Genomic DNA, 109,220 nt, shown 5'->3' with positions numbered 1-109,220 from the left:
ATATTGTTGTTTTTTAGGTTGAGCTCTTAAATCCATCCAGAATTTGTGTTTGGTAGGATGTGTACAGAGTCAGTTGTCCCAACACCATTTATTGAATAGATCATTCTTTATCCACTGTTTAGAAAAGCACCTTTATGATGATCTAAGTTCCCGTGTATATATGGATCTGTTATCTGGAGTCTCAGTTGTTTTGAGGGTCTGTTTGCCTATTCCAGCACCAATACCACAAAGTTTTACTTAACAGCTTCATGGTTTGTTTTTGATATACAGCAGAACAAGTATTCTTATGATTTTTTCCAAAATTTTCTTAGCCAATCTCCCAGTTTTTCTTTTGTATAAACCTTAGATTCAGGTTGATATGTTTCTTTTTTTTTTTTTAATCCACTGGGGAGCACTGAATTTCTAAGATTAACTTAAGGGTAGTACTGATGTCCTCAATATTGTGTTTTTGCAACCAAGGAATATATCTTTATACTTATTTTGTTTTTCTGTTACGCATTTGAGTTTTTAGTTTTATTCACATGGATCTTTGATGTAGTCCTAGATCTATTATGGGTTTTGTTATTATTCTGAATAGGATTCTTTTTTGTTTTCTAATAAGTTATTGTTAATGTATCGAAAAGCTATTTCTTTCTAGATACTGTCTTGTGTCTGTCTTCCTACTAAACTTGCTTATTAGTTTTAATGGGTCCTCAACTGATTCTCTTGAATTTTCATACTTGATCTTAGCCAACAGGCCGAGAAGCAATCTCTTGAATTTTCAAATTAAACATTTGGATCACCTGAAAATAGTGATATTTTGGACTCTTTATTTTTAATATTTAAAATATTCATCTATCCTTCCTTTTTTTTCTTACCTCCCTCCCTCTTTTCCCCCCTTCCCTCTTCATCTTTCTTTCTTCCTTCCTTTCCTACTGTTTTTTAAAATTTTTTTTATTGGGGAATATTGGGGAACAGTGTGTTTTTCCAGGACCAATCAGCTCCAAGTCAATTCAAGTCAGTCGTTTTCAATCTCGTTGTGGAGGGTGCAGCTCACTGGCCTATGTGGGAATCGAGTCAGCGATGTTGGTGTTATGAGCACTGCACTCTAACCAAATGAACCAACCGGCCACCCCTTCCTTTCCTACTTTCTTCTTTCCCTCCCTCCCTTCCTATTGGTCTTATTGCACTGGCTACCTATGTCCAGTAAAACGTTAAACAGTAATCAGGATCGAAAGCATCTTTACTTTTGTTCCTATCTTAATAGGAAAGTTTCTAAAATTTCACCATTAAATATTTTTGCTAAGAAAAATATGATAGTTACTAGTTTGCTTTAAAAAAAGATAGTTATTCTTTATCCATTACAAGGGAGTTTACTTCAAATCTTAAGTTTTCAAGTTTTATGGGGTTTTTTGTTGTTGTTGTCAATAAACAATGATGTTGAAATCTATCATTGCAGGTTGGAATGAACCTTGCAGGAAGCAAATGTTGAGATGGTGTTTGGAGAGCAAGATATTTATTAGGACCAACATATGTAAAGGGCAGGAGCAGGAAGCAGAATTGGGCAGAGGCAGAAGTTAAACTGTGATGCAGGCCCGATGAAGCCTCCATCCATCCAGCAGAGAGCTCTGCTGTGTCTGTCAGAGTATCTCACATTGAGCCAGGCAGAGTGTCCTACACCAGGTCAGACCCACCAGGCATTTATATCTCTACTCACTGGGTGTGGGTCGCCTTGAGGAAGGTGTGGGCTCAGTCACTTGGTATGGGCTTTCTTGAGGAGGGTGTGACTTCACAGGAAGCTGCACTCGGAAGCTGAGGCATATCCTGAAGGACTGAGAGCTGGAGACTCTGCTACCATAGGCCCCATAGCTGGGCAGCCAGGCCTTCCTTGAAGGAGGTTCTAGGTGGTACAATTCCATGTCTACCACAAATATCATATTGTTTTTAGTATTCGTTAAGATGATCATAGGATTTTTATCCTTTACCATGTTAGTTTTGTGATCACATTAGGGCAATTTGCTGATGTTAAACCCTGCTTGGTTACACCTTACCCATTTGAAACTTTGCTGGAATTGACTTGCTAATATTTTACTTTTAATACTTTTGTATTCCTGTATGGAGTGGTAGTAGTCTCTGATTTCCTTTTTCCGTGTGAATGCTGTCCTTGTCTGATTGTGGCATCAGGGTTATGCTAGCCTCTAAAATTTAGAAATGGGTAAGAATGAAAGCAACCACATTCAGAAATCTTTTGGATATGCCCCAGGTGCTACCTCTCATGTGAATCTTCTAGAAGTTATTTGTACCAGATTCTTATTTTTAACATCAATGGTCATTAAGATAACTATAAGTCTCACAAGTTTCTTTGCTTACCATGTTTTCTTTGTTGGATTTATTTTTTTGGCTGTAGTATATCCTTGGATAATTCTTTCAGAGAAGGTCTGTAGGTAGAAAACTTTCTAAATTTTTCTCTTCATGGTTGAAAGTGTGCTTGTTGCTTCCTCCCACTTGAATGCTAGTTTGGCTGGATATAGGATTCTAGGTTCAAAACTATTTTACCTTACAAGTTAGAAGTTAATTTTTGTTATCTTGCAGTCAGCATAATGAATAAGAAATTTGCTGTTTTGATTCTCATTCCTTACTTGACAGCCTACTTTTTCCTCTTTAAAGGCTTTGAAGATTCTTTTCTCATCCCTTTTGTTCTGAAATTTTGCCACAGTCCAAATAGATGTCTTTTTTATTCATCCTGTTTGGTACTCATTGGCCCTTTTCAGTTGAAAAATTTGAATTTCCTATATGAGATATTTTCTTTTTTATTTCTTTGGTTATATCCTTTCTTTACTCTCTGTCCTTTCCTATTGGAACTCCTATTAGAGAGGTGTTGGAACTTCTGAATCGATCTTCTGTGCCGTAAGTTTTCTCTTATTTTTCAGCTTTTATTTTTCCACACTGTGTTTTTAAGAGAATAGATCGGGTTGACCATTCAGCTTTCTAGGAGTGTTCATAGTTTAATTCAGCTTACCTGTGTAGTATTTTTAGAATTCAAGATTTCTTGAGGGTTCCTTTTTCACAGGGTCCCTGGATATCACTTACTTTCAGGTGTACTGAGTTCAAGATCTCTTTGGGCAACTAGAGAGGCAGGATTGGAGCCCATGAGAAGCACAGAAATCGGAGAGATTTCAGCCCAGACTTGGAATTTGAGCTAAGAAAAAAGGAAAGAGAAGAAAGGAAGGATAGACATTGGGAAAATTAGCCCCTTTTTCATGTTTGATTCCCAGGGTCGAGGAACAAGATTTCTCATCTGGAGTGCAAGGACGGCTTCAAGTTCCCATGAAATTGAAAGCAAACCTGGAGGTACATATGCATATGTACATTTTTCGGGGAGAGGGTGCCATGGATTCTCCTCCCCCCGAATGGCTAAGAACCATTGGTTGGATAATGTCTAGCATATGGTAGCAACTCAGATACACCTCTTGTATCAACATGTTACAGAGTGGAGAGAGAAAAGACACCTGTGCTAAAGAGGAAAATATGTGAAAAGGGGCAGTTAAGTAGCAGATTTGTATGGTAAATCAGGAGAAGCTCAGTTTGCTCAGAGATGAAGATACAGTCTAGGGGAAAACAAAGTTGAAGAAGTAAACTAGCATGAAACTATGAAAAGCTCTCATTGCCCCTGAGCTATTTGTAGTTTATTCTGATGCAATGAAGAACTGAGGAGCTTTTTTGGCCAGGGAATGACGTAGATTAAATTACATATAAGTTTTCTAGCGGTGTGTAAGGCTAACCACATCAGGAAGCAGGAAGACCATTTGTATAGTGGATTATTGGTTACGTTTACTGGTGGTCTTAAGTTGAGTCCACATTGAGGTCTGTCATGGAGGTGCCTAGGTTTACTGGATGGTTTACCAGGAGGGCTGTTCTATATCAAATAACATCTCTTCCTGAAATTGCTCTGAGTGCAAACTGACTCTAAATTAGTTCCTCTTCTGCAGCCAGAGTGTTACAAAATATAAATAAAAGAACAAGGTCCCATTACCAAATTGTGACTCTTGGGCCTTCTGTCCAATAAAACTCCTGAGGTCAATCTAGCGATGAGCAGTTTTACAAATCAGAAGTGCTCCGTAAATATGTGCCCTGGACACTAACACAGTACTGCCCTCTCATGGTGAAAATTCCCCATAATCTGTGGGAAACAAAGACAACAGTATTCACTGGGGTAGGAAGTCAGGAGGAAATGTCAGGCTTCAACCAGAACTGACAACCTGCTTTGCACCTGAGCTCTCTCCTAACAGCTCCTTCTTGTTCCAATGTCTGAGATTCTTCTCCCCAGCCAGACTGAAGCCCTTTGAGGACAGCGACCCAGTTTATACCTCACTCAACAACAATCATCTTATGCCTGTGTTTCAGGTATTATGCAACCTTACAACTTGTGGGCTATCTCCTTGCCAAACTTGAACACTTCTATCCTGGAAATTCTTAATAATGCGTGCTTCTCAAACTCAGTCACAGAGTTTTAAAGACTCTTGTACCAGGACTCAATTCCAGATATTCAGAATGAGAGCCCTGGAGATCCCAGGGCATTTAGAAGCAGCTTACCAGGGAAGGCCACACAAAGCAGATACCACCCCACCACCTCAGAGACCCTGCCTCATCAGCTGTGCTTTCTGTCCTTGACGTTTCCCTCAGCCTCAGTCCCATCTTAAACAAACACTGAAATCTAAATCCTTTAACTCTTTGTTCCTTTCCCCTCCCTACCAAACTCCTTGAACCAGTAACTGACTCTCAGTGCCTCTGCCTTCTTGCTGCCTGTTCATTATTAGACCCACCACATGCCAACACTCCTGGCAAGTGTCTTCTAAATGTCATCAGTAATGACTAGTTAAACTTCCTGAGCACTTAAAATTCCTTAGCTTGACCCAGCATTTGACTCTTTCATCCCTTGGACTCAAAGGCACCATTTTCTCTTAGTTTTTCTCCAAAATTCTAATAGCAACCTCTGCTTTGGGGGCTCCTGCTTTCATGCGGTCCCTCTCCCATGACACAGTCTTCCAGGGGTTACATATATGTCTTTATGATTAAATCTTCCTAGCTTCTGTCTCTGGCCTTTACCTCTCTCCTGGTTCCCAAACTGTGTACCCGACACTAACCAGCTATGTCCCCAAATGTGCCATGGGCACTGCAGTATGTCTCAAATCTGCTATAGGTTTTCTGGTAATGCCTCTGGGGTTCTATTTCCTTTTCCATCCTTCTATGATCCCTGCCTCAGTTCACGCCTTCACTGCCTCTTGCCTGGACTGCTGTAATTCTCTCTTTACTGGTCTCCCTGCTTCCAGTCTCTCCGAAAACAAATTCATCCATCTAAAATAGATTTTCTAAAGCAAATCTAATCAGGTCACTGCTTTGCTTAAAAAATTCTTCCATGGTTCCCTATCACCTCCTAGAAAAAGCATATAGTACAGAGTAGACAGGGTTTTGGGCCTTGCACCAATCGCCTTGCCTTCCATTCCCCTACAGGTCTCTGGACCAATCAGGCCCAGTCACTTCCTGATCCCAATCCTGATCCTGGAAATAATGAAAGAGTAATAAATGAATACCTGTATACCGTGCACCTAGAGTCAATAAGGCAAAAACATTAGCATCATCCTTAACGCCTCTCTTACAAACCTTATATTCTATTCATTAACAATTCATTTAGGTTCTTCAGACATATCCAGAATCCAGTACTCCTCACCACCCCCTCTGCAATGCTCTGATCCAAGCCAGCATCTCTGACAGTGATCTTTAACTTCCTCAAGGCTCCCTGTGTCCTCCTTGCTCTCTACAGTCTATTCTCGCCCAGCATAGGGCTCCTGTTAACTCATAAGTCAGACTATGTCATTCCCCTGCTCAAAACTCCTGAATGGCTCCCATCTGCTTCAGAGAAGCTGATGTCCTCCTCACAGTGACACACGAAGTTTGCTTTGTATGCTACCATCATCTCCACGTTCCAGTCTTTATTACCTGCTGTTCTTGCTCTCCCTCACTCTGCTCTAGCCATAAAAAACTCCCTGTAGTTTCTCAAACCAGCCAGGCACAGACCATCTCAGGACTTTTGCATTTTCTTTTGTTCCCCCCCTTTTTCTGCCTCCCTGCCCCCACTCGGTTCAAGCCGTTGTTTCTCAGTCTAGTGTAGGACACAGCTCCCTGGCCAATCCTGGTATCATGAGACTTGCGCTCCCCTGGGCTGAAGCATTCAATCGCTGGTCATCCATTGGCCGCTCACGGCAGCTCATGGCAGCTCTCACCAGCTACCAGCAACTCATGATGGCTGCCGGCCACTCACGCCGGCCACTGGCCGCTCATGGCAGCACATTGTAGCCCACGGCAGCACACAGCAGCCCATGCCAACCTCTGGCTGCTCATGGCAGCCCAGCTCCAGGGAGAGCCTTGTTCACAATCTTAGCTGTAGAGGACACAGCTCACTGGCCCATGTGGGAATCAAACTGGAGACCTCAGTGAGCCACCCAGCCGGCCCACATTTTCTTTTCCTCTTCCTGGAAGGCCCCTCAAACTCTGCCTGGTATCTATGGACAGAACTCACTCCCTCCTCACCTTCTTAGGTAGAATCCAGTCAACTTCTCAATGAAACTTTCACTCTCCTAAATAAAATTGCAAATTACTCTGCTTCCTGCCCCAACTCTCTAACCCTCTTTTCGGGTTTATTTTTCTCCGTAGCAGTAATCACCACTTGATACACTATGCGTTTCCCACTTACTTATTTTTGTTACAATCTGGAAGCTCCACAAGGACAGGGACCCGTGTGCTGTGCTACCAACTGTGCTTCCAGCACTCGGATGGGTGCCCGACACATAGCAGAGCGCAATCGACTTCTGTTGAGTGCGTGGAGGAATGGGAGCACAGAGAAGGAAACATTGAAGTCCGGAAATACTTCTTGGAGGAGTAAATCCAACGGTAGGCACATCCAAACTCCGCCCAGACCGGTCACGGCCTGTCAAGCTCCCTCAAGCCACGCCCATCGGGGCGGGGCCGCCGCAGGAAGCAGCCCCCCAGGCGGAAGCCAGGCCGGACAGTCTAGGCCCGCCTCCCGACATGTCCCCGGGTCCGGCCCCGCCCACGAGAAAGTGGGTGAAAGGTCAGCGGCGCGGGCTCTGCGGCGCGGGCAGTGGAGCTGCGCGGCGGCGGACACACAGATACACTCACCGACACAGCGACCATGGCAGACCAGGCGAAGCCCATCAGCCCGCTGAAGAACCTGCTGGCCGGCGGCTTTGGCGGCGTGTGCCTCGTGTTCGTAGGGCATCCGCTGGACACCGTCAAGGTGCGAGGAGGCTGGGGGTGGATGAGGCCCGTGCGGGGCTCCGGACAGAAAGGGGGCCGTGGGAGCTTCCGTGAGAACTTTAGAGGATCGCCCTTTCTCTCGTTTTTGGGGTTTGTGGGCGCTGTTCCTCGCCCGCAGAGAGCTGAATGGTGCAGAGTGAGCAGCTTCACACAGTGCAGCAAGGGCTCTGATTTAAAGCTCTGTCCCGGAGCCTCTCCTGACCTTGCGCCACTTTGGAGATGGGAAAGAAAAAGCGCCTCCCCAAAACTCTGACTTCAACAAACCCTAACATTACTAGCAAGGTTGAAACAGGTCATCTGTAAAGCCCGCTTCAGAAAGAGAGCTAAAGACAGAGGCACGGTTATTCTACACATGTCTTTTGACACATGCCTCTGGGGCCAGAGTGCCTCTTTACCATCTTCTTTGCACCTTTCCCCGCCGGAGAGGGGCTTGGCTATCTTCAGCCTGTCATCCTATGTTAGCCTGAGTGGTCTCCTGTGGGAAGCGATGGTGTCCTCAGTGACTGACCACCTGCCAAGGAAAGCCAGTGGCCGACTTTGCCCAATACCAGGCTGACCCTCACCACTCCCGGGTGAGGACCCCGTGGTCAAACTGAGGCTCTGGAAAGAAGGAAACTCCTCATGGCTTGTACCCTCACATCACAGCCTGCCTGAACTCTTCTCTCTGCAGCACTTTCAGCCAGGCCTTGCCTTAGGTTAAAGTCCACACCCTGTGACTAAGCTAGCATTTAAGGCTTCATCCTAGTTTTCTCACCCTATTTCTGGATACACTATTGAGAAAATTGACAGATCAAGGCCATTGTGGTCCTGTGGGGAGCAGACATGAATCTCATAGTGAGGGAAGCCTGTGTAGGGATCTGTCTTATTAGAATGTCAGATCAGGTTTCCTCCACAGGAAAATAGCTTTGGGGTACTTTCTCTTTGCTTGTTTGGGCAACAAGGTCTTTGCTGCCTTACATATAGGAGAGGAGCTGGGCTCATTCCTAGCAAGACCAGGATTAAAGGAACCAGTCTGGTTAGGGATATTGTGAAACATGAAATTAGATATTTATTCAGCTGATGATATATGCTGAGTTAGTGTATTAGTGCTTCCCAGACAGTGGTTATTCTAAGCAGCACTGTCAAGTAAGGGGAAAGAGTTGTCTGGTCTCTTTTCCTACTTAAAAAAAAAAAAGTTTCAGGTATACAACATCATAATTCGACATCTGTATACACTACAAAGTGCTCACCCCCAAAAATCTAGTTTCTATCCATCACCATGCAATTTACCCCCTTCACTTCTCCCCCTCGCCCCAACTCCCTTTCCCTCTGGTAAACACCAATCTGTTCTCTGTATCTATGAGTTTGTTTTGGTTATTTGTTTTGTTTTGGTTTTAGATTCCACATCTGAGTGAAATCATAGGGTGAAATCATCATTCCTGACTTACTTCACTTAGCATTATGCCCTAAAGGTCCATCCATGTTATTGCAAATGGCAAGATTTTATTCTTTTTTTATGGCTGAGTAGTCTATTATATACAGAGGATGCCAAAAAAACTATATCAAAATTGTAATACTCAATATATACCGATAACAAAAGATGAATACAAGTCACATTTGACTTCTGCAACTACAAAAGGTGCTCAAAGTGGTTCCCATCAGCGTCCAGACACTTCTGATTACAGCGAACTACTGCTTGAGCAACGTTGAACAAAATGCCCACTTGTACATATATATATATATATATATATATATATATATATATATATCACACCTTTATCCATTCATCCATTGATGAACACTTAGGTTGTTTCCATATCTTGGCTATTGTAAATAATGCTGCAAGAATGTAGGGGTGCGTATATCTTTTTGAATTCATGTTTTCATATTCTTTGGATGTATACCCAGAAGTGAAATTGCTGAATCTTATGGCAATTCTATTCTTAAATGTTTGAGGCATCTCCCTCCTGTTTTCCATGGTGGCTGCACCAGTGTGCAATCCCACAATAGTGCGCAAGGGTTCCCTTGTCTGCACATCCTCGCCAATACTTGTTATTTCTTATCTTTTGATAATAGCCATTCTAACAGATATGCGGTAATTTTTCTTGGGGATTTTGGTTTTCATTTCCCTAATAATTAGTGATGATGAACATCTTTTCATGTGTCTGTTGCCATCTGTAGGTCTTTGGAAAGATGTCTGTTTAGCTCCTTTGTCCACCTTTTAATCGGGTTGTTTTTTTGTTGTTGAGTTGTATGAGTTCTTTATATATTTTGGATTTTAACCCCTTACAGGATCTATGATTTATAAATATCTTCTCCCTTTCAGTGGGTTGCCTTTTTGTTTTGATGCTGGTTTCCTTTGTTGTGCAGAAGCTTTTTACTTTGATTTAGTCCCATTTGTTTTTTTTAGCTTTAGTTTCCTTGCCTTTGGAATCAGATCCACCCAAACATCCCTCCCTATGACCTGTGTCAAGGAGCTTGCTGCCTATGTTCTAGAAATTTTATAGTTTCAGGTATTATGTTCCAGTCTTTAACCAATTTTGAGTTAATTTTTGCATATGATGTAAGGTTGTGGTCTAGTTTTATTCTTTTGCATGTGGCTGTACAGTTTTCCCAACACAATTTATTGAAGTGACTGTTCTTTCTTAATTGTATGTTCTTGGCTCCTACATTGTAAGTTAATTGTTTATATATGTGTGGGCTTATTCCTGGGCTCTCTATTCTCTTCTATTTGTCTGAGTGTCTGCTTGTATTGCAATACGGTTCCAGCTCTCCTGGGACTCCAGCTTGCTGACTGCAGATCTTGGGCTTTGCCTGCCTCTGTAATTGTGTGGAACCAGTTCCTTATAACAAATATAAATAAATAAGTAAATCGATCTCCATATCCTGTTGGTTCCTTGTCTTTGGAGAATCCTGACCAATGCAATACATAAGAGAATTGAAAACAGATGTCCACATAAAAACCTGTGCACAAATGTTTATAGCCTTATTATTCCTAATAATCAAAAAGTGGAAAAAATGCAAATGTCCAGTATCAGATGAAAAGATAAACAAACGTAGTACAATGGAATATTATACACCAATAAAAATGAATGAAAGACGCATACAGTCTACAACATAGATGAACTTTCAAAACATTGTGCTAAGTAAAAGAAGCCAGGTGTGAAAGACCACACATTACATGATTTCATTTATATTAAATACGCAGAATAGGCAAATCCATAAAGATAGAAAGTAATTTAGTGATTGCTGGGGACTGAGAGGAGATTGGGAGTGACTACAAATGGATGTGGTGTTTCTTTTTGGGGTGATGAAAATGTTCTAAAATTAATTGTAATGAAGGTTGCACAACTGTGAATATACTAAAAACCGTTGAACTGTATGTATACTTTAGTGAATTTTATGATATATGAACTCTATCTTAATAAAGCTGTTTGAAAAACAATAATGGACCAAAGATAAACATGTTGGCTGGGACTGCCCTCATCTGAAGGATTGGCTTCCGTGGGGTTCATTCATATGCTGGCAGGTTGGTGCTGGCTGTTATCAGGCCTTCTTTCTTCTGCACATGGCCTCTCCAGGCTGCTTGAGTGTCCTGATGACATGGTGGCTGCCTTTCCCCAAAGCAAATAACCTGAGATGGAAACAGGTGGAAGCTGACCTTTTATCACCTTGAAAAAAATCACATAGCATCAATACCACCACATTCTATTTGATAGAAGTGATTCCCGTTCCTTTTGAACGGGAAGAGTGTCAAAGAATTAGTGGACATAATTGAAAACCACCATACTGGGTAAGGATGTGTGAGGACTTGGCCTAGGAGAAGACTCAGACCCAGAGAGAAAGAAATGAAGATTCTGGAAGAATCTTCAAGGACTACTCCAATAGACTTGGTCCTCATGTGATAAAAGCAGAAAGAGCAGCAGGAAGTAGCCAGAGGTGATGCCAGGGTTTCAGATCCTGAGAAAGAGGGTAGTTAGACGACTCTGGCATACATGGGACATTCATAGGAGGGTGAGATTCTGGAAGTGATTTCAGTAGGGAGAGATTCTCCAGGCAGTCGGCAATGTAGCCCTAAAGGTGGGGAGAGGAAATCTGGAGATGGCCCAGTGTTAGTCATCACTGAACAACAGCCGAGGCCCTGGAATTTGGGTTTTCTGAAAGGAATGGTGGACCGGAGGAGTAGGGTGCCAAGCCTTGGAGAATGCCTGGAGTAGAAAAGGAGACGAAGGAAATACTAAGAAGGGAGGTTTAAAAGAGACAGTTTGAAGCATTGGATACACCAAAAGATTAAGAAGGACGAGGACCAAGAAAAGGAGGATTAAATCCACCTCACTCCAAAATATGTTTGTTGAGCAACATGCCAGTACAGATGAGAGTGGGGTGGTGGCTTGAGCTAAGCTTTGCATTGGCTAGTGACTGGCATGTCACTGGAACTCACTAGACCCAGTCTCCTCATCTGTAAATTGGGAATACCTATCCCATGGGGCATAGGGGATCCATTAGATAAGAAATAAATGGTGAAAGTAAGTGGATGAGGAAATCAGAGGAAGCGTTGCTCTCCCTAAAAGCATGCTACTAATGACTTGGGAGTGCAGGGTTTGAATAAATTGAAGGAAAGAGAAGTCTGAATCCAACAGGTTAAGTGAGTGCTGAAGACGTACACGGGTGTGGCTTTTCTCTGTTCCGTTTGGCAGACAGTTGGGCCATTGTTACCGACAAGCAGTTTTGATTTTGGGAGATGACTGTATTTTAACTTCTGATTTCAGGTCCGACTGCAGACGCAGCCTGCGAGTTTGCCTGGACAGCCTCCCATGTATTCTGGGACCTTTGACTGTTTCCGGAAGACTCTTGTTAGAGAGGTATGATACCCAGTGCTGGGCATTTCTCTTACTCAGAGGAATACATTCACAGGGTGCATTCGTTACTCCTTCGCAGGGACAGTTCTGCTGGAGGTCTGCCCCACAGCAGCGGCTCTCTCACCATGCCATCGTATGCCCTCCGATTGTCATCGTTCTGGAGTCTTTGCTTGTTCCAGCTTCTGTTTTGTAGATGACTGAAGCTGATAAAATGATTCTCTCCTTTGGAAGGAAGAGTGTAGACCACAGGGAATTACTGAGGAATATTTGGAGACTCAAAATGGAAGAAAATGCAAATCTGGATTAATCAATTTGTCAGAGATCCGTGGCAGAAGTTTCCATAAAGTCTGAGGAATAGTGAGAGAGGCCAGAAGAGTCTTCAAACCCCTAGATAAGGACACTAAATTGGTTTGGAGCTACCAGATTACATAATAATTTTTCAGATAGCTCCTGGAGTGAAAACATGGGATTTTAAAAAAGTTTTAATTACTAATGACATTTATTACTCACTTCATTAGCGCATGTGTGAAAAGACCTTGTCGAGAACTTTTTCTTTGCTTCCTAAAATAAGTCTCATATGAATAAATGCCTTATTAAAAAATAGTCCTTATTAAATATACGGAAACTGAGAAGCAGGTGTCTCTCTGATAAAGAAGATGCTGGTAGCTCATAGACTCAGCCTTGGGGGAGAAGTTGTTTCCCAGGGTTCCTGCAGGACCCAAGCGTCGGAGGAAGGTTTTGCATCCACGAGTGAAATGGTGCTGCCGTTTCCTCCATAAGGAGCTCCTTCTTTTGTCTGTTCCTTCCCGGACAAAGTCTCATCAGTGTCCGAGGAAGACTTTGGGCTTCAGGTCCGCTCTAAGTCCTCTGCCCTTCTGGAAGAGAGGAAGGTTTACATGTCTCTGCCTCAGCAAACATTATTGAGCACTGTTTAGTGTCTGGACAGTGTGCAGGGTGCTGGGGACATAGTAAGAATGGCTTGTGTAAACCCAACTCACTGCAGAGTTGCTCACTAGGCTTCCTTAGTACATATTTGTGCGTGTGTCCCTGGTTTCTACTGTGCCAGACTTAGCTCTGCTTTCCGGAACTGCCAGTTCCATGGTTGTGCTCCATGGAACTGGGTGGGCCAGCGCTGTGAAGAAAGGCTAGAAGTGTTGTTGAGAGGCGTGGCCTTGGCCCCTAGGGTCCCCAGCATCCTTCTGAGTCAGGTGGGGTGCTGTGAGAGGGGCTTTGGAAGGACTTTGTCCCTTGCTGCTTTTGTAGACCCCCCTCAGAACCTTCTTTGTCCTATTTAGCCTTACCTGTGTACTGCCTCTGCACTTTATCTTGGGGGAGCTGCTTATAGTCTGTAGTAGTGTGTGACTTTTGCAGCATCCAAGAGGAGTGCTGACAGGTACAGCTGTGTCCCTTTAGCTCTGGAAAGTAGATTGGTTGTAAATGCCTGGGGTCTGCAGTGCAGCCGGTTCTCCAGCCTGGGCCTGGATCTCCCAGTGTGCAGTCGCACTGTTCACTCCTGCTGCTCGCTCCATAAGGAGCAACTTTCACTTTTTTTGTATTTGTTTTTAAAATTATTCCTTCGTTTGTATTGAAGTGATACAAGCACTTAGTTTGTTACTGAAAGGCTTGTAACAAAGTAGCAAAGCGACCTCTTCCCCACCCCCCATGCTCCAGGGGCAACTACTTTGAGCTTTCAGTGTTGATGCTGTTTCTACAGAGCTACATAATACACATTTACTACTATATTTTATACATTTTTATATGTTTTAGCTTCCTATTTGTGGTAGATGATTTTAACTCTTACGTTACTTATCCCCTCTTTCAGCCCTGCCTACATAATTTTATCACACTTTGTGATTGAATCCAATTCACTGTTTTCATGATTACCACTTCATGTATGTTTCTGTCTGTTAACTAAGTCATGTACTGTGATGTGCATTTCATTTCTTGGGCAACTGTTTGTTTTTCTTGAGGTTGGGTTAATAATTATGTCAATTTCTGTTACTTGTGTTTCTTGGAATCCTCTCTGTCATCCTGTACTCATTCTGCTCTGCAGAATACCTTTCTGTTTGGTTTTCCACACTGCCTAAACAGTAATGAACTGTTCTTCCAATGTATGTTGTTTCGCTTAATTTTTCTTGGAAACATGCCTCCAGGAGACCCCCTCCTGATACTCCCCTATGAACTGGCTCGAGGCACCCAGTACCATCCTGGAAATCCCCTTCACCCCGCTTGGGCCGAATCTTTGCTCTCCCAGGTCCCAGACCGTCCTCTCCCTTGGTTTACTAAACTTGTTTGGTTGGGATATCTTTCTGTCTTACTGTTGTTTTATTGCCACTACATAGTTGCTTTCATTACTAACCTGTACTAGTGAAAATTGATGTGCAGTCTTACCATTGTTTTTAATGATACAAATCCCATGTCTTAATACTTGGAAAAATACAAAAATTTCTTAATCGCCTGTAATCTCACCCCAAGGAAGTCAGATCACACTGTACATCCTGTTTTGTAGCCTGCTTTTTGTTTTTAGTTTTTCACTTAATAGTCTCTTTTCATGTTACAATGTGACTTTATGGCTATGTGATAGTCCATCTATGGAATTCCCATAATTTGTCTCATTTATCTCCTATTTGGGAACTTTTAGATTCATTCCAAAATTTGGGCCTCTGATAAATGCCTGAGATGCCTTTTTTTTTTAAGATCTCTGAGTATTTCTTTTCTTTTTTTTTTTTTAAAGATTTTATTGGGGAAGGGGAACAGGACTTTATTGGGGAACAGTGTGTACTTCCAGCACTTTTTTCCAAGTCAAGTTGTTGTCCTTTCAATCTTAGTTGTGGAGGGCGCAGCTCAGCTCTAGATCCAGTTGCCGTTGCTAGTTGCAGGGGGCACAGTCCACCATCCCCTGCGGGAGTCGAACCAGCAACCCCATGATTGAGAGGACACACTCCAACCAACAACTGAGCCATCCGGGAGGCAGCTCAGCTCAAGGTGCTGTGTTCAATCTTAGTTGCAGGGGGCAGAGCCCACCATCCCTTGCAGGACTCGAGGAATTGAACTGACAACTTGTGGCTGAGAGCCCACTGGCCCATGTGGGAATCGAACCGGCAGCCTTCAGAGTTAGGAGCATGGAGCTCTAACCGCCTGAGCCACCGGGCCGGCCCTGAACATTTCCTTAGAATAAATTTATAGACTCAGAATTTCCTGATAGCAGGGTATACTACATATTGCCAGATGTTCTTCCAGAATGGAAGCTGTTTTCTATTTCTTCCAGCAGTACATAAGAGGACAACTATTTCTGATAAATGTGGTAGTTTTCTTCCTTTTAAAAGCTCTCCTTGCTTGGCGGGGAGGTGAAGGCAGGAAGCCTCCGGTGAGTAGACACAGGCTGCTTCTCTGTTTCAGGGGTGTAAAGGGTGGTGGTGTCTGTAAACAGCTTCTGCTTCTGTAATTCCTTACAGGGCATCTTCGGGCTATATCGGGGCATGGCTGCCCCCATCATTGGGGTCACCCCCATGTTTGCCGTGTGCTTCTTTGGGTTTGGTTTGGGGAAGAAACTGCAACAGAAACACGCAGAGGATGTGCTCAGGTGAGTACTTACAGGCTTGGGGCACTTGACGCTTCCCTGCATGGTGGTGTGGTATGAGTTGGAGGAAAGGCAGTGGCTGTCCTCCCGGGCTCCGAGGCTGGCTCCTGGGACTCCGCATGAGGGAGCTACTTGAATTTCCTTTACCCTGTGAACCGAAAAGGGAAAAAGCCCTTTGCCCCTTACCAGGTTGTCATCATTCCTCCTGTGAGGTAGTGTCGCTTACTGGGGATATTAGTATTCCCAGCCCTGAAGGTGTTGAGAGGTCTGAATGCTACACTGCGTGTCAGGTGCCCAGAGCAGTACCTGCTGCTGCAGTAGTGACAGCGGCAGCCATGTTTTCCATCACCTCGTTGGGAAAAGGGAGGTTCCCACTTTTCTTTCACTTCATTTTTCTAACATGATTGTAATTATTACAGATATTGGTTTCTCTGTTAAAGAGAAATAAATTAGTGTATTTCCTTTCAATAAACTTTAAGAAGTTGGATTGGCTATGAAGAGGCAGATGAGTGAGAATTACAGCTCCGGGTTGACATAGTACTAAATGAGAACAGACTGCTTGGGATGCAGGGGAATTCTGAGTGGAAACAGGGTGTTAAGCACTCTCAGTCTGAGCTGTGCAAGGTGACCCTTGGGAGGGACTGCAGGTAGCACAGGACACACACAGGCTGCTCAGGCTTGGGATCCAGGAACTCGGGGGAGGTAGCCCACGGTGCCAGGTGGTTGTTTTCTGTCACTACTTCAGGCCACAGCAGGCTGAGGAAGGGTCTAGGATGTACATAGAGATGCTTGTAATGGGACACTCTATTTCTGGTGTCCTTGTGACCCTCGGAAGGTACCCAGCTTCTGTGAACAGCCACAGGTGGCCCCAAATGTGAGTGTGTGTAGGGTCCTTTGAAGCTGTGTTTGACTATTGGCAATCCGAATGTTCCATGGATCACGCCTGTCTGGGTACCATCCCTGTTTGGCCCTTTCTCAGCATCTTCTAGCACATTCCTTACAACTGGCCTGGCTGCCCCTCAGCTTGTGGAGGTGGCCACAGCTGTGCCCCCGGCCTTGATGCTGTTCTGTCCTGCTTGAACCTTGGCTTAAAATGTTCCCTGGCCCTTGGTGATCCTGAGGTGTGATTGGAGGGGAGCTGGGGGTCGACAGAAATCCAGATCCTGGGTTAGTGGCTTTTTTCCATAACAATGCTGAATTTTACAGATGGGGAAGCAAAGCTCAGAGAGGCCTGGAAACGTGGCCATAGCCATTGTCCATGGCAGGCTCAGGGAAGGAAACCATGTCTCACTGTAAAGCTTCTCCCAGGGGTGAGGCCATCGGAGAGAGCAGATGGGCCTCTTTTGGCTCTTGGCACCAAGACCCCTGCCCTGGGAAGTTGGACATCAGAACATAGTACCCGGAACTTGGCTTTGTGTGAAATATGATTCATTTGTGCTGGGCTTAACCCAGACCAAGTGCTTATTTTTCTTACAAAGTCATCCTCTGCTGGGATTGCCTGTCCTGGGTGGGTAGTCACAGGTGCTTGCCTCCGGTTTTTGTTTTCAATACAGCTACCCCCAACTATTTGCAGCTGGGATGTTATCTGGCGTATTCACCACAGGAATCATGACCCCTGGAGAACGGATCAAGTGCTTGTTACAGGTTAGGGTGTGAGCTGGGGTGGGGGATGTGATGTGAGGGGGGACGGCTAGCTCTTGCCATTCAGTGTATAATTTTGTGTGAATGTTTATGTCCCTTCACCCTTTATAAAGGCTTCAGGTCGGGTGTGCCAAACCCTTTCAGGATTTTCAGGATTATGGAAGCAATCATAGTAGAATCAAGAACGGACCCATCAAAATGTCACACCTGTGCCGTGTCAATCCCTACGCAGCCACTCTTATTAGCACCTGCTTCAGGTGAAAGGGAAGCTGCTCTTGCCCAACATCTGCTCTCTGTACCGACTGCCCTCAGGCTTAGTGACCTTAGAGCTCCTGGCCTGTTGCTAGGCAAAGGGTGAGCGGGCTGCCTGGCTTACCACACAGTATTCCTTTTAAAAGAGGAATGTTACCACATTTTTCTTCAAATGGCTAAAGTAATGTAACACACAATTAATTCTTGTTAGAAAATATCGATTGTGCAGAGAAGCACAAAGGAAAAAAATTCTTTGTATTTATTACCCATGATACCGCTGAGGTAACCACTGTTATGTTGTGTGTGAATTCTTCTTCTTTTTGGTAAACATGTATGTTAAGAAATGTTATCTTTGAAATAAAATTGAGTTAGTTTTGTAACCAACTTTTTTCACTTGACATAATATTTTTCTATTATTTTTTTCATGCATCATTTTCTGCATCTTATTTCATTACATGGCTGTTATTTACCCAGTCTGCCCTTATCTGGGGGTATGACAAATTATATGCCATAGCGAACATCTTTGTAAATAAGATTTTGTACACGTGCCTGATTACTTTCTTAGGATGAATGTCTAGAGTTGGAATTAGTATGTATAAAGCGATATACTTTTTAAGGTTTTTAATGCACATTACTAAATGGCCCTTCTACAAAGGCCTATCACTTTCTATTCCTGTCATTAGTATACAAGGGTGCCCATTTCCAGCAGACTGCAGTATCTAATTTACAATCTCTGCCAGTCTGATAGGTGAAGAATTTGTATTTTAATTTTTTATGCTTTTAATTGGTGGTGAGGTTAATTATTTTGATGAATATTAGTTGTTTGCATTTTTCCTTTGTGACATGCCTGTTTGTGTTCTTTGCTCATTTTTTTCCTAAATTGATTTATAAAACCTTTGGACATATTAAGGTTATTAATTACTTATATGCAGCAAGTCTTTTCATGGTTTACATCTGTTATTCAATTTTGTGTATTTTTTTAAGTTAAACTTTTTATTTTGAGATAATCATAGATTCAGATGCAGTTGTAAGAAATAATACAGAGGGGAAAAAAGGAAAGAAATAATACAAAGAGATCCCATGTAATGTTTACCCACTTTTTCTACAGTGGTAACATCTTGTAAAACTATAGTACAATATCACACCAGGATGTTGACACTGATACTGTGAAAATATAGAATATTTCCATCAGGCCGAGGATCCCTTTTATAGCCACATCCACTGCCCTTCCCCCCTCCAGTCCTTAACCACCCCAGCAACCATTCATCTGTATTCCATTTCTATAATTTTGAAATTTCAAGAATGTTATGTCAATGGAACCATACAGTATGTAAACTTTTCATATTGGCTTTTTAAACTCAACATAATTTTCTGAAGATTCATTCATATTGTCGCACGTACGAATAGCTCATTCCTTTTAAGTAGTTCCTGGTGTGGATATACTGCGATATGGTTAACTTTTCATCCATTGAAGGACATGTGGGTTGTTTCCAATTTGGGGCTATTATAAATAAAGATGCTGTAAACATTCATGGATACAGATTTTCCTGAGAGAATAAGTCCTCGTTTCTCTGGGATAAATGCCCAGGAGTACGGTTGCTGAGTCATGTAGTAGTTGCAAGTTGCAAATGTTTAGTTTTTAAAGAAACTACCAAACAGTTTTTAGAGTGGCTGTACCACTTTACATTCTTCCAGCAGTGAGCAATGTATGAGTGATCCAGTTTCTCTGCATTGGTGTCATCACCATTTGGTGTCACTACTTTTAATTTTAGCTATTCGGCTAGGTGAATAGTGATATCTCCCTTTAATTTCTATTTCCCTAATAGCTGAAGATTTTAAACTTGTGTGCTTATTGGCTATCTGTATATCCTATTTGGTGAAATGTCTGTTCATGTTTTTTGCCCATTTTCTTTCTTTCTTTTTTTTTTTTGTTTTAAGATTTTATTGGGGATGGGGAACAGGACTTTATTGGGGAATAGTGTGTACTTCCAGGATTTTTTTCCAAGTCAAGTTGTTGTCCTTTCTTAGTTGTTGAGGGCGCAGCTCAGCTCCAGGTCCAGTTGCACTTGCTAGTTGCAGGGGGTGCAGCCCACCATTCCTTGCGGGAGTGGAACCGGCAACCTTGTGGTTGAGAGGACCCGCTCCAACCAATTGAGCCATCCGGGAGCTCAGCGGCAGCTCAGCTCAAGGTGCCGTGTTCAATCTTAGTTGCAGGGGGCGCAGCCCACCATCCCTTGCGGGACTCGAGGAATTGAACTAGCAATCTTGTGGTTGAGATCCCACTGGCCCATGTGGGAATCGAACCAGCAGCCTTTGGAGTTAGGAGCATGGAGCTCTAACCGCCTGAGCCACCAGGCCGGCCCCTTTTGCCCATTTTCTAATTGGATTATTTGGGGTTTTTTTGTTGTTGAGTTTGGGAGTCCATTATTCTAGATAACAGTGCTGTATTAGATATGTGGTTAGCAAATATTTTTCTCCCAGTGTATAGTTTGTCTTTTCATCCTCTTAATAGAGTCCCTGGAGGAAACATTTTTAATTTTGATGAATTTTAGTTTATTAATTTTTCTTTTGTGGATGAGGCTTTGGGTGTTTAGGGCATTTAGGGTCTAAGAGCTCTTTACCTAGCCTGAGATCTTAAAGATTTCCCCCTCTATTTTTTTCCTCAAAGCTTTGTTCATAGTTTCACGTTTTACATTTAAATATGTGACGCAATTATGAGTTAATTTTTGCATAATATATAAGAATTAGGTCAGAGTCCTGTTTTTCTTTGTTTTCCTTATGGATGTCCAATTATACCAGTACCATTTGTTGAAAAGACTTATCTTGCTTCCACTGAATTGTGTTTGCACCTTTGTTAAAAATCAGCTGAGCATATTTGTATGAGTTTATTTCTGTGGGTTCTCTATGTTCTTTCCTTGACGTATATGTCTATCCCTCCACTAATACTACACAGTCTTGATTAGGATAGCCATAAATTAGTCTTGAATTTGAGTAGCTTGATCCCTTCCACTTTATTATTTTAAAAAAATGTTCTAGCTATTCTAATTCCTTAGCATTTCCATATAAATTTTAGGATAATTTATAAAATTGAGAAAAATCTTGCTGAGATATTGATAGAAATATGTTAAACCTATAGGTCAATTTAGGCAGAATTGACACTTATTATTTTGAGTCTATCAATCCATGGACATGGTATGTCTCTCCATTCATTTAGAACTTTAATCCCCCCCCCAATTTATAAAGATGTTTAATAACAGCATTATTTTCTATTAAAGAAATACAAAGTTCAAATGCCCAATAACAATTATGTTTAACATTTGGTCTACATATGAGCACAGATAATGGCTGCTGAGTAGATACTGGATTTGAAATTTTCACATATAATTGTGAGCTTGTCTGTTTCTCCTTTCAATTCTACCAGATTTGCTTCACATAGTTTGCAGCTTTTTTGTTTCATGTATATACATTTAGTATTGCTATGTCTTCCTGGTGGATTGGGCCTTTTATCACTAATGTTCCTAATATTATCATTATGTAATATCCCATATTTTTGCTTAATTTGTTCTTTCTTCCTACCTGGTGTTCCAGTGTTTCTTCTTTTATCGTTTCCTTTCTATTTAGAGAACTTATTTTAGCCATTCTTTTGGGGTAGGTCTGCTGGTGACAAATTCTCTTAGGTTTCCTTTATCTGAGATGGCCTGATTTCCCCCCTTTATTCCTGAAGAATATTTTCGCAGGCCGTAGGATTCTGGGTTGACAGTTCTTTTCTTTTAGCCCCCGAAAGATGCTATACCATTTTCTTCTGCCCTGCCTGGTTTTTGCTGTCATTCTAATTGTTTTGTTCTATAGGTAAGATCCCTGTAGAAGTATACTCTTAAGATTTTTTCTTTATGTTTAGTTTTCAGAAGCTTATTTGTGATGTGTCTTGGCATGGGTTTATTCTGTTTAGTGTTCACTCAGCTTCTTTTTTTTTTAAGATTTTATTGGGGAAGGGGAACAGGACTTTATAGGGGAACAGTGTGTACTTCCAGGATTTTTTACAAGTCAAGTTGTAGTCCTTTCAATCTTAGTTGCAGGAGGCGCAGCCCACCATCCGTTGTGGGAGTTGAACCGGCTACTTTGTTGTTCAGAGGACGCACTTCAACCAACTGAGCCATCCGGGAGCTCAGCAGCAGCTCAGCTTAAGGTGCCGTGTTCAGTCTTAGTTGCAGGGGGCACAGCCCACCATCTCTTAGTTGCAGGGGGCGCAACCCACCATCCCTTCTGGTAGTCGAGGAATCAAACTGGCAACCTTGTTTGTGGTTGAGAGCCCACTGGCCCATATGGGAATCGAACCAGCAGCCATCGGCCTTAGAAGCACAGAGCTCCAAACACCTGAGCCACCGGGCCGGCCCCTCACTCAGCTTCGTGAATCTATGTTTTGCCAAATTTTTGAAATTTTCAAGTTATTTCTTTGAGTACTTTTTTAGTCCCTCCTTTTCTCCTCTCCTTCTGGGACTCCAAGGACACAAATATTAGATTTTTTTTGTTACAGTCCCACAGGTCCTTGAGGTTCTGTTCAATTCATTTCAGTCTATTTTCTTTCTGTGGTTCAGATTGGGTGTTTTCCATTGCTCTGTTCTAGTTCACTGATATTTTTTTTCTTCTCTCTTTATTCTGCTGTTGAGTGACCCATCCCCTGAGCTTTTAATTTTGGTTATATTTTTCAGTTCTAAAATTTTCACTTGTTTCATCCTTACATCTTCTCTTTTTGTGCTGAGACTTTATTTCTTTGCTTTGGCTTTGTATTGTTTTAAATCTGTGTCAGACATATTTATACTTGCATATTGCAGGATTTTTACCATGGCTGCTTAAATCTTCGTCAGACATGTCTTAACATCTCTGTCATGTTGGTGTTGGCATCTATTGCTTGTCTTTTTTCTTTCAATTTGGGATCTTCCTGATTTGGGGTATGATGAAGGATTTGCAACTGAAACCTGGATAATTGCATATTATGTTGAGACTCTGGCTTTTACTCTCTGTTTTAGCTGGCTTTTTCTGACACCACTCCAGCAGGGAAGGGCAAGATGCTGCCTCATTACTGCCACGTAGAGGAGAGGTAGAAGTCTTGGTTCCTCATTCAGCCTCTGTTGACACCTGAGGGTAGGGCACTTCTTTTTACTGGTGGGTGGGTATGGGAGTTCAGTGTCTCTACTGACACCACAGGATGGGAGGGCTCTGATCACTGGCTATCAGGGACGAAAGTCCTAGTTCCCTACTTGGCCTTCTCTCACTACACCCTGGCAGCATGGTAGGTGCCTTATTACAGCCTTGCAAGGGTAGAAGTTAGGCTCCACACTTGGTCCTTGCTGGTGTGGATGGGGGTAAGGCCACAGTTTTTCTTGTGGTGTTTGGCTGTAATCCAGTGTTTATTGTCTAAAGGTTTTCTGTCTTTCTAGGCTGTCCATTTTCTGGTCATCTGTCTAGAGAATACAGGCTGTTGAGGATTCTTTTTGGTCTGTGTCTGTTGGCATTTCCGGACTGCCAGTTTCTTCAGCTCCAAGTCTGAGATGTATCAAAAAGAAAATCCCAGGAACTCGCCACCATGTATGTCATTCCTCAAGTCCCAAGGTCCCTCACCAGTCTGCCTTCTGTTCTCCAAACTTTCAGAGTCTTCTTATGTTTGTTTAAAAAATAGCATCTAGTATTTTTGTTGTACTTAGCAGGAGGAGTAGAGAAAAGTACTTCCCTAAAAGAAAAGGAAGTCTGTTTATTGATTTTGACTGAGGGAATGTCTGTTATCAGTAGCCTTGTCCCTCAATCTTTCCCCTCGTGGATTCTTCTTTCTGCATTATGCCTGAAGTCCTTTACTGCTCCTAGATGAGACAGTCCCTATTCATATGCTTGTTTTACACTCCTCCGCTCGGCTAGGTGACTATTTTGTATCTCTCCTCTCTTCTCAAACCCCCATCCTCAGTGGATGACCTGGCTTCCTACTTCACTGAGAACACGAAACCGCCAGAAGAGGACTTCACCAGATGCCCTCCATCAGTGCTACCCACCACTGGAAGCTGCTGTTACATCCATGGCTACCCAGCTTGTTTCCAACAAGGATGGCCCATACTTCTGCCTGACCCCACCTCCTATTTGTGTACTGGACCCCATCCCATCCTGTCTTGCCCATCCACAGACTCGCTTCAACAATTCTTCTGTCTTTTTCTTTCAACATCAGTTTTTGTTCTGCGCTGGATTGTTCTCACCAGCAACAAAAGCATAAACATTCTTGTATTTTCACCTTAGAAACACAAACTTCTCTCTATTCTACTTCCCATATCAATTTCTGTGCTTCATGTCTTTGTACCCCCTTACATCAAAACTCTGTGAAAAAGTAATTTTTTTCCTTTTGTCATTGTCTCTAGTTTCTCTTCTCTAATTGCTAAACCCACTTCAGTCTGGCTTTTGCCTCACAACTCCAACAAAAGTACTTTTGTCAAGGTCACCAGTGACCTTTATACTAAGCCCGATATTCAGTTCTTGGTCCTTATCTTTCTTGATCCATCAATAGAATTTGACTCAGTTGATCCCCTCCTCTTCTTTGAAGAGCTATCTTCTCATGGCCTCTGTCTTGATTTTCCTCCTGCCTGCTTGGCTGCTTCTCTGACTGTTGATTCACCGTCATCTTCTTGATCTTTCAATGTTCATGTGTACAGGGCTCCGTCCTATTACACTCATTTTTTTTGATGATTTCTCTCCTCTTGTATCATGACTTAGACACCATCTATATGCTGATGATTTTCCAGTGTTTATCTCCAACTCTGACTTTTCCTGAACTCCAGACTAGTTTATCCAACATTTCCATATGGATGCTCATAGGCACCTCAAAGTCACCATGTGCAAAACTGAACTGGTGTTCCCCAATACTGGCTTGGCCTGCAACCTTCTGCAGCTCAGTTGGTGGCAATGCTATTCTTCTAGGTGTTCATCCCTAAAACCTACATTCCTCTCTTTCTCCTACTGTACATAGCCCATCTGTTGAACAATTAAGTTGACTTTCAACATATCCCAAATCCATTCCTTCTCATCACCTCCATTGCACCCACATCGCTCCAGGTCGCCTTCCTCACTGGCCAGGACCACTGTGAGGGCCTCCTCACTTGTTTCCCTGCATACAACCTATACCGTACATGACAGTGAGAAGACGACTGTCAGTTCTATACCCGAGCCTCTTTGGCTCCCCATATCACTGGGTCCTCTGGTCACATGGTCCTCCCTGCTGTTCCTCACACTACCAGGTTCTCACGTGCCTGGATCATTTGGGGAAGTTATACCAAAAAAAGCCATTAGTACTCAATTGACATTGTCTTAAATTTATTATTTTTAGAAAAATTGACATCTTTCTGATTGAAACTTTTCCTAATCAGCATTATGACTCTCTGCATATCTACCTCTTCTTTTATGTCCCTTGGAGATGTTTTAGAGTTTTACATATGCAAATCCTATTGCTTGATGCACATATATTTTATTGCTATTTTGAATGGGATTCTTTTCCATTGTTTTTTGACTGGTTAATGCTGGTACTTAAGAAAAATTATTGGACTTATATTTTTATTTTGTAAGTGTTTCTCCTTGGAGCTGTCAACACTGAACTCTTTTTCCCACTTTAATTACTCTTTGGTTGATGCCCTGTGTGTTGCGAGTCCTTTTGGCTCTGTACCTGTTGTGGATCCTTCACGAGGCTGTGTCTGAGGTAATATCTGTGATTACCTCTGCCTTCCCTCAGGTTCTTGGCTCTTAGGCCCTGGGTCCCCGAGGCGGGGACGGGGGCCTCTCCTTGGCCCTCTGCTGGCTCTGCCCAGGACCTCTACCCAGGCACTTACACCTCTGAATGCAATTTCCAGTTCACCTTTTCTTAACCAAGCATCCTGATCAGTTAGGGCTTGGAATGGATTTGGTGTTCAATGGATATTTGTTGAAACAGAGTAAGTGAATGACTGAAGTATTTGTCTCCTCCTTTCTAGACCTTCAACTAGCTTTAGTGGGAATGCTCTTGTATTTGGGAGCGTTCCTCAACTTACTCTCCAATTGCTCTGTTGAATTATTTTTTTTAGTCAGTGTATATTTTGTGATATTTTCACCTCGTCTCATTCCCCAGTGACTTCCACCAGTGTTATATGTTCCACATAACTATCGATTTGACAGTCAAATCTTTCATTGGTCTAATGCATAATGACCACTTCCATACTCACTTTGTCATCTTCTGTAACCCACCGAGTCTGTTGACTTTGATGCTCTTGCTGACTTGCTGACTCTTCCCTCCCTCCCAGATCCAGGCTTCTTCAGGGGAAACCAAATACAATGGTACCTTGGACTGTGCAAAGAAGCTGTATCAGGAGTCTGGCATCCGAGGCATCTACAAGGGGACGGTGCTCACCCTCATGCGAGGTAAACTTTGAGGCCCTCCACCTGAGGTCACTTTGGGAGGCTTACCTGAGATGGACTTGCTATGGATGGTCTTTCCTGGATCGCCAGATTAGCCTTGGCACCATACATGCCACAGCTCTGACAGGGCTGGCGCCGTGTATCCTGGTTTTAGGCAGGCTCACCTCTGTCCATCAAGGACACAAATGAAGATGGGGGGAACCTTCCATTTTTCTAGTCGACTGGCCCTCTAGGGTAGAAGTCATGACAGCGGCAGTTGGAGGGGAGTGGCAAGTCGGTAGAAATTGTGGCTGGAGGGATGAGTGGGAAGAAGGAGTGACTTAGGAACAGTGGGGCTCTCCCTGGTTTCTAGAGGCATGTCCTGCTGGGGTGGCAGTAGGAGAGGCAGAGATGGCCCCACCCTTGTCCTGAGATGGCAGCTTAGAGAAAAGCCAGATACTTGCTGTGGTTATAGCTGCTTGGAGTGGGCATGTCATTGGGACCACTGCGGAGGGACTTTGGAGATGAAATGATGGCATATGTGTTTACACTCACACCAGTGCTTGCCCCAGGGCAGCATCTGGTCACTGCAAAGTGATTACTGCAAGTGGGAAGTGCTGCTGAGGAACTTCTCAGGAAACCTGGATGGATCCAGTACCAAGCATGGCTCTGTTAAGTTCAAGAAATCTCTGAGTATTTTATATCATTTAATTGACCTCTTTCTTACGATTAATAGATGTTCCAGCCAGTGGGATGTACTTCATGACATACGAGTGGCTGAAAAATATCCTCACTCCAGAGGGAAAGAGGTGAGGAGAACAGAAGAACTGAGAAGTCGTGGGTAGGTTGCCCTTCCTGTGAGTGGGTCTGGAGGCAGAAGTGGGGACTGGCTGCCGGCTCCCATGTCCCCTTTCTTCTTGCTGCTGCTGAGGCCCAGCTGACATCTCTTACTCTGTGCCTCATCCAACGGAGCAAGCATTTGAAACAAGTGCAGGAACCCTCCTCCAAGGAGTGGCAGCTGCCGTGTCACAGGAGCCCTGGCCTTGGGCTTTCTCCTTCTCTATAACTGCCCTGTCTGCCACTGGAGGGATGGTCTGAAGGCCACCCTCACAACCTTTGTCTGCTTGTGGTTGGTATTCTGCAGTGTCAGTGACCTCAGCGTGCCTCGGATTCTGGTGGCTGGGGGCGTCGCAGGGATCTTCAACTGGGCTGTGGCAATCCCCCCAGACGTGCTGAAGTCCCGCTTCCAGACTGGTTAGTGGAGGGTAGTGGGGAGGGTGGGGGTGGAGTAGGTCCGGGAACTGGCTGCCCCTGGGGTACTCAATCTCCACAGCGCACCCACGGCGTCTATCTGCCCAGCGTATCCCTTGCAGTCATTTGTGTTCTAGGAACCTAGACTCCTTTTCATGTCGGCCTAAACACCAAATAAGTGAGACAAGAAGTAAATCAATTCTCCGTTTCCCACATGAGCAGAAGGACTGTTTTATTCTCTCAGCACCAGTAATCCAGCCATTTGTGTCTGTTTGTCCCAAGGTGAATTGTGTTGTCTGTGGACTGGTCCCAGATGACTTACAGTATGTCCTCTCCCTGGTGCTGTGACCCTGCAGGAAGACTTGACTACAAGATTGTGCTCATGTGTGTCACCATGGTCAGGTCAGGAAGCTTCCTGAAGCCTTAACAGTTGGGTTCTGCCCACAGCACCCCCTGGGAAATATCCTAATGGTTTCAAAGATGTGCTGAGAGAGCTGATCCGGGATGAAGGCGTCACATCCTTGTACAAGGGCTTCAACGCAGTAATGATCCGAGCCTTCCCAGCCAACGCAGTGAGTGGCTTGCAGGGGCTGTTCTTTCTCCCTTCGGGGTTCAAAGCAGGGTGCAGGTGGGCTGACTTTTGCTTGCTCCTGGGATTCGATAGGGGGCCTCAGTTTACCTAAAATCCACCCTCAGCCAGAGCCTCCTAATTTGCTCCCTGTCCTCCTGAAACTGTCAGGAAGATTTGCCTTTGCGATTCTCCAAGGTGAGGGGCCGTGATTTTCTGACCTGGCTATCAGAAGTGGGCAGTTGTGAGACATACATTTTCTTCTCCTTCTGGGAATGAGAAAGCACAGCTTGATTCCCTGACCTGGGGTGGGAGTGAGGTCTCAGAGGGTTCTGGTCCTGTTGGGCCAGCCAAGCATGGTGCTGGCGTCTCTGAATAGTCACAACTCCTGCTGCCTTTTCTCTTCTTCCAATCCCTTGTCAGGCCTGTTTCCTTGGCTTTGAAGTTGCCATGAAGTTCCTTAATTGGGCCGCCCCCAACTTGTGAGGCTGAAGGCTGCTCAAGGCTCTGGATGCTGGAAGCTGTTACCGAAGAGGAGCAGTGGGCAGGACTAGGTCATCCTGAAGGGAGGGGGATAGTGGGATCAGAGCTCTGTGCATGGACTTGTTGAGACCGTTTTTGCCTTAATGCCACCCTCTACCTGGTATAACTTGATGTGCTGTTTTGAAACTTGAATTCACTCTTGTCTATGTAAGGGATCTCAAGAGGGAGATGGACTAAATAGCTTCTAGACCAGATACCACGTGTGGCCAGAGTATGTCTACTGGTTGACTACTATCCCTACTGTACCCAAAATACTCACCTTGAAAGAGGAATTCTCAACCTATCACTGGATGCACTATGCAGGTTTTCAACTAGCTGACCAGGAGCTGGGGTCCTCTTTGATCCCTAGCCAGGAACACCACCAGACTTCCAGGGTACTATCCTATCCTGGCCTGCACGTGGGGATGTGGCCTTGAGACCCACGTCTGTCTGTCAGATGGACTGAACAACTGTAGCCACAGATAGCCTGATAACAGTAGGGTTGATTTTTCCTTTTTTAGTCATACAAGTAATTAAAGTGGAAACTAGAGTGGCCTAATTTCCCAGGAGACAGTGGAGAGCTTTCCCTCCTACACAGTGAGGAGAGAGTTTTGAATCAACAGTCCCAGTCTGCTGGGATAAATGAGAAAGCCCAGGCAGGGAATAGAAGGCTCTTCTTGCATGCTCTTTTCTCATGAGACCCCCCTCCCCATTTTAACAGGAAACAATAAATACATTTTTAATTTTTGCATTGTGTGAGACTTTTTTCCTTTTCATTGGGGGTCATTTTAGCAGGCAGGCTGTGGCCTTGGTAGAGGCCGCCAGGGATCCAGTGTCTTTTCCTGATTCCTTCAGGCAGGGGCTCCAGTAAGAGAAAGGGGGAAATTTTGGCCAGTCCAGCCTTCCCTGACTGCTCCAGCCTCAGCTGCTTGAGGGAGGGTGGGGTGGGGTGGGGCTGGGCGACTTGGTTGGTAACTGTTCCCACAGCCCTCAGTGCAAGCCTGGCATGCAGGCCCCACAGCCCTAGGCTGCAGCTCATCAGGTTATTCCTTAGCCCCTCTGCCCTCAACCACATACCGTATTTTTTTGAAAATAAGACCTAAGCGGAAAATAAGCCCTAGCATGATTTTTCAGGATGACATGCCTGAACATAAGCCCTAATGCATCTTTTGAAGCAAACCTTAATATAAGACTCAGTCTTATTTTCAGGGAAACATGGTAGGTGCTGAGCTAACAGGTCAATTGTTCTAAAAGGCCAAAACAGTCCTGAGTTGTCCTATGGGCTTTGGTGATCTGATGTCACCAGCCTGGCTTCACTCATCAGGCTGAGGATGATGCCCAGGTGCTGCCCGAGAAGGTGAGAGAGTGGAGAGTCACAGGCTAGTCCTTGTCTGGTGGAGGTTGACGTTCCCAGAGCTGGGCTTCTCTGGCAATGCCCCATCTAGCAATCACGGTCACTGTTGCTCTGACACTTCCTGCCTCGCTGCAGCTGCACAGAGACCCTTGGACTTTGGCTTTAGAGCCACCACTCTATGTAAATGGGTGAGTGGGGCAGGGACCCACACCCATCTGGGAGTGGTGTGGCCAACCTGGCAGGAAGCTGAAGATTTGGGAATTTAAGGAAGGAGGCTTTATTCCTGGGAAAATATTACTGGATGACCAGATAGGAGTGATGGTCAAGTCAAAAAATAACATTTTTTAGAGACGAAAAGTGTGTGCCCCCTGCCTGGGAAGATTAAGTCAGTGCCCCTCTCATGCTGCAGGATGTCTATTTAATCTTTTTGATTTAAGGACGACCACATACCGTATGTGTCTCCTGAAGCTCTTTTCAGCACCACCCAGTTTTTGAGTAGGTCCTGAAACCTCAGCCTTTGCTCTAAGCCCCTGGGAGTTCATTTGCATTCCAGTGAAATGCCAGCTATTCCCTTGGCTCCCGATCACTTTTACGTTCTGTGCTTCTGGATACTTTGCCCTTTGAAATAGTTTCTATTTTAAAATGCAATATTTTGGCTCCTTGATGTTAGTAGTGGTAGATTCTTTTACTCCTGTGGCTGTTCAATAGATGTTAACTCAAATAGGGAAGCCTCTGGAGGCATATTTGTGAGGGGAGCAGAGCAGATGGTGAGTAACTCCCTCCTGGCTGGCACTTCATTTTTATGATGCACTTTGAAATGCCACCTGTTCCAGATATATCTCTTCTCTCCCTGATGGGAGTAAGGGTAAGGGAGAGATTGGGGCCCTCCCCAGCGATTTGTCTGATTGTCACAGAAAGCCTTAAGTAGAAGCTAGACAGTTAAAACAATCAACTGGTGATAACAGCCTCACCCAGGCACAAAGTAGAATATAACTGGGTCAAAGGTGAAGGACAGAGAGCGCGTTGTTGGAACGGCAGCCTATTAGAAGCAATTGTAACATCATATCTGCTGTCCTTACATACCGTCTCTACTCACAGCTCTTTCCCCACAGTTCTTTTGAGGCTGGAACCCCCTACGCCCTTTCTAACGTCTTCAAGGGTTCATTCTCATCTCTTTATCACCATGTAACTCATTGTTTAATGGGTAGGGATTTTTACCCCCGCTTTCAGATGTGGAAGCTAAGGCTCAGACAGGGTAAATTGATCTGCCAAGATCATTGGCAAGTTGATAACAGAATGGAGATAATAGAGTGATGTCTGAAGAAAGGCTTGTGATGCAATCGGAGGCTGTCCCAGGGCCACTTGACATAAGCTCCAAGAGGCTTGTCTGTACTGCAGGCTCAAAGCCGAGCAACTGGCCTGTGAATCAGGCCAGGGGTGGCACACAGAGTCCCAACAGGCACTGGCAAGGCCTCAGGGCCAGATGCTCCCAGAGGGCTCCCTTTTTTGTTTTCTCTGCTCTGGTCAACATGCAGGCCTGTGGCTTGCCAGCCAGGCTCTCCCTTGCTTCCCGGGTTCTCTCTTTGCCCTGAGGTATTTCCGAGACAGACTCTAGGTCCACTGCAGAGACTGATGTTTTCTTAGGACACTGTCCTGCAGAGTGGTGGGCTCACAGGTACAGAAATAGGTAGCCCAGAAGACTGCTCTTTGGAGCAAGGACACTTGTTAAAATAGACCGGCCTTCCTGGACCAAAGGCAGTGGCCTTGTAGGGGAGGCATTATGAATGCTGAAGAAGGCAGAGGAAACATTGCCCACTTCCCCAATTCCCTCTTCCCACTAGAGGCTCATGAACACTTCTAAGACAAAACAGAAACTGATGGTGGTCGATACTAAATGACCTGTGAAGACTCATCAGCGGGCTGGCATGCAGAAGTGGTCAGGTGACTAACAGGTCCCAGGAGACAAGTACAGGACTGGAGTGATTTAGAGAAGCAGCCCCTTTGGGCAGAGAAGAGGGAGGTGTACCCCTTGGGGCTGAGTCCCTCTGGCCCCCTTCAGTAGGCAGAGGGCACTGGAGGGCAGAAGATGTGTAAACTAGGGGGTGTGGGCCAAGAGCAGGCCTCCAGAGGAATCTGGGGGAACTTTGGGCATGTAGTCTTGCTGAAAAGAGTAGAGGAAAAAACCTTTTAAATAATGACCCTATCGAGCACATGAAATCCACAATTTCATTGGAAATAGTAGTTGGTACCCTACCCATGTTTATTTTCACCAGACCCATTGCTGTCAGGTTAAATATGTGCCCCACCTGTGTCACTCTGCATCCATAGTTGTAAACATCTCTGAAAATTGGTCCCGTTGTGTCCATGTCTGCCTCTGGTTGGTGTTGTGGCAGTCTGTACAAGATGTTGACTTCCTGCTGGGTAGTGAATAGGAGCCGGTTGGAGTTGAGCTCCCGTCAGGGCTGTGGGGACTTGTCTACCACGGTCCATATATATCTCCTGCTTTTGGGGATCTCTACTCTTGATCTTTTCCATCTATCATCACTTACAGCTGTTTCCCAGTTCCTGGCTGCATGTGGGTTTGGTTGCCATGGTAACCCCCCGTGGTACAGCTGGACAGGCTTGAATGAAGGCAGTCCTAGGAGGGCAAGGGTAGAAATTGTGGGGTTCAGGGCCTTGGTATTCTCTTTTACTTCAGGGACCCCTTCTTTGGCCAGCTCAACCGGGCATTCATGAAGGCCTTTGGGACTCCCCTTCCTACTGAAGTGTTTCCCAGAAGGGGCAGAGATGGATCCTTGCTCTGGGGACCAGGTGCTAGGGGAGGGGAGCCAAGTTGGGCCTGGAGACTTACTCTGAGGCTAGTCTGTGTAGACAGGTAAGGAGCCTTATTCCCTCTAAGTGCAAAGATGCCTTTGCTGGCTGGCTGGCTGACCAAGCTGTGGGGCATCTGAGAACAAGCGAGGCAGACCAGCCTGCTTCTGGCAGAGGCTGACGGGGGTTTCCTGGAGCAAGTGGGAGAACGTACCCACACCCAGCTCTGCCGTCAGCACTGGAGTAGCCTCCCTCTACCCTATTTTGTAATTGAGGTCAGAGTCCTAACTTTACAGATGTCTGTCTCCCCCTTAAAACATATAAAACCTGACAAATGGGCAAACCAGGGAGTGCAGCTGTGAATTTGCCTCTCCAAAGGGTTGGTTGTAGGATTGTTTGAAGTAGGACACATCCCCAGGTGTGGCAGTGCAATGCAGGTCATACCCCAGCTTCCTGGGTGTGGCCTGACTCCTGGAAAACTTAGAAGGGTCTGTCTGTCCAAGAGCAGAGGAGCTCTGCCCCTCCAACCCCTCACTGCCTGGCCTTAGTGAAGGCTTTGTATACTGAGAGCAGAAGCACAGCTTTGCAGCAAAGGATCCTACCGTGTTTCCCCGAAAATAAGACCGGGTCTTATATTAATTTCTGGTCCAAAAGATGCATTAGGGCTTATGTTCAGGGGATGTCATCCTGAAAAATCATGCTAGGGCTTATTTTCCGGTTAGGCCTTATTTTTGGGGAAACACGGTAATTCAGAGACTGAGGTCAGGAGAGCAATTTAATTGGCTCTGCTTGCTGTGTGGAAATCTATCATTCATTTATTCAGTAAACCCTCTCCAAGAGTGTGCAGTAAGAACCCAGCAAGGCATAAGTTGGACACTACCCCTCCCCGTACAAAGTTGGTGGTCCAAGACTCCTTCCAGGGAAACTTGACCGGGGAGACATGGCTATTTGAAATCACAGGACTGCCTGGCCTAGAGCCTGGATGGCTTCAGTGGGGATCGGGTGCTCCTGCTTTCAGCAGCTCAGTTCCCAGCAGCACTGAGCTCCTGGGTGTGGGCCAAGCCAACGTGAGAGGTCCTAGTGATTTTAATTAATACTGGTTAATTACCAAGTGGAGCTTAACCATCCCAAGTGCCTTTCAGGTTCCCAAGCCTATAGCAAGTCACTTTCTGGTGGGGCCCAGCAAGGAGAGGGAGGACTCTGTCCTATATCCATTGGGCCTTTGGTCAGTGCCCAGGCTGTGGGATGGACACCCCAGGGAGGTCTCCAGCTTTTTCTGTTCCCTTCCAATCTGGTGTGGGTGAAGAAGGCAACTTGGGAAATAGACTGGCCCCTCCAGTTTTCCTGTGTCCCTCCCCAGGGGCAAAGGATAACAATGCCTTTGTGGTCTGCTCAACACCATCAAGCAGTGCTGGCCCAGGACCCAGCGTGGAGTGTGGGGCGAGACGGGGTGCGCTGGCCTAGTCCTGGGAATTCCGGTGGGAGTGCACAAGAGGGTGCACAGGCACAGCGGTGGTTCTTGCTATGGGCCTTATTCCCTTTTCTCAAGGTACATGCTTGTCCTCGTGAGCTCCTCAGCTTCTTTCTTTGCCTGTGGCTCCCAAATTACTGTGTCATTGAAACTCCTACTATCTTCAAGGCCTTCACCGTTTGACATCTCACAGACCTCCTGCCAGACTTCTGAGGGTCTTACGGTCATTCCCCCATTCCACCCAGTGGCCATACTTTTGCTCTCGCTGTCCACTATGCTCAGATGGCTTTCCTCCTGATCTTCTTGTGGTCCAGTCCTGCTCAGGCCTCGGAGTCAACTTGAGTGTGTCACCCCTAACGTGGGCCCTCTTGCTCTCCACCACAGCCAGAACCACACTGAGGAGGTAATGTGTTCCTGCGTCTTGCTCTGGACTGTGTCTCTGACGCCTAGTAAGTGCTGGCAAACAAGAGGCTCTGAGCGTGTACTGAAAGGATAAATGAGAGGTCTTCACGACTGGGAAGGAGGCACTGACGACTCCGCTTGGCCGGTAGATCCCTCATCCCAGCTCCTCAAGCAGGGACCGGCCAGAGCGGGCGGGCAGCTCAGCGGCGCACGCGCACTGAGGGCCGGCGCTCGGCGGGGGCGCGCACGCCCGCGCCCGCGTGCGTCACAACCCGGGCTCCTGCTCCGCCGTCCCGCCTGCCAGCTCGTCGGTGCCCGCGGCGGCGGCGGCGGCTGCCCAGTGACAGCGGCGGCGGCACCAGGCCGGCGGTAGCTAGGGTAGGATCGTGCGGCCCGGAAACACACAGGCGGCCGAAGGGCGGCGCGGCGCGAGGAAGGCCTGACCGGGGTCGCGCGTGAGGAGACCTCGCGGGCGCGGGGCGAGAGGCGGGCGTGAGGGAGCGCGGAGGCAGTGGCCGCCGGCGGCCCGGACCCGCCCGCCAGTCCTCGCGGTCGCCGCCGGCATGAGCCACATCCAGATCCCGCGGGGGCTCACGGAGCTGCTGCAGGGCTACACGGTGGAGGTGCTGCGGCAGCAGCCGCCCGACCTCGTCGACTTCGCGGTGGACTATTTCACCCGCCTGCGCGAGGCCCGCGCCCAAGCCTCCAGCCCGCCCGCCACCCCTCCTTCCGGCTACCAGGGTCTAGAGCCCAGCCCTGGCCTTGTCGCCGACGAGAACGGGGACAGCGACAGCGAGGACGACGAGGACCTGGACGGTAGGCGGCGGGCCGCGCCGAGGTTGCGGGTGGGAGGACGGAGGGAGCGGGGCAGAGGGGCTTGGAGCGCCAGAGGGGCTGCGAGGGTCCAAGCCAACCGCCCTGGGCGGAGACCCTGGAGCGGAGTATGTCGGGGCTCCCCGAGCCGCCGGCGTGAGCCTCGCGTGCGCCGCTTCCTAAGCGAGCTCCTCGGTGCCCCGAGCCTAGGAGCGCGCCGAGTGAGTTGTCTCATCGGCCTCGAAGGAAACGTGCGCTCCTGTGGCCCGCGTGGTGGCGCGGAGCTCGCGTTCGCTTTGCTGGAGGAGCCCTCGCCTCGGCTGGAGACCCTGCGCACGGTTTCGTTCCGAAGACAAGGACATCCCCTGACTCGTGTTGAATAACCAGGACGATAACTGTTTGGAAAATTATTTGGTGAAAAGTTATTGGGAGCAAACGTCAAGCATAGACAGAATTAGAAAAGATGAAATGAACCCCTAGATGCCATCACCCACATGCAAGAGTTTAAATGTGTCACAAATGGTTCATCTATAGTATCGTGTTTTTTTTTTTCCCTTTGCTGAAGTTTTTTTTTTAAAGCAAATCCCAGTAAGGTCATTTTACCCCTGCCTACTTGAGTATGAATTTCTTAAAATATGGACTCTGGGAATATTTATAGTTTGTAATTTGGCTAAAAGAATTGGATCCAATTTGGTGAGGGTAAACAGTGACTGTCTTGTTTAGCATATGGGGTGCAGGAAAGAAAACAAGGAACGTTTTCTATGTCTGATTTCAGCAAGGTTGTCGAAAAGCAATTCCCTATATACCTTGGTTGCTTCAACATAGCTTTTGTCAATTTAACAATAGACTTACCTACTTTTGAACAGCCAAAATTTAACAAAACAATGAAAACATTTGAGAGACAAAGTTAGAAACTTAGTGTTATTAGACCATAGTGAAAAAGAAAAACTAGTTCTGAGTTGAATGCACATTAAGTCATGATGGCAAGGAGTTAATTATTGGTCGTTGCTGTTGTAAGCTTCAGTGTTCTAGCCAACTTCCCTGAGTTTATTCATGCTAAGACTAGAAATTGCTTTTCCGTGCTTCCCGTAACTTATTACACATTAAATTGTTGGGTTTTTCACCCTAAACTGGGAATCAGAAATTGTTATTTCCCAAATCTCTGCCACAGATTTGCTTTGTGGTCTAAGACAAGTTGTCAAACCTGTTTGGTTTCAGATTTACTTACCTTTAAAACGGGGTAGTGACAACAATTTCCCAGGGGTAAATATGTTTTTAAAAGCTTTATTTTAGGAATGACTCCTACGTTTGTTTCACTGTCATATCTACAAATCACAAAGCTGTAACGTGCTTTGTGACAGTTTTTTTCCTGGTCTTTTGTTTCGTTTTTAAAATTTATTTTTCAATTATAGTTGGCATACAATATGGGGTGAAGTGATTACCCCATAAGTCTAGTATCCATCTGCCACCATATATATGAATACTTACCACAATATTACTGACTATATTCTCTGTGCTGTTCTTTATATCCCCGTGACTATTTTTATAACTGGCAATTTGTACTTCTTAATCCCTTTCTATTATTTCTATTTGGGTTTTCACCCAAACCACCTCCCATCTGGTGAGCATGAACACCAATTGCAACAGTTTTTTACACAAAACTTTACAAATTAGTCTCAGATGAGTAAAATGGAGTTGATAAATTTTGTGTTGTCTTCATTCTTTGTTATTTTTGATATCTTTTTCAAAATTGAGTGGACCCAGATCTTTGTAACCCTGTGCTTTATTTTTCTAGCATTTAAATGTGTTTTGTTTATATCTCTTAAATGGCTGTGCTACATATATAATTATAGAAATCAACACAAGGTGAACATCTATTTACAAATAATAGACGAAAGCATTGCACACAATGAGATACCACTTCACACTCATGAGGATGGCTGTTATGAAAAAGAGAAAATAGCAAGTGTTGGTGAGGATGTAGAGAAGTTGGAAACCTTACTCATTGCTGGTGGGAATGTAAATTGGTCTGACTGCTATGGAAAACAGTTTGGTCGTTCCTCAAAATGTTAAACAGAATTACCATATGATCGAGCAATTCCACTGCTATGTATATACCCACCGGAATTGATAACGGAGTCAAACAGATACTTGGATGCCAGTGTTCATTGCAGCATTATCCACTGTAACGAAAAGGTAGTGTCCTATCAACTGATGGATGTACAAACTAAATGTGGTCTATGGTACGTGCAATGTAATACTATTCATTCTTAAAAAGGAATGAAACTGATGCATGCTACAACGTGGATGAACCTTGAAAACATTATGCTACTCCATTTGCTAGACACCAAAGGACAAACATTGTACGATTCCGCTTATATGAGGTACCTAGAATAGGCAAATTCATAGAGACAGAAAATAGAAAGAGGTTACCAGGGACCGGTGGAGCAGGTAATGGGGAGTTGTTGTTTAATGAGTATAGAGTTTCTATGAACAGTTTTGATATCAAACAGCACACCAAGTATGAAGTATTTTGATGCGTATTTAACTCTTGGGAAAGCCTAAAGAGTTCAGGTTTATTAGTAAGTTACTCTAATCGAACCCTCATAAGAACAACTCATTAACATTCAGACTTGATTCACTTCTGTAAGTATGAAACATTTATATTTGTGGGTCTCCCAGCATTTTATTTTATTTTATTATTTTATTTATTTATTATTTATTTTTTGGTAACAAGTTAATGGAGATTGAATTCACATAACGTATAATTCACCCATTTAAAGCATATAATCCAGTGGTTTACGTATGCTCACAGATATATGCAACCATCACCACAGTCCATTTCAGAATATTTTCATCACCCCAATGAGAAACCCCGTACACTTTAGACATCACTTGCTAACACCCCCATTCCCTTTAGCCATAGGCAACCAGTAATCTCTGCTTTCTGTCTCTATTGGTTTGTCTATCACGGATATTTCATATAACTCAAAACAATATATGGTTTTACGCTCCTGGCTTTTTTCACTTAACATGATGTTTTCAAAGTTCACCAATGTTGTATCATATATTAGTACTTCATTTATTTTTTATGCTGAATATTTTCCCCCTGTATGCATACATCACATTTTATTTATTGATTTTTCAGTTGATGGACATTTAGGTGGTTTCCACTTTTTTATTTTTTTTAATTTTATTGGGGAATATTCGGGGACAGTGTGTTTCTCCAGGGTCCATCAGGGCCTATCAGCTCCAAGTCGTCCTTCAATCTAGTTGTGGAGGGCGCAGCTCAGCTCCATGTGCAGTCACCGTTTTCAGTCTTCAGTTGCAGGGGGCGCAGCCCACTATCCCATGTGGGAATTGAACCGGCAACCTTGTTGAGAGCTCGTGCTCTAACCAACTGAGCCATCCAGACGCCCCAGTTTCCACTTTTTGACTACTATGAGTAATGCTGCTCTGAACATTCATATGTACAAGTTTTTGTGTAGATACATATTTTCATTTCTCTTAGGTATATATATACCTAGGAGTAGAATTGTTGGTCCGTGTGGTAACCTTTTGAGGAGCTGACAGACTTCCAAAAATGGCTGCACCATTTTACATTCTAACCAGCAGTGTATTGAGGGCTCTAATTCCTCCACATTCTTGTCAACACTTACGTTTTTATTGTAGCCAACCTAGTGGGTGGGAAGTAATACCTCATTGTAGTTCTGCTTTGCAGTTCCCTAATGATGTTGAACATCTTTTCATGTGTTTATTGGTCATTTGTGTAGCTTGGAGAAATGTCTAGTCAGGTTTTTTTGTCCACTTTTTAATTGGGTTATTTGTCTTTTTTTTAATTCAGTTGCAAGACTTCTTTATTATAAACAAGTTCTTTATCAAATATGTGATTTAGAAATATTTTCTCTCATTCATTGGGTTGTCTTTTCCCATTTTTGATACTGTCTTTTGAAGCACAAAAGTTTTTAATTTTGATGGTGTCCGATGTATTGTTTTCTTTTGTTTGTGCTGTACGTGTCAAATCCATTGCCAAATCCAAGGGCTTGACGATTAACCTTTGTGTTTTCTTCTTTGTTTTATAGTTTTAGTTCTTACCGTTAGGCCATTGGTACATTTTGAATTATTTATTGTATAAGGTGTGGGGTACTTTATCTTTTATGTGTGGATATCTAGTTGTTACAGCATTATTATTCTTTTCCCATTTAATTGCCTTGTACTCTTGTTGAAAGTCAATTAACTGTAAATGTGATTTGGAGAGTATTGTTTCTAACTCTCAATTCTATTCCACTGATCTATATATATCTGTCTGTATGACACTACTACGCTGTCTTGATTACTGTAGATTTATAGTAGTTTTAGAATCAGGGAGTGTGAGTTCTCCAACTTTGTTCTTTTAAAAAATTATTTTGGCTATGTTGGGTCCTTTAACTTTCTATATGAATTTTAATATTAGCTTGTCAATTTCTGCATAGAATCCAACTGGGATTTTGCTAGGGATTACATTGAATATGTGGATTAATTTGGAGAGTATTGCTCTTTTAACAGTGTTAAGTCTTCTGATCTATGAATGTGGGATGTTTTTCCATTTATTTAGATCTTTAATTTAGAAATTAAAGAACAATTGTACTCTGTAGTTTTAAAGTATAGGTTTTGAACTTTTGTTAAATTTGTTAAATGTATTCCTCATTAATTTATTCCTTTTGATGCTATTGTAAAGGGAATTGTTTTCTTTATTTTTTTTATTTTTAAGATTTTTATTGGGGAAGGGGGACAGGACTTTACTGGGGAACAGTGTGTACTTCCAGGACTTTTTTCCAAGTCGAGTTGTTTTCCTTTCAATCTTAGTTGTGGAGGATGCCATTCAGCTTCATGTTGTCCTTTCAGTCTTAGTTGTGGAGGGCGCAGCTCAGCTCCAGGTCCAGTTGCCATTGCTAGTTGCAGGGGGCACAGCCCACCATCACTTGTGGGAGTCGAACCAGCAACCTTGTGGTTGAGAGGACGCGCTCCAACCAACTGAGCCATCAGGGAGCTCAGCGGCAGCTCAGCTCAAGGTGCCGTGTTCAATCTTAGTTGCAGGGGGTGGAGCCCACCATCCCTTGCGGGACTCAAGGAGTTGAACCGGCAACCTTGTGTTTCCTCTAATTCCATGTGGGAATCGAACCGGTAACCACCTGAGCCACCGGGCCGGCCCGGGAATTGTTTTCTTAATTTCATTTTCAGATTGCTCATTACAAGTGTATAGGAATATACTTAATTTTTTATATATTGATCTTGTATTTTGCAACCTTACTGAACATGTTCATTAGTTAGAACAGTTTTTTAGTGGATTCCTGAGGATTTCCCCCCAGCATTTTTTACTGCATGTAGGAGTTGGTCCACATTTATTTGGGAATGGCTAATAATATTCCTGCAGTCCACAGGTCTGCATCTCAGCACGATTTTGACACTGATGAACACCCCCTGTTGAAACTCTGTCCCTGCTTGGCATCCATGTCATCTTTTCCTTGGGTTTCCATCCACCCCTTGGCCTCCTTTCTGCCCTTTAAATACTGGTTGGTGATCCCTGGAATTAAGTTTACTTTTTCTCCCTCAGTGAGCAGCTCTCTTCCTGAGCAGTTTTTACTGCCTTGAATCTGAATCTTCAAAACTACATACAGGTCAGAACTTTCTCTGCTGAGACACCTATTGATGCTCATCTTGCCAGCTGGTCATCTTTCATTCATCTGTCAAACTCAGAATGCCTAAAACCAGTGTCATTAGCTTACCTGTCACACCGCTCTGTTTCCTCTAATTCCTGAGGCAAGAAACCCAGGAGTGAGTCTATCTAAATTTTTGTCTCTGTCCCTATCTCATCTCTTATGTCTCTCTCTTTCTATCGCCTGCCTCTCCCATCTTTTCCTTTCTCATTGTCTCTGCCTTGGGTTTGGCTTTTATTGCTTTACAGTTGGATTCAGCTGAGCTCATCTCTCCTACCCTATCCATTCTCTACACGTTTTTTTCCTTTTTTAAAGTTGTGATAAAATATTCATAATGTAAACTTTTCCATTTTAATAGTTTTTAAGTGTGCAATTCAGTGGCATTAAGTACATTCACAGTATTTTGCAATCATCTTTTCAGTTTAAGTAAACTTTTTTTTGAAGTAAAACGCAAAAAGGTGCACAAATCCTAAATGTGCTGCTTGATTGTTTACAAAGTGCACACCCTGTGTCTCCCATCAACTAGATGAAGAGGTAACCAGTTTCTTCATATCATGGGCATACATTTTACATCTTGTAACCATAAATACAGTTGTGCAGTAAGGATAACTGGCATTTATTAAGCCTTCATTCTGTACTAGTGTTCAGCAGTTTATTTGTGTTATCTCACTCAATCCTTCAAATTCTTTAGGTAGGATTTGTAAATATCTCCATTTTACAGGTGAGGAAATTGAGGCCTAGAGATTACCCACATCATATAACAGGCAGGATTTGACTCTAGGCTGGAGTTACTGCCATCATACTATTCATATTACTTCATGCCTGGACTGCCTTTTGTTTTTTCCTTGCCTTATTCTTTATTTTTTACAAAAAAGACTGTAAGCATGTTACCGAGCAGTGGCTGGCTGCCAGATACCATAGAAGCCAATACTATGGCACTGGCTTTTGAAAAAAGAAAAGCTTTTATTTGAGAGTTTGGCTGGCAAGGAGACAGGAGGCAAGGTTCGAATCAGCCTCCCCCATCCAGGGCTCAGGGCCGGATCTTAAGGTGTTTCAACAAGGACCCTTGGCGTCTAAAAGGGTTATGGTGAGGTCCCACTGTTCTGGTCATGTCCCCGTCTTTTGGCTCCGTGGCGGGGAGCAGTTCATGGTTCACAAATACTACTTGTGAGTGGTATTCACTAGTGTTACTCCTAAGGCAGAAGATTTGGTTCTGTGTCTCACTAGAAACTGTATAGGACCAGTTTGAGCCGGTTGGTTCTGTGTTTACAGCATTTAAAAATTTCTCTACATAGTTGTCTTTTATTGTGGATTCTTTTACTGTGGTAGAATATACATAAGCTTTTCTGTTTTCCCATTCTAAAGTACTCTTTTCATTTCTCTTGGGTATATACCTAGGAGTGGAATTGCTGGTCATATGGTAATTCTATGTTTAACTGTTTTCCAAAGTGCACAATTTTACATTCCCACCAGGAATGTATGAGGATTCCAGTTTCTCCACATCCTGTCTAACACTTGTTTTTGTCTTTTAAAATTTTTTTTTGCAGTGAAAGTCACATAACATAAAATTCACCATTTTAAAGTGAACAGGCATTTAGTACATTCACAGTGTTGTACAACAACCACTTCTATCCAGCTCTGAAATATTTCCATCACTCCAAAGTAAAACCGGTCCCCCATTACGCTGTTTCTCCCTGTTCTCTGCTGCTCTTCCCCCCCTACGGCAACCACCAGTCTGCATTCTAGCTCTGTGATGGGGATTTTGTCTCGCTTCTGCCACTTAGCGTAATGCTTGCAAGGTTTATCTACATTTCAGCATGTATCAGTACTTCATTCTTTTTTATTGCTGAATCGAACTGGCAACTGTGTTGTTAAGAGCTCGCGCTTTAACCAACTGAGCCATCCGGCCGCCCCTGCCCCACCCACACTTGTCCTTTTGGTGATGGTGGCGAGCGGTGTCTTACTGTGGTTCTGCTTCGCATTTCCCCAACCACTAATGGGCAACGTTGTTTCATGTGCTTGTCCGTTTGTATATCACCTTTGGAGGAGTGTCTGTCCAAGCCCTTTATCCATTTTTAATTGGATTATTTGTCTTTTTGTTGTTGAATTGTAAGGGCTCTTTATATGTTTTGGACACTAGTCCCTTACCTGATATGTGATTTGCAAATATTTTCTTCCACTTGTTGTATTTTTACATTCTTAAAGCACACAAGTTCTAAATTTTGGTAAAGCCCAATTAACCTTATTTTTTCTTTGGTGCTTATTCTTTGGGTATAAACACCCATCTGCTTTTTCTTTGTCTATACCCTAGCTCTCCTCTTTTGCTTGGACAACCACAGAAGTTTCTTATCTTAGATGCCTTGCACTCTCCAATCCATTCTTCACCCAGTCGCCAGACAGATTTTTATTAACAGTGGAGATTAGATCACTTCACTCTTCAGTCCCCTCATTGCAGTGGAATGAAATCCACATATCTTCCAAAGTCCTGCAAGACGTGGTCCCTGTTCTCTCTCTTCCTTCTCTCTCCAGCCTTCCCCCTTCCTGCCTGCTAAGCTTGTTTCTACACTTGCCAGGTTCTTTCTCTCCCCAAGTAATCTGTGATTGCTGGTGGCCCTTTCTGAATCTCTCTCCCCTGGCTCTGACCAGCTGGCTCCTCTCTTCCTTTAGGCCTCAGCTTCCGGGAAGCTTTTCCTGCCTAGAGTCCCTCTGTTGTTGGGGCTCAATAGCACCCCAAGTGGTTACTTTAGAGTTCTAGTAATGATTTAAAATTCTCGTTTTTTGTTGTTTTTCTCTCAATAGAACAGAAGCTCTGTGACAATGAGGAGCTTTGTGTCTTGTTCTTTGTTTTATCTCAGTGCTTAGCATTTAGCCTGACCCATAGAGGATACTTCAAAATCTCTTGTTGAGTAAATGAGTGAATGAATGACCGAGGAGCTGATTTTGGAGACTGATACCGCAGAGCACAGTGGGGGAGCACGGAGATGAGCGCTAAGGGTCTATGGTTGGTCAGTAGTGTTGGAAGCAATGGAGAGGTCAAGTCAGGTCAGGCCAGTGATGACGTGGCTGGACTCCGTGGTACTTCTCAGAGATTGAGGCTCCAGTTGGGTTGTGTGGTGGAAGAGGTGTGTTGTCGGTGGGTGAGGGAGTGTGTGTGTGTGTGTGTGTGTGTGTGTGTCCGTGTGTCCACCCGCCTGCAGAAGATTCAGACAAGGAGTGGAGAATATTTGTGAAGAAGTGAAGAACTGACTGAGTGGTAGCTTAAAGAGAGGTCGATTTGAGGGAATGTTTCTGGTTAAGGTAGAGTCATGTTCATGTGCCAAGGGGAAGGAGCCAGTGGAGAGTAGCAGCTAACGGAGCAAGGTCCTAGAATGGGCGAGTGGTTAGAACGGAGGGAATAAGTGGGGACGTATCGTATTCAAAAACTGGAAAGAAATGTTATTTGTCTTAGCAGTTATTTAAAGGGTAATTTAAGGTTTTACTCTTTTATGCCCTTGATTCAAGACCTTCTCTTTTACTTACTTAAATCTGATAAATGTGAATGTTTAAGCTAAGGGAAAATTATCTCTTTGAAACAAGTTATTGATTTTTCTGGCTTATCTGTCTAGTGGCCATGTTGAATGCCATGGATATATGAAAGAGAAACAAATGCATTTCTTTTAAAGGTTTATATAATTTAGACCTTTAGAATCTTTTATCTAGAAATGGAAAAGGCAGCTTATTGAGACTTCTTTCAAATCTCAAAACTTCAGTATGTGAGCAGAGATGAGCTGTTATTTCTGGATGATTTTATTGTTTGGAAATTTTCATTTGTTGCTCTTATAAACTTCTTAGTTACTTTCTTGAAAAAATGATAGCAATTAAAAATCAGCATTATGATGAAAAATATCTGAAGCATTGTAATAATGTAATAGTCACTTGGTTTCTGGAGATAGCCAGATATTTAAAATCAACAGTTAAATGATTTAGTTATTGTTAGATTGGTTTTTTGATGGAGATGCTTAATTGAAAATGCAGAAGATTCCTGCTGCTTCTTTGCTCTGCTTCTGATGTTAAAATATTTTTAATTTGTGAAAAAGAATGATGTCCCTCAGTGATCTGCTCACAAACTTTTTATTACAGAAAAGGACAAACAGCCAAATAGAAAGTAAGTTATGTGGTACTATGAATCAGTCACTGCTTCTCCTGGTCCTAGTTTTTGCTTTGAGAGAGACCTTGTAAATCCTGTTTTCATCACATCATGATTAACACGTCTGTGATTTTGGTGGGGCTCCTGGGGCCTGTCTTCCCTGGGGTGACTTCTCAGCTTCCGGGTGTGAGAATGTGTTGGAGTTGCTGCTCCTAAGGGACCCCGTTCTCCACTGTGCAGCTAAAACGTATGCAGCCTTCTTCTCCTTCCAAGCTTTTACTGCCGGATGGTGGTAAAACTCACAACCCTCCTGCCCTTTTTGAAAGTGACGATGAGAATGGGTTGTGTGGAAGAAATTATTTTCCAAACACAAGAGAAAAGGTGGGCTCTGTCTGTCTGGTGGCTCTTCCTAAGGAAATATGATTATTAAAAAAATTAGAGGACTCTTATTCACGGAACACAAAAGATTTACTCTAGTGTTAATACAAAAACGGAGCTTTGCTTATGCGTTTTCTATAATCTGCAGGCAGCCTTTGAAATGTTCTCATTTGAAGGACCAAATGCATTTGGGGCCATCAAAGCATAATATGTGGGCAAGGACTGGTTGGGCATATTTGACCATTCTGGAGACTGAAGAGCTTGCTTTCATTGTCTTTGGCACAGAATATCCTTAGTTTACAGCTGTTGAAGGACGAGAGATTTTTTTCAAGATTAAATGTTTACACAGTAAAAATGGATCAAGACTTCTATTCAAATAAAAAGCAACTTGAAGGAAAATAATAGGGGCAATATTTTGCTCATGAAAGAATCCTTTTGTAATCATTTTAAATGATGTGGCTCCAGGAATGAAAATAAGTACTGGCATAGCTATTTGATTTTGTCTCTAAAAACATGTGGTCTGCCAGGACTGTTCTCGTATATTGTATTTTCACAATACATATTTCTCATGTAGTTTTTCTTGTTTAGTGTAAAATTTAGTGTGACTCTTTGGAATTAAAAAAAAAGGTAGGAGAGTTCAGAGCCTGGTAACTAAAACTTTTAGTTTGTATTATTTCTTTTGCATTTGAGGTTCCATTTAAATGAATCTAAAAATAGATGGCTTGAGTTTTTCTCAGTCCACGCCATGGGAATTTGTCAGCAACAATTTAAGATGTGCTACCCACAAGATATCATGTGTGAAGACAGTGACTAATAATGTAGAAATTTGGATAAAGATTTTTTTGGATAAACTAGTGGCTGTAGAATTATTGTTCAGTTGCAATGTTATTATTAAGCACTTTTGTTTTTTTGAGGCATCTGGTATTTTTAAAGAAAAGTAAAATTATGAGAAGAGGATATGCTTCATGCTGTATATAGACATTATCCCCTTTTGTGATGTTTTTGATGGCTCTTTGGGAAAGATTATTGAGGCTTTTTTGTTTGGTGAATCCATGAGCATTGGCAGGGCAGGTGATTAGTCTTGCCATTACTAGACCAAGTGTCTAATGATCAACTAATGGGTTGATTTCTTAACTCACAAAAGAGAAGCCACATCTGGTTGGTGATGCTCCAGGGTTTTTTTCTCGGGATCACTAGATAATTCTCAGATTACGGTTAACTTGAATGCACACTAAATTTTTAAAGTATTGTGTAGTCTAGTAGATCAATATTATCTGAAATGCTAATAAATAAGAATAGGATTTAGTACCCCTAAAATGAGTGGGCATCAGTGGCCTTGGATATTTTTTTTCATGTTTCTCTTTATTTTTGTAAATTAGCTAGGGAGTTTTAACAGTTTGTTTTTGTTATACAATAAAGAATGTGCCTGGCCTCTGTCCCAGATTCCTAGCACAGAGCTTCTAAAACTCTTAGAATTTCCTAAGAGATAGGAGTCTTTTTGTTATTCATGAGCACCTTGGACCACATCTGACTTTATGTTAATGAGGTGATTCAGGATGGGGCCTGGTCACCATAGAGCAACCACTCAATTAGAGGATTGGGGCTTTGAGCTAGTCTGACCTCTGGGGGAAGGAGGGAGGCTGGAGCTCGAGATTACTTATGTGGCCCATGATTCAATCAATCCTGCCTAGGGAATAAAACCCCAACAAAAACTCTGAACACCAAAGCTCGATGGAGTTTTGACTTCCTGGTTGGTGAACACATTTATGTGCTGGAGACTGACGTGCCCTGATTCCATGAGGAGAGGGCATGGAAAGTCAGTGCTCAGGACTCCAGACCTCACCTATGTGCTTCTTTATTTGACTGGTACTGATTTGTACTCATTTATAATAAAACTGTAATTGTAAGTGTAGTGCTTTCCAGAGTTTTGTGAGTTGTTCTAGCAAATCAAACCTGAGGAGTTGTGGGAACCTCTGAATTTATGGCCCGTTGGTCAGAAATGTGGGAGGCCCAGGGACCCCCAAAGTGCAGCTGGTATTTGAAGTATTGGGGACCATGTCTTAACTGTGGAGTCTGATGCTACTCTGGGTGGTTAGCGTCAGAATTATATTGAAGTACACTGGTTAGTGTGAGGATAGTTTTTTATTTCTATTATAATTCTACTTAAATTGGTGGCCAGATGTGAGTTGATGAGAGGATATACACCAGAAGGGAACATGGCTTTTATTCCTTTCCAGACTGGGTAAAAGAAAATCATTTATTCAGTCCATTTATAGTTAGTGTCTGTGTGTGCTAAGGTCTGTACTAGACACAAAGTGGCAGGAAGGGAACCTTTAATGTGATGTAGCAGACACACCAGATTTGTGTGTGTTCTGATAGAGAAGAAGTGCTCAGCCCTTAGAATGGAGCTGTCTTCTGTGAATCCTGGATGTTGGAGCTGAATTGGTGATAGGTCTTTTAGGCAGGGGGTACTTTAGGAGCAGAGAGATGTCAAACCTACTAGTGTTATAGGGCAGGGGGTTATGGGTGACAGTGGTTATTTCAGAATAAGTGACTGTGTTTACTGGCTGGCTGTATGTGTTAGGGCAGCGCTTTGCAAAGAGTGGGTAAGGGAACTAGCAGTGTCAGAATCACCCTGTCCACTGTTTCCACCTCCCCTGCCAGAAATGATGCTTTTCTTTTCTACCTTTTGTATGATGGAAAACGTCAATTATTGACAATAGTTAGAAGAATAATGTAATAAACTTCCATCTACTCAACACCCAACGTCATTAACTCATGGCCAGTGATAGAATGGCAATCGGTTCTGATTTGTAGTGTTAGCCAATTCCCCTTGAGGAGTATTTACCGGTGTATTTACCATGCCAGTTTCAAGCTACCCACACAATTTCACTGAAGAAAGAATTGAGAAAAGATTGTCAAAATCAGTTTTCCTGACCTGGCATGAGCTGGCCCCAGCTCATAAATCGTTTCTAGTCAAACTTCCCTCTGTCCAGATTGTTAAAAAAAATTCCAGAAATAATTTTATTTGTATTTAAGTTTATATCGCTTATGACAAGTTTTAAAAAATACCCACAAACCTTTTATTACATATAAGATAATTAACAATAATTCCTTAGTATCAAATATTCAATCTGTTCAAACTTCTCCATACATCCCCAAATAAGGCTCATAGGTTACATTTGGCTGCTTTGTCTAAGTCTCTTTTAGTCTCTAGGATCTCTCTCTCTCTCTTCCTTTGAAACTTATTTGTAGAAGAAAATTTTTATAGACTTTTTTACAATGTGGAGTGTGCCAATTGCATCCCATGTTTGTATCAGAGTTTCTTTGTCCCTGTTTTTCCTCTAAATTTCTATTAGATCTAGAACATTGGTTCTCAAAGTTAGGTTCTAGGATCAGAAGCATTAGCATCAACCTGGGAAATTTGTTAGATTCTTGGCCTCACTCCAGGCCTATTCAACCAGAAACTCTGAGGATGGGTCCCTGCATTTGTGTTTTGACTAGTCATCCAGACGATTCTCATGTACCCTGAAGTTGAGAACCATTGCTGTACAGGCTTGTTCAGATTCAGGTTTGTCCCCGCAAGTATTTCAATTTGTGTTGATGCATTTTCTATTAGAAGGCACATAATAAGGCTGACTGCACTCTCGTTTGTGATGCTGGTGATCATGTTGATATTGCTTAAACTATATCCATTAATTCACTGGAGTTGCAAATGGCATTGTTCTAATTCTGTCATTCCTTCCTCATTCATGAGCTAGAATATTTTGTAAAGAAAAGCTTCCCTTTATTAACTCTTAGGTTACCCTGTAGAATAGTTTATTCAGGAAAATCAGGATAAATGCTTGAGTCTTTCCTTTTATTTACCTATTTTCAGAATAATAAGTTGGTTTTCTAACATCTTCCAAAGATGAACGATGAAATCTAAAAAAAAATTAAAAACCAATATAAACTCACTGAAGGATTTAACTCTGTTTGACTGTTTTAGTCCATTGCCATTTTGTTCTTATTTGATGCTCATGTTATCCCATATTTGTGTAGTGGGAACCTCTTCAAGTATCCACCTAATTTATGACACGACCCTTGGAGTCTTTTATACGTGCTTTATTTTTGGTAGTAGATTTTCCAGTTTTATTGTATCTTTAGCTCCAGACCAGGAACCAGCAATTTCTTCAAGGGGCGCTATTTCTTTTTAGGCAAAAATAGTGGAGACCACAATCTGGATGGTAGGGGTGCTCATTGCTCCTGGGGTTAGTCGTATTTCCAGTTAAATTCAGGACGAGAGCATTTTTACTCAACTTAATGTATGTCCTTTCTCTAATGCCAGAAAATCCCAGTATTCAATAACATAATTTCTCATTTTCTTCATCCCAAAATGCACACCTACCAGTCTCAGAATCATAAGAGTAATAGTATTTCATTCTTTTTAAAAATTTTTATAAGAGTTTATTTGAGCCAAAACTAAATACATATGCTGAGAAGCAAGATCTCAAATGCTCCCTAACAGTATGATTTCTGAAAACTAAGATTTTCTTGAGTTCTTGTTATTTTTGGGACATCATCCCACGAGGATGTCCAATCAAGTCACTTAAAATAGTTCTTTGTGTGCTTCTCCTCCCAATTCAGTGGACGGGTAGTTTGTTTTATATTTGGGGGATTGTTTTTCAGGTTTAATTTTATATGTATGTAAAATATTTACGTGATTTCAAAGTCAGAGAAGTCTGACTTCTCCCCTTATCGCCTCCACCTGATTTCCTCCCTCCCCCATAGCAATGATTTTCAGCCTTGGAAGCTTTTGAAAAATACTGATGCTCAAACCCTGCATCCAAGAAATTCATAATTTGGGAGGGGAACGGAGGAAAGTGAAATCCAAGCATCAGTATTTTTTACAAGTTTCCAGGTGATTCTCATGGATAGCCAAAGTTAAGAACTGACATTTAACATTTTTTAAATGACATATCGTTTTGTTTAAAAAATACACGTTCACACATACACAAATGAGATACATTTTTTTTTTAAAGATTTTATTGGGGAAGGGGAACAGGACTTTATTGGGGAACAGTGTGCACTTCCAGACCCTTTCTCCAAGTCAAATTGTTGTCCTTTTAATCTTAGTTGTGGAGGTGCCATTCAGCTTCAAGTTGTTGTCAAGTTGTTCAGTCTTAGTTGTGGAGGGCGCAGCTCAGCTCCAGGTCCAGTTGCCGTTTTCTAGTTGCAGGGGGCACAGCCCACCATCCCCTACGGGAGTCGAACCGGCAACCTTGTGGTTGAGAGGACGCGCGCTCCAACCAACTGAGCCATCCGGGAGGCAGCTCAGCTCAAGGTGCTGTGTTCAATCTCAGCTGCAGGGGGCGCTGCCCACCGTCCCTTATCCCTTGCGGGACTCAAGGAGCCGAACTGGCAACCTTGTGGTTGAGAGCCCACTGGCCCATGTGGGAATCGAACCCGGCAGCCTTCGGAGTCAGGAGCACGGAGCTCCAACCGCCTGAGCCACCGGGCCGGCCCCGAGATACATCTATTTTGATTCCTTCTCGTTCTTAAAACAGGGCAGTGTACTGTATAGCACTCTTTACTGAACAACGTGACCTGGAGAGCAGGTAGAATGTGATACCTTGTGCATTTAACATACCCCCAGGTTATCTTGCCACCTGCTGAATGTGATAGAGGTTATAGGACTTAAAAAAAGCTACAACTGAGTAATTTTTCTTCTAAAATATATTTCTTAAATATGAAAGTAAGAAATTCTAAGCACATTCATATAAATCTAAAAGTTAAGAATTCTGGGGTATCATGGGCACACACTTGACTTGGGGTCTGCATGTTACTGCGTGACTCACATTTACTAACCAGCATAATGTGTGATTTCCATTTAATTACTAGTCTGTGACATGTGTCTTGTGTTCTAAATGTAACATGAAATTTTGTTTGTAAGAAAATGAAAATAGCTTAACTTTTCTAATCTTTTTTAAAATTTGATTATAAAGTTCAATTTTTTTTTGCATCAATTACTGAGGTCATCTTTTTCTCTCTGTTCTAATCCAAGCTCTCAATAGGTATTGTGAGTGCCAACTGGTGTTCTATCAATTTTAAAATGATTCTGTGGCCATACAAATTTGGGAAATGGTGTGCCTTGGAGACCCATTGAAAAGCTTTATAAAGGTCAGGGATATCATCGTGTTTGCACCCTTGGCAAGCAGTGTGGAGAGCTGGGCTGAAGCAGGGTGCGGTGGGTGCTGTGAGGCCCCCTTGTAACGATACCAATGAGTGATGATTAGGACCAGAGCCGACCAAGTGAAAGAGTTAGTGTTAGGAGCTAGCAGGAATGTTATAAAAAAGCACTGTTTTTCTTGAATTGAGTTACCACTTCTAAGGTTTGTTTTTCTGTTCTGCTTTTTTCAGGTCCAGAAAGTAACTGCTTTAAATACACCCATATATGATCAGTCCCTTGATGACTGACTCATGTTAATTAGGTTCACTAGAAACTGTCTTATACAGGAATCAGATAGACCTGAGTTTATATCCTTGCTCTGTCATAGCACCAACCTTCAATATTTTCCTTCTTAAAAGGGGGATTCTTGGGGATTCCTGATAGTTCTCAAGGTTGGTGAAAATTAAAAATACTTGTAGTGTATGACTTATACCTTCTATAGTATCTGGTGTGATAACTATAATCGGTTGGGAAATCTTTTCTATTGATCTTAGAATTCATATCCCTGAAATACAGGGAACCTGACTGTATTAATGTCCTCAATTTGGAATATGCCAGTGAAGGACCTCGCACGGCTTGGCTTGCGTCAGGTTCCCATTCTGGAGCATGTTATCTGGGACAGTGGGAACACTGTAATTTGCCCAGCTTGGATGCCCAGCTGGACCAGCTTGGATCATGGGCCCCATCCTATGGCCAAATTGGAAGTGGGTTGGGCAGGGGCAGGGTTGGGAGTGAAGCCCAACAAAAAGTCAAGTTTGGACAAAGACTTCAAGTTTGAAAGAGGCCACTCTTTTTTTTTTAACTGGGGAATATTGGGGAACTGTGTTTCTCCAGGGCCCATCAGCTCCAAGTCAAGTAGCTGTCCTTCAATCCAGTTGTGGAGGGCACAGCTCAGCTTCAAGTCCAGTTGCCATTTTCAATCTTAGTTGCAGGGGGCACAGCCCACCATCCCATGTGGCAATTGAACCGGCAACGTTGTTGTTGAGAGCTCGCGCTCTAACCAACTGAGCCATCCGGCCGCCCCTGCCCCTGGAGGAGGCCACTCTTAAAGGATAAGTCCAGTTACCTAGCTAGAAGGAGGAAGGGGTACGGAGTGGTGCCACGGGAAGGGTGGCTGAACACTGTCGCAGGCTTCAGCCTTCCCTCTGTGTTCCTGCTTTAGCTGGGCAAATGTTCACTCTATTGGGCGCTGGGATACAGAGGAGGACAGGCGTGTTCCTGCCTGCGAAATCCACCAGCTTATCATCTGGTGGGGGCGGCCGCAAGCAAACAAGCAACATGATGTGATGATTTCCTCCACAGGAGAAAGCTCTGGAACTCTAATATTAGGTTAAGTTCTGAGGCTAGAATGTACACCTGTCTTTTGACTTCACATCTTATGACTCACACTTGCCTTGTTCTCCAGTCTTGTCAAATATTAAGAATGAATGACTTATATTGTAGAACGACAGTTCAACTAAAGGTTGGTAGTACAGCTTTTGTCATTTGAAAATATGACAGATATTCCTTGTGCAAAGAATATTATTCGTTTAGATCTTTGGCTTTCAGTTTTCTGAGGCTGATTTCTGTTGGAAAGGATACCTTGCATGTGGATAAACGTGGAAGTGCCCCACCTGTATGATTGGCATGAGAAGGAATATAAAGAAGCCTGATTTGCCTTTTCACACCTTTGCATCAGGGCAGAGGGCAGCTGAGATAGCAGTCTGTTCGGTGGTACCTCTTCGCTGCAATTAATAATGTTTATGAACTAATTAGAATGGAAAATGACTCACCCTTCTTCTAAATTGCAGCATTTATGTATATGGATGACTAAGAATCTTCCAGTTTCTAAGTAGCATAGCACCTCTAAGTGCTTAGTGCTTTCAAAAGAAACAAAACTCTTAAATGGGGCTGGCCTGGTGGCTCAGGTAGTTGGAGCACTGTGCTCCTAATGCCAGGGTCACCGGTTCGATTCCCACATGGGCCAGTGAGCTGCGCGCCCTCTATAGCTAAGATTGTGAACAACAACTCTCCCTGGAGCTGGGCTGCCATGGGCTGCCAGGGGTTACCGTGGCAGCAACCATCATGAGTGGCCTGTGGCCCACAAGAGCTGTGGTGAGCTGCTGTGAGCCTGTCGGCAACAGAGGGCAGCGCAAGGCTCATAATACCAGCATGGGCCAGGGAGCTGTGTCCTACAACTAGAATGAGAAACAAGGGCTTGAACCGGAGTAGGGGGGGAGGCGGAAGCAGGGGGGGAATCTTAAATGGTATATATATTCATAATTATTTATTTTTTTGTTGAGAGCCCACTGGCCCATGTGGGAATCGAACCCGCAGCCTTCGGAGTTAGGAGCACGGAGCTCTAACCGGGGCCGGCCCCATATATTCATAATTAAATGTTTACAAAACACAAAGCTTGAAATTAGAAAATAAAAATGGATGAATCGCTGTGAGTTCACGAACCGCACTTCCCTCTCAAGTTTCAATAAACTTTCGTTTCAATAAACTTCCTGTGCTTTTCCAGCATCTGTCTTGCTCTTGAATTCTTTCTCATGTGAAGACAAGAACCTGGTCACTGCTGCTCCATGTTGAGTCCTCTCTTGGACATCCCTGTGAGCTTCCGGTGACAAGATGAAGCACAGAAAATTGAATCAAAATTAATTTTACGTAAATGATCCGATTCTTGTCTAGACTTTATTTTTCAAAAAAAAAAAAAAAAAACTAAAATGGACTGGGTGTTTCCTAATATAGACTACTAGAGAGCTATCCCAATTTCAAGGCTGAGTAACTGGACTACTGTGATTTTATGTTATCAATTTATAGCAATGGTTCTCCACTCTGGTGCATCAGACTTACGGAACTTTATGGAAATATAAATGGAACAAGGCATTGCAGAGTTTAAAATCAGCAAAAAGGCCAAACTTAAATCAAGATTCAAAATGTACCTTGTTAAAAGAAACTGGAAACCAAAATCCAGTTCACCTTTTGGGTGCAGAGAAAGGATTGTAAAGTCAGTTGAATACCTACCCTACTCAGTGACCCTTTACTCTGTTTCATTATCTCCCCATTCTCCTTGTATTTAATACTGACATGAATCATGGCTGAGGACTGTAATAGTTTTTTTTAAGGACTTTATTGAGGTGTACTTTATAATACCATAAAATGCAACCGTTTTAAGTGTACAATTCAGTTATTTTTAGTAAATTTACAGAGTTGTGCAGCTATCACCACAATTTTTTTTAAATTAAAGTTTATTGGGGTGACAGTTGTTAGTAAAGTTACATAGATTTCAGGTGTACAATTCTGTAATACATCATCTATATCTCACATTGTGTGTTCACCACCCAGAGTCAGTTCTCCTTCCATCACCATATATTAGACCCCGTTTACCCTCTTCTAGAGCCCCCCGCACCCTTTCCCCTCTGGTAACCCCTAAACTGTCTATGAGTTTTTGTTTCTTCATTTGTTTGTCTTGTTCTTTTGTTGTTTTTAATTCTATATACCACATATCAGTGAAATCATGGTTCTCTACTTTTTCTGTCTGACTTACTTCGCTTAGCATTATACTCTCAAGATCCATCCATGTTGTCACAAATGTTCCTATATCATCTTTTCTTACCGCCGAATAGTATTCCGTTGTGTATATATACCACAAGTTCTTTATCCATTCATCTATCGAAGGACACTTTGGTTTCCATGTCTTGGCCACCGTGAGTAATGCTGCAGTGAACATTGGAGCACACGTCTTTATGGATAAATGTATCACCACAATTTTAGAACGTTTCATTACCCACAAAAGATCCCTTGTGCCCCGTTGCAGTCCCTGCTTCTACCCCAGTCCCAGATAATCTCTGATCTACTTCCTGTCTCTCTAGTTTTGCCTGTTTTGGGCGTTTCACATAAATAGAATCCTATAATATTTGGTCATTTGAGCCTGGCTTCTTTCATTTACCATAACTTTTTAAATTGAGATGAAATTCACATAACATACAATTAACAGTTTTAAAATGTGCAATTCATTTAGCATTTGGTGCATTCACAGTGTTGTACAACCACTGTGTCTCTGGTTTCAAAAATTTTCCATCATTTCAGAGGAACACCGTGTATCCAATAAATAAATAATTCATATTCAGAATATGAATCATACAGTATTTGAGCTTTTGTGTCTGGCTTCTTTAACATTTTTCCGAGGTTCATCCAAGTTGTATCATGTGTCAGTACTTCATTCCTTTTTATGACTGAATAATATTTTACTACATGGATATATTGTAATTTGTTTATCTGTTCATCCATTGATGGACATTTGCACTGTTTCCAAATTTGGCTATTGTGAATAGTGCAACTATGAACATTAATGAACAAGTATTTATTTGACTCCCTGTTTTCAGTTCTTCTGAGTATATACATTGTGTTTCCCCGAAAATAAGGCCTACCCCAAATAAAAGCCCCAGTTAAGATTGTCAGCTAGACGGAAACATTTAGTACATTATGATGGTGTTCCAGAAGAAGATGACAGGACTCTATTTGAATAAATGTAGATTGTTGCACATGAAAAAATAAGACATCCCCTGAAAATACGCCCTAATGTGTCTTTTGGAGCAAAAATTAATATAAGACCCAGTCTTGTTTTTGGGGAGACACAGTACTTAGTAGGAGTGGAATTACTTAGTAGGAGTGGAATTCTCCATACTTTTTACTTTTTATTTTACTGGGGAATCTTGGGGAACAGTGTGTTTTTCCAGGGCCCGTCAGCTCCAAGTCGTCCTTCAATCTAGTTGTGGAGGGCGCAGCTCTGCTCTCAGTCCAGGCGCTGCCCTCAATCTTTAGTTGCAGGGGGCACAGCCCACCATCCCATGTGGGAATTGAACCGGCAACCTTGTAGTTGAGAGATCGTGCTCTAACCAACTGAGCCATCCGGCCGCCCCCAGCCCCGGCAGCTCAGCTTGTTGTCTTCAATCTAGTTGTGGAGGGCGCAGCTCACTGGCCCATGTGGGAATTGAACCTGCAGCCCTGTTGTTCCGAGCTCACGCTCTAACCTACTGAGTCATCCGGCCGCCCCGCTCTCTATACCTTTTTGAGGAGCCACCAAATGGTTTGCCACAGCAACCACACCACTTCACATTCCCACCAGCAGTGTTCAAGGGTTTCTATTTCTCTCCTTGCCAATACTCATTTTCCTTCTTTTTGGACTGATGCTATGTTCGTGGGTGTGGAATGATATATCATTGAGGTTTGATTTTCATTTTCTTAATGACCAATGATGACATCTTTTCATGTGCTTATTTGTTGTTCGTATGTATTCTTTGGAGATACATCTGTTCAAGTCCTTTTTCTCATTTTTTAATTGGATCATTTGTCATTTTGTTGTTGAGTTATAAGATACATACTGAAGATCTGTCACGTGCCAAGCATTAGTAATACACTGATAAGCAAAAACAGATTCAGTTCTTTTCCTTGGGAAGATCTCAGTCCTGTGGGGGGGAACCAGCATCAACCAAATGATCACTTAGATCATTCTAGCATTGCACCTGTGGCATCACTGCTTGGAAGGAAAGGTACGTACTTGGTTTTCTCAGAGACTGTTATAGGGATTTTACCTCATTAGGCATGTCAAGTAAGTCTTTCCTGAAGCGGTGACCTGGAGAGAAGTGGACACTATTTTAATTCTAACATTTGAAATTGGAGTTAATGAAGCAAAGTAGTGGGGAAAGCATTCTCGGAGGAGATCTGGAAGTGAGAGGGAACTTGGGGAGAGAGAACTTGGCGAGAAGTGTGGCAGCCAGGAATATTTTCAGAGTATTTTGGAATGGTGGGAGAGAGGGAAATAGATGCAGAGAGCAGATCACCATTATACTGAGAATGGCATGTACAATCATCTGATTCTGTTGGGCTTCAGGTTTATAAGGTGGGTCTTAAAAATCACGTGTGTCTGAGGTTTTGCTCTGGAGTTCTAAATAGTATTAGTATATCATGAATATTTTTAATATCTTTTAAATATTTTCTCCATTTTAGTACAGTATTTAATATCCACTTAAAATCTACAGACTATTTCATCATATAAATGATGTATAATTTACTTGAAGTCAGCTGTTATTGGACTCAGGCTGCTGAACACTGCCATCCCTGCATACGTCTTAATACACATTTACAGTCATTTCCTTGACGAAATCCTAGAAGTAGGTTTGTATGGTTAAATTCTTGTACATATTTCTATATGTCCTATTTAAATGATTGTGAAGTCCAGACCGACTTACGGATTATGAACTTGAGAATTGTTTTCCACCATCAGGTCGCAGGGGCAGAGATGATTTTTTTAAGATGATCATGAATGAAATTCTGTTAGCTCTTCAAAAATAAGAATTTTTAGTAGTAATAAATAAAACAGTTTACATCAGCCATTAGAAATGCAAATCAAAACCATGAGATATACTTTACACCCACTTGTTATAATAAAAAAGACAGCAACAAGTGTTGGCCAGGAGTCAGAAAAATTGGAACCTTCGTACACTGCTGAAAAACAGTCTGGCAGTTCTTCAAAAGGTTAAACATAGAGTATGACCCAGAAATTCCACTCTTAGGTATATACGCAAGAGAAATGAAAACATATCCACAAAACAGGCACGTTCATGTTCATAGTAGCATTATTTTTAATAGCGAAAAAGTGGAAACAACCCAGATGTCCACCAGCTGATGAATGGGTACACAAAATGTGTTTTAGCCACATAATGGAATATTATTTGACAACAAAAAGAAATGAAGTACTGATACATGCTATAAAAGGCCACGTATTATATTTCATTTATATGAAATGTCCAAAATAGGTAAATCTGTAGAGACAGAAAGCAATTTAGTGGTTGCCTAGGCCTAAGGGGGTTGGGGGAAATGAGTGAGTGCTGATGGGTAAGGGGTTTCTTTTTGAGGTGATGAAAATATTCTAATATTTTTTAATAGTAATGATTGTAGTAATGGAGACACAATTCTGTGAATAAAACTAAAAACCATTGTACACCTTAAACTGTAAACTGTATGGTGTGTGAATTATATCTCTGTAAAGCTGTGACTTAAAAAAAAATAAGCTGTTATTTAAGAAAAGCGGCTTTTGTTTGTCCTCCTGTCCCCAGCTCTTGCAGCTCCAGGCTGAGACGTTTATCTAGGACACCCAGTATTGTTACTTCTACTTTCCTTTCATACTTAAATAAATTCATTTTAAATGAGAAAAATACTCCGTTTGGACCTGGTTCCTCAGTAAATTTTTATTACAGTAGTCCCTCCTTATTCAGGGGGGATACATTCCAAGACCCCAGTGAATGCCAGAAACTGGATAGTATGAAATCCTACACAAACTATGTTTTTTTCCTATATATACATACCTATGGTAAAGTTTACTTTATAAATTAGACACAGTAAGAGATTAACAATAATAATAAAATAAAACAATTGTAGCAATATTCTGTAATCAGTGTTATGTGGTCTCTCTCAAAATACTTTATTGTACTGTACTCGCCCTTGTGGAGCTGTGAGATATACAGTGATTGCACGATGAGATGGAGCAAGGTGATTGACATAGGCACTGTGATGTGGCATTAGCCTTCTTATTATAAAGGTTATTTGAACACAATCTCTGAAGAACCTCCACAGCTACCTGATAACCAAGATGGCAACTCAGCGACTAACGGGTGGGTAGCATATACAGCATGGATATGCTGGTCAAAGGGATGATTCACGTTCCTGGCAGGAAGGATCGGGAAGGCTTTAGATTTCATCATGCTACTCAGAACTGTGTGCAATTTAAATCTTACGAACTGTTTATTTCTGGAATTTTCCATTTAATATTTTCGGACGGGTCCATGGGTAACTGAAACCATGGAAAACAAAAGGGGGGCTACTGTAGTTTGAAAGTACTAATACTTGATAATCTGAGCTAGACTCAGAAATTATTCAATCAGAAATCCAGATACAGGGCCGGCCCGGTGGCTGAGGTGGTTGGAGCTCCGTGCTCCTAACTCCGAAGGCTACCGGTTCGATTCCCACATGGGCCAGTGGGCTCTCAAACACAAGGTTGCCAGTTCGACTCCCGCAAGGGATGGTGGGCTGCGCCCCCTGCAACTAATAAGGGCAACTGGACCTGGAGCTGAGCTGCGCCCTCCACAACTCAGACTGAAAGGACAACAACTTGAAGCTGAATGGCACCCTCCATAACTAAGATTGAAAGGACAACAACTTGACTTGGAAAAAAGTCCTGGAAGTACACACTGTTCCCCAATAAAGTCCTGTTCCCCTTCCCTAATAAAAATCTTTAAAAGAAAAAAAAAAGAAAAAAGAAATCCAGATACAGATTTCTAATGATGGGTTTTAACTTCATTTTAAAAGATATTTTAGGCATTTCAAGAAAGAAGGTGCTTTCATAAAGTACCATGGATACGAGTGTTACCCAGTTACCTGCTAGCGTCCCTGGGGTTATTCTGGATGTTCTCCTTCCACAGCTACCTGTGTGGCTAAGAGCACGGGCTATGAAGTTAAGACTGCCTGCCATCTCGTCTGATTCCACCTTTGTTAGTAATTTAGAGCTATTTAGTTAGAGTGAGTTATGTAACCTTTCTTGCCTTAGAGTCTTTATTGAGTAATACCTCATGAAGTGTGTGTGAGAATTAAGTGACTTAATACCTATGACATGTTTAGGCCAGATCCTGCTCCATAAAAATTAGATATTACTCCATCTCTACAATTTCCAGCCTTCTTTGCATCTTTATAGGCAGAATTTGCTTTTGGCTTCTGTATTGATTAGGAGTAGGTATGGCTGTAAGGGACAGAAAATCCAAAATAATAGGAATTGGGAGTGGGGAGAGAGAGATTAGAGATGGATTAGATGTGTTTTGTTGATGTTGTTTTCTTAATTATAGCCTTCTAGTACTATTTAGCTTTTAAATTTGTGACATGTAATAGTTTGATTAAAGACAACATTTTTAGAAAGTTAGGACTGTATTTGTTGTGCTTATGCAATTTTTTCCTACATAACAATATCTCTTCAAGGTCTCCCTGTCTCAGTTCATATGGTTCTGTCGCATCCATTTTAATGATTGCATTAGAGGTTCATACTTTAGCTGCACCAGTATTTCGTAATTTGTTTTTTTAGACAATTTTTATTTCCACTTTTTTTTTTTTTGCTATGACATACAATACTATATATAGTGATTGTGTGTGTGTAAATCTATATGAATTTTGTTTAGAACATATTCATAGAAGTGGAATTGTTGCTAGGTCAGAGGCAGTTCACATTTAAAATTTTGACAGAAACTGCCAAATTGTCTTGCAAAATTTTAAGATCACTCTGATAACTGTAGAGAAAAGATTGACAGGAGCAAGACTGGCAGTGGGAAGGCGAGTTTGGAGGCTGTTGCAGTCATCCAGGCAAGCAGTGATGTACTTCACACTAGGTAACAATGGAGGTGGAGAAAAGTAGACTGATTCAAGAAATAAAGTGGGAGGGAGAACAGACAGAGCTGTTAATGAAGTAGATGTGAGTAATGAAAGAAACGAAAGAGCCAAGGGTGAATCAGCTGGAGCAGTGACATCAGTTAGAGTTCCATGAGAGATGAAACCTACTTGCCATGGCCAGACCAGGTGACTTTATACTTTGCAGCGCTGACATTTTTGACTTTGGAATCCATGACAGCACCCTTCTTTACAGATTGAATGATATCCATATTGAATACTTTGTCTTTTATAATTGTAGGGATAACATTTGATTCTATTGCCACTGGTGGAGTAAACATTGAGTCTGTCACTAAACTGTACAGATTATATTTTCTGTACTTCTCCGGAATCCAGTTGTTTCCTGTCCACAGCCCCACCTCTAACCTAAGCCACTACCTTCCTCCACTAGCTGCAGTCAGGATGATCTTTATAAAATCCCGTCTACGATGACGCCCTGTGCTCCAGGTCCCTCATGTTGTAACAGAAGTGCTGTGTCCACAGCTAATCCCCTCACAGGGAACATTTCCCAGTGGTTTCTGTTCACTTCCACTTCGTGTGGGGTGTCCAAGTCCCTGATCCTCTTTCCAGTGGTCGTACAGCTGACACTGTGGGGAAGCAGAGAACCCACAGGTGGAGTCTGCTGAGCAGGAGGACAGGTATTCTCTCCTCGGTGACTTTCCTGCCACCCCGTTACTGAGATGGAGAGTTCTTTCTTCTGCTCCTGGTTAATACTTCCTCTCCATCAAGACTTGGTCGCTATTCTCCAGACTTCTGGTTTTGAATATTTCTCTGCCAGGATGGCTTCCAAAATACCTTTGCTCACCTCTTTCCCTCCTCTCTGGGCTTTTTCCCCACATTGCTCATGCTCATATTATACTCCTTTCATTTCCTGAAATCACAAGCTCACTTACCTTGCAGCCCAACCATGTTTAGACCTTACTTTCTGTAGACCAGGGACCTTCCTTCTCTCTAGACGCTCGTCCTTTGTGTGCACACAGCACACTGTACTCAACGTATGTTGTAGTGTACATCACACTGTCTTGATTACGATGTGATTATTTTGGGTCACTCAGGCGGCTCTTAAGACTTTTGTGCGCAGGAGCCATATCTGGATCACTTATTTCCCGTCTGGATAGCGTAGTGCCTGTCATGGAAGAGCTCAGTCATTATTTGTTGAATGAAGGAATATGTATTTGGCAACACCAATATTGAGTGATTTTTATGTAGTTCAAGGATAGAGAATATAGAGAAAATATAGAGAAAAACTGATATTAGAGAAAGCTGCTTTAAAACTAGTAGGCCCTAGTAGGGCCAGCTAAGAGTTTTTCTGTAGGTAGGTAGTGGAAACCTGGACATCACATGTTGGGCAGACAGGAGACGAGGCTCTGTGAGGTGGCCTCATTATTGGTACTCAGGTACCAGCAGAAATTACCATACCAAGGCAAACACACCCCTGGGGCTTCTGCTTTAAACTTTGATGACCACGTGCCTAGTTTCACCAGCACAAGATTCTATAGAAAGAGAAATTTAATTTACTTTGAATTTATATAAAATATGATTTGACAACAGAATAAAAGTGAAATTTTATCACATTTGTAGATTCTGTAAGGTTTTCTTCTTATAAGATCATGTCATTCTGCAAACAGATAATTTTAGTTTTTACTAAAATTATCCAATTTGGATGCCATTTATTTATTTATTTATTTATTTATTTATTTATTTATTTATTTTTGCCTAATTGTTTTGGCTAGAATTTCCAGTAGTATATTGAACAGGAGTGGCAAAAGCAGTCATTCTGTCTTGTTCCCAATCTTAGGGAGAAAGTTTTCAGCCTTTCACCATTGAGTGTGGTGTTAGCTGTGGGTTTTTCATATATGTACCTTTAACATGTTGAGGAAGTTCTCTTGTATTTCTAGTTTATTTCTCTTTTTTTTTTTTTTTTACCATGAGTATTGGCTTTTGTCAAGTGCTGTTCTGAATCATTAAGATGATCGTGTAGTTTGTTTCCCCCTTTGTTCTATTAATGTGGTGTATATTGTTTAATATTCTTATGTAAACCACCCTTGCATTCCTGGAATAAATGCCACTTGGTCATGTTGTATAATCCGTTTAATATGTTGCTGGATTTGGTATGCTAGCATTTTTTGAGGATTTTTATGTCTATATTCATAATGGATATTTTACTTATAGTGTCTTGGTCTGGCTTTGGTATCAGGGTAATGCTGGCCTCATAAAATGAGTTAGGAAGTGTTCCCTCCTCTTCATTTTTTTGGAAGACTTTGAGAAGGGTTAGTCTTAATTGTTTAAATGTTTACCAGAATTTACTAGTGAAGACATCTGGTCCTGGGCTTTTCTTTGTTAGGAGGTTTTTGATACTGATTCTATCTCCTTCCTTGTTATAGGTCTGTTAAAATTTTGTTTCTTTTTGAGTTACTTTTGGAAGTTTGTGTGTTTGTAAAATTTGTTTATTTCATTGAGGCTATCCAATTTGTTGGCATGCTGTTTTTCACAGTATTATCTTATAATCCTTTTCATTTCTGTATATTCAGTAGTAACGTCCCCACTTTTATTTCTGATTTTAGTAATGTGAATCATCTTTTTTTAGTGAATCTAGCTAACAGTTTGTTGATTTTGTTAATCTTTTCAAAGGATCAATTTTTAATTTTATTTATTTTTCATATTTTTTCTGTGTTCTATTTTATAGTTTATCTCCTCTTTGACTTTCCTTCTTTCTGCTGGCTTTGAGTTTAGTTTGCTTTTTTTTTCTGCTTCTTTAATGTGTATAATTAGGTGATTAATTTGAGATCTTCTTAAATGTAGGCATCTACAGCTGTAAATTCTCCTTAGTACTGCTTTCCACACATCCCATAAGTTCTGGTATATTGTGCTTTTTCATTCATCTCAAGGTATTTTCTAATTTCCCCTTTCATTTAAATTTGTACCTTTAAATCAATATTGTGGTAGGTTGTTGGTAGTGGCATTTTAAAATGACTTTACCAGTATTTTTATGTGTGTATACCGAGAGAAGATGCTTTGCATTACAGTTTTTAATTTCAATGACTGAATTTTTTTCCCCTAGAAGTTCAAGTTTTTGTTGTTGTTTTTTCAAGACTCCCTGGTTGTATCTTATTCTTTCTCTTTATACTTTTGATTCCTTTTATGTATTTAATTGTTTAAATATACTGTTCTTACTTTATAAATAGTTCTATAATCTTGATATCTAATCCTTTGTTTGAGTTATCCTTTGGTAGCACCCATGCTAAATGGTTTCAATGTATGTTTTATCATTTTAGATTGTATACTAACGTTTAGTGGGGCTTCAATTATGGAAATCCATGAGGCCTGGGCTGAGGACTTAGGCTGGTGTACATTTCATCTGTCTACCTGAGTGAGAGGGACTTGTGTTTCAAATGATCATAGGAAACTCTCCCACATCCCTCAAGCTAGTATGCAAGCTCCATGAAATCAGAGGTCTTTCTTTGGTTCACTTATGTCTATAAAATAGTCTACTGTAGTGCATGGCACATACTAGGTACCCTATCTATATATATATTCATTGAACTGAATTTACCATCTTTCTTTGCTGGTGGGTGGATTAATTTTGATTCATCCACGCTCATTGAGAAGCAGTGAAGCTGTGAAGGACTCTTGTAGATACTTTATATCAGTAATGGCTGGGGTTTTCTTTTGATTTTTTTGTCTGTTTGTTCTAGTAACATGACTTTGACCCCATACTACACAAAAAGATAATTCTAGTCCTATTATGGTGAATGAGCATTTGCCTCTTTCCTGAGTCTATTTTTGTTTCAGAGGCCTTACATTAGTTGAGTTTGGCTCTTTGAGCCACATTTTATTTGTTTTTCACTAATATTCAAATTTTTCTCTTTTGAAGGGTGAGAAGATATTTTAATAAAAACAATCAGATTAAGCTTGAAGATAAAAAAAAACAGAAAACAAAAAAAATATCCTTATTCAAATGATATAGTTTAGTTGTGAGAATTTAGATAACTATGGAATGATAGGTGAAAAGTAGAAAAAAAATAGCAAAGAGAAAAAGCTTTTGTGTTTTTTTTCCGCCAACATAAAGACATGTGGTACATTTTTCTGATTAATACACTAACCATGACAGGAGAAAATCCACCCCATATTAAGGGGGAATATAACTTAATGCTTAATTTATTTTTCATTTTAGTTTAATGCTCATTAAATTATTTTAAAATGAAATTTAAATGTTATTATCTAGCAGGTCTTGGGTTTATCTTTCAAGAATATTAAAGAAAAAATTTAATTTTGATATCATACCATTAATTTGTTAAGACTTCTTATTCATTGGTATGATATAAATTAGATTGAAAATGGATGTGAGCAGAAATAAAATTGCCACTTTGAGTACATTGAGGCTATAAAGAGCTTGTTTTCAAAGAGATATATTAGTTTCTATATTATCTTTATATGATCATGTTGAACTACTATCTGTGGTTGATTATGGAAGAGTGTGAATTGACCCACCACTTGATATTGAGGTGCTTAATTCTGTTGTCAAAGAATTATCTTTGCAAAAATGGAGGATAAAAACGGGGTCATGTGACATAATGATGACTAAATGTTGCTTTTTTGTTTTGCAGTTCCAATTCCTGGTAGATTTGATCGGCGAGTATCAGGTATGTGTTCTCTTTCATAACATACTGCCAAATAGCTATTTTAAGATAAGATTATCTTAAATAAAAACAAACTGATCTTTTCAATAAAAAGAAAATTTAATAGTATTCAAAACATATTAAAATCATCTGTGATTTCTTCAGTTTCATTTTAAGTTCTAAATATATATGTATATATTTTTATGTTGCTATAATTTGTCTCATTTATGTCATTAATATTTTTCCATGTTCATAATTATGGTTTCTAAACATTGCTTTTCATGTTACTGTTTCTGGTGTTCTAGAATATGCTGCTCTTAACTTTTATACATTTTTGAGCCACTTAAATTATTTCCTTAGTTACAGTGTTGGGAGTGGCATTCCCTGGTTAGAGACTGAGCATTGCATTGGCTTTTTCTGTTTGTCGCTTTCTAGAGACTGCAGGAAGCAGGATACCCTGCAGGAGGCAGGATTGCCTCTTTTCCAAAACCATCTCACTAATATGTACGGTGCATGTTTATTTAGTTTAGATGTAAAATAGTATCTCAGATTGTTTTATTTGGCATCCCTTTGATTATTAACAAAAATTAATGTTTTCCAAACATGGGAAATCTGGTTTTGTTTTCTTATATGGGACTAGTTTGTTAATATTTTTCCCTTTTAACTGTGAATGGCCTAGATTATTTTTTATAAGTTTGAGTAAATTTCTATCATGATTTTTAACCGTTTGAAATTTTTAATGCAAAGTTTTCCACATTGGTTGTGCTATTTAAATTTTACTATTTTTTATTGATTCAAAACTTTTATTACGTAACTGGTACCTTGAACGCTGCCTGGCACATAGCAGACACAGCAAATATTTATTGAATATGTATATCCTTTTCTTTTTTTTTTCATGATTGCTCCTAAGCTGAAAAGTTCTCCTTTTTTTCACAGAGCTGATATTTTGTAAAAGATTTTCATAAAAATTGTTTGAATTTTGGATACATCTAGAGTTTATTTGGTTGTACAGTTGGGATGTTAACGTGATTCAAAATTTCTCTGCAAGCTGTAGGTGTCACATTATTCTTTCACATCTCCTTGTTCAGGGAAAGTTTCTTACCCTTCCATTTACCCTTTTCTGTTTCTCAAGCCTTTCCTTTGACAAAAATCAGCTTATTATGTTTTCAGAAAGCCTTTGGTAAGGTTGTACACCGGAGTCTGTTGAAAGGAGATTGAAGAATGTGTTCTTACGTATAGAGAAGTCATTTTCAGAAAAGAAATAGAGTAAGGATTAAGGTTGGCACAAGGCTCATGAATGATTATCTCCCATTTCTGTTCATCCCTGCCCTGCATCGCTTTTCCCCCAGAAAATTACTAATACCCCTGGACAGATGTGGGAGATGGAGAATACAGTGACATCTCCAGAGGTTACAGATGGTGTCAGTTCATGAACTGCGGCTTGCGCTCTGTCAGTGTGGTTCAGTCCTTGAACTGTGGAGGACTCAGACAAGTACCTGTTATTATTCCTCCCCCTTAGATTTTACCGTCTTACTGAAGATTTAAAACTTTTTAATATTATCAAAATGTTAAGTGAAAATAAAAGATTCTTAAAAGAATCCCAAATGAATGTGCAGGAGAGAAAATAGCCTCATCCAGATTATGTGCTAGGTGCACAGTTTTAAAGTCTTTCTCGATGCCTTCTTGTATTGTTGAATATAATTCTTACATTAACACTGTGAGGTACATGCTGTAATTATTCCCATTGTACAGATGAGGAAACTGGGGGCAAAGCAGAGGTTAAGAAACTTGCAACAGTCAAGGTGATAATGTGCCCAGAGGTAGCATGAGTCCTGGGTACTACCCTTCCCATCTCTAAGGATCCTTTCTTGTACTCTTGGTCGATGTTCAGGTAAATCCTCTAAATTCTCAGTCTGTTCTCTGAGTGCAGCCTTCATCTTCGTGCTCTGGCTGAAGCTTGCCTTACCCTGCAGGCTTTTCAAACAGTAGCTCTTTTCTCTTCCACCTTCCTTGTAACACTGACAGGAAAAGGGGTCAGTGTTTCTCGTGCTCCTCATTGCTGCTTCCAAATCATTCTCTTTCCCTCCTCCCTAAAATTCTCCGCATCAAACCTCACATTGTTATATTCTACCAGCCACTGCCCCTCCTCGTTTCAGTCATCTCGCAATCTCCAGGATGTTCCTTGTTATTCCCATATAGATAATTCTTCAGTGTCTGGCCCTTCTTTTCCTTGGCCTTCTCTCTTCCAAGGATCCTGTCTTCCTCCCTGTGTTCCCATGGTCGTCCTCTGGCGTGACAGCCATCACAGCTCTTCATGCCCTGAATCAGTGCTCCGCATGCACCGCTGCCTGCTGACTTCTCAGCTCCTACTCCAACCCCCACACATCATCGATCCTGCTTCCTTTCACTATTTCGTCACCTCCTCTTCACTGACCTTAAGTTCCTTGATCAGTGAGTATAACCACTCCCTGGCCCGTACCCTCCATTTACTTTGCCCTTTTTACTTGCTTGGCTAAATCACATTCTGGTTAAGTCCAGCTCTGTGCTTTTGCTGTGTCTACCCCCACAGCTGTTCTTGATTGAAGGAAATACACAGCCTTGTTGACTGATCTTACTTTCAGTTCATGATCATTGACTTTCAGTAGGTTCTTGATAACACCCACCCACACACACCCCCGTCTCCCTTTTCTCCTTCCTGCTCTATCTATCTCTTTTAACTTATTTATCCTGTTTATTACCTAGTTCCCTGTACTAGAATGTAAGCTCTTACAGGGAATTATGTGCTTTGTTCATTGATTATGTAGTTAACACTTAGAATAGTGTCAATAAATATGGATGGATTAATGGATGGAAGGAAGGAAGGAGGGAGGGAAGGAAAGGATCAGGAATCAGGAGGGAAAAATTACTGTAGGCAGAAAAAATACAAGAAACTTTTTGAAGGGAGGCAGAAATTGCACTAGAAGTTGGAAAAAACATGGTTACTAACTTGGCTAGTACCGGGAAGGATTCTACTTGGAAGAATGTCTTAGCATTCAAAGGGGGATGAACTGGGCCTGGCTGTGGGGGGGAAGAGATAAAATAAGGTTGAAAAGAGGTGAGACGTGGGGCTCCTGATGTGATCCAAAGATTTCAGCAAAGACTAGTGTGTGGGGACATGTGTCCTGTGTCAGAGACTGTAGAAAAGATTTTAACAACTCAGGGTCTCTGACAATAACTGGAACATAAGCAGCATAGGAGAGCGAGCAGTTACTGAGTGTCTTCTGTGAGCCCAGCCTTGTGATTTAAATGTCACCTCCTATTATTAACCCTTCATATGGTTCTAATATTGTTATCCCCTTTTAACCACTGAAGAGACCAAGGATTGCGAGTATGGAGAAAGAATGGGTGGATGGATCCAAGCTCAGTGTGTGTAGCTTCAAAGAGGAGCTCTTTCCCTCTTGAGGCTGCCTCTCCCTTGCAAGCACTGGACTTGAAAAGCTGTGCCTTCCAACTTCTAAGTTCTAAGAGACTTCTCCAAAGTCTCTCTCCATAGAATGAAGAGAGTTTATGAATTCTTTAAAGGCAGCTTTCTTGAAGCAGTCCTGAGTTAGTGTTAACTATTAACTATATTTGAGTTTGAAATGTTAGTGTGATTCTGTTAATTAATAAAACAAAAAAAACCCCTTTATTAAATATATGTTGAAGCTCCAAGCACATTAATTGGAAATTTGTGTGTTGGCATCATGCCACATTTAGGCAGGGAATACGTAACTCGAGTGATAACTGTAATACAGTCTACGGAACAGTCTGCTGAGAATCTGGTGCCATGTCAGTCTCTCTCGTTTCTGCATGAAGGTGCCCTTCACCAGACATTCCTGCCTCATAGGGCTTTCTACATAAAATGTACTTAAATAGTGATTTTTGTCTTTATATCCTTTCACAGTATTCAGTATTGTTTTCATCCATCGCTGTCTTCAGCTGAAATATTACTAAACATTGCTTAAAATAACTTTGAAACCCAATGGTATAAATTGAATTGTGTCCTCCTCAAATTCATATGTTGAGGTCTAACCCCACTGTGATTCTACTTAGAGATTGGGCCTGGAAAGTGGTTAATTCAGGTTAGATGAGGTCACATAGGTGGGGCCCTAATTCAGTAGGACTGGAGTCCTGTGAAAAAGAAGAGACACAAGGAGTGCGAGCTCAGAGAAAAGGCCATGAGGACACAGCAAGAAGACATCCATCCATCTGTAAGTCAAGGAATGAGGCCTCAGGAGAAACAAAACCTGCCAGTAGCTTGAGCTTGAGCTCCCAGCCTCCAGAACTGTGAGAAAATAAATTTCTGTTGCGGAAGCCACCAGTCTGTGGTGTTTTGTTATGGCAGCCCAAGCAGGCTCCCTCACCCAGGCTGTCTCAACTCCTCGTGGAGCCTGGCAGGACAGCACAGGGCCTCAGGCCTATGACCGGGATCTGTGCTCATTTCTTTGTAGAAATGAAAGGGTTTTCTCTCACAGCACATTTTAACTATTCACATTTCTGGATGACAGAAGCACCAATTAAAATTTGAAAGAAGAAAAATTGTGCTGGATAATCTATTGTCACTTTGTACAGTTTCATATTACTGGCTAGTGACATCTGCTGGAGACTTGCAGCAAAATAAATTCCTTCAAACAATGGGCTGTGCTGCTCTTAGTCTTCATTTTTCAATAGGCCTTGAGCATCCCAGGCCCTCAGTGGAGTTCTTGAGGCTACACTAGGAGATCGCACAGCCTCCCCCAGAAATGGGAGTCACCATTTCTCAGGTAACTTGTGCACTGAGACAAGCTCCCGGACGTATAGAACGTAAGGGCAGTAATCACATAGACACTTAAAAGTGCATTTTGATACAGAAAATGAGAAAAATAATTTGGGATCAAGATCAGGAAGAAATAGAGAAGTTGGGTGTAAACAGAGGAAGAGAACAACGGGTGGTGAGTCCGCAGTTCAAAACAAAAGGGAAACAATTACCAGTTTTGAAAAATAAAGACAATGTTTTCCCACAAACAGAAGCATATTAATAATTTTTAATGAAAATTACCTCTGCTTAAATCATAGTTATGTGCCTTAAGACTTGAAGACTGTAACATTTGCTGCCTCAGTTACGTTAATGTCTAAAAATATAAAAATGAGTTAAGTTGCTAAAGTACTTTCCTCTAAAATCAGAGGAAAAGCAAACCTGGCGATAGGCTAGCCCAAGACTAAGTGTCCTTGTCAGTAAAATTCAGTCTCGTCATTGAAGACTTATTATTTTAAACGAAAATTTTCATATAGAGGCAAAACTAGAGAAAGTATAATAGTACCCATGTACCCACCTGTCTCCAAAATGAAGAGTTTTTTTAAATGCATTTTTCTAAGAAGATGTTTGAAGTCATGGACTAAAGAGTAGCAATTGGAGTAGACTGAATAAAGGTCAAAATGAGAATATTTCTGAAGTAGAATTTGATGTATTCATTGGGTAAGAGGAGAAAGAAGGAAGTCATGGTGAATTCCAAATGTCTAGTTCGAAAACTAGGCTGATAACGCCAGCATTCATCGGAGCACAGAGAACCGAGAAGCTTGCCGGGGAACGCAGTGTCTGGTCAGCTGTCCTCAGTGCAGCTGCCTCAGCCGCCTGCAAAATACCCGTGAAGATGCAAATCGTAGTAACAATGATGTCTAGGAACTCAGGCATGTGTCTGCCTTACTCTTTCAGACAGATCTGAGATAAACACCCTGATTTTCTCTTGTAGAAGCAGGAGTGGCTTGGAGAAAGATAATTAGTCATTAGCTACAGCTCTTTGTCACTTCCCTGGCTCAGCTACCGGAAACGGAAACTGAAACCAGCCAGGGGCTGGACAGCCCTCTGAAGAGTATCACCCGATGCTGTTCTAGGGACTAGGGTGGTGTCTGGCCTCTTACTCCCTTCTCCCTGAGTTTTCTCTATTTAAGGATACTGGGACCCTGTTGGGCAGAGTAGTAATGGCAGCATGGCACAGGAGGTGTGGTCCACACAGGTAGAGTATTACAGGCTGGGCAGGGAAGGGAGTCCTGTCTATAGGACATGCTGGGAGTCACCATTCTTCAGGTGTCCCATTAGTTCAGAGAATCAGTGAGGAACAGGAAGCTGGGATACAGCTAGACCAGGGCTGCAGTGAATAAATGTCCCTAAGAAACCAGGAGTTACATTGAGAGTGGTTGGTATGTACCTGCTTGTCCCCTAGTTGTAGATATGAGGTGTGATAAAAAAATACAGTGAATGCTGCTGTCAAGTGCCATCCAACAGAAAGGCAGGCATCTTCAATACGGGAAGCAGCACATCGAATCTTAGTGTGTGACAAGTTTCATCTTGTTCAGTGCAGTCAGTCCGGTGTGAGCTACAGTTGGGAGAAGGTATGTTTTAAAGTGTGCCATAAATCACCCTCCATCATGACAACACTCCGTGTCACACATCGCTTCTGGTATATGACAATTTCTGTCAAATAAAAACATTATGGTGTGTCCTCATCCACCTTATTCACCAGATCTGGCACTGTGCGACTTCTGGCTCTTCCCCAAAGTCAGAAGGATTCAGGACATTGAGGTAGCCAAGAAAGCTCAACTAAAGACGTTCATGAAAGGGGCCTTCCAGAACTGCTACAGAAAGTGGCAAGAACCATAGGATAAGTGTGCTCAAAGTGAGGGGGATTAATAGCAATGTGTACAATAAAAGTACTGTAATAATTTTTTTAATTTAAACATTCACTGTAGTTTTTTATCACACCTCGTATATAGGATTTTTCAGCCACCACACGAATTGAGTATAGGGTCAAAAACCATTTGTACTCCTTGCCTGCAAACAAATGAGAAATAAACCCTAACAAATAATGCAGAGCCTTATGAGTGAACTTGGCAGATTAAGGATAGTAGAGGAATGAAAATTAGAAGGTCCACTACAAAATGCTTATAGAATGCAAAAAATCATTGCCTCTATGAGTTCTGAGTAAAAGCCAAGAAAAGAATAGGCCGAGATGAAAAAGGAAATGGGCATGACGAAGAAAAAGATTGTAAGGAAACTAAACAAAATAAGCAGAAGTTAAATACATAGAGAAGGCCAAAAAAGCAGAATCGTTAAGGGCAAAATCTGCGATGGAAGGCAGCCTTGAAGAAAGGGTAGTTGTTGAAAGATCTGAGATAGAGAATAAAACCAAGATAATAATATTTCTGAAAACCAGAATAAATAGAACAGAAGTGATAATAGTTACAGTTCAAAGAGTTGGGACTCACTGTATTCTTACTGTGTGTCGGACGCTTGCCTACTTGAATCCTTATGACAGGCCTCAGAGGGGAATCACTCCTGTTAGCTCCATCATGCAGCGGAGAAGGTGGAGATTTGTGGTAAATCCCTCCAGGTCACACAGGTATTGCAAATAATTGAGGATTTATTAAAAGAGAAATTTCCCCTGTATTGTGAAGAAGGAACAGGTTTGCTATATTCTGGGCAATACCAATGATCACAGCTAGATTGTTCCTAGCCAATCAGTTTTGTTAGTGAAATCAACCAATTTTTTATTCACTAGATAATACATTGTGTCTTTGCCACTAACACCTAAGAGTAAGATTTTTTAAATGGTGACTTATACTGACATTGCTAATCCTAATCCTTCTATTTCATGTTTGTATCCCTCTTCTCTCCAGTGAAAACATCAGTGTGTATACTTATTTACTCCCTACTGTAATACATACAGAAGAGTTTTGGAATTGCTGTGCCAGTCAACAACAGTTCTTTTTTGTCATTGGAACATACCCCATTGAAGGTGGATGGTCAGAGTACTACTTTAAGAAGCTACTTAGAATAATTCTCTTTTCCTTCAGCCAGATGTGTGGTTAGGTTGATTTGTTTCTCTTTCTATTCAGTTGTTGGGTCCCTCCATCCTTATCAATTTAATTTTTTATATAAAACATTTAACATGACTTAATGTCAAAACTGTATAAAAGAAAGTCCTCAGAGAAGTTTTATTCCTTTCCTTATACCTTCTTTTTTTTTGTTTCTGCTTACTGTCTAGGAAAAAAATTCATTACTTTCTGGTTTATCCTGTTTCCTTTTGGAAAAATAAATAAATAAAATTTAAAATAAATAAATAAATAAAATGAATAAATAAGTAAATAAAATTTTTTGTATATGTATTCATATTTATATTTTTATCCCCCCCTCCCTATTCTTAGTTCTCCTACTTTCTCATGGAAGTCCTTTCTGATGGAAGGGATGGCATACTAAATGTACTGTTACCTTGCTTATTTTGTTTTTCCCTAGACCTCACTATTCTTTCTTATAGCTATATTACTTTCATGGATACTTACATTATGTCTGATATTTGCTATCTTAAACAGTTGTTCAGTGAATGTTTTTTAAATGTTTGAATTATGACAAGTCCTGCAGGCAACTGGCAGAAACACAGGTTACCTCCAAAGAAAATCAAGTTGGTTTTAGGTTTATATAATATTGTACCTAGAAGAGAGCCTGATACATAGTATTTATTTTGTTTAAAGTTCATTCTTATTTTTAAGTCATTCATAATGATGTTGAGCTATTTTAATTGATTCTTTTCATCATTGTTCCATGTTCATGTGTTTATATTGCATACATTGTACTTTATAGTTTTCCATCCCTGCTTGTAACTCAGCAGAGAAAGCATGTCCTTGCGTGTCCTTGCCACTCCCATAGGATTCAGAAGATGGTATGTTTTATCATCTCTCTCCTCTTTGAGACAACCAATCCCCAGAAAGCTGGCTTTTCAGCACCTAACAGAATGCCTGGTATTAGTAGGTACTTAATGTACTTATCAATTCAGAGAGGGGATTAAAAAAATCATTACAGCTCTCACAAGCAGTGAATAAAAAGAAATTGTGTTCACTTCCTATTTTTCTAGTAAAAGCATACATCTGTTTTATTCATTTTTCTCTTTATTTTTTCTCTTCAAATTTAGTCTGTGCTGAGGCCTTCAACCCTGACGAGGAAGAGGAAGATACTGATCCCAGGGTAAGAACTGCAGCCAAGGTATTAGGTAGAGTGTTATTATAGTCCCCACTCACCCCCTCTACTCACCACATCCAATGATGCTGATAATTAAAATACATACAAATTAAAATCTCAACAAGATGCCATTTGAGGTATTGGTGAGAAGGGGTGCGTAGCTGTCAAACCTTAAACATTGTCAAACCAACTGACTCAGCAGTTACCTGAAGAAGAATTCATTCCTGACAAACAGTTGGATTCTTCCTAAGGAGGTACAAATGGAGATCATTTATTACAGTGCGGTAATAGCGATCTATCCACTTACTTATTTATTTGTACAAACAGTTACACCTGGAAGGATAGACCCCAGATGTTAACAGTGGTTGTGACAGGGCTGTGGTTGACTTTTTAAAAAACTCAGGTTTTTAAACTCTTGTACAATTAACAAATTATTTCTATAAAAGTAGCTATGAAGCATCATTTTAAAAAGATGGATGTTAACAAAAGAAACTTTAATGATTTTTCAGGTTAGCCTTAAAATGAGTAGTAGCCTATGAAAGATTTCTGAAGTATTCTAATAATAAAATGCTACCATTGTGTGAATATAATAGATATGTAGATATAAAAATTTTTTAAATTCTGGATATTGTAGAATTCTTGATGATTTTGAAAAGTTAAAATGGGCAGCCGGATGGCTCAGTTGGTTAGAGCGCGAGCTCTCAACAACAGGGTTGCCAGTTTGATTCCCACATGGGCCAGTGAGCTGCGCCCTCCACAACTAGACTGAAGGCAACGAGCTGCCGCTAAGCTGCTGCTGGAGGGGAGGCCGGATGGCTTAGTTGGTTAGAGCGCGAGCTCTCAACAACAAGGCTGCCAGTTCAATTCCCACATGGGATGGTGGGCTGCGCCCCCTGCAACTAATATTGAAAATGGCAACTGGACTGCGCCCTCCACAACTAGATTGAGGACAACAACTTGACTTGGGGCTGATGGGCCCTAGAGAAACACAGTTCCCCAATATTCCCCAATAAAATAAAAAAAGAAATCCTCTATTTTAGAAAAAAAGTTAAAATGTTTTTTTACTAACTTTTTAATATCACAAATTCAAAATACTTAACACTTTTGATATGTTATTTCTGGTTAGACTAAGTGAAGACTTTTTTTAATTTATTAGGGTGACAATTGTTAGTAAAGTTACATAGATTTCAGGTGTACAATTCTGTATTACATCATCTATAAATCCCATTGTGTGTTCATCACCCAGAGTCAATTCTCCTTCCATCCCCATATATTTGATCCAAGTGAAGACATTTTTTAGGGTGAAGACAATACTTAGGAAGAAGGTTGATAGGTCTCGCAATTTTAACAGCAATATTAGGCAATAATTACTTTTTTTAGTTCAATAAATATTGACTATAATAATAGTAATAGTTTTTGAGCACCTACTAAATGTCAGGTACTGTTTTAAACACTGCATGTTATTAACTCATTTAATCCTTATGACAATTCTAATTTTATAGTTACCACTAATAACAATGATGAAATAAGTTGTTGATGTTTGAACTCTAGCTTGTATAACCATTTAACATGAGCTCCTGATTATTTCCCTTTAAACATTCTTCTCCAACCACAGTCTTTAGCTCAGTTCATGGCAGTTGCTCAGGCCCAAAACTTTAGGGTCACCCTTAGCTCCTCTCAGTTTTTTATACCCACATTCAATTTTTAAGCACATCCAATGGGCTCAGTCTTCAAAACATAACCCCAAATTCCTCTACTTCTCAGCACATTTATCACTACCACCCTGGTCCTAACCACCACCATCTGGCACTGGGATAACACGACAGTAGCTTCCTGGCTTCCACTGTCTTCCCTCAAGGCTGTTCTTTACAGAGCAGCCAGTGTGAGCCTTTAAAAACATGAGTCAGATCTCTTCCTCAGCCACAACTCTCAAATTGCCTTCGTGTCACTAGAAAAAAGTTCCATCCAGTTCTGTGACCTATAATACCCTCTGTGATTTGGGCATCAACCCCCGCTCCAACTTCCCCAACCTGGTCTTTTCCTGATCTTTCCCCTCGCTCTGCATCAGTGAAACCTGTTCCTGGTTATTTCTCAAACATGCTATTCCCCTGCCATACGCCTTGTTTCTACTGGATGATTCCGCTCCTTGAGGTGCTCTTCCCATAAGGATGGTCCTCATGACTCACTGCCTCAAGTTGTCCTCACTTCCTTGAGCTCTTTACACAGACGTCATCTTCTCAGGCTGCATCTGACACACACATGAACACATTTTATCACCCTTCCCTACCTTATTTTTCTCTTTAAGAGCTTTATCACGCTTCACATATTTTATGTATTTATTGAATGTGAGAGCAGATATTTTTGTGTGTTCACTGCTGTGTCCCCAGAGGTGGGACAGTGCCTGGTGTCTAATATTTGTTAAATGAGCAAATCTATAACCCTCTGCTTTACGGATGAGGACTCGGGCGCTCCCAAGGGGTGGCTGACTTGCTGGCAGCCACACAGCCGGTGTGTGGCTCAAGGGCGGGTGCTCTTCACCCTCTATTGTGTTGCCTTCCACGACCAGGGCACTGCTTGGTATTTGTGTGGAATTAAAATTAAAGCAAATATGCTCTTAATTTTTCCCACTTTTTTTTTTTTTTTAATTCTCATTGTCTTAATTTGGTGAGAGTAGGTTTTTTTGGTTTGTTTTGTGTTGTTTTTTTTTTAAGATTTTGTTGGGGAAGGAGAACAGGACTTTATTGGGGAACAGTGTGTACTTCCAGGCCTTTTTCCCAAGTCAAGTTGTTGTCCTTTCAGTCTTAGTTGTGGAGGGCGCAGCTCAGCTCCAGGTCCCGTTGCTAGTTGCAGGGGGCACAGCCCACCATCCCTTGCAGGAGTTGAACTGACAACCTTGTGGTTGAGAGCCCACTGGCCCATGTGGGAATCGAACCGGCAGCCTTCGGAGTTAGGAGCACGGAGCTCTAACCGCCTGAGCCACCGGGCCGGCCCAATTTTCCTCACTTTTTAGGAGAAAGAAATATAGTAATTTGTAAGCAAAGTAAGATTTTTAAATGGAATTTAAAATTGTCTTGGTTTTACTTGGATTGGCAGGTGATTCATCCTAAAACTGATCAACAAAGATGCAGACTTCAGGAAGCTTGCAAAGATATTCTCCTTTTCAAAAATCTTGATCAGGTAACATTGATTTTTTTAAAAAAAATTTTTTCAATTACATTTGACATTTAATATTATATTAGTTTCAGGTGTACCACATAGTTGTTAGACATTTATGTAACTGATGAAGTGATCCCCTCGATAAGTCACCCACCTGGCACCTTACAGTTGTTACAATATTATTGACTATATCCCCTGTACTGTACATCCCTGTGACTGTTTTGTAATTGCCAATTTGTACTTCCTAATCCCTTCACCCTTTTCACCCATTCCCAATCCCCCTCCCATCTGGCAACTATCAGTTTGGTCTCTGTATCTGTGAGGCTGTTTCTGTTTTGTTCATTTATTTTGATTTTTAGATTCCACAAATAAGTGAAATTATATATTTGTCTTTCTCTGACTTATTTCACTTAGCATAATACCCTCTAGGTCCATCCGTGGTGTCATAAGGTAACATTGATTTTTAAAATATTTTTGTCTTTTAGCTTTTTTCCTGTTTGTCACTTAGTTTTTAGTGTCTTAGCCACAGCCATATGAGGCATAAAACTTTAGATTCATCTTACAAATGTTTGCATTGTGTTGACCACCATAACCCATAATGAGCTTTTCAGATGACTTTAGCATTTCTCAGAACTGCTTTGGCACTTCCTCCCCGACAGTACCATTCGAGGACCTTGCCGTTTAGCCACGTAAAAAGGAAATGCTCAGGTTTGCGTGACTCTGGCTTAATTCGAAGAGTTTAAATTCATGCTGCAGAATAACTTCTCCAAAGATTCCAGTGTGAAGCTCTCTTTATCGGTATCAGTTAACCCACTGGAAGTGCATGACTGCGTCTGAGACCTCAGGTGTGGCGCAGCTCTCGTGATTACTTCTCAGCAAGACCTCAGGCCTGGGGTACACACAGAGTACTGTGTGTCTGATCTTTGCATGGGCTTGTCTGCCCTCCTTGGTGCAGATAGAAAGCAGGGGCTTCCTCCTGAAGGCAGAGACTCTTCAAATTTCCTGTTTCTTCTCTACTTTGGGGGACTCATGCTGAAGCCACATGAATGGCTGAGGTGCTGGGCCTACATTCAGGGAGTCCCTGAACGTGCAGGGAAAGAAAGAATGCGTTCCAGTTCTCCTGCGACCCAGCTCCTGCACATAAGTCTTCTGAAGACACCCCCAGCCCTTCCTGGGAATCCGGCTGGTCAAGGGAAGCAACTGTCCCTGGTGTCCATAAACTAGTTTGTTTGGTAGCTGTGTGGCTACAGGAATGCCCAGAACTTTAATCAGAGTTTTATTAGTCTCGGGCTGAATAAATAAAACGAGGACCATGCGCTTGAGAAAAGGCTGGTTGTGAGAAATACTGGTTTGCATCAGATGTTTTCTCTGGAAGACCCATCTGTATCAATGCAAAGGGGATTTGCTTCTTTATCTACTGTGAATAAAACCCCTTGTAAATTTAATACCAGTCAGATGGTCTAAGGGAAGTTGCTATGTCAATTTAATATTCAGAGTTTTCTCAGTGTTGGAGATTGCCATTTTACCATTTGAGTGTTGAAAAATTATAACTGAATTTTCAGATTTAATTATATTTTTCTAACATTTTATCGTGAAAATATTCAAATACAACGAAGTTGAAAGAATTTAATGGGCCCCTAATTTATTCACTGCCTTGATTAACCTTTTATCATGCTTACTGTGTTATATACCATCTATCCATCCCTCGCAAAGGGGTTGGCAAACTTTTTCTTAAAGAACCAGATAGTAAGTATTTCTGTCACAACTACTCAACTCTTTTATTGCAGCAGGAAAGTAGCCATAGGCAATACGTAAATGAAAGGTTGTGGTTGTGTTCCAGTAAATCATTATTTATAGAAACAGGCAGCTGTTTGCTGGCTCCTCCTACATTAACCCATCTTATTTTGGGGTGTGCATTTTAGAGTAAATCGCAGATACCAGTATATTTTCCCTTAAATATTTTGGCATGCATGTCATGAACTAGAGTTCAATATTTGTTTATAATTTTGTTATGTAAAGTTTAAATGCAATGAAATGCACATATTTTAAGTGTGCACTTTCTGAGGTTTGACAAATGCATGCACTTAGGTAATCCAAACTCCTATCAAGATACAGAACATTGCCACCACTCCAGAAAGTGCCCTCAAGCTCCTTCATGATCAGCTCTTGCCTCCCTCCCCCTAAGAGCAACTACTATTTTGATTTATCTAAATTTATAATTTACTAAATTTATAATTCATAATTTACAAAGTAATTTATAAGTTACTTTGCCTTTTCCACAACTTCATATAAGTGGAATCATACAGTAATCTTTTGTGTGAGACTTCTTTCACTCAGCACAATGTTTTTGAGGTTTATCCCTGTTGTTGCTTATATTAGTAATTTGTTCCTTTTTCTTTTTTCACTTTTTATTTTGAATTAATTTTAAACTCACAAAAAAAGTTGGAAAAACAATAGAGATCCCATATACTCCTCAACCAGCTTCCTCCAATATTACATCTTACATAACCTTAGTATAGTTATGAAAACCAGGAAGTTAATGTTGTTATAATACTATTAAGGGCCAGCCTGGTGGCTCAGGGGGTTGGAGCTTCGTACTCCTAATGCCGAAGGCTGCCGGTTCGATTCCCACATGGTCCAGTGGGCTCTCAACCATAAGGTTGCCAGTTCAACTTCTGCAAGGGATGGTGGGCTGCACCCCCTGCAACTAACAACAGCAACTGGGACCTGGAGCTGAGCTGCGCCCTCCACAACTAAGACTGAAAGAACAACTTAACTTGAAAAAAGTCCTGGAAGTATGTACTGTTCCCAAATAAAGTCCTGTTCCCCTTCCCCAATAAAAGAATCTTTAAAAAAAAAAAAACTATTAAATTACAAACCTAATGCAAATTTCACCACTTTTCTCACTAATGTTTTTTTTTTTTTTTCCCTGTCCAGGAAGCCCACATTGTGTTTAGTTATTATTTCTCCTTAGTCTCCTCCAATCTGTGAGTTTTCAGTTCTTTCTAGTCTTTCATGTTATTGACACTTTGAAAAATACTGATTAGTTATCTTATAAAACATACCTCAATTTGAATTTGTCTGATGTTTCCTCATGATTGGAATATGGTTATACATTTTTGGCCAGACTACCACCGAAATTATTTTGTGTCCTTTTCAGAGCATCATATCATGGGATCCATGATGTCAGCATATCTTATTATTGGTAATATTAATTCATTCCTTTTAATTTCTGAGTAGTATTCTATTATATAAAAATACCAATTTGCTTATCTGTTTTTCTGTTGATGGAGACTTGGTCTGTTTCTCAATTTTAGCTCTTATGAATAATGCTATGGACATTTTCTACAAATCTTTTTGTGAACCTTTTCCCCCCCATTTCTCTTCAGTAAAATACCTGAGGGCAAAATTGCTGAGTCATAGGGTAGGTTATATGTTTGGTTTTATAAAAATCTGCCAGGTCTTTTTCAAAGTGGTTGTACCAGTTTGCATTCCTTGCAATGATACACGAGATTCCCAGCTGCTCCATGTCCTTACCAACATTTGATGTTGTCTGTCTTTTTAAATTTTAGTCATTCTGCTGAGTATATTTGTTTCAGTTTTTAAAAATTTATTCCTCAAGTTTGTTTTTAGATTTTCAAATTTACGAAAAAATAGGACCATGAACACTCATATACCCTTTACGTAGACTGACCAGTTGTTAACATTTTGCCATATTTACTCGTGTGTACGTACTATAAGTACATATGAACAGCTTTTTTCTTTTGTTCTGAGCTATTTATAAATATGTTTAAGACGTCATGACTCTTAGCCACTAAATTCCTTAAGATGTATTTTCCAAGAACGTGGATATTTTCTTACATTGACACGATGCTATTATTAAACCCAAGAAATTTAACATTGGTGTAATAATATTACCTAACTTATAGTCCATATTCAGATTTTCCCAGTAAAGTTCTCTATAGCTTTTTTGTTTTATTTTTCAATCCTGAATCACATGTTGTTTTTGGTTGTCATGGTGTCATTTTAGTCCCCTCTAGCCTAGAATGCTCCCCCAGCACTTTGTTCTGTATCTCATGACACTAATATTTTTAGAGTCCAGGCCAGAAGAAGAATTCCTCAGAGCAAGGGGCTGCCAACAGACAGCCCACAGGCCAGATACAGCCAGGTATAGGTGTGTGTGTTTGGTCTGTATTGTATGTGAACATTTGAATTTGTTACCAATACAGCCATGCGTCACTTAACGACGGGGATACATTCGTTCTGGGAAGTGAATTGTTAGGCGATTTCATCATTGTTCGAACATTGTAGCGCGCTTACACAAACCTAAAGGGTGTAGCCTACTACACCTGGGTATATGGTGTATATAGCCTATTGCTTCTAGGCTACAAACCTGTACGGCATGTTACTGTACTGAATATTGGAGGCAATTGTAACACAGTGGTATTTGCTATCTAAAAATACTCATATCTAAACGAGATAAAATCAAGCACAAGAGAAAATGGTGCAGTTACGAGACACAGTAAACATGAGATACATAAGCCGCTGCCGACATAATATGGCATACTGTGTTACAACAAACTTTTTTTATAAGTAGAAAGAGTACACTGTAATGATAAAAAGTGTAGTATATAATAGTAAATACATAAACCAGTAACATGGTCGTTTATTATCAAATATTGTGTATTGCACATAATTGTCTGTGCTATACAGCTGGCAGTGCAGTTGATTTGTTTCCACCAGCATCACCACAAGCAGGTGAGTGATGTGTTGCATTACATTGTTAAATCACTACAACCTCACTAGGCAACAGGGATTTTTCAGCTCCATTATAATCATGGGACCACAGTGGTATATGCGGTCCGTCGTTGACCGAAATGTCGTTATGCAGCACGTGACTATATTTAAACATGAGATTTCTGGCAGCACTGAGCTCACATTTTACATGAATGTGGGTGGCACATGAGTAGCAAGCCTTCCTTTTTAGTATTTGTCAGCTTGTGCAGTATTCAACACACATGGAACTGTGGAACTAAAGAGGTGCGTTGGTTGATAATTATTTTAGATAGCACGGCCACACTGGAAGAACACTAAATTACACAGAATTGTGAGCAATCAGATTCTTTCCTCACCAGGTCTTCAGTCCACATTCCTCCAAAGAGAAAGTCTTTTTCTTCAATATCAGTTGAAGCTGATATTCTTTAGTGCGCCTAATAGTTGCTGATCGCCCTGCTGCACAGAGGCACCCTGGCCCCGGACTGAGACCATTGTTTTGTTCGAATTTAATGGCACTGTTTTGTTTTTATTATACTTATTGGCACTGTTACCTTCTGGTTATGGCTGGTAATATTGGTAAGTAATTGTATGTGTTGTATATAAATGATTGAAGCAGTGTTAGCTGTCGGATAATAAATCTTACTTATTGAGTACTTGTTGTGTAATAACTGCTTTCCTTAGATTTCTCTCCTGTAGTCATAAAAATTGATGAACGAGAAACATGTATTAAACCCTTTTTTACATAGGAAAACAGTGGGCTCAGAGAGGTGAAGTGATGTGCTTGGCTAGTCAGAGCAGTTGTCCTGCTCTGAAAGATTACCTCTGAAGCCACCCCAGCCCCTAGATCTGAGGATCCTGGTAAGAGTAACACCGGTAGGAAGTTGGCACCATCACATGACACGGTGACATCAGGGCCGGTGACAGTCATGTGCGTATGGCTGGCAGAATGGGCCCCATGATTTAGATACCTGTTTTTGCTTAGAAAAATAAGAATGTTTTTGTAAAATATGGAACGTTTTTTCAAAGCAATACTGCCTCAAAAAACTTGGCAACTATGCCCTGTACATGGAGGTACAAAGCTGAATGGTCACAGGAAAGCATTTGTTTCAGACAGGCTTTAGGTTACTGCTTTAATATGGGGAACAGTCGGATTTGGGAACTTGCACTATGTGGTCACAAAGTGAGGCAAGCATAGTCGTTTTTTCCCCCAGCAAATGTAAATTCCATCTTTTCTCCTTGTGTGTACCCTGCAGGAACAGCTTTCTCAAGTCCTCGATGCCATGTTTGAAAGGACAGTCAAAGTTGATGAGCATGTTATTGACCAAGGAGATGACGGAGACAACTTTTATGTTATAGAACGGTAGGAGTTGGAGCTTTGCAATTGTGCAGCTACGCTTAGTGAGATTCATGATTCAGGACAAGCGCTTTACCCTTGTCCTTTGTGTAGCCCAGGAGGACTTAGCCATAGCCAAGTGGACGAGCTTCCCAAAACTTGCCTCTCTCTGTCCACTGCTGTCCTGAGTCCTCCTTACAGCCCAGACATGGGTTGCCACTGTTTACAGCAGAAAGTCTCCTTTACAATTAGATGAGATGTGCAAGGTGTGCTTTGTAAACATGTTAATTTGCCAGTATTCAGTTGGGTTGATTTCCTGAAGAATAGCTGTGACGCTATATTATCCTTCAGATCTTTCAGTCCCAGCCTGATTTTACACACGAGTAACTTGCCTCAATCTCTGTGCCCCTGGCCCCTTCTGGCTCTGTTCCACATATAAGCTATGTTGGGGACCACGAAATATGTGGGTTTGACCTGCTCGCCTTAGTGTGTCCTAACTTCTTGAACTGTTAGTATCATCTGGGGGGCTCCTTATGACCTCCTTCTCAGTCCTGAAAGAAACACACTCACCAGAGTTTAAGATCAATAAGGTGTTGCCGCACCCAGTAACTTCCATTTTCAGTTTTTTCTTTTGAAGTAATTTCAGAGTTATAGAAATGTTATACAAATAGTACAAAAAAATCTCATAAACCTAGGTTCCCCAGGTTAATGTTTTGTCATGTTTATTTAGTAATTGTTTGAGAGTAAATAAGTTACAGGTATAAGGCCCTTTTATCTCTGAATATTTCAGTGTATATTTCCTAAAATAGAACATTCTTTGACATAAGTACAGAACAATTATAAAAATCAGAAATTAACATTTATACAGTACTATCATCTACTCTACAGACTTATTCAATTGTCTCCCTGAATCAGTTGTCTCCCTGATTTTTGAGGTTCTTTTCATCTCCATCCAGTAGCTATGCTAGATTCAGTCGGTCCCCTTTCTTGTCAAGCCTTTGCTCATTCAGATTCTTGAACGGAAAACGTTCTCCTTGGTATGTGTGACAGTATTATAATTAGAAGAAATGTTTTATTTAAAGAGTAAAGATAATACAAATAATACCTTTTTAAAGACTGTTTTATTTGTTATGCTCATGCTTCCTACATAGAATCCTATAAGTAGTCACAGAATAATTTTTTACGTTATATTACCACCTCTAGCTGCGACCTTTCTCCCTTGCTCTGCGGTGAGTTCCCCTACCAATTCAGGAATCCCAATAGCCACCTGTAGTCTGGGAAATAGGCACCCACCTGCACCCATAGCTTAAAAGTTGAAATGCCTGTCCACAAAGAGAATGATTTGATATATGTGTAAATGAGAGGGGTTATCTTTTGTTATGCCATGAAAGGGATTATTAACAATTGGGAAGACTATCATTCAAGTAAAAAGATACAATTCCTGACCTCGAAAAACTATCTTGTTGGAGAGACAGACCCTTAAATAGATAATTATTACATAATGTAGTAACAACAGTGATAAAAATATGTCCCGTTATTTGGAAGAGAACCTGAGTAGGAGAGGTTAGGAAGGACTGCTGTGTGGCTGTCTGAACGGGTTTGTGTCATTCCCAAAATTAAGTAGCTAGTGTCTCCTGGAGGAGAAACTAACAACACGTAAGTGAATTTACTCTGAATTCTGTTTCCCATTCATGGTCTCATTACTTTTGCCTTGTCCACCAGGTCTAGTACAGGTCAGTTTCCCTATTGAGTGGTGAGCTCCCTTAGGAGCAGACTTGGTGCTACATAACTGATACTTGAGTGACTGGTTTTATTCTCTGCTTCATGTGTGACATATGATGCTTAGTGATTTTATCAGACAGGTGGAGGCTCTTTAGAGGAAATTTAGAAAATAAAAACAATAAAAACAGGAAAGAAAGTAATTTGGCCATAATTTCATTACCAGAATGTATCCTTGCATTTTTTTTCTATTTTTTACGGTTGTGGTAAAATTCATTACCCCACGTTGGGTTCAGATGCTGAGACTGATGATGCCGTACAAACACTAAGAGTGAATGAAAAGGTTTCTTACTCAGGTAATGAGGCTTTTTAGAAAGAGCAAAGTAGGCTCCTGAGAGGTCCACAACTGGCTTGAGACAGCAAGGAGGGGTGCCTGGCTTGGAATTTCATGATGATTAGAAGGTGGGGCTGGGTTGAGGGTCCTCTCGTGTATGGGCTGGTACTTACGATGTTTGAATTTCCCACTGGCGACAAAGGAGGGAGCACTGAGGCTTTCTTATCAGTTTCTCCCTATGTGAGACAGAAGAGGAAGGAGGATTGGAATGGTAGGGTTTGAAAGTGATTGCCATCAAACATCAAAAATGGAGTCAAATCTTTATTGCATTTACATATATATACTTTTTATGTTGGGTCATTCATTGTTGTGTGGCCTGATATTTAAAATCTCTTTTTTTAAGTGGTTTGCCGTGGGATGCAGTATTATTCTATCGTTTATATTGACTGCATAATGTGAATATAGACATATATTTGACCTATCCCCTATTGTTAGCAGATTAAATTATAATTTTTGCTGTTATAAATATTTCCTGGTGAGCATCCCTGCAGTTAAGTCTTTTTCAGTATCTTTGATTGATTATCTACTTTAGAATGCCTACTAGAAAAGGAATTGCTGTGTAAAAGGGTCTCTTTAAGGAATTTCTATATATTGTTAATTATCTTGCAGAAACTTGGAAACACTTACGTTTGCCTCAGTGGTGTACTGCGAGTGCCTGTTTCTCCAAATAGTTGTCAGTTGTGAATATTTTTTAGCAATCATTATTAATCAACAGATAGAAATTTTGTATTTTTGGTGGCTTTATTTTAATCAGTTCTACATCCTAGTTTTCAACAGACTACAAAAGAAAACCCATACAATCATTTCGATACCTGCAGAAAAGCATTTGACAAAATTCAGCACCTTTTCTTGATTGAAAACTCTCCACAACCTAGGAACAGAGGGAACTTTTCTCCAACCTGATTAAAGGCATTTATAAAAAACCTACAGCTAACATCATACTTAATGGTAAAAGACTAAATGTTTTCCCCTTAAGATTCTATTCAATATTTTATGTAGTCGTAGCCAATGCAATAAGGCAAAGAAAATGAAGGAAAAGAAAAGGCGGGAGGGAAGAAGAGTATATAGACTGGAAAGGAAGAAGTAAAACTGTCTTTGTAGATGATATGACCCTCTACAAAATCCCAAGAGTGCTACAAAAGAGCTACTAGAATTAATATTTGAGTTTAGCAAGGTCTCAGAATACAGTCAAAATGCAAAAATCTGTTGGGAATCCCCTGTAACAATGTTTTACACCATATGTACCTTCTATTCATGTACTGCCTGCCAGTTCTTAAATTTATTATTAGAAGTAATAAAATTGTTTGTTGTTATACTTGCAGGGGAACTTATGATATTTTAGTAACAAAAGATAATCAAACCCGCTCTGTTGGTCAGTATGACAACCGTGGCAGTTTTGGAGAACTAGCTCTGATGTACAACACTCCGAGAGCTGCTACCATTGTCGCCACTTCAGAAGGCTCCCTTTGGGGACTGGTGAGTAGAGAAATGGTTCCCCTTGCATGGCACAGAGTTCATTCCCCTTACTTCTGGGTCTCTATCCTTGGGATGTTTATTAACACTATATTTTATAGCCAGTTATCTGAAAGACATTGTGGAAGGTCATGTACCAATGTGTTTTTCCATTTCTCTAAACTGATTTGTCAATAAACCATTTACTCCAAATTATAGGGAAAAAACTGGGTCTTATGACCATGCAGTCTTGTCAGCTCTTAATACATTTTTCTGTTTGTTTTTATGAGACAAGTGGCGGGGGAGAGGATAACTCTTTATATAAGAGACAGCCTAGAAAAATAAGTGTCATTGAAAGTTCTGCAAACAGTGTTTTCCATCTCTAGCTGTACCAGGACTAACTTTTCTCTATGTTCAGCAATCCACTTGTATATTGGTCCATGCCAAATCCAATAGATTTAGATGATTAGAAAGGCTGGTGGCCATATTCTGGGAAAGAGAACTTTCCTAGAATATCTTAGGCATAGCACAACTGTGCTATGCCTAAGATATTATCCTTTATTATATCCTTTATTATACATGATCCAACCTTGCTTTCTTTAGCATCACGCCTTCAAAATATATCTCTCTTCCTTCTTAAACTAAATAATCTTCCTCTTGTACAAATTCCAAATTTCACTTTCAAAATGTTGACATCTATGGTAATATGTTTCTGTTTACCTTACAAGCAGAATTAAATGTATACCATAGAATTATCAACATATTTCCTCGAATGAAGTCCCATTTTAAAGACATAATAGAGCACTTTACTGTGATTTAAGAAGAATCAGGAATGCTCCTGAGAGATGAGTGATACAATGGCTTACGAATACAGCACATACTTTGGAGACTCAGTGATTGGAAAAACTCAAGGGCAGATCAGTAAATAATGGGGGAAAATAAACTTAGTTTTAAAAGGCATTGATGCCAACTACTGGTCTAAGCCAAGATGGAACAACCACATTCCTCACTAGTCTTCCCTCTTAAAACTAAAAAACTCTACGTATCATGCAACTAACAAACATAGGCAGATACTAAAAGATGGAAAGGAGAAGGCAAACTGACTAGGGTCTTGGGATTTAAGGAAGGATATAAAAATGAGTTCCCTGGGTTTTCTTATTGCTTCCCATATATCTCAGGTGGGTTGCTGGAAAGGCCTACAAGCCATATCCAGCAACAGGTACATACAAAAACAACCCCAGGAAAACTCTGCGCCCTTTACCCAAAGGTCTAGGAAAAGGGCAGCCTAGCAGAACAGAAAAATTTTTTTTGATAATACCACCCTACTCCAGCTAAATACCAAAGTAAAACTGCTTCTGTTAGGTTGGTGCAAAAGTAATTGTGGTTTAAAAGGTTAAAAATAATTGTAAAAACCGCAATTACTTTGCACAAACCTTATATCTTCACATAGTGTCACTGGGGCTAGCAGGAAGCTGGACTCACTGGATGGGCTCAATTAGTCGAATGAATATGAGAGAGGAAAAATTGGTGAACTTGAACATAGAACAATAGAAATTACCCGATCTGAACAACGGAAAGAAAATAGACTGAAATGAAGTGAACGGAGCCTGCGGGATATTCCAAAAGATACAGTATTTGTATCATCAGAGTCCCAGAATGGAAGGAGAAAGAGTATAGAGCTAAAAAATTATTCAAAGAAATAATAGCTGAAAACTTCCCAAATTTGGTGAAAGCTAATCTACAGATTCAAGAAGCTGAGTGAGCTACGAAGTGTATAAACCCAAAGAAATCTACGCCAAGACACATCATAATCAAACTTCAAAAAACTAAAGACAGAAAAAAAATTGAAAGCAGCTAGAGAGAAACAATTCATTACCTATAGGGGAACAACAGTTTGACACCGGATTTCCTATCCATGGAGACCAGAAGGAAGTGGCACAGCATTTTTTTAAGTGCTAAAAGAGAAGAACTGTCAACTCAAAATTCTATACCTAGTGAGAATATCATTCAGAAATAAAGATATTCTCAGATAAAAGGAAACCAAGAGACTGTTACCAGCAGGCCAACCTTAAAAGAATGGCTAAAGGAAATGATGCAGAAGGAAATACAGAGAGGAAATGATAAAAGAAGGAAGTTTGGAACATTAAAAGTGAAGAAAGAAAAACAGAAAAAGCAAACAGAAAGGGAGACATAAAAGCCTATCTTCCTCTTGAGTTTTCTAAATTGTTAGATGGTTGAAACAAAATTATTACATTGTCTATGTGGTTCTCAGTGTATGTAGAGGAAATATTGAAGACAATTTTACTCTAAAAGGGGGAGAGTGAAGAGACCTAAATGAAAGTAAAACTTCTACATTTTACTCGAACTACTAAAAGGTTGACACTAGTAGGCTGTGACAAGTTACCTATATACTATCTAGAGCAACCACTAAAATAATCAGTACAAAGAGATGTGTTCACAAGCTCTCTAAAGCAAAATGGAGTTCAAAAACTGTTCACATTACCCATAGGAAAGCAGGAAACAGGAAGGAAAACAGGAACAAAAAAACGGAATAACAGTAAAATGGTATACTTAAGCTCTCATATATGAATAATAACTGTAAATATAGATGGTCTAAATATACCAATTAAATGACAGAGACTGGTAAAATAGATATTTTTAAATGACCCAACTGTATGCTATCTACAAGAAACTCAAATATAATGATATAGATAGGTTGAAAGTAAAAGGATATAAATAGATATACCATGCAAACATTAACCAGAAGAAAGCCGGAATAATTATATTAGTATCAGATAAAGTAGATTTCACAGCAAAGAAAATCACTAGGGACAAAGAGGAATATTACATAATAATGAAAAGGTTGATCTGTCAAGAAAACACAGCAATCCTAAATATGTATATAGCAAACAGCAGAGTTTCAAAATGTGTAAAACAAGTGATAGAACTGAAAGAACAGACAAATCCACTATCATAGTTTCAGACTTCAACATCCCTCTCTCAACAATTGATAGAACGATTAGATAGAAAATCAGGAAGGACGTACAAGAACTTAACACCATCAACCAAAAGGTTCTAATTGAAATTGATAGAACATTCTACATAACAACAGTAGAATACACATTCTTTTCAAGACATGGAATGGTCACCAAGGTAGACATAACAAGAGATAACAGGAAAATCTCCAAACACTTGGAAATTAAAGAACACATCTTAAATAATTTCTAAGTGAAAGAGACAGTCTCATTAGAAATTTAAAAAAAAAGAAAAACACTGTAAAACCACCTGTCTTGTTGGTTAGGCTATGAGAATTAAATACTAGATGGACATAAGAGAAGCAGCTCCTGGCACCAGATCAGTGCTGCACATGGTGACATCTGCTCTCCGTGGTCGTCGTGTGCCGCTCACCACCCTTCTCTTCCGGAGGCTCCCTCTCCTGGGATTCCTGCCTTGCCTTTCTGCTTCCCAGCCTTATCCTTTGCAGTCTTTTCTTCCTCTCCCTGCTGTCTTAGGTGACTTACCATGATGCCTTTTGGGCCTCTGCTTTTCTCCTGCTTTGTTCACTTGCTTCACAGCCCAAACCATCCCAAAGCTTCATTACCACCTCCCGGAAAGTGAGTCCCAGAGTGTCATCTGCCGCCTAACTTCTTGTGCTTTCCAAGGCCTTGGAAATGCCTACTGGAGCCAAAGCAGGGAGATCTGGTGTTGTCCCTGAGTTTCTGAAATTGGATTCTCCATTCTTGCTCTTACTGGAGACGGCTGCCACCATGGCCTCTACACGTAGTCTCTGCTCCCTTTCTGGCTTGCTGAGTCAACGTCATAGCACTTTCTTAGGGGACTCCTGTGTCTCAGGAAAGGGCAGCATTCCTTTTATTTTTTGAACATCAGGGCTGTTTCCTTAACTCTGAACACTTGCTACCTGAAGGAGCTACCATTTCACGGTGGGAGTTTCCTCCTCAGGACTCCATTGGAAGTTCCCTGAAAGCTGGGTTGGTGTCAGGTGCAGCTTCTTACTCTCCGCAGTCACAGGAACTGGCCTTGCATAGCCTAGGGTTCTTGAAAGTGTGCAAGCATGCATAGAAAGGGTTGGGACATGAACAGACAAGTCACTTTGAAAGATAGCAGTGGTTTTCTCTTCAGCTTCTTCAGCTGGAAACACAGTTTGCTATTGCAATTGGAGTAATCTTTACAATATGATAGGTGAATGTAAAAAATATTGTTTTTGACGTTGCCTACTCAAACGTAAGGAAGAAAACTAGGATTCTCATTTTCTCAGTCTTGACTGTCCTCTTTCCACAGCACTCTTGGCCTAGATTGGCCCAGAAAACATGTAGAAACTGAATTCTAAAGGTAACGCAGTAATAATCCAAAGTATGATAGTAGCATTTTAAGTGATACATTCCTAACTTTGGACTTCAAAAAACGTCGCAGTTGGGCCGGCCGGGTGGCGCAGGCGGTTGGAGCTCCATGCTCCTAACTCCGAAGGCTGCTGGTTCGATTCCCACATGGGCCAGTGGGCTCTTAACAACAACAAAAAACCAAAAAAAAAAAAAAAAGTCGCAGCATGTGATGCAGCCCATGAGAGCAATCAGAGATTGAATGGCTGTTTCAAGCAGACGGGTGAAGAAAATGGAGCAGAATCTGGTGAAATGTTGGAGAGCAGACATTTGTACAGCAGTTTAGGGAGGGAGAGTAAGAGTCTGCCATCGCTCCCACTAGGAGTGTAGGGCGCAGTAGGTTTCTTCTCTCATCAGACAGATAAAACATGGCGTAGGATGGGGCCTGGGAATTCTGTAGCTGATGGAACGTAAGCCAGTTTGTTCTATCTGTTTTTTCCACCACATCATTAAGAATGCTAAAATAAAAAACCTACAGCGGGGGCCGGCCTGGTGGCTCAGGAGGTTAGAGCTCTGTGCTCCTAACTCCTAAGGCTGCCGGTTCGATTCCCACGTGGGCCAGTGAGCTCTCAACCACAATGTTGCGGGTTCAACTCCTCCAGTCCCGCAAGGGATGGTGGGCAGTGCCCCTGCAACTAAAGATTGAACATGGCACCTTGAGCTGAGCTGCCACTGAGCTCCCGGATGGCTCAGTTGGTTGGAATGCGTCCTCTCAACCACAAGGTTGTCGGTTCGATTCCCACAAGGGATGGTGGGCTGCGCCCCCTACAACTAGCAATGGCGGTAACTGGACCTGGAGCTGAGCTGAGCCCTCCTCAACTAAGACTGAAAGGACAACAACTTGAAGCTGAACGGCACCCTCCACAACTAAAATTGAAAGGACAACTTGACCTGGAAAAAAGTCCTGGAAGTACACACTGTTCCCCAATAAAGTCCTGTTCCCCTTCCCCAATAAAATCTTAAAAAAACAAACAAACAAAAAAAACAAAACCTACAGCTAAACTTGCCTTTACCCGCTTGCTGTTTTTCATCCTGCCATCCTTTAGGATGTCATTTCTTCTCCCCCCACCCAAAAAAAAAAATCTTTTCATTCCTGACAAACTGAGATGGAAGAAAGGTACAGTTAACTTAGATACAGACAACTGCTTACCCATTTAGGAGCCCAAAACTAACCAATCAACATTCTCCTGGCTGTACGACCCTCCCCACATATGTGTACACATATCCAAGAGGTGCCTGGCTATAGCTCTAGTTAAGTCTCCTCATTCTGAATCCACAGCTTTCACATGCCTGCCTGCCTTCCATCTTGAGTTCCCTCTTATCTTTCTATTAATTTAAATTTGAAGAAGGGATGGCCCTTCTTGAAGTCCCAGACAATTTATATTATTGTGACAAAATTCTTGATCACTCCAGCCTGCTGTGATCTGTCTCCCTCCTCAGAATTCTTGTGGCACTCATTTTGTGTCTATAGTTCGCCGAGTACATTTCATATGCTATCTTGCACTGCAGATTTTTTTTATTTCTGTGTATTTTGTATTGTCTCCTCATTGAAGTTGTAAAGCCCTTGAGGGCAAAAACCATCTGATTATTTTACCTCCTTTTTATGAATGTACATCTTTTCACATTGAACAGTGACTGAGCTCACAAATGTTTGATGGGATTTTTCATTTTCTATTTATGACCCATAGGTGGCACCCATTGAGTACTAGACAGACAGCAACAACTTGTGGGACATTGTCTGGCTTAGGCTACAGGTCTTTTTCTTCCAGTGATGATTCAGACTGAAGTAATCATTAAACACTCAACTTAACCCAGTACCTTTTATAGTCCTCTAATGTTTGCTGTGGCCTGTTGATTAGACCATCGATACTCTCTTACAAAAGCATTTACCAGAATTTTCATATTCTTTCTTGTAGGACCGTGTGACCTTTAGAAGAATCATAGTGAAAAACAATGCAAAAAAGCGGAGGATGTTTGAATCATTCATTGAATCTGTTCCCCTCCTTAAATCTCTAGAGGTAAAGTCTGTTTGAGTAAGACTCTATATATGGGGATTTAAGAAAAACTGTTAAGGGCGGCTGGTTGGCTCAGTTGGTTAGAGCGCAGTGCTCGTAACACCAAGGTCGCTGGTTCGATTCCCACATGGGTCAGTGAGCTGCACTCTCCACAACTAGATTAAAAACAACAACTTGACTTGGATGGGTCCTGATGGGTCCTGGAAAAACACACTCTTCCTCAATATTCCCCAATTTAAAAAAAAAAAGAAAAGCTGTTAAAAATATTCTATTGTTGGGGTGGCTGGTTAGCTCAGTTGGTTAGAGCATGGTGTGTATAACACCAAGGTTCCCGGTTCAATTCAAAAATATTCTATTGTTAGGTTTTCAAATCATACTATTTTAACCCATTTTTGTGTTGTATAGATATTATCTGTGACTTTCAGTTGAGGTCCTTCCCTTACAATTGGTGAGTATGTCTGTTGTTTCAGGTGTCAGAACGAATGAAGATTGTGGATGTAATAGGAGAGAAGACCTATAAGGATGGAGAGCGTATAATCGCTCAGGTGAGTGGGGACCTTGTGCAGCTTCTTTCCTGGAAGTCACCTCCTGAAGAACTAGTGCATCATTTGTCCTCTCACTTTTGAGAGCTCATGATGCCAGGTAATAGGGCCCTCTTCCTGCAGAGTCTTCTTAAGCTCATTGATGTTCATCTTATTGACAAGAGTATCGCTGCAATCATAATATATAGCATTTCCAGCACCTCCAGAGGTTTTCTTATTCATGTTTTCAGTCAATCTCCTCCCCATCCCCCTGACTCCTGAAAACTACTGATCTGCCTTCTATCACTATGGAAATTCCGTTTCTAGAATTTCATATACACTGAATCATATCATGAGCTGTCTTTCGTGTCTGATTTCTTTCTGTTAGCATAATGTTTTGAGATTTATCCGTGTTGTGGTATGTATCAGCAGATCATTCCTTTTTATTGCTGAGTAATGTTTCATTATATGGATGTACCATACTTTGTCTTTCCATTCACCTGTTGAGGGACATTGGAGCCTTCCAACTTTTGGTAATTATGAATAAAGCTGCAATGAACATTCACATGCAAATCTTTGTGTGGGCATATGTTTTTATGGAATTGCTGAGACATGTGGTAAATGCATGTTTAGCAAACTTCCGGATTGTTTTTAAAGACGGTAGTACCGTTTTACACTCGCCCTAGCAGTGTTTTATGAGTTCCAGTTGCCCTGCATACTCATCAACACAGTTTCAACAGTGTTTAATTTTAGCCATTCGAGTGGGTATGAAATGGTATATGATTTTGGTTTTAATTTGGACTTACCTAATGTCTGATGGAGTTCAGCATCTCTTCCTGTGATTGCTTGCTATCCATGTGTTTTCTTTGGTGAAGTATCTGTGCAAATGTTTTGCCCTATTTAAAATTAGGTCATTTGGCTTCTTGAGTTGTAAGAGTCCTTTATATATTCTGAATACAAATCCTTCATCAGACAAATGATTTTCAAATATTTCTCTCAATCTGTGGCTGTGGCTGTGGCTTCTCTCTTCATTTTCTTAATAGTAGCTTTTAAAAAGCAAAAGATTTTAATTTTGGCAAGTCTAGTTTGTCTTTTTTTTTCTCTTGTAATTCATTCTTTTTGTGCTCTATTTTAAAATATCTTTGCAAGATCAATAAGATTTACTCCTATGGTTACTTCTAGACCAGAACCATTCAATAGAAATATGTGAGCCACATAAAATAAAACAGGTAAATTTAATGTTTTGTTTAACCTAATATATCTAAAATATTACTAGTTTAACATCTAAGTGATATAAAAGTTTAATAATGAGATGTTTTACATTCCTCTTTTTGGAGGAGGGTAACTCAGTCTTCAAAACCTGATGTGTATTTTACACTTAAGCACATTTAATCTATGCAAACTGCATTTCACGTGCCCAATAGCTACCTGTGACTAGTGGCTGCTGTATTAAGCAGTACAGTTCTAGATGTTTCGTAGTTTTAGCTCTTAAATTTAGATATATGTTCAATTTTGAGTTAATTTTTGTATGCAGTGTAAGGTTAGGGTTTTGCATATGGATGTCCAGTCATTCCATCACCATTTGTTGGAGAGATTATCCTATCCCATTGCCTTAACACTTTATTGAAAATCCAATTGGCCATATATGTTCTGATCTCTTTTTCGTTCTGTTGATCTGTATGTCTGTCTCTGCCAATACTGCATGTCTTGATTACAGTAGCTTTATAAAATAAGTTTTAAAATCAGATAGTTTAAGCCCTCCAAATTTTTTGTTCCTTTTCATAAGTATTTTGACTATTCTATGCTCTTTGCATTTCTTTATAAATTTTAGAACCAACCTATCAATTTCTACCCAAAACGCCTGTGAGATATTTTTATTGGAATTATGTTGAATCTCTAGTTCAATTTGAGGAGAAATTGACCTCTTAACAATAGTGAGTGTTCTGTGTCAGTCTCAGCCTAACAGTGGTGATGCTGTTGGCTAGGAATGCCTCGGCACACACCTGGGCCGGTACTGGGGCGAGCCTCGCAGACATTTCCCTAACCAGACCTGGTGTGTGGCTGGACCACCCCTTGTGGCTCTTATGATTACAAGGTGCACCTCAGCAACAACCATCAGGGAACTTTGAAAAAACAAGGTTTATAACACATAGGTCTTAGAGGTTACACGACATGGCCAGGGCCACACAGCGAGGTCACAGACAGCAAGAATGGGGACCTGGGGATAAGGGTGGGGTGACTAGGGTTTAGTGGGTTCACTCTTTATTGGCAAATTTAAAACATTAAAGCAGGAATTAAGGCTCAGGAGGGGAAACGTGGGGTCACTCAAGTGGCCAGTTTTCTAGGTTACCCAGGGCTTTTGAAAGGGAACTTCATGGATGAGGCTAGCCTGGCTCTTTATCTAGTTATGTAGAGGGCAATATGTTTGAGATGTGTGTCTTTGAAGTGGATACCTCAGCAATGGGAAGCTCACTGTCAGTCACTTACATTGCTTAGAAATGTCAGTCAGAAAAGCTTATTGCCAGGCTTTTAACACTGCAGGGGCTTAGTTCATGAGCACAGTACATCTCCATTTATGTAGGTCGTCTTTAGCTTTTTTCTGTAATGTTTGGCAGTTTGCACATCTCTGTTAAATTTAGCCCTGGATATTTCATATTTTTGACACTATTGTAAGTGGAGGTTTTTTTCTTCAGTTTCCAGTTATTTATTGCTAGTACGTAAAAATACAATCAAACTTTATATATTGATCCCGTGGTATCTACGACCTTGCTAAGCTCATTTATTAGTCCTAATAGCTTTTTTGTAGCTTCCTTGGGATTTTCTACGTGCATGATTATTTTGTCTATGAACAAAGACAGTTCTACTTCTTTTCTAGTCTGTATGCCTTTTCTAAGTCTTACTTTATTTTTTTGCCTAATTGCATTGGGTAGGACCTCCAGTACAGTATTGGATAGAAATGGTGAAAGCAGACATCTTTGTGCTGTTCTTGATCTTAGGAGGAAAGCATTCATTTGTTCACCATTAAGTATCATGTTAACGGTAGGTTTTTTAAAAATGCCCTTAATCATATTAGGAAGGTCCCTTCTGTTTCAGTTTCCTGAAGTTTTTTTTTATCCTGAAAAGGTGTTAAATTTTGTCAAATGCTTTTGCTGTATTTATTGAGGTGTTCATATGGGTTTTTTTCTTTAGTTAACAAATATGGTGAATTACATTGATTGATTTTTGAATATTAAGTCACACCTGCAAGCCTGCCCTTGGTCATGATATATTATTATTCTTTATATTTATTACCAGATTTAATTGCCTAAAATTTTGTTAAGGATTTCTGTGTCTCTTCATGAGGAATACTGGTCTATAGTTTTCTCTCCTTGTGATTTCTTTGTCTGCTTTTAGTATCACAAGACCCCCCAGGTGATTTTGATATTTGCTGCAGTTTGAGAACCACTGCTCTAGACCATTCCATTCTTAATGCCCTTGCATTACCGTGTTTCCCCCAAAATAAGACCTAGCCAGACAATCAGCTCTAATGTTTCTTTTGGAGCAAAAATTAATAGTAAAACAAAACTGGGTCTTATTTTATAGTAAAATAAGTATTATAGTAAAATAAGACCGGGTCTTATATTAATTTTTGCTCCAAAAGACACATTAGAGTTGATTGTTCGACTAGGTCTTATTTTCGGGGGAACACAGTAACAATACTTAGTGGAAATGTTTGAGAAACACTTTCAAAGAGATTTCAGAGGAAGAATGAGATGATGAGAATTACATTTTCAAAGCATAGTTCTGGCATCCGTGAGAAATGAGTTGGCTTCAGCGTCATTGAGTAATCAAGGAAATATATAATAAATTTAAAATTACAATGAAAAATCATTTTCAACCTATTAGCTTGTCAAAAAGTAGGAATCTGACAATTCCAAGGGATGTAACAGGAACTTTTATTCATTGTTAATAGGAGTTAACTTAGCTGAACCTTGTAGGAGAGAAATTTAACCTTATACTATAAAGTTGAATTTATTCTATAATCCAGTTTCTTTCCTTGATATTTTCAGAGAAATGCACCTCTGAAGCTGCCCCACCCTCTGAGTTTTTCATCCTACTACCATCTCCTGACTTTTATGGTAGTCATGTAGTTGCTCTTTGTCGTTTTTACCACTTACGTATATATACATCCTAAACAATATGGCCAAGTCTTGCTTATTTTTTTTTAATTCCTATTAGTGGGATTAGAAAATATGTATTCTTTCATTTGCATCTTGCTTCTTCACTCAGCGTTCATTCACATTGTTGGTTTTCATTGCTGTATAGTACTCCAGTGTGTGAATATAAACTATTTACCTTTCCACTGTTGATGGACATTTGGGATGTTTCTAGTTTTTAGCTAGTATGAACAGAGTTTCGGTGATTTCACTGATTTGATTTTCAAATGTTAAAGCAATCTTGTGTTGCTGAGATAAAAAACCAACTTGGCTATTATTTAGTATCCTTTTTATATATTGATGAATCCAGTTTGCTAATATTTTGTTTAAGATTTTATGTCTACAAGTATGTTCCCAAGGGAGACTTGTCTATAATTTTCCTTTCTTATAATAATGTCTTGTCATATTTTGATATCAAGATTTTAGACTCATAATGTAAATTGGGATTCTGTTCTCTTTTTATTATCTGAAGAGTTTGTGTAAAACTAGAATTTCTTGGACATTTTATGGAGCCAGGGTTTTTTTGTGTGTGTGAGAAGATTTCGACTACAGATTATATTATTTTAATTGTTAAACTAGATTTTCCATTTCATCTTTGTGTTTTGGTAAGATCTATTTTTTAGGAATTTATTCATTTTATCTAAAAATTCAATGTTAGTGGTATAAAGTTGTTTATAGTGTTCCCATTAGTATCTTTTATATATCTACAGCATCTAGAATGACGTTCTCGTTTTCATTTCTAATGCTGTTTTGTGCCTTCTCTTGTTTTTCGCTCAGTCTTGCCAGGGGCTTATCAATTCTTTCAGTCTTTTTCAAGAACCAACTTTTACTTTTACTAATTCTATTGAATGTTTGTTTTCTGTTTCATTACTTTCTGTCTTATTTCTTTTACTTTTTTTTTTTTCCTATTCTCTTGAGTTGGATTCTTAGCTCTTTACTTCTTAGCCTTTCTTCTTTTACATTATGGGCATTTTAAAAACTAGCAAGTTTCCTACAAGTCTGAAGATCTATGATGACGTTCAGCACTTTGATTCCTACTTCAAGTCGCCTTGGACACTTGTGCTCTGACTACTGTGTTTCTTTAGTACCAACATGCCACTCCCTTCTTCCTGCAGCCCAGTTGTTCTTTACATGTGGGTTGAGTCTGAGGAGGGTATCTTGCCTAACACAGATGACCAGCTGGGGTCCAGAGACAGCAGAGGAATAGAAGCCACTGCCTATTGCAGGGGATGGTGGGATCCTAACATGCATTTTAGCCTGTCTCCGGATGTTCTCCAGATCACACATGTTGTCAGGGGAGTTCCTGGCCAGCTGTCCCTTCAGGGTTCCTTTTATTACATCTTTTCAAGTTCATGAACACAAATTTTTATGTTTGTGTGATTTTTTTAAGTTTCCTTCATGGCTCCCCTTCACCCTCCCTCAACTCCTGTCGTGCAATTTGTGTAATGCTAGAACTTCATGGTGATTTGGCTCTCTGATGTAGGGTGGCTACCCAACATAGCAGCATAGAAAGCCACAGACACCCCTTTATAAGGCTGTGGCTTTCACTCACAAGGAGCAGTGATTATTATATGATGACCTGGCACTAGATTAACTCAGGAACGTTAGCCTCAGCTTTGTATGTTGCCCACTTGGAGATTCTCACTGAAGACATAAGACACAAATGGAGTGAGAGCACATGGTTAGTATTGAATTATCCAGTGTAGATGGTCACTGCTTCAGAGGGTAAGTGTGAGGGTGCAGAGTCTGAAGTATGCCTGAAAGCCTCTTCTCCCATACCTGCTTGCCTAACTCTCACCTCCTTCCAGCCTTTGCTGAGATCTCACCTTCTCAATGAAGCCACCTCCTCCCGCAGCACGCCAGATCCCACCTTCCCTGCTGTACTTTTCCCCATAGCCCTGTACACAACAGCATAATTTATTGATTCAGTATGTTGATAGCTTACAGTTTATTTACCCTACCAGACTACATTCCACAAGGGTAAGATATTTGTTTTGTCCACTGATATATCTCAATACCTAGAACTGTGCCTTGCACATCGTAAGTACTTAATTATTTGTTGAGTTACCTGAATGACTGGTTTAGCTAACTGGGTTAAAATCAAAACAAGCGAAAGAAAAGCCCGAGGCTCATGAGGGTGACATTAGAGCACCGTCCTCACCAAGGCTGGGCTTTCTTCAGGTCCACACTGTCCTCTGCAGGGCTCCATTTGATGGTCCAGATTATCCCTGGGCCCCATGACCCAGGCATAGCCAGGAGCCGCCTTGAAGCTGTGTAGCAGTCTTGGCTACTGATTCCTTGTCACATGTTTCAATAGTGGACCAACGTGAGCAGCAAGAATAGCGATGCTCTGTGTGGTTGGCAGCCTGGGCATATTCCTGGAGGAAAATGTCAACAGTCCATGTTAGGAAGTGAGAGATGTGTGTCAGTCATATTGGACTGATCCCCTGTGATCAGGAGCCACTCATTCTGTTCTGAATTTGTTAGCCATTGATTGACTTGTAGCGTTGGAAAATAAATACAAAATGATCTATTTCTGTGTCCCTCTTCAATACATTTGTATGGATCTTACATGACCTCCTTTCCCGTTTCAGGGTGAAAAGGCTGAAAGTTTTTACATTATAGAGTCTGGTGAAGTGAGAATCTTGATTAGAAGCAAGGTGAGTTTATGTGTGATGATGCAAGTTATGCCAGGGAAAATGCAGATGCCACGTGTATGCACAGAAAGTAACTGTTTGTTTTAAGTAATGTGAAATGTGTTTAGTGTTCCAAAGCCATCATTGTTAGATAAGGTGTATGACGGGCAAAGACTCGTGTTTAAGCCCATCCATTAGTAGGGAGTTAGTATGTTTCTTCTTGCTCCTGTTGCCTTTGCCTCTGTTATGTAACCAATGATATGCGAAATACTGGCCTACAAATCAATGGAAAGATAAACACCCTAGTAGAAAATAGGGGAACTATATAATTTAAAAATACATGTAGGTGTTGAATATGAAAATAGCTACCTTTTTAGAGCACTGGGAGGGTCCCTAGGACAATTATTATTATGGCCCTTTGATGGATAGGGAGACCTAGAAAACTGATGACCTATGATTCTAACCATAAATCTATCATCACCAGATTTCCCTCTTTCAATTTTTTTGACTACAGAATATGTTAGAATAGTTATATGTAATACTAAATCAACCTGTTATGAAACCTTTTACAGAATACCTTTAGTAAAAGTTAAGTATGAAAGAAGAAAGAAAAATATGATGATTACTGCTTATAAGATAGCTTGATTCCTAATTAAAAATAGATCTGTTGTTTCACATGAAACAATAGTTTGAAACTTCTGTGTTCTTTTACTTATAGTTTTTGGCCTACTGATATATTTGTACATTTCTCAAATATTCATTGACACACAGTATAGTTTTGGGATCTATGTGTAGGATCAGCATCACTGTGACATTGGTTGGGGACTTGGGGAAGTTGGTCAGAAATGCAGTCTTGAGCTCTGCCTCAGACCTTTTGAATAAGAATCTACATTGTAACAGAACCCGCAGGGGGCTGCTGTTGGCCGTGATGGTCTGATAAGTGCTGCTCTAGAGAAGGGCCTAGTTGGGTCCCACAGAATGCTCCAGAGATAAGAAAGAGACCATTGGCTGGAATGGGGCAAATTGGCAGAAGAGCAAACAGGTCAGGGCAGAAGTGTGGAAGGAGAAAAGTTCACACCATGTAAGCTAGTGTGGGACTTTTGTTTATTTTTCTAAATTAACCTTCAAAAAATTATCTGCCCATAACATAAGGTGGCTCTTAGAGATTGAGACTAATTCTTAATAATAAATTCTAAATAATTTTATACTTAAACATGTTATTGCTTAGCTTAGCAGAGTGACTTGTTAAAAAACAAGGAAACTATAGATAATAAATACAATATAGTACATTATTTTCAGTAATTTGATAAGCACAAATTACAACCTGCTTGATTTCTTACTACAGAATTAAACCACCAAAGTTCAAGGTTGAACATTGTTTTTTAAAATATTTGGGTACTTTGGGGTGGCCGGTTAGCTCAGTTGGTGTTAACAACACCAAGATTGCTGGTTCGATCCCCCGCATGGGCCACTGCTTAAAAAAAAAAAAAATTAGGTGCTTGACTCTTCTTTAAAAATACAGACAGTAAATGTAAACAGTACCGAAAAAGACTTGTCACTGTAAAGTATTGTCCGAGAAGGGCATGGTCTCAAATCAAAACGTAGCAGTCCAGGATTGTGACTCTTTACTTGAGGAAAGCATTGACATTATTTAGAAAGTAGCAAAAGACCTTGTCTTCTCCCCCCATGCCTCAGAAGTCAACGTCTACCAAATGGAGAGTAGTCATATGTATATATGTATGATTATGTTAATATAGTAACATAATATAATATTATGTAATATATTATATATTATAAATATAATATATAATGTTATTAATATATATAAATCTTCAAAAGAAAATGGTCTGCACCTTACCTCTTGATAATTTAGCTATTACCTGAAAGGTGCTGGGCTCAGGTGAAGCACCAGATGAAAGCGAGCTCCTCTGATGAAACCAGACCGCTGAGATTGCCCATGCAGTTTACATGCATGTCAAGAGTCTCTGCAAATGAATTCTCTGTAATTGTGTTAAGTGTATTGATAAAGGAATGCAAGTGTGTGCAACTGGACATGCCCAGCTGTGCTGCTGGAGTCAGCCCCGGTCATGTTCTCTACCTGCTCTAGACTAAAGCAAACAAGGATGGTGGGAACCAGGAGGTTGAGATTGCCCGCTGCCATAAGGGGCAATACTTTGGAGAGCTTGCACTGGTCACCAATAAACCAAGAGCTGCTTCGGCTTATGCAGTGGGAGATGTCAAATGCTTAGGTAAGAAAAATACTTTATGCAATTTTTCCAAGTGCCCTGTATCCCAAAGTCTAATCTATCATGTGAGTGTCTGTATTTAAGGAAAGGTTTGCACGAGGGAAATGACTTTGAATTGTTGGTGTAGAGAATTCATTCTCTCCCCCATCTTTTTAACGATGCAGTCATGGATGTACAAGCATTTGAGAGGCTTCTGGGGCCCTGCATGGACATCATGAAGAGGAACATCTCACACTACGAGGAACAGCTGGTGAAGATGTTCGGCTCCAGCATGGATCTGATCGATCCTGGGCAGTAGGTGTGCCGCACCCCGGAGCCTTCTCAGTGTGACACCAACACCTTCCGGTCAGCCACAGAACACACACAGAAAACAGACACGACAGAACTGTTCCTGCTGTTGCCACCTCTGCTGCCATTACATGTGGCCGTGGGCATTTAGAAAACTTGAAAGTCAGCACTAAAGGATGGGTAGAGGTTTGACCCGCACCCCCACTTTGCTCTGACAGCCCATTATTAAACCATTTGTAATGATTATTCCAACCCAGTTTTCATATCTTTGGTTCAAAATGGCATGTCTCTCCAACAATTTAAGTGCCTGATACAAAGTCCAAAGGGTAAACATCTTCCTTTCCTCTCTTGCTGCTACTGTTGCTTTTGGAAGTTACCACAGGTCTGCACAAACCTGTTGTATAACTGTAGACACCCTCCCCCAACCTTTCTCAAGGGAGGAAATGTTGTAACCTTCGATCTCCTCATTTGTTCTTTGAGAAAGTCCACATTTGTTCACAATTGTAGCCTTTGGTTTTACAATGGAAAATGGTGGCATATATGATGGAGGTGTGTGTTCCTGTGGCATTATACTTTCTGCTGACAGCTATCCACGTGACAGCTGTCTCCAAACTCACAGGGATGCTTAGGGAGGGCCCTGCCCAGGGCCCAGCAGGTCAACACCCAAAGCACACTGATCCGTCATTCGGACCCATGTTCAAGCAGACAGTTTGGGTTCAGCACATTCTTCAGGTAGCAGAGAGCCAGGGAAGGCTTTCTGGGTTGGGGGGTTTGTTTTATTTTAGTAGATTTTGTTTTATTTTGTTTAATCTCTGTGCCGTTTGCATGAATGAATTGCTGTCCATTTATAAGGAGCCAGAGTCTGGAGGTGCCATCATGTTAACTGACCCAAATACTTTCCTGGATAATTCTTGCCATCTCTTATTTCCAGTTGTCGCTACTGGATAATGGCAGTGTGCCAACAAGAGTTTGTCCTACAAAGAGAGCCCTACTCCAGAGTTATTACATAGCCTTGCTGCTGAACCATCAGTTTTTAAACTCTTTAAAGAAGAAGCAGCTATTTTTTTGAAATTAAAAAATGTTTCTCTATTTAGGGAATTCCCCTTGGACGTGTTCATCTGTATCAGTTTGTCAGCTGACTCGGGCATTCATCCTAAAGATCAACTCTTTTGTTAGTTTTCAAAACGACATCATTTACAATTTTATAGAATTATTGTGAAGACCTTTCTAATTAAGATGTTAGGATATTTGTGGTTTCAATTGTTAATTCCAGGGGAAAGTAATTTAGCTTGTATTTAAAAACTTTTTTAACCTTTTAATTCTAATCAGGCAGAATTCTGATGAATTATCCTAATTAGATACATTTCAGAATGGAATTTTTTTCTTCAGAATGACTTAGAATCAGATGTTAAAAGTGCAATGTGAAATTTGCATAAAGGTAAATTTGAATGTCATAGCCAAGTTTATATTGAATCGAGAGGCCCTTTACAATATGATTGTTTAAAACTTGTATAACTGAATAAATCCCTAAGCGATCACGTGCTGGGGCTTGACTCATTCCCATGGCGGATAATGACGGAGCCCATATGGTCGCCTTCCATTGTCCACATAGGTCAGGCTCTCTGTTTTTTACCAGACAGTATGGTCGAGAGATTTCCAGAGTGGTGACTCACCGCAGCCTTGGTGAGTTCTCCCCTTTTCTTGTGCTCCGTGGAGTGAAAGCAAGAGTCTTTTTCAGACTGCTCTAGGTAGCCTGCACTGCGGCTCGGAATTGTGAAAGGTTGTAACTAATACTCCAAACAGGCAGCTAGCACTAGGAAAGCCCATGTGGTTTTTCCCATGATTTTTCAAGGTTCTTCTTTTCTGTGGTGTTGCTTTATTATCAAATAAGTTAAGAAAGCAGACCTTGCACTTTAGCTGACAGAACCACACCAGTTTCTTACAAAGGGAACAGGTACATTGGGCTTCAAGAGTGACACAGAGGTCTAGCCCCAGACTCTGTGAGGCTTCTGTTTAAACACCAAGCAGATGCTCCCTTTGCACCCCCATGCCAGCATTGTTAGGACTGGCTGTGAACTCTGCTAGAGTCACTCCTGCACGCTGCTAGCGAGAAGCCTTCTCATCCTGCCTTTTTACACTTGCCAGTTCTGTCTTCCCCTTCGCAGAAGCCTCTTGGATACGCCCAACTCACTGATGGTTGCTGTTTTACAGAGTAGAATTCATCAGGTGTAAGTCCTCCTGATCTAGTTACACACTGACGTATAGATGATCAGTCTAGCCCCTCACTGCATGCCGGGCCCCTTGGAGGTCTGGCTTGAGGAAGGGAGACTTTAAAGGGACCAGTGTAAGTGAAATAGGACACAGCCATTACCAAGGTGCCAAGAGCCGGACAGTGTTCCAGATCTCTGTGCAGGATGGGAAATCAAAGGTGGTAGACAAGTTCACCTCGAGGCTCTGGTGTCCACATGTGCCAGGCAAGCCCTGCACTGATTGTTGAGGGTGTGTTGGGAAGACATCCCTGTGTTAATTGTTTCATATTCTCTTCTGTGGGTTAGAGCTTCATGCCTTTTTCTGGCTTTGCTTTTGATTTCGGATGGTGGAAAATGTTCCTGAGAGCCTTGAGATCCAACCTGCAGTATTATCCTCCCTTCTGGCCCCAGTTTATCACATCCACGCTCTTTTGGTTGTGGTCTCTGAAGGAAGGGTTCATGTGTTCTGTCCCCTTACTCAACAGTCATTATATATAACAGTGTTATATATAATTGCTGTAGATTTTCAGAAAGCAGGGTGGAGTTTTTCTTTGAGTAGTTTAATGAGCGAAGTCAGCAGCAAAGTTGCAAGGAATGGTTCTACAGCCAGTAGAGGCCATGTTCATCCTCTTATCACCCAGATTCTCTGCTCATAATGGCAGAGTCATCAGTGGTGCCGCTGGCAGACACCCTGGGCACACAGCACTTCCATGTTGTGTCACAGTGTACAAACCAATCTCTCTCGTTTAGAAAAATTGCAAGAGCATTTTTTGCACAGAGAAAGAGAAAAAAGACCCATGAATGTCATCTTTTATCTTTTGTTTTCAGTTGGCTGATGTTGAAATTTTTGTTCTTGACATGCACTTGTAAACCAATCTTGCCAAGATACAAGTTATTTTGGTTTTTCACTACAATTACCTCTTGTTCCTCCTGTCTTGACTGCTGACGTTCCTCAATGATTCTAATGTCTATTTAATGGGAAGCAGCCTTCCCATGGGTTTCCTTTTACACACTGCAGGGCTATCTTTATACTTTTTAAAAAATTTAAAAAAAAAGAGAAAACTGTCACTAACCTCATGGGGGATTTGCAGAAAACCATTTAGCCCACCTTGAGCAAAAGGTAGACTCCTCATTGTTTTCTTAAGCTCATTGTATTAAAAGAAATCTAATTCAGCATTATTGTGCTACCTCAAAGGTAAAAATGTTTTAAGGTCTTTTTTTGGTCCTGAGTTGTACACGTAGTGTTTGAAATGTCTTTCAATTTAAATCATTGGGGAGAATCTTATTTTAACCTGTTTTACACTTGTATTTTAATCTCAGAAGAATAAGTGATTGGGAAATGATTAATTCTTGCTCTGTAGTATTGAACATATAATTAAATCATTGTTTGCCATAAATAAGGTTGGGTTTTTTAAAAGGAAACTCCAGGGCTTGGCTTTGCTCTTGGTTAATAAAGGCTGACAAATCATGTCTGACTTTCTGGTGCAGCCTGTGTCGTGTGTTTGTCCTCTCGTTTCAGGGCTACAGGCCATCATAGCCCTCATCTGGCAGATACATCGTTGGGATTGGGGTGTGAGTTCTTGGAAATGAGAGAAGAGGCCTGAGCATATGAATTAGGTAGGATTCTCCAAAGAAACAGAACCAATAGGGGGTATGTGTGTAAAGAGATTTATTACTATAAAGAACTGGCTCACGCGGTTATGGAGGCAGGCAAGTCCCAAGATCTGCAGGGTTAGTTGGCAAGCTGGAGACCCAGGAAAGCCAATGGTTTAATTCCAGCCTGAGTCTGAGAACCAGAAGAGCCAATAGTGTAGTTCCTGTCCAAAGGCCGGTGGGCTCCAGATCCAGGAAGAGATAGTGTCCCAGTCGAAGGCAGTGAGGCAGGAAAATTCTCTCTTACTTGGGGGAAAGTCAGCCTTTTTGTTCTATTCGGGTCTTCAACTGATTGGATGCTGCCCACCCACATAGGAAGGCAATCTGCTTTACTCAGTCTATTGATTTAAATGTTAGTGTTATCCAAAATCACCCTTATGGACACTCTCAGAACAATGTTTGACCAAATATCTATGGGCAGCCCGTGGCCCAATCAGGTTGACACATAAAATTAACCATTACAGCTTTGAGTTGTTGGGGATGGTGTGCAAGAGCATCAGTACCTCATCCATCGCCAGGAAGATACACTCACCAATGAAGCCCAGCAGAAATCATCTCCTGGCTGACAATATGACGTGTATCATTTTCTTCTCTGTAACATGGCTACCAGAACTAGCAAGGACTACAGTTTCTTTCCGAATGACCAGAGGGAGCTCATTCTCCAACAAAACCATGTTCCAGTTGGATCTTCCTTCACCTGGCAGTACAAAAGGGCCAACGACTGGGTGAACATACAAAATACTCAGGTGGGGCCCAAGAAACTGCTAGTTGTTGAACCCTCAAAGCCAAACTGGCCTTGTTTCAAAACTTTCAAAATCATAGGATTTGGCCTTTGTAGTTTGGGTGGTGGTATTGCTATGAACAGTTAAGAAACACCAGGATAATGTTAAGATTATATTGTCCACAGTCTTGTCCTCAGCCTTGAAGTGTGAACGTCCCATGAGGACTTTGCTTTCTGTGTATGTTCTAACAAGAAGCTAGGAATTTGTCCTATCACGGTTACCTGAGTATATCCTCAGGGACCGCAGCGCATCAGTTTTATAACAACAATTAAAACAGTGTTACTTATGGTTAAGGAAATTGGGGTCATTTCACAAGACATCATGTTGAGTATGGATTTTACTTTCCTTCCCCATCCTCCTCCCTACAGACAAATGCCCCATCACAGATGAGGGCTAGTAATAATACTGTTACCTGATTTGGGGACATGCTGATACAATGCCAAATGTCAACCAGGAACATAACTGAATAGTCAGTTGTGAATTCAGATGGGTATTGTCCAAGTTCTGACTTGGAATGTCAGAAATTAGGTCTGACTCAGCTCATTTGTTCAGTGACCAGATCTTGAAGGCCTTCTGTGGACATTCCTGACACTGCTGGAACCCCAGGAATTAGCAAGAGTAATGAATGACACTGGGGTCTGCCAGGGCGGTGCTAGACCTTTCCTTCAGTGCTGCAGGAGCTTATCCT

General features: G+C 41.2%; 2 protein-coding genes across 4 annotated transcripts; both read left to right on the top strand.

Moving 5' to 3' along the window:
• Positions 1-7,066: 7,066 nt before the first annotated feature.
• On the top strand, positions 7,067-29,110 carry SLC25A20 (solute carrier family 25 member 20). 2 transcript variants are annotated; one of them, XM_081072037.1, is made up of 9 exons: positions 7,067-7,294; positions 12,063-12,155; positions 15,608-15,735; positions 17,286-17,376; positions 25,935-26,046; positions 26,759-26,831; positions 27,167-27,276; positions 27,721-27,845; positions 28,265-29,110. In XM_081072037.1, exons 1-9 carry the CDS (start codon positions 7,190-7,192, stop codon positions 28,325-28,327), a joined length of 900 nt encoding a protein of 299 aa, XP_080928163.1. In that variant the 5' UTR covers positions 7,067-7,189; the 3' UTR covers positions 28,328-29,110. The 2 variants fall into 2 exon arrangements, with proteins under 2 accessions (XP_080928163.1, XP_080928162.1); XM_081072036.1 differs by having other exon boundaries at positions 25,929-26,046.
• Positions 29,111-34,518: 5,408 nt separating this feature from the next.
• Positions 34,519-107,572, top strand: PRKAR2A (protein kinase cAMP-dependent type II regulatory subunit alpha). Of its 2 annotated transcripts, none has more exons than XM_081073317.1 (11): positions 34,519-35,217; positions 65,701-65,736; positions 74,673-74,725; positions 77,813-77,896; positions 83,905-84,011; positions 87,420-87,573; positions 93,863-93,964; positions 94,432-94,506; positions 101,273-101,338; positions 103,422-103,563; positions 103,725-107,572. In XM_081073317.1, the coding sequence occupies exons 1-11, from the start codon at positions 34,965-34,967 to the stop codon at positions 103,856-103,858; spliced, it is 1,206 nt and encodes a 401-aa protein (XP_080929443.1). In that variant the 5' UTR covers positions 34,519-34,964; the 3' UTR covers positions 103,859-107,572. The 2 variants fall into 2 exon arrangements, with proteins under 2 accessions (XP_080929443.1, XP_080929444.1); XM_081073318.1 differs by lacking the exon at positions 34,519-35,217 and adding an exon at positions 43,877-43,952.
• The last annotated feature ends 1,648 nt before the right edge of the window (positions 107,573-109,220 follow it).

Source organism: Rhinolophus hipposideros, assembly GCF_964194185.1.
Source record: "Rhinolophus hipposideros genome assembly, chromosome: 14".
Taxonomy (NCBI): Eukaryota; Metazoa; Chordata; class Mammalia; order Chiroptera; family Rhinolophidae; genus Rhinolophus; species Rhinolophus hipposideros.
The sequence above is the reverse complement of the archived record's forward strand: the minus strand, read 5'-3'. Positions and strand labels throughout refer to the sequence as shown.

Coding starts and splice junctions, on each gene's coding strand:
- SLC25A20 (XM_081072036.1), top strand. CDS start 7,190: ATGGCAGACCAGGCGAAGCCCATCAGCCCGCTGAAGAACCTGCTGGCC. Junction 17,377..25,928: donor GGATCAAGTGCTTGTTACAG/GTTAGGGTGTGA, acceptor CCTCCCTCCCAG/ATCCAGGCTTCTTCAGGGGA. Junction 27,277..27,720: donor GAAGTCCCGCTTCCAGACTG/GTTAGTGGAGGG, acceptor TTCTGCCCACAG/CACCCCCTGGGAAATATCCT.
- PRKAR2A (XM_081073317.1), top strand. CDS start 34,965: ATGAGCCACATCCAGATCCCGCGGGGGCTCACGGAGCTGCTGCAGGGC. Junction 65,737..74,672: donor ATTTGATCGGCGAGTATCAG/GTATGTGTTCTC, acceptor CTTCAAATTTAG/TCTGTGCTGAGGCCTTCAAC. Junction 103,564..103,724: donor GGGAGATGTCAAATGCTTAG/GTAAGAAAAATA, acceptor TTAACGATGCAG/TCATGGATGTACAAGCATTT.